The following is a 102,010-nucleotide window of genomic DNA, read 5'->3' as shown; positions in this document are numbered from 1 at the left end:
GTGCCCTACAGGTAGGCTATAGCAAATACTGCACATACTTAACAAAGCAGCAGCTTAGGAAAGTATCACTCTTGGAAGCTGAACAGGCCTGTATTTTATACAAGGATTCTGCTGTGGAGTTCTCACAGGCTTTATATTAGTCTGTGTTCCTAAGGCAAGGAATAGGTTCAAAGAGGCTTCACTGTATTTTAGAGATTGTGCCTGCAAACTTGCTGGAAGGCTGGAGATTTGACTTTAGAATGAGAATGTTAACTCTTTAGGGTTAGTTTCATAATCAGCTAAGTACAGGTGGCAGGTATGTCAGACTTCCAGCTTCTGCTTACTCAGTCTTTTCTGAATTGAGATAGCAAACTTTGAAAGGAAACTAAAGCACCAGCCTTGATAGTTTAAAATAAATAGCTGCTGGGCTATTTAGAAGATAAAATTTGTTTCCAACAGGGTAAGAATCCTCAGTTTACAGACTGCAGCCTTTACAAGCAAAAATAATGTACCCTTAACTATTAAATATAAAACTAAAAGCAAGTGCATGATTTTTGGCTAATTCTTTATTTCAGTCTATTACATGTCTCCTTTAGCGGCACTAGATGAGAAACTAGGCTTGCAGTTGTGTTCCTTCATATGTTTGCATGGCTGGTTCCTCTCATATTGCAGGGGAGAAGAGAGGAATGTATTAGCCAATTTTAGTGACAGCTGATAAAGTAAAGTCAGTGCAAGGATGAAAGTTTTTTACTTACTTAGAGGAAAGTTATAGCACAAACTCAACTGATCAGACATTAGAGATGCTGTACAAGTGAAGCTATTACAAGTGAATTCCTTAGAAAACTAGACTTCCTAAGTTTTGCTCCTCACAATTATTTAATAGGCGACTGATCACTAGTTTACTCAGGTAAGCTATAGCTTGCACATAAGCAAGATACAAGTGTATGTATGTTTAATTAGGCATAGATTTTTCTTTACTTTGCTCAAGACCAAAATAATAGCAAAAAAGGCAATATTTTCTTTATTTAGTACTGTAATACAAAAAACATAGCACTTAAGATGTACCACCTTCTACTTCTTTTCTGCTCATTTAAGCTATAGGCAACCACTATGCACTAGCTATCTGAACCCCTACCTGCTGTAGGGAGAGAGCTAGTATAAAGTTTTAGCACCCATAGCTTCAACCCAGAGAGCTCCCTAGACTACAGGATTACATTGCAGAAGATAAAACACCAGGCAAAACATACCAAGTCTCTAGCTTATAGACAGCCCTTGATTTTCTATGTGTTAACTTGTCTGCGAGGAAAAGTAGAGCTGGAAACACAAGGCAGTTGTCAGTTGTATGCTTTTTTTCCTAAACCCAACTGGGGAGTGAGCATACAATTTGCTACTGTTATGTGCTGGCCTTAACAAGAGATTTTGGAGCCTTACCAGTATGAAGTTAGAAACCTGGATTTTTCTGCCCGATAACATGCATCCCTCTCTCAAGCATGCTTGACTTTGCATTTAGATTTTGGCCCCAAGAGTATTACTAAGTTTAGCTAAGAATAAGGGCCCTATAGCAGGGGCTGTCCAGTTCAGTAAAAAACCTGATTGCCATTTGAAACAATAGCAGAAATATCATTAAGTTGCATCCAAGCATTTGCAATGTTTTATCTCCTAGTACTGTGGCCTCTCTATTAGAGCAAAATATCTTCTTTCCTGTGGATGATGATGTTGAATTACTGCTAGTTACAGGTTTGAGTGCAGGAGATCAAGTTTGACTCTAGACAGCAAGTGTGCAAGAAAGGAAAGTTCTGCAGGAATGAGTTTCCAATAGGTTTCTCAGCTTAAGTCTTCCAGCAGTAAGCCTTTTGGGGATGAAGATCAGCTGAAACAAGTCTCATTGTATCTGAGAGATCGCTAGTTCTGTCAGTAGCATCAGCACTCCAATTAGGTATTTGCTTTGTAGAAACTGTAAAAGAACCAAGAGCATATGTCAAAGAAAATTGCAGTGGTCAAATTTCCTTACCCTTAACTGGATGGAAACCAAATACAGATGTTCCATTTGATTGCAGTCAGCTTTCCCCTTGTTCTCTGCAAGGTACCTTTGTTAGCATTTTGACCCTAGTTGTGGAGAAAGCACACATGCCTACATGCTACTCCTCTTGGAGTGCTCCAGCCTTTGCTCCCATCCCATGGGAAGCATAGTACCTGAAGGGATGCCCTGCTCCTACTGCAGCTTTTTGGAAGGAGGGAATCCGAGCACTTCTGCTCCTTTGGCTACCTCTCTCCTTCTCTAGGAGCACCAGTTCAACTATGCCAGTTTCCTAGAATAACAGTGTCCATATTGAATATGTGTCCGACTTGAACTCGGGATCCATGTTATGGAAGAGCCATAACATGATTTAATGCAAGACACTTCCTAGAACAGGAGTAGTGATGCTTCTTCAGAAAGCCTATTCTGTCTGAGGATTTCTTGTATTTACTTACCTGCTAAATAAAAAGTTTTCAGTGACTTTTATACACTGCTGCAGTTAAAAACAGGCCCTTTCACAGTAAGAATAACATTTAATTGTTTGCAGGTGTGCTGGCAAAGGCTGTTATTCTTAAGAGAAGCTTCCCAACAAAGCTGATTTTCTTTCAGAATTTTATCTGGCACAGCAGTCACATTACTTAAGATGAAAACAGTGCAGTCATAACATCGTGATAAAAAGTTTTTCTTATACTGGGAGGAAGCAAAACCTCCAGCTTTAAGGAAAAAGGGAAGGAAGATGACATCGGAGGCTTGAAAATTCAAACTAAGCTGATGAAAAATAGAGTTTTAGCAAAAGAAGAATCCAGCTGGAAAATGCCAGTACACTTGCTGTTAATGCTCATTCCAGCTGAGCACTCACCCAACAGGAGCAGAAAATTGCAACTCAGTATTGCTTACTAAAAAGTAAGCTAGTCCATCTAGTTCTAGCCCAAGACCAGGGTTACTAGGTTCTGCTGCAGTACAGTAGTAAAATACTGTATTGATAATTGCCCCATGTTGTCTGAAACTCCAGAACTAATTAAGTCTAATAAAAGCTGAGGTTTTTAACTAACTTTTAGTGCGAAATTATGCATAAGAAACATGCAGCTTTCATTCTTAAAAGGAAGGTATCTCTGGTCACGTAGAATTATTTTATTTGGCCAGCGTTAGTTAGGAGAGCATGCTTACTTAAAACCTCACCTTTATAATCCCATCACAGTGTGCTGAGGCAATTGCTGTAGAAACTTTTACCAGTTTTGTAGCTGACAAGTGGATCTTAAAGTGTCTGTGGAAGTGAGAGTAAAGGCAGTCCATAAAGAGATCCACCTCTTCTTGAGTGATCTCTCCTGGAGTTTTCTGTACTGTGTCCCACAGAGCTTTTGCATCTTCTGGGTGAATGGCATATGATATATCCAGAGGCTGGGGAAGACAAGGAACAGAGAAAACTAGTTCTGTTGCAGATGCATTTTTTTCCACTTTGCATCCAGTCCACATGGCTGCCATCCAAGTGAGATTGAGAGGGCTGATGGCTAAGCGGCGGAAGCGGCAGTCAAAAGTCTTCTGAAACCAGCTTCCGACAATGGCCACGTAACTCTCTGCGCCGTTAGCAAGAAACAAAGGTAAACAAGTGAAGTCCTCTGGCACATTCTCCGAAAGATCATCTCCAGACACGCAACAGAACCAGCCTGACCACATCAGCTTCTCTTCCGAATTTTTGGGGGAAACCGATGATCTTGAAGAAAGCTGGGATAGGGAAAAGAAGTGTTTGAGTGATAGCTATAGAGCAAATTTGATGTTTTGTATAGTATATCTAGTAGAAGTTTCTTCTCAGGACCTCACATGCAACATTTGTTCTTGGAAAGCTCAGACAGTTATTCAGTCTATCCATTACGTCCCTAAAGGATCTGGGTACTTCTGTTGAAAACAGTGGATAAAGCACTTTTTACTCCATTAGGAACAGTCCTCAAATCTGCATTTATGCTGCTTAATTCAGAAAAGCCAATCCACAATAAGACTTAAAACCACATACAAAACTTTGCATTTCAGTAGTGTCTTTCACTCAAGACAAAGCATTTCAGAAATATTAAATTAGGCTTGAGCTATAGCAGGGAGGCAGGATTATACCAACTTTAAAAAGTTAAATAACTCATCCAAGAAGTTAAATAACCTGCCCAAAATCTTAAAAGTGAACTGACTTCAGAGCTAAAAAATGTAGCTAAAAAAGACAGCTCAGGAGTGCTGACTCTTACAGTCTGACTCTTACCAAGGATTTGAACTCCAAACTGCAGTTGAGCACAGCCATTATTTATGAGTTGTTCCCTGCGAGTTAAAAATAGACAGGACTCACCTTCATTAAGTCTCAAAAGATAGTATAGTAATTTTGGCATACAGCTAGGGTTTAAAAAAGTTTCTCGTAAGAGACAGGGTATTTTGTAACAGCAAAAGCAACTGGCAAGACCCAAATCTCACTGCAACCATCAGCACGGCCGGCAAGAATCGTCACCTGCACGAGCATGGCAGCGTGGTCCTGCTCGCTGCCCTTCAGGTCGGGGAGGCTGGAGAAGGTCACCTGGATGTCCAGGTCCACTCCGACCTGGACGGCCAGGCCCTTGTGCCGCTCGGCAGCGATGAAGGCGCCGAGCAGCCGGGCGTATTCCCTCAGCTTGCCGCTCGAGAACTTGTACAGCGGCGTCACGCTGTACAAGGCCCACTGCTTGCGCAGGAGGAAGGCTGTCTTCTGGGGGTCCGCGTTTTCCTGAAACCGATAAACAGGAATAAAACAGTGAGAGAAGCCTCCGCGCGGCGGAAGGCCGCGCTCCCGAGGCGCCGCTCTCCCGCCGCTGCGCCGGGGGGGGGGGGCAGGCCGCGAGCAGGGGGCCCGGGGGCGGCGGCGCACCTGGGAGCAAGGCGGCAGCGGCCCGCCGGAGCCGGGCCCGAAGCGCCCGTGCGCCCGCCCGAAGAGCGGCCCCCGCGACAGCCGCGCAGCGCCGGAGAGGCGCCCGGCACTAGGCAGCGTCCGCGCCTCCGACTCCATGGCGGGGCCGCCGCCCGCCAGGCGCCGTTTGAATCCCCTTCCCGTGAGCCCCCGCGGCGGCGCGGCACCGCCCCCGGCGCCATGTCTGTCGCGGGCGGAAGCGGCGGGGCGGGGCCTTTCCCTTCCTCTTCCTCTGCGGTCGGTGCGCGGCTGTGGAGGCCTCGCCGGGGCCCGCCATGCCGCTGCGGCCGCTCTGCGGGGCCCTGCGCTGGGCAGCGGCAGCGGGGCGGCGGCGCCTGGGGAGCGGCGCGGGCCCGCGCTCGGCCCGGGGCGCCCCAGGTGAGACGGGGCCCCGGCGCCCGGGTGGCGTGAGCTCGGCTCGGCTTCTCACCGCCTCTCCCGGCTTCAGCGGCGGAGCCGTCGCCGCCCCTTAGCGTCGAGCCGTGGTTTTCCCTGCTCTTCCTCGCCGAGAGGTGCCGAGCCGCAGGCCGAGGCGGCGGGGGGGCCGTGCCCAGGCCTGCGGAGCCGGCTTGCCTGGGGCGCGGACGTAGCTTCAGCTCCTTCTTAAAGCCCGTCTAGGGTAATTTCGTGCCACGCTTGGTGCCAGTGTCTCACAGAGACCGAGTTGGGAATACGTGAAGTAATTCTTGTTCTTTGAGTAGACCCAAATTATACTGGGATTTCTGGGGGGGGAAAAAAAACTCAGGACTTTAACTCCTTTGTATCTTACCTGTCTGTAAAATCAATAAAGTAATTTTTAATTTTTTGTTCAAGACTTCAGTAGCTTTGTTGCTCGGACCAACACGTGCGGAGAGCTGCGTTCTGCTCACGTGGGCCAAAAGGTCACGTTGTATGGATGGATTCAATACCAAAGGTAAATGCAAACGGAGGTGAAAATGGAGACACTTAATTGCCTGGTCCAATGCACCCTCTGAATCTGGTTCTCTGTTGTTCAGACACCTTTTATGGTTCAAGTTATCTTTTCATCTCCTGCAGTGGTCCCTTCTGAGGCATGTATGAGTGATGCAGTTGAGACTCATGACAGATTAATAATTAAAATTTTGCAGTTTGATACAAAAGTAATTGATCCTCATTCCATCCCTGTAAAACAGTTAAATATTACTACCCCCATTCTGTAGGGGAGAAAATAAATGATATCATGTTTATAGCAGTTCTTGAACAGCTGCGAGCAAGTAATTTCTTTCATACAAATTCCTTAAGTTTTAAGCAAAGATGTTCATTGTGTTTTCACCTAATGATGCATATTGAAAGTAAGCATGCAATGATCGAAAAGAAAAAGTAAAAAAAAAAAAGCTAGTAAACAGAAGGTGAAATATTAATTCCAACGCTTTGCTATAGGTGGCATGATGTAATCACTTCTAATAGATTTTATACTTTTGCAAATCCAGAGTAAAAAGTGTGTCTGCATATAGCATGGATGTTACTCTTAAATGTCTTGATTCTGGGTATATGCTTGTAAATTGGAAATAGGTCCTGTGGTTTTGATGAAATTAATTTGCATCAAAAGTAGCCTTTTGTGTTTTACAGTCCAGGGAAGCTGTTCTTTATCCAGCAGGCTTCTGCAGTGACGGCCTTCACAGATTTTGTTAGCAGATCTGAGCTGCTCATCTTGGAACAGCTGTGGATGGAGTTGCAGGAAACAGGATTATTGCAATGAGATTGTTGCACAGGGAATCTCTGGAAATTTCATGGGTTCAGAATCCCTGTTCTACATGGATTAATGTTCAGATTCAAATGCTGCCTCTCTGGGTTATTTGCACATTGTTGGTACATGGCTGAACAAGATCTGAAGCAAATTGTTCAGATAAGATTCAGATGTGGGAAAAGTAATATCTGTGCATATGTTGCTTTGGAAATGCTTTGAGATATCAAGGTATACAGAGTAGCTTGTTGCTGTGTACTTTGTCTTAAAAAGCAGAAAATGGCTGAATCCTTAAAAAAAACATTTTTTCTTTTGTTTTTCTTCATGGATCAGACAGGGCCTCTTTCTGGTTTTGAGGGATTTCCAGGGACTGACCCAGATCATCATTCCACAGGATGAGGTAAGTACTACCAAAAGATGAGTGGTAGGTTGTGTCCAGGAGACATCCAGTGCAGAATGAGGTACTTTGGCAGACTGAGGGCTCTGACTCACAAGCAGACTTCTCCTGCGTTATGATGAGAGCCCTGATGTGACATTGCATTAGAAATATTAATACCGTTTCCTTTGGTTTATGAAGAATGATTACTGATTCAGAGAGGCCATTAAGAAATGAGGCCCCTGAGCATGGTGCATCTGCTCTGTTCTTCGAATTTCTTTGAGATTTTAGCATCTTCTTGCAGGCACGTTCCCATGTGAAGAAGCTCTTGTCCAATGCTCCAGTGGAATCTGTTGTGCGAGTGACTGGGATTGTGTGCCTTCGGCCCCCAGGGCAGGAGAATCCGGTGAGGACTTCGGGGTCTCTCGGGTATTTTGATTGCGTGTGGCATTGCTTGTGGAAAAGAGCATGGCATGTGGGATTATGTGCCTTACGTGTGTGTGTCACAGCTTTGCCACTGGCAGTTTTGTTCTCTGAGGTATGTGACAGCCCATCCTCAAACGATGTGAGGCAGAAATGACTGCTATGACATGTCACTTAGGAGAATCTCAAAGCACATTACAGGCAACTGTGCATTAAAATGTGCTGCAACCCTTTGAAAGGGTAATGGGAACCATTAAAAAGCTAGCTTTTTCCATCTTTCAAAGTGTGGTTGATACAATTTCTTTTTCTTAAAAATACGTGTTGCCTTTATATGTTCCACAGTATGTGATGACCTGTTTCTCACTCAAACTAGATCTTACTGTTCTCGTGGTATAGAAAACAGGTTGAATACTTACCTTTTTTTAATGTTGTGCATTCCTCAGCTCTCACTGTAATCAGCCATAGACTCTCAAGATTGTACACATCTGATCATTAGCAGAACTGGAAAAAGAACCCTGGATTTATGGCCATAATTTTTCACTCAGACCGCTATGAATAGCCACAAAGGATGCTAACTTCAAGCCTCACTTATTTCTTTTAATCTGTTATCATTGTGTTGGAAGTTGATACATACTTTCTCCTGATGAATAGAAAGAGTTTTGTAGCATTGAATGAACTTCACTGTGGCACAGTTCGAAGTGAGAGAAGGTCTCTGCTGTCCCTCAGTATTTAAGAAAAGACGGCTAGTTCTCAGAATTGGTGTCATAAAGGCATTGCCCTTCCTCATGAGTTGTCTCTTTCACTTTTATTAAAGGCTGCTTGAGATATTGCTAATACATACTAATGTTTATACTGTGCAGTTTCATTAAAGCTAATGAAACTACTCTTTTGCCCAAATGCCTGTGCACTAATAGGATCTGGGACTGACTTCCTCTGTGCTCAGCGTGTCATGCAAGGCGAGGGCAAAGTAAAAGCAATTTCATTTCTTGTAGAGATTGGTATGCTATTAGAAAAGAACACTCCAGCTTCAGTGAGATGACTTGCCTTTTGTCTGAACAGAATAGAAATCTAGGGGAAATCTGTCCTTGGGAGAAGTTCTCTCAATTGTGCTGTGTTAGAGGGCAGGGAGGATAATCACATGGATTTCTCTTTTTCCTGCAAATATATAAAGGATTTGTGCCCAATTGCTTTCCCTAAGCTTTGAATCTAATTTATTTCACCTTTTTGCTGCAGAAAATGCCAACAGGGGACATTGAAGTGAAGGTGGAGACTGCAGAGATCCTAAACTCCTGCAGGAAGCTACCTTTTGAAATCAAGGATTTTATCAAGGTTACTGCATTTTTCTCATGTAGCCAAGCAGCGGCTTTTCAGTAAATTTAGAATTGGCCTAGGGGGACAGCAAAACGTCTGCGAGACCTTCACCTTGTTCTCCCCAGCTCTGCTTTGGGAAAAGAGTGGTATTTACCATAGGATGTGCTTATTGTTAGCTGTGAGGATATATTTCTAATTAGAGTTAAGCAGAAAACAAAGCTTGAATGATTCCAGTGCCCAGGGTTTTAAAATATCACTGTAAGAACAGATGGTAAAGGGAAGAGTGGAAGAAATGCAGGCTATGCTAGCTTTTTTGAGAGTGTGAAAAAGAACATGCCAGTGCACTGATGTGTTTTAAGACAAGGGCACTTAATCATATCTGGACAGGTAGCTAAACAAACAGAGGATTTTTTTCTTCTGTAAGTACACAATCTTGTAGAAGGTTGGTTCTAGTGAAGGGCCCATGTTATGGGTGCGTGTGGGGAAATCACTGTTAATTAAAGATCTTCTCTGTGCCATTAAAAATATGACTGATATATAGATGTTGCAATCAGGGGACCTGAGTCCTGTGCCTTCCAAGTTACAGGTCCTGGACAATTCCCACCATCTGCAGTACTATAGTTTCCCCTGCACGTAATAAGGGTGTATCACCGTTTGGTTGTTCCTTTAGATCTCTGTATGGTTACCACTCCTCTACTCATTATTCTTGAGGAGGATTGCTACAGTCTGTTTGGTGGACTGAGAATAAGGAGAACTGAAATCCAGAGCTTTGAGGCAGCTCTAACCACAGAATTATTTTCTTCAAAGGCTTCAAAGAAATCTTTTCTTTTTTTTTAAATAATTGCCATGCATTGATACATTCTCAGTGCCTGATGTTTCTTCATATAGGCTGTGGGTAATGGGTGGGTCATGGCAATAGAGAGTCTTTTTTTAGCTTCCCTCTTTTCTCCTGTGGCTTTAGGAGCAGCCTCATTAGACATGCAATTTTAATTTTGTCTCTTAATCCTAATTGTCTCTTATCTCTAGAAATCAGAGGCCTTACGCATGCAGTATCGCTACTTGGACTTGCGCAGCTCTCAGTTACAGTATAACCTGCGGCTGAGATCACAGATTGTGATGAGGATGCGAGAATACCTCTGTAATCTCCATGGTAAGAGAAGTGCTTGAAGAATTGTGTGCAGCAAACAACATTTTAGTCTTCCTTTCTTCTCTTTCCTGTTGCTGGGAGAGATTGCCAACCAACCTGCTCCGGCAAACTGATCCCACTTAGTAAGGACCTGTGTGTTTGCACTGGGGACTCTAGAGGGATGTTATCAGGTCTGAAGAACAAAGCATGTTGAAATCTCGGAGCATTCTGCAGACCAGTTGTTTCAAATGAGCTATATCTAGAAGCAAAGGCTTTTTGCAGGTGGCTTCTCTCTTTTGGTCACCCAACTCGAGGCATGTTAAGGGGACAGATTTCTCATAGGGCTTGTGCTTATCTTAAAATCAGGAAGTCCTTTTTTGAAAACTGCTGCCTAGTTTAAAACGGATAGTGAATTAACAATTTCTCAGCCTATATGGAATGTAGTTATCAACAATTCTGGCAGGTCTTAGGGGGAGCTCAGACCCTGTAAGTCTGTCATTGCACAAGTTACGCTTAGAAACAGAGAAGTCCATAGTTTTTTGGAGAGGTTATGGGGTGTGCTAAATTACCTGTTGACCTGACTAACCCCCCTGCAGCCTCCTTTTGTCATACTAGTTCTTTTCCCTGCTCTCACCATATCCTGTGTCTGAAGCATGTGTTTGTTCCTCAGGGTTTGTGGATGTAGAAACTCCAACGCTCTTTAAGAGAACCCCAGGGGTATGTATGCTGTCCGAAATAAATGCATTTTAGCCACCTGCAATTGCACAGGCACTTAATTATTGAATTATCTTCGTTTGCCACTCTGCTTTCATTGCTGTGTTCCCACTAATTAAGAGCTCACTTGCGATTTCTGATATGATATATTGATCCTTTTGAAAGTAGAGAGGGTGAATGGGAAGAGGTGGCATCTTGTGTCTCAAGTTTGAATCCTTTGATATCATAAGAGAATAAAGCTTCTGTCTTGTAAAGTGCATGCTGAACATGAGCCAGATAAAAGCAAAAATCTTACTCTAAACACTTTCCTTAGCATTTATCTCTTAACTGATAGGTGTCTGCAGTGCCTCTACTCAAGGTGTTTTAACTTCTGAATTTATGCTTCTTCCTTTCATTGTAAAATTAATCATAGAGAAGAGAGCTGTAGCCCAGGAATTGCTGTTGCAAGGATATGTGCTCTTCCTAGCTGACACACGGAGTTCTTACGCCATCCATGATAGGTATTTAAATGTATTGTTATGCATTGGTTTCACCGAGCAAGAGGGGGAGGATATTTCAGACCAAGCTGGTTAATAGATTGTTTAAATGTGCTGTACAAACAGCCATTTCCTCACCAGTGAGATTTTTTTTATGCGGAGGCTATAGGTTCTTTCCTCTTCCACTTCTAGGTTGTGATGTTATCCTTGAATTTGCAGATTCAATTCTGTGAAATAGCTCTCTCTGAGGCTTTGATTGCCCAGTATGGAGTCCACTCTACCAGTAATGACAAAGTCCACCCAACTTATACAGTAGATGCTTATGTCAGATTATTTAAGTGCTGTATGCATCTAACCTACTTGCTGCAGAAGGGTCCAAATTATAGATTGCAGAGCTCAGCAGTTGAAATATGCCCATGGTGAGAGCAAAAGATGGTGAAGGAAGGTCTTTTGCAGAGTTTATTGAAGGTTGTAACTATCTTGAAAGGACTTGGAATTAAGCACTGAAAAGGGCCTGTTTTTGAAAACAAAGTTTGTTGCAGTTCCTAGAGAGTTCTGAAAACATTGTGCCATTTTATGATCATTATATTTGCTATATCACTCTTTAATTGCTGTGCTGACTTCTCCTGCTGGAAAGTTCAGTGTTTCTTTGGTGCTGCAGCCTTCTCTAGCCTAGGTGAGCAGAAGAAAGCCAATGATTCTTGTAGAAGAGGTGTGAAAAATTGACTTGTAGATTAGGAAACATATGTACTGTTTGTTTGTTTTTTGTTTTAATTATTATTTGTAAGGTCATTTTTCTTCATTCTTTGAGAGCAGAGCTCAGAAATTCTTCTCAACTCTTTAGTTTCTCTCTGGAGGATACTTCTCTATCCTCCCTCTGCCAGAGAACAGCAGTCTTTTCAGTCTCGATGTCTTTTTTTTGCTGTAGAAAAGGCTCCCTTACATGTCAGGTATTTCCTGCCCTCAGCTGAGCAAGCTGCTGTTGCATTCATTGCTAGGCCTGGAATGTGATACTAGGATTAAAGCCTGCATCTTACATGAGGCAATGTAGAGTGTGAAGAGCTAGTGAAGCAGAAGTGGACCCAGATTTCAAGAATGATAATTACAGCAGTGTTTTAATTTTATCAGATGTTGCAAAAGGCTTCTCAACCTGCTCATTTCCAAAACGCTATTTATAGCCTGTTTCTACAACTCAGGTTGGGTCACCTGAGGAAATATTGGGCTGACCTTTCTTCCAGCATGCTCTACATCAAGGGGCGGGAAGGAAAGGAGCCATGAGCAGAAAAAGTTGATAGCTCCCTGAAGCTCAGAGAAGCCCCCATTGCTAAACACATCTGTAGGTGAAAGAGTGATACTGCACATAATGTTTCTCTCCCAGAGGGAATTTGTGCAGAGCAGGTATGAGGTTTGTGTTGTGAAGTCAGCGTTACAGATCTGCTGAGGGAACAGTCAGCCCAGGCTGCAGTAGATGAGCAGCCAGGATGATTACCTAGGCTATAGTATGGTAAAGTGGGGAGCTGTTCTCTTCTCTTAATGGTCGCTGTTCCTTCCACAGCCACCCTCCACCCACCACTGTAAGTGTGTAACCTGCACCAGTTTACAGTGAAACCTGTGACACCTTGCACATCTCTGAATTTGGTTTTTATTTCTTCAGAACACTGTCACGTGGTGGAACTGCCCAGAGGGGTAGGGTCTGTCCTGCTGAAAAAGATTTTTGGCCTGTAAACATGATGAATAATACGTGGTCTTGCTTCCTAAATTATTGCAGACAGATGTTAACAAGTCCTTGTCCTCTAGGACAAGTTTCCCCATGTCTGCCCTAGCAATCTATTCCAGTGTGTCACTGCCATTATACCTGGGGACTGCTCCCAAATGTCTAACCTTGATCTCCCATGCTGCAGTATAAGCCCATCACTTGTTGCTCTGTTGGGAGTTTAGGCTGATTATTTGCTGACTTTTGTAAGCTTTTCTCTTTTTTCTGATGCCAGGGGGCAAAAGAATTCCTTGTGCCCTCGAGGGAAGCGGGGAAGTTCTACTCTTTGCCACAGAGTCCTCAGCAGTTCAAGCAGCTCCTCATGGTTGGAGGCCTGGACAGGTAAGGGTTTCTTGGGCTTCTGTTCTCGACATGTCTGGTCCAGGGTTTGTTTGCTTTGATCCATGAGGTTTTAGAGACTTCCTCAAGAACTTGCCAAGTGTTTTGTGATTTAAAGAGGGATCCTTAAATACTTACAACTTTTCAGCTAGGTCAGGCCCTTTAGCAATAATGCCTCCTGATAAGAGGAATTGTATCCCTTTTTAATGGTTGAAATCTTCACTGTTGTTTTAAATGAAAACCTAATCTTAAGCACATATGTAGGAAGAAGCTTTGCAGGGGCAGACTGCCTGAAGGGCAGAAAATCAAGTGGGTGGTAAAAGCCTCACCAGCACTAACCTATAGAACTGAGATAAATTTGTGCAGTTGAACGTGATTAGGACAGGGAAAGCCTATACTGAGGATGCATAGTACAAAGCTTTTAATTGGTCTTGTTTCCCCAAATAAAATTGGAGCTGGCCACAGAGAGAGAGCTTTTCATGCAGTGAACTGCAGTCTAGGTCCAGACTATGAGTGAGTTTTGTTTGGCCCTCAGTAAAGTCCAGGTCTGGAGTAGAAGGTGGGAAAAGGGGTTATTTATGCCCTGTCAGGGCACAGCTCACCTAATAGCCTGTCACGTGCCTCTGGAGGGTATGGTTGGAGATGGATACAGCTGCTGGTACAGTTGCTTCCACTCTAACTTTCATGCTTTTGGGGCGATGGGAACAACCAGGGCTGTGACCACCCACTGTAAAGGGAACAGAGCATGCTCTTGCTCCCTCCCTGCCCCCCCCCCCAAATAATCAATTCTATAGCCACAATTTGATTTAGGCTACTTCAAATTCCTATCTGAGTAAAAGTACTATTGCAGGTACTTTCAGGTTGCTCGCTGCTATCGAGATGAAGGTTCAAGGCCTGACAGACAGCCTGAATTCACTCAGGTAACCAGTTTACACCTCCTTTCACCTTCCTCCTTACCCCAAGCAACCTGTAGTTGTTTTCCCTTCTGAGGGACTAGTTTTGGTTAGCCCTGGTGCTGCCTGGGGGGAAGAATGTTGTTTGCTGCGTGTTTCACAGGCACAGCCCTCTGCAGTTGGTATGGGATGCACGGAGTGATTTCTGTCCTTGGCTGACTGTACGGTCCCAGGTGCCCATCTGCAGCTGTGGGGATTGTGCTGCAGCAGTGACTGTGCTCGATGATGCGCATCTGCGCCTGTCCTGCTGAGCTGGGCATCCCGTTCCTCAGTCCTGAGATCCCAGATGGAGTTAGCTTGGCCTATTCAAGGCTTTTCCCTCTGTCCTTGTCATCATTACCTCATTGGGGATTCTGAGGAGATCATGGCCTGAGTCATACGTCTGTAGGGAGATCACAAGCACACCCTCAGTGTAATGCGGTCATGCTCTGATTAGTGTGTTATTTCCTTTTATGCTTGCTTTATAGTTGAGTTTCTGCAAGCAGCTCTCAGAGGCAAAAACTGTAGCTAATGTGGAATGCCCCTCTTGTTTTATATTTTAAGATCGATATAGAGATGTCATTTGTAGATCAAGGTGGGATCCAGAGACTAATAGAGGGCCTCCTGCAATATTCCTGGCCTGAGGAGAGAGGCCCCATTACCACTCCTTTCCCTTCCGTGACATATGAGGAGGCACTGGCTGACTATGGGACTGATAAACCAGACACTCGCTTTGACATGAAGGTGAGGGATCGCCCACTGGAAACTTGCAGCTTTTCTCCTTCTTTCTGTTAGTGTTTCTAAATATTCTGCGTTTAAATCGTATCTATGTGCTGTGGTCAGCTGGGGTTCTTAACGCTGTAACATACCCAACTTGTTTTTCCCATCATTGCTGCTTTGTACAGGTATTCATATCTTAGAGAATAGAAGGGTTTGATGTATGATTGTGGGAAAATGGATCTTCTTAGAACTTTTTCTTTTTAAAGATAATTTAGTGTCAGGAAGCAAATCATTTTGACTGTGTTAGGAGCAGAAGCCTGTAAGGCAACCACAGATGCCTTAAGCATTTTTATACGTTTTGCCCCAAAGCATGCTGCTCCTAGGAGCATACTTCATGAGACAGGCTCTCTGATCTGTCTGCGCCCACCAGCCTTTCAATGCTCTGAAGATATTGCTGAGAAGACTAGCTGTGTTAGTGTGCACACACATATGGAAGTATGAAATAGAAATATTGATAAAAGTATTAAGAGGAGCAGTACTGAAAAGCAAGAAAGCATCTTATATCTCCCTAGGAATTAATTTGGGGGGTTTCTTTTTAAGTATATGGCTCCCTCCATTGTGGCAGGATGTCACCATCTCTACCTTTCTCTTGTTTCTTCCTGCCTCTCTTGCATTTCTGTCTCTGTAGTGCTCAGGCTGCTAATGGTTATTCTAGCTTGGCCCCATTCATTTCTTTCTATGAATCCTTTGATTTCTTTGAGCAAGGAAATGTTGTCCCAAGAAGTGGTGCTGAAGGAGTTAAAAGACACAGGTGCAGGATTTGCATTGTGTTCCTACCACTACTGCTTATTTTCTGTGCTTTTTCCCCATGCAGATAGTGGATATCAGTGATTTTTCACGAAGTTTGGGCATTCACTTTGTGCAGAATGCGCTCAGTTACCCGCATGGCACTGTCAAAGCCATTTGTATCCCTCAGGGGATGGTAAGTGATATTTTTACTTATTGCTTATGATTTATGTAAAAAGAATAAAATAACATTTTGAATTCCTCTCTCTTGGTATGGAAGTGTCCCTTGCTCTCACTTGTGATTGACCTCAGGTTTGGCTGAGGTGTGTTAGAAGAGGGGAATGGGGAAGATTAGGTGATGGAACGAATATATTGTCCTCTGGAAGGCCAGCAAGAAAACAGAGCTGCGAGGACCTTGGAGCATAGGGAGGCCTCTTGGGCTTCAGTTTGCTTTCGTCAGGGATGGCTTCTGTTTTATATCTGAATAATAAATTGTGCCCTGTGGCCAGAGATTGAAAAAGTGCCAAGTATGGCACAGCTCTTTTCTGGACTAGTGAGAGAAAGATCAGCTGGTTACATGCCACTCTCACATTTGCTTTTGTCGTGTTTGTGGACATGACTCGTGTCTTGTGATGAGAATGTCAGAGACCAAATCCAAGGCTGAGAGCCTTAATAGATCTAGATCTAGAAGCTTATTTGACAGTATCCATGTACTTTGGCAGGGAAGCAGATTTAATTTTGTCTCTGGGCATCTTTGCAGCATGTGCAGTATAGAACAAAGATTCCACTGAGCACTGTGTTTTATTTGGGGAGTAGGACTATCTGGCCACGGTTTCTCAGATTGCTGTAATTCTGACAGAAAGTGCAAGTTACTGGCTTCCCATGAGAGGGCACTAAGCTGTGCATTTGAGCAAAACAAAAGTGAGATCTTTAGCTCTCAATATTAGAGTAGTCATATACTCAAGAGCTTGTTGCAGGACCTCAAACCTACTGCATTTCTATGCATCTGAGGGTCAGCTCATTTGGCTTCCCTTTCTTGTTCTTCTGTTTGAGCTATGCCCTGCGCATCAATATGGTGTTACACCGTTCGTCCTTCTCTGTAACCTGCATGCTAGAAGCAGTTAGTTGGCATGATCTGACTCTGCTGACCAGCTATGTCTGATCTGTGAGCAGGGAGAAAACCTGCATCTGGATGTACTGCCTAGAAGGGCCTCTTGCTGAAAGGAGCCTTTGGAGAAGACACTCAGCTGCAGTCTAGTGCTGCAGCCCTTTCCTATTCCGCAGCCCTCTTGTGTTAGATCTTGTGTTAGAAACAAAGCTTTAGAGGTTTGGAAACAGCTGAGTCAGTAGATTTGAATCGTGGCCTGGCTTTTCACAGATTTTACTGATGTTTAATGTCTCTTCTCTCACTCTTTCCCCAGAGATATCTTAAAAATAAAGATATCGAGTCATTAAAGGAGGCTGCAAGATCCCAGTTTAACCAGGTGAGACAGAAACACTGCTGAAGCATTGGAAAGAGTGAAAGACAGGCTGTATAAAGTGTTACGCAATTGCAGGCAGAGGAAGGTAGAAGAGCAGTTTTTAATAAAGCTCTTCTGCTGAGAGCCAGTGCCTGAGCATATGATGCTTCAAGACGAGAGAGGGCAGCACTGAACTGAACATGTTCCTTGTCTTTACTGGTTTCCTGCATTAGGAAATTGTGGACATTATCTGCAGGCCTGATGGAAGCTTGAAGTCTCTGCTTACAAAGTTTCTTGGCCAGGAGCAGCAGTCAGAGCTTGTCCAAGCGCTAAAGATGCAAGTGGACGATGTGGTCCTGCTGGCAGCTGGAGAACACAAGCAAGTGGTAGGATGTATCTCTGGGTGGCTGAGAGTCGAATATTGCTGATGATGGCTTTGATGTTTATCTGGCCTTACCCTAATTCCTCTAATCATTAAAAAAGAACATCATGTAATTCTACGTTACTCTGGATCTGAAGCTGTAGTAACAACAAGTAAGGCATGAAGTGTACCTATTGCTTCTACTTCCCCAGTCAAATTCTGGGAAGAGATCATAGCTGAAATGAAGGCTGGATTATAAAACATGATCACATCAGTGTCTCGTTTTCTCTCACCTCATCTTAATTTTTTTTTAACACCCAACAAAGATTAGAAAACAAAGCCAACTAGGCAACTTTGTCTCCTATAAGCAGATGGGGAGAGTGAGGCACAGCTCATTATTAGCAGAGGTAATGGGAGACTCTGTCCCTACCTTTCTCTGTGTTCTTACTAGTAGACATTGCCATCCAAGCTTTGGCTTATGACAAGGTGTCATGCTTTGCATGATAGCCAAAACTGTGTGTCATTTCCCCTTTCTGTGTATTTATTTCTCTGTACAGTGAAGCTCTTACCTATGCTTTCACAGTTAATCCACATTTGCATAGTGCCTTGAGATCAGTGTAAGAGTTCTGTGAGGATGGAACTTCTGGAGAAAAATGGATTTTCTAGCTCCTTACTTGGCCTTTCTTTGTAGGGTTCTAATCATCTGTCCAAACCCTGGAGCTGCTGCTGCCTCAGTGGGAAGGTGATGTCTTTTAGGAGACAAGGCAAAAGTGTTTTTAAGGCAACAGTGCAACTGATGCTGTTCGTGATGCTGCCTTTCTGGAAAAACTCTCTCTGGCCTGTGTGACTTCCCTGAGTTCCTGGCATTAAAACTGACCCTTCTTGTTCTCTCCCTTCTCTTTTGCAGTGCTCTGCATTAGGGAGCTTACGGTTGGAGAGCGCTGACCTCCTGGAGGCGGCTGGCCTGGTACTTCGTGATCCTACAGCTTTTCACTTTCTGTGGGTGGTAGATTTCCCACTTTTCCTCCCCAAGGAAGAGAATCCTACAGAACTGGAATCTGCTCATCATCCCTTCACTGCCCCTCATCCTTCAGATATGAGCCTCCTCTATTCTGATCCCACAAAGGTGACTGAACCTCATGTCCTCCATACTGGCCCTTTTACAGCTGTGTGTCTTGGAAAAGTGGGCAAGTAGCAGCTGTTGTTACTGTAAAAAGACATTGTCTCATGGAATTCACTGCATGTTGTTTATATCTGTTTGGAAGATGTGGCTCCCAGGTTACTTAGGTGTGCCCCTAACTATAGGGGCTTAGAGAAAACAATTGCTTAAAATGAGGAGTTTTATATTCTGACCCATCCCACGTTGCTTCGGGTTCTTACCAACTTTGCATAAGGATGTGTACTGTTCTCGGTTTTGTTAAGCTATGTGCCACCCTGAGGCATTCTCAGCAGCAGTCCATGCCTCTGGTAGCACTGGTACAGAACGGGGACCTTGTTACACTTGGACTTGGGTCAGGTCCTGAATTCAGACTGGGTGCAAGCTTCTCTTCAAATTGTAATGAGAAAGCAACAACAGAGGCTATAGAGGCTATGTGTGCCCACGTGATTTCTTACATATTTGTACCTTGTTGAATATTTCAGAGCTGCAGCCATGCTAGGACTGGATGTTTTCAGCACTGGATGTTGTCAGGGCTGGAATGCTATGGGGCACCAGGAGAGCAGTGTTTGGGGAGACTTAGTGAAATTTGTCACCCCCAGTGAAATTCAGTAGAAGGATTTCTCCTCTTTAGTGCTTTCAATCTCTTATCAAATTTCTGTGAATGCACAAGACTCCATTGAGAAAACTGTGTTGCTGTATGCCATGTTCTCATTCCCAGTACTGCTTTGTTTTCTGTGTGCAGATTGGCGTTAAATGCGGCCGTGCCTTGCTAAGGTGCTTGCTCATTTCCTTCCCCAGGTCCGTAGTCAGCACTATGACCTTGTGCTAAATGGCAATGAAGTCGGAGGTGGCTCCATCCGAATTCATAATGCAGAGCTACAGCGTTTTGTGCTTGAGAAGGTGCTGAAGGTAACAGCCTACAGATGTCGTCCACATTCACTTGGAGATGTAAAAGACCATTTCATTTAAATAGTCGTTTAAAATTCTGTAAGAATCATAGGTGTGCTACTCAGATAAAGAAACGTAGCCCTGAGAGATGGATGACTTCATTGTATCTTCATCTTACAGTGCTAGTGGGAAAAGCATTGTTTTTTCAGTGACATTTCTTATGTAACTTTGCAGGAGGACTCTGAAGTGCTTTCCCATCTGCTTGATGCTTTGGAGTTTGGAGCTCCTCCTCATGGAGGAATCGCTTTAGGTAGGTGCTCTCTAGCTCTGCAGAATGCAGGTGTCTTCTGACTTTCTTTTGATGTAGTAGACCTCAGCAAAAAGTGTCATGTTTATTAGCAAGAGCCTTGTCTCCTCCTGACAGAGATAGCTGTTCTGGTGTTGCTGTTTGGCACGACCAACCTGGTAAGACTTTGTGGGCATATACAGTGCTTCAGTCTCTGTAGCTGCTTTATGGAAGGAAACAGAGCTCTCATCACCAAGTGCAGAATGTTCTGGGGTCCCTTTCCAGGGTAATAATGTGGTTTATTTCTTATGCAAGGACCAAACGAGATGTTGGTGGCTCTAAGGACAACCTTTATCTGCTGTTCTGCAAACAGCATGTTCATGAACATTGAGTTGTCTTTATTCTCCTTCCTACACAGCCAGAAGAGGATCCCTATACTGCATGTACAGAGGCTTGGGATAGCACTGTACTTTGTTTCACATGCTGGGTCACTGCCACAATCTCACCCTCTGCTTCACAGTCTCACAGCTCTTTCCTGTTTTGTTTCATTCGCTGATTCAGAGAGCTAAACTGGCAGTAAACAAATCCTGCCAAAGAAGGACAGTGCTTTTCTGATGGGTTAGCTCTCTGATCTGGCTCCGCATGGGCCTGGTGAATACCTGTGCCAACACAGGGAGGAGGTAGACCCCATAGTCGGAGGGAGAGGGAGGAGACAGCAGTGTTGACCTGTGTTGGTTTAAGCTGTTGTGGCATCCTCTGAAGTCATTACAGTGCTGTGTACAGCATTACAGCAATGTTGTATTTTTCTCCTAGAATCCTGCAAATTTGTTTTTTTCTTTTTTTTTTAAAGGTAGCCTTTTAACCTATGATCTTTCTGTGTAATTTCCCTCCATGCAGTCACCCAGAGGCTCTTGCTCTTCCTGAATTCCTCTTCATTGTTGTAATTCTTCTTAGCCAAGAGCTTTGTTTGACCTGTTCAACAGAGCCCTCATAATGTTCCTGCCATTTACCTGCCCTGCATTGTTACACTCTCTCTGCAAAGGAACTGTCTCTATCTTGCAAGTGCTTGGTGTTTCTCAGAATTTCTTGTAACACTGAAAAACTTCATTTTGCTCTCTAGGCAAGTCTGTTTCTCTGCTTACTGGTTGAGATTAACTTTTTCCCTTATCTGCTTCTGTTTTAATGTTCAAGCCCAGTAATACTATTTATTTTCATCTTCCTGATTTTCTGAATGAAAGGAAGTAATATAAGGCCATAACTCAAGTGGTTCACTAGTTTGTTGTCTGCTTCCAGGACTTGACAGATTGATCTCACTCATCATTGGTGCTCCAAGTATCCGAGATGTCATCGCTTTTCCCAAATCCTTCAGGGGACGGGACCTGATGGGCAATGCTCCAGACTATGTCACTCCAGAAGAGCTAGAACCATATCACATCCAGGTTTCCTGGCCTGTTGCAGAAGCAGAGGCAAAGAAGAACTGACATAAAGCCAGTGATGTGAGGTGATTTGTTTAACCAGGGATGGTTTTAGCTTCTAAATTCTAGAATTCAGTTCAGAAAACATCAGCTGATACGGGAGAGTACAACCTCACTACACCATGGCAGTTTCAGAATTGAGTGGGGAATAGATATGAGGGTTCCCTGATAGAGATTCACCCTTGGGTTGGTAATGGGAAGGAGAAGTAGGAAAGCAAAGTAGAAGAACCTCGTTTTAGCATAGGATATTGAGACAATTGGCTTTGGGGTGTCATATTGGAGTGAAGGTGGGATTTTTTTTTTTTTTCTTTTCCTACCCCTCACTTTTTACATGTCCCTTGTAAAATATCCAGATAGGAGGAGACTGCGTGTCAGCTTCTCTGGTAAAAGATCTGTACTCCTGATAATCATCAAATCTCCATTAGATGAGGACTGTTTGAACAGAGCAGAGCTGTGCTGGGCCAAGAGCATAACGAATCTTTAGTGCAGCCTACAGCTTCTCTCTTGCTGGAGGATACAAGATCATCCAGAACTTGCTACAGGGAATTTGTATTGTCAGGTGAGATCCCTAATCAAAGCGGTGGGAAGGAGCATGCACAGTATTTGCAACAGTTGTTCTTGTAATGCTCATCAAACAGGAGATGATCTATCTTTGGGGCCTGTGGTCCTTCTGCTTTCAGAATACTAGTTCTGAAGTTTGTATGTTTGTAAATAAAGTTAATTTGGCAATTTGGTTTTGACTGAGCTTGGTTTGGGCTTTTCTGCTCTTCCTGTTCAAGAAGGAAGAGGTGCCAGTTCTTTACGACCCCTGACCAGTCAAGGAAGTGACAAGAAATCAGTGACAGCTTAGCAGAATTGGTGGTTTTGTGTGAATTCTACCTCCTCCTGCAAGCCTGCAGCTACAGCAGTGAGTGATGCAGCAGCAAGCTCCTTGCAAGCAACCGTCTATTCTTTCTCTGTCCCACACCAGTGCAGCCACAGTGCAGAAGCAACATTGTACTGAGTAGACTGTGGGCTCTAGCACACTGCCAGGCCAAGCCACTTGGCTCTGCCCTCTGCTTTACAGCACAGCAAGCCCTCTGCAAACGTGCTGCCAGTAGACATCTGTTCTTAACTTGTGTTGCATGTAGGTGGGAGTAAGCAGAGAACTGGAGGGAGGGAAGGAGGAAGGGAAAGCAGGTGAGGAAAAGAGAAGCATGAGATCATGTGAGTAAGCTCGGAAGATGGAGCAAAGAAAGAGAAGGGGGAGCCACTGTGTCCCAGCTAGGAAGGACAGCAGGAGGCCTTTGCCAGAGAAAATGCATGAGCATGTGGTTAGAAGGATGCCTACAATTCTTGTCTGAGCTGATACTGGACTCAGGCCTTCTGCAGCAGATCCCTTCTTGCAAGTTCTAACTCTGAGGGTTATTGACTAATACCAACTCCACACTGCTGGAAACCATTACTTGGTAGTGCAGACTGTTGGTGTTCTGGACTATCCTGTTGATAAGAACCAGTAAGGGAGGTGGCTCATCTCCTTAAGTGTTTTTTTTTTTTTGGGGGGGGGGTGGTTTTTTTTGAGTACCTTGAAATACAGGTTAAAAGTACCATCCATAGACAACAGTGGAACCACCTTGCTGTATCTTCTCTTTAGATTTGAAGACACTGGAGGTATGTGCACAGAATCCTTCCTCATCTCATGATTGTTATCATCAGTCTCAGAGCATGGTTAAATCCTATTTAACAAAAAATCAACAAAAAAGGCAGAACAAGGAAGAAGCCCCCTAGATTTGCGTTTATATTCTTTCTAGTCAAACACTATTACCTCTGTGAATTCTGTAGTTTTTTCCTTCTATGAGATACTCTTATTTTACAGTTAACTCACCTTTGTTTTATGTTTTTTTTTTTTTCCTGAGTAAAAAGTGTCAGCAATGGAGTGAACATCAGTTTTCAGAGACAAGCTGAGTTTGCCTCATCTGCCTCCAGCACTCAGAGGCGAACACAGGATTTTGTGTAGAATTAGCTGAAAAACCAACTTGAGTACTAATGGTGAAAGAAGTTTGGTGATCTGATTGCTTCTGGGGCTGAGCTGACAGCTAGATGCTTAAGCAGGTCCATGATAAAATAATCTTGCTTTTGAAAAATGACTAAATACTATAAGAAATATATAAATAAGGGAAAGAACACAGAGAACAACTGCAATTTATGGGCAGAAGAGGAAGGTCTAGGAAGGTTTTCATGAAGGCTGGAAGGAAAGATTAATTTAGCATTAATTCTCCAAACCATGTTCAGAGAAGCTAAGAAGATTTCAAGGTGTGACCTGCAACAGAGAAATGTTGGAAAAATCTAAGTTAAAGAGTGTTCCAGAATGGTGTTAAAATGGAAGTAGGAAACCTTTTATTAGGACAAAACTAGAAAATTCCATGCCATCTCTGACAGCATGGTTGAATGAGATGTTAGCAGAGTTACTGATTTGGAGAGATTTTAGATGGGGCACTGAAGCTACCTTGATACTGTTCTTGTACAAGAGTGACTTTAAAGTGTTAGTGGTTAATGGTAGTGAGGGCATGCAACAGCCTTATGTGACTTCTGCAAGAAATGATCTGGTAACAAGCAAAAAGCTCATGGATATTATCCACATATGTAGTTCCACAAAACAAGTGATTTTTGGCTGAAGAGCAAACTTTATAAATGGAAACAAATTGGAAATGTGCAAGTTGGAACAAAATGTTCCAACACCTTTTATTAGAGCTATACCAGAGATTTCATTCCCGTAACCTGCAAGTGGTAACATGTAATACAGTCAGAAAAATGGTATATTGTATTCAAACCGCTTCCTTAGAGGAGGGTAGACTTTTTTAGCTTCTGTGCTGGTAGTGAGAATAAGACATAAATGGAACTTGCTTGAGGGTCGGTTTTTTTTTCTTCTAAAGCAGAGATATCAGAGGCTTTTTTAAGGAGACGAAATCACAGAAAACCACAGTTCTGCAAACATACAAAGAAGTCTTCACTCCCCCAGACTATTATTTATAGTAACTGTAAACATCATGTGCTCAACTTTTTATTGTGAAATAAGGGATACTGCATCATTTGGTAAGTAATTGTTTACAAAGGCAAATGCTGTTTACATCTGAAGAGTGCCAGTTCCTTAAAATCAGAATTATTATCAAGTGTTAAAGGGGTAACTGATGCATTAAGAGGCTTAGGCAGAAATGTAACACTGCCTGGAACATTCTGGTCAAGACCACTTGTTATAATGTGTGAGCAGGCTGACTCAGACCCATGCATATCCCTCTCCTTGTGCAAGCTGTTTTCTGTGATGTTTGTTTACCTACTGCTATATTAAGGACTCATTGCCATTTTAAGTATGTGACACAGCTACCGTTAACTACAACGTAAAAATACAACAGAGCATGTCATCTGAACTTACACAGTTCTCCCGCAATTAGGACAGTGAAAAAGATGAATCTAAAATTCATGCAAGTGATCTGAGCTTCGATTTGCGGATGAAGGTAGCTTACAACACAGTTGCATGAATTTGCCACTGGCTGTACGAATCTTGCCACAAAGGCATTAGTTGGTTTTGGTTTTATAGGACATAGCTTAAGGTCTCATTTGGGCTTATGGAAGCCTGATCTATGGAAAGTCACTTTTAATCCACAGTCCCGGTGGCATACTTAGCTGCATATTTTGAGAGAAGCAAGAGTAGATATATATGGAAATAAGGGGCAATCATATTGCAGGCTGATATCTCATGTTTGTCAGAGAAAAGCTGCTGGCCTGTGATCCTGAAAGAACATGTTAAACCCATTACTTAAGTTCAGCACAACGTTCATCAGAAACACCTGCTGAAAATAGTAAAGCTACAGCACAGCCACAAGCTTTCACAGTGCCTGTGTGCTTGCACCCTCCTTTCTTTCTACTGTGTGACTTTCAGACAAAACTAGGGAGAGATGTTGCTGTCAGTTATGCTAGAAGATACAAAGTCCTGGACTCCTCTTTTGAGAGTTAATCTTTAACAGATCTTTCTGTTAGAGGTGTGGTGGGTTAGAAAAGGTTGGTGAATCTATATTGCTGCCTGGTTTGGGCTTTTATTTTTTCCACCATGCAGCAGAGGCCTCCAGGCTCAGGCAAACTAGCAGTGTACATCTGTTTAGCAACTTCTTCAGAGGCCAAAGATTTTAAGGGTTCCTTTGTATTTGTGTTTTTTTGTGCAAAGAGTAAGAAATGCACAATTAGCATGGACAGCTTGTTCCTTCTATAGGAGGTACTAAAAAGACTGTGTCAGCTTTGACCAGAAATCCTCCCTACACACACACGGTAGCCTCCCATGCACAGTATGTATACATATATGATTATTAACAAATAATATTATCTCCAGATTGCTACAGTGCTTTCCACATGTCATTGTGCCACTTCTGCTGTTTCTTCAGCCTCTTTTTGATGCGTTTGTGTTGGAAAATTTCACACAGAATTTCTCAGCAGTTTTGTATAATCCCACAGTGCAGATACCCAGGTTGAGGGTGCTGATTAATTTCCAGTTCTGTTGAAAACAGACCACTGCTATAGGAGAATATTATCCATCTTTCCTACCAGGTCAGCAGAAATTTTGGAAGAATATTTTTAGCTGTTTGCAGCTAGATTTTACACAAGAGGGAAAAGGAGGAACTACTGCTCTGTACCATTGCTCTCCTCTAGTTTGAGTCTGGTGCAGAGACATTATTTTTATCGTTTTCTCTTTGCCTTGGAGAGCACGGGGACCCTAGCTCTGACTGGACGTAAGGAGGTCAGTGCCATGGAAGCCAGTGGAAGGTACCTGAGGGTGCAAAACGGAGCCAGATTACATACTAGACCCCAGGTTGCTGCGTGCGAGCAGGAGGTGATACTTTATGTGGCTGTGTGGGAAATCTCCAGCAAGAATCACAGGAAGGCGTGACTCCCCTGTTCAGTATTTCCTAAACAGGTCCTGCTCCAGTGGGCCTGTGGCAGGTACGGCGTCGGGTGAGACCGAAATAAGCACTGACATCCAGTGTCTGGTGCATGCAAGCAGCCTCAGAAGAAGCATCAGTAGTGGTAAGAGTAGAAGGATATGGAGAGCTTGTTCCTCCAAATATAGGAGTAGCTATTTTTTTCCACTTTCTTTATACTACTAGCTGCTTGTAGGATGGCATGTTTTGACCACACTCCCTCAGTGCTGTCAGCGTATGTAACCAGCCGTCTTGTAAAGGTGCCGGGTGTACTAGCTGTCCCTTTGGCCCATGTGCTAACAGCAGCAGGAAAGGCACAGACAACTGACAGTCATCTGAATCCTACCAGATGGAAATCCCCCACGTAAGCTTTATATGAACTTAACTCTGAATGTTTGGGCTTTTATTTTAGGTTTGTGTTTTAGTTTGTCATTTTTCCAAAGCATTGTTTTATGTAATTAAAAAATGTTGCTTACATGCAGTCACCAGCTGTGCTGGCCACGTTTACAGCAAGCAGAGCTCTGTGACAGATTTACTCAGCCTGGATTGGTCACATTTGCTGCTAGTAATACCATCATGTTGCAGCTTTCTTGTTAGGTTTTGATGGCCTTTGTGTTTACTGTAATGCTTAGAATACTGCTGAAAAAAAGTGTGTTATAGAGTGTTCTCCTATGAATTTGACTAGTTACGTACATCATCTGATCATTTGATCAGGTACCTTCCCATTTAGGTTATTAGAAGGAATGAATACGCAAGTTCCTTCTATAATCTCTTATTCGTCACTTCACAAACTCATATACTATGTTTTCCAGTCATGTCCATTTTAAGTTGCAGAATTTAGGCTATTTCCTCTCTCTTCCTATGGAGATCACTGCATATCTCCTGCATTACCATCAGTGACTTTCTGTATACCTGTCTACAGCTGAAGTGGCCAAAAGTGCACACCATGTAGGTTGTTTCGTGTAATTTTTTTCTCATATTGTTACTTTGTATTTATTAACCTTTTTTTTTTTTGGTCACTACTGCATAAATGTGTTGGTTAATAACTTTGTTTTTGGTGCAAAAACTGTTATCCATGTACTTCAATTATTATTCAGAAAATAATATTCAGAAAGATGATAAAGTAGGCTTTCTGTTGATTATATTTTATAGTATTTTGAAAGAAACAGAAACTTTATCATAACTTTTATCACAGATTTTTTGTTTTTAGATTCAACAAAAGCTCTGGGTGTATTTAGTCTCACAAACTATACACAGAAGTAGCAACACGTTATGCCTTCCCAAGTTGCAGGTGTATACCAACAAAGTAAATGATATAAAAACATTTCTGGGAACATTTAGTACAAGGGGCATACAATTGCAGTTTTCTCTGGATCAACAAACATGGTGTACTATTGGATTTTTTTTATGTTATCCTCTATTTAGAGAATGATAGATTTAAAATAAAAATGCCCTCAGTCCTGAGAATGTTACTTGTTTGCTTAGCAGTTTGAAGAAAATTGCAGATGAAGACTCTAGCTCTTTGATGGTGTCCCTTGAAACACAGACTCCTCATTTGCCATCTATTCATCTATTCAGTTATTCTTGTCATTAGATGTTTGTTATTTGTGTAGAAAGAAAAAGACATCCAGTACTGTTCTGTAAAAGAAAAACCTTAAATGGTTTTGTAGCCTGAGCAGAACTAATTTGACAGCAATTGCAGTGGCAGGGCTCAGAGTAGGGTGTGCCACAGGACTCCAATCCGTTTCCTTTCAAGCAGCATCACTTTACTTTCAGTGGCAAAACAACGGTGTTGGGAGCGAAGGGGGATTGATGTTTCTCGTGGGTAGTGCAGCCCCCGGGAACTGTGGAACGCCGTTGTTCGAGGTGCTGTACAAACATACCAAAGAACAAATAAGCAAGGGGGATGGATGATGGATTGATTTACTAGCTCAAGGTCATACAGTATCTTGACCCAGAGGTAGCAGCCCGGTAATGTTCTGACAGATCATGCAGAAAGCTAACTCATCGCCAACCTCTGATATTTCCCTACCAGGAAAAAAGGCTACAGTTTAATTAAAAGGTACTGTGTCATATGCATAGTAAAACCTTGTAAAAAGAATTTTAAAAGATGAGAGCTTAATTCAGATGTTTAAGATGTCTTGTAAAAACCCCAACAATGTTTTAAATTGAAAGCATTTCAAGCTGTGAATTCTCATTTCATATTTTCCCTGTTAATATAGTATAATTAAAGACAGATCCAACAAATCTCTTATGCTGTGGTTAAGAGAGGGAAAAAAGAGATCCTTTAATGAAAGGAGTGTAATTTTAACACAGTTGCCACAGAAATGCCCAGAACCAAACTCTGCCCACCATTACATTTAGAAATAGCTTGCTGGTTTTAATATAGTTGCAGGGGCCATGTGAAGAAAATATCTGGCACACTGTATTATTAATTTCATTAGTGGAAGAGTAGATAAATAAAAATGAATATAAAAACCCATTAAACCCAGGCTCACCTGTTAAATAAGTACATTGACTAAATAATTAATATACAAAGAGGAACTCTGTAGTCAGGATGACCTTCAGCAGGAGTGACACCTTCTGAAACGCAGTTTCTTAGAGTTTATCATTTTACTAATACCAACCAAACAACGTTCTGTTCAAACCGAAGCAGTGATTTTTGCAGACCTTTTTCCTCATGTCAAGGCCATTCTCATCCCTCTGCCCCCCTTCCTGCTCCTTGCTGCTTCCTTGGCTGTGCTGGTCAAAGTGTTTGAGGGACGCATGGAGGACAGCACTTCATTATTTTAACCTGGATTGGTTTTTGCATCCAGCACACTGCATGGCCTCACAACAAAAAAGTTGTATTCTCAACTCATAATTGGCTACTATTTTTGAATAAGACCGTACTGTTCACAGCAAGGACAAAACTCAGTACATATTCTTTCTAATGTACAGATAAAACTGGTAAAGTGAGTACGATTGCTTTTGTGAGTGAAAGCAAGTGGGATCAGTGAGTGTATCTGCAGGTAGTTCATGCTGCCGTCTTGTGGCTCCTGCTTCGGGAGTTTTTAGAATACAGAAAAATGTCAAGATAATCAAAGCCTATCATGCAAAATTAGGAAATGAGATGTTCTCTAAATAGCCAATGACACAGATAGAACAGTTTTATGCATTTTCCTAGACAATTGCTGTTCCCTTTGAAATCATGAAATGAATTGCTGTTTTTCTCCTCAGCCTTTCAGGGTAATATGAACCAAATGCTGGAAGGATATAATGTGTATTTATATGCATCTTCTGTGATATTATAGATCTTATTATGGTGGGCAGACCTCACATAATGTGCAATTATAGAGATTTTTGTAGATTTTAACAAGTTCTTGCCTAGAAATGACATTTAACATGAAAAATCTGTCTATAATGTACATTCACAAATTAAGTTATTATACCTGTTGTTATCTTATGCCATTATGCCATGCAGTTATATTGTAATATTCATTTATTAAGTTGTTATTATACCTGAAGGATCAGTAAAAAGGAGGATGCGAACTCTCACCAAAGCCTGCTGAAGGCTGTGTCCAGCCCTGATGTCAGAAAAGAAACGATGAGGATGATGAGGGAGGTGAGTTGCTTAACACTCCTCGCTTTCAACATTCAGGAGTTGAACATGACGCCGTTGAACAATAGGTTGTTTATAGTAGAGCTTAACGCTTTCATGAAATCTTTGGCAGCTCCTGCGTTTCACTTGACCTTGCTTTTGAACTGCTGCAGTGTTTTTCCTATTTTTTTTCTTCCCCTCCCTGGAGCTAGGATTTCTCATGCTAGTGTCTCAGATTTCTCTGTGGACAACAAATCCCAATTCCCTTAGTCATTACAGTCCCAGTGACTGATTTCCCAATAATTCCTTGGCTGTATCTGAATCTTCTTTTAGGGCATAGTCTCTCCTTAACCACCAGCTATTGTAAGTCTGTCAGGCACATGCTTTCATGGCTTTATTGAAAATCTCTTGCCATTGTCCAATTTGGATACTTCTTTTGTAATAGAATTATTAAGGCTGATATCTTACTTAAGTGCACACCTAAGAACATTTTTGTTGTTTTTTTTTACTTTTCAAATACCATTGCTTTTAGAAAATTTTCAGATTTCCCTACCTAAGCCATATTTTTCTTTCTTTTCAAATGGCTTTTGGATGTTGCGGAAGCCTGCATCATAAACTAATTAATCTTGCTACTGTTGTGTAACTAACCTTCCCACCTTCTAAATTTCTCACCCTTTTTGTGTTAATGCTATTGTGGTTACATCTCCTTTCAGACACAGGCTCTAGCCTGCTAGTTTAACATTTTTAAAAATCTGAGACTGCACAAATTGTCATCACTTAGCTTTTGCTGTTTGTCATTTGTAATGTTTAATGTAAGCCATGCTTCTCCATAGGCTTGTCTTTACGTGTTTTCCACTTCGGTCCGTATGCATAGTGTGTGCTTAAGTTTGGAAGCTGTTTGCCTTGGCAGTACCAGTGTCGTACACTGCATGCTCATCCTTCTGGTGCACCTTGAGGACATTATAGATAACAGATAGATAATATCTATCTGTTAAATATAGATAATGTTGCCACTGGCTGAAGGCAGAATTTCTGTTGCAAAGCTTTGATTTTTACAGATGCTTTTGAATCCTGTTTGTCTCTATTGATTTATTTTAATAGTTCTTAGTTTTTTTTTTTTTCTTGTAATTTCTCTACTCCTTTGATGGATGGTGTGGTTGGACTATGCTGCATGGCTTCCATTGCCAAATGGGGCTTTTTTTTTTCCCCCCGGTTAACCAGATTTCTATTTCATTATTACAGTTTGGCTCCTTCCAGGTCACCTAGCTTAGAACTTGACTCTTGAGAAGAAGAAGTGGGCCTTTGACAGGGACCCAAAGTGCCTCTACTAAATGAATAACTGTAATTCTCCCTTTGTAACCAGAGGATTAGTTTCTCTCTCTCAGCCTGCAGGACAAGTACTTTTTGCTTTGTCACGATCCCTTAATGTAAGAAATGCTTGTGATGACTGGCAATCCCTCCTTTCAGTAGTCCCAGTAAGCACCACAGATGAGCAGACCAGTGCTTTCCTTGGTCCTCCTCTTACTGCTATAGTACATGTGGGATAATCATGGGAGAAGAAAGACTTATTGAAAAGATGTCAAGAAGGCCAAAATGTTTATTTTTTTTCCCCATACTAGTCTTTGCTAAAAAGCTCAAGAGGAAAGAAGTGACTAGGACTGCTGGTGATAATGACAAAATAGTGAGATCTCTCTTAGAATAGAGGAAGAAAATGTTCAGGAGTGTTCTGGGGAAATCAGGTGGTCTCAAGCTGTCTAGGGGTCAGGAATTTTATTAAAGAGCTAGCCAAAGTGAATTCAGAATCATTTGTGGTTATTTTTGACAATTTATGGTGGATAGGTGAGGTGCCTGAGTGCTATAAAGGTCAGGGAGTACCTACCTCTAGAAGGAATAAAAAGAGGGTCCGGATAATTACAGATCAGTTTAATTTTCATTTACAGATTAAAAAAAAAAAATCTGAAACAAAAACAGTCTGGAAGAACTTGGACAAGGAGCAGACTATGTGGATTTGTTGAGGAACTAATTAGCATCCTGTGACAAGATGAAAAGGTCTTATTGCTAGGGGAGAAGACAGTACCTGGCAGTATATTAAGTCTTTTTGGCATAGTCATCCCTAATGTGACTCTAGATGAAATTTTTAGACTACTGGATTTAAAATGGTTGGATAACACTCTTCAGAGAAGCATTTTTTAATGTGTCTGAGTGGGAGGAGGTATTTCCACATGCTTGTCCTGGGAACATTCCTTTCAACCTGGTTCATGAATAGAGAATATAAGTTTGTGTAGTCTTGAGTAACAAACTAGTATAGATATGGTAGCTGGGAGGATCTGTAGGCTGTTGGGAGAGGAATAGGGCAGGAATTCCAACCTTGACAGATGGAGAAATGGTCATGGAAAAACTAGGATGCTATGCGGTAAGCATAAATGCAGGTTACTTAGGAAAAAATTGCTTAGAAAAAAACACAGGCACCAGCTGAAGACTGGCTGTTCTGCAGCAGACGCTGCTGGTGTTTGTGCTGGGTCAGAAGCTAGACATAAGTCAAAAAAGTCCTGTTGTGAAAAAGCAAATATCATGCTGGGGTGTAAACAGTAATGCAGCCAGTAAAACGTGTGTTGCAATCTCTTCGTTCTGCTCAGCATGGGGTGGTCTCAGCTACGATACTTGATTCTGTGTTTGGAGCTGTGCCCTTGAAGAGATTGTGTATGCTGTCATCATTGCCCGATCTGTGCTTCTGGACCGGGAAAAAGTAACACTGCTTGCTACCTCATCACTTGAAATTGAATGTTTCTCACTGAAACAGAAAGGCTGTTTCCTCCTGTCTGAGATCAGTGAAGGGAGAGACTGATGTGAGAAAGTTGTCTGGGTAAGCAAAGGGGGTTCTCCCTTGGGTGTCACGTGTGGTCTTCTTCTAAAGCTTTATTTCTGGCCCATGTAGAGTTGATAGAATAGTGACCCGTTGTCTTGGTGCGCTTTGACAGTTAGTTTTACATTTGGGCCAGTCTGTTGTTGTGTTTAGTAGATGCTGATGTTTTCCAAGAGGGCTATTGAATGTGTTGCTTCAATGACAGATCCAGTCTTTCCAAGGGGTGTGAACTGTTAGTCTTGCTGCCTGAACTGCTGGTAAACTTGCTGTTGTCCATAAAGATTGCCTTTATAATGGCTGAAAGGAGGAGACCGACATTCAGGTAGTTGGACAGTCCCTTCTTTTGTTTTTTACACACACACACACACACACACACACACCTGTGTTTTATTTAATCTCCTTGCAGATTTCACTCAGATTTAACCTTACTTGTAGACCCAACTGATGATCATGTTCCCAATACTAGATTTTTTAAGAGCGGAGGGCTTGTTCACATTGTATCTGGTATCTGTGTGGCAGATTCTGCGTGCTCTTTGATATCCGCAAGGCTCTTAAAACTTGGAATTTGCACCCACTCTGCTTTTGGAGGCAGTCTGAACTCAGGATTGTCCAGTTCTAGATCAGTCTCACTCGCCCATGCAACAGTGGGGACTCTGGAACGCCTTGTCTGTCTGTTGTCAGTCGAACATTGTCTTTGCAAAGGCAGATGTGGTAGATAGAAACTCCTGAACTATAACCTTCCCTGTTTGTGTCACTTCGGGCATCTTTAGTCATTCATAAAGAGACTGCGAGCAGGATATGCACAACTTGGCTGGTAAATATTGCTTTATGGCTTTAACATACAGCGAGGGCAAGTAGGTTTTAACAAGCTGCTAGGCCAAGCATTAGTATGCTTGCACCCTCCTCTCAATAAGGCATCCAAGCAATCTTTGCTGGCCATGTTGGCATTGCCAGGAGGGGAAGGGTTGGACTTCAGTGCTCCCTGCAACGGATCTGCAACGGTACTCAGTTGCTGTCTTCCGCCTCCCTGTGTATTTCCTGTAGTATTTTCAATGTTGATGTTTTTCCTCTTGAATCTTTGAGCTACTAACTTTCCCTGTCACGACTATCCTGTAACTTTTTCTGTATTATCATGCATGGCTCTAGTCTATGGCTTTTTCCACAGCTTAGCAATTTCCTCTGCTAATTTTAGGGAGCTGGGATGCCTTGAAGTTAGGTATTGCATCCTTGGACACAGCTGAACCCCTTGGAGAGGAGGTGAATAGTTACAGAGAGAGGATTGCACCAGCCACAGGCTTGGAGGCAGCGTTGGTAAAAGCTAAGCAGCTAGCAGTGTCGATGTCAGGCAAGTGAGTTAAGCTGGCTGAGGGGGAGCAGGGTGCTTTAGAGCCAACCTCAAGAACCACGGCCATCCCCATCTAATTCTGGGGGCTGCAGTGCCTGCTTTCTGAGCCCCTTACGTGACAGACTTCCCTGGTAACTCATGTCTACTTAGAATGGACTTTCTGCTGCCTCACACTGTGGCTCTGGGTTTTGCCAGGCTGCACTGGTAGAAATCTGAAGCAGGGATTAATCAGCAGACACTTAGTCGAAGCTGGCATGTGATTTTTCCAAGAATGCAAGCGAGTTCTCAGGGTCAAATGGCTGGAGCATGTTTGTGTATCTTAGCCAGTGTCATCAGAGCATCTAAATGCAACAGTCTCAGCACTGGAGCGAGATGACTTGGTTTTCCTTAACAAATGGTGCTCAGGTCACACCGTCTTCCACAGAGGGCCAAGACATGCATGTCTCTTCTCCAAGTGCAGCACTCTTTAAAAAGAGGCTCAGCAGTTTTCCCAGATATTAGCTCAGTAACACAAGGGCTAAATAAACAGCAACAGATGGCAAGTCCCCTGTTCTTGTACACCACAAAGCTAGAAGATGACTCCAAAATGCATTTTGCAGAGTTGCTGCTCACAGCGGGTGAATGTGAGCAAGCAGTGAACTACAGCCAGAGGAAATGAGAGAGCAGCAGGAGCGTTGTTACATCCTTCTCACACATGATTAGGAAGGACTATTGGAAGATGATGGCTTACCTCTAGGCTCTCTCTGTTGCTGCTTAAGCAAGGGTAAAGGCAGAATTAAGAGATTTGTTTTGTTTTGTTTTCAAGACATTTTCCCCAGAAGCCCTTTACCAAGAGTGTTGTTCCCAGGGGCATTTACTTTAGAAGAGGGAGAGGTGATCTCGAGAGTCCTTTCCCAAAAGAGCTCTCTTAGGGATGCTTTAGCAAGAAAGACTTTCTCCAGAGACTTCACTTTCCCTCAGAAGATTGATCTGTTTTGCAGAGCTTTTTTTGTGTGTGTTTCAAAGACTAATTTCTGACTCTGCTTGTCTGAAAACAACACTTGACTTAAGACTGGCTGTAGCCTCTGGTCTGTAGTTTCCTTTGTGACATGGTGTTATCCCTTACTTCCCAGACTGGACTTTCAACCACACAGAAGTTATAACACAAGCATTTGTAACTGGTGCCTTGATTTAATACTGTCTGTGGCTTGGACTCTGCTTAAAGACAGTTAAAGCCCTGGATCACCATCCTTTCTGAAAATCATTCCTCCCTACTTTCAGATAGATGTCCAAGAACATCTATCAGTATCTATCATCCTCAGTATCAGGGACTAGTGGAACCAGAGACCATGGAAGCAGCTACAGTTCAGTGCTGTTTCTCTTGGTTATGCTATGGGAGCAAATTTGCCATTTCTGCTATTTGCTAGCACAGTTTAGCCAGGTAAAAGGCTTCACTGGAGTCCCAGGGTCACAAATTCAAAGCTAGACAAATACCAGTATCGTGTTTCCTACCAGCACCAGCATTGCCACGTGATGGTATCTAGAGCTGAAAAACCTCTTAGAGTGCAGGGCATCTGAAAAATGTCTAAATGACTAGCTCTGTGGTTTGTATTTCCGAGGCTGTGTATTGCTGGATTCGTGACCCATTTTAAGCAGAGAAGGATGTGTGTGTGAGGGGAAGGGGAGAGAGAACTGTTCCAGGTGGGCTATAGGTGGGTCATGGGCTATGAGTGAAGCTGTCTGTCCCTGCAGGGACCAAGGTTTCCGAGGTGAGATCCAAGCCATCAGACTTTACAGCCAGGGAATTGCTAATGGCAGTAATGGTGCTGCCCAGGTTGCCTGCTTTGAAAGATGACTTGGGTTTTGTTTACGCACAAGCGACTCATGCTTTGTGAGCACACCATCCACCACGGGGGATGTCTCTGAGCAAAGGCCCGGCACTAATGCCATCCTGCGTGGCTGTGAATGAATTCGTCCTTTATTCAGCACTCTCTGCCCCTGCTGAGCTGAGAGCTCTGCGCTGCTCACAGATGTACGTAGATGCTGCCATTTGCAGCAGTCGTTCAGACGAACTTCCACACCCCGGTGCCTCTAATTCTGGACAAAACACGGGCCACGGACAGCCAAACACAACGAAGCCTCCATTCTTAGCCCGGAGCGCCTCAGAGCCGGTTCTCTGGGGTGCAGGGCGATGAATATGTAGTTACTGGAGCTCTTAACAAAGCGGAGTGAATAGCAGTGTTTGTCGCTGGCCCTGAATGTATACTCCTCCCTCATTGGATCTGTAGCCTTCACTGCAGCTTTTCCCAGTTACATAAATATGGCCTATTTTTCCTGCGAATTAACATCTTGCTCGCTAAGTTTAGGTTTTCATGCACATACAAAACAAACCATCTGATTTTTCACACACAGCTGGAATCCTGGCTCACCCAGGAAGAGCCGTCCCTGCAAGTATAAAGCCTTCACAGTAATAACGGATGGTGGTGCTGATGGTGTCCCTCTGTGTGTGTCCCTGCGAAATCCTGGGCATTGCCTTGCAAGCACCATCTGAGGTGCCTCGTCCTCTCCCCCAGGGAATGTCAGACCCCAGCAGTGTGGTTGTGAGGATGCGGGAGAGCCTGTCTTCCCTGGCAAGCTGCATGGTTACACTTTCCAAGGAGCAGGAGAGCTTTCCTGTGTGTTCACGGGATTGGAGGGTTGGCTGCATGCTTTGAGGCACAGAGCAGATGGTCCCTCACTCCCCAGAAAACACAAATCTGGGTATTTTTTTTCCCCAAAAATGTTTTTTCCTCCCTCAAAATGCGCTGGGAGACTGAGCTGCAGTATCTGGAGAAAAAGCAGCCCCCAAAAGAGAGGATGTCATTTAGAAATCACCCACTCCTGGGGTGTAAGCAGCTCCTAAAATTGTCATCCCCTGGGCCGATGGTTCTGCTGCCTCAGCCAGAGAGGCCCTCCATGACTGTGGTTTCATGGTGAAACCTTTTCTACTGTATTCCAGGACAGTTTGCATGCAGTGACTGAAATACGGTCCAAAGGTGGAGAGACCTGAGGGGACGCAGGTCCTGAAGCCAACTGAACAGGCAGGTGATTTGGGTGCTGTGTTTTGGCTCAGCAGGACTGGGTCCTATCCTGCTCTGCTGTAGATGTGTGTGTGATCCCGGGTGAGTCATGCAGGTATATTATTGAATACGCACATGTATTCACTAAGAGAGACAGGCTTGGCAACATGGTGCACAGTTAACCGCTGTGGAGTGTATTGACTTGGAGGCTTTCTGTGCTCATAATCCAATACATCACACCAATTGATTTTTATTGACAGCAGCCATGTGGCCAGATCTCCACGGGTCTCTGAAACCACTGAAGGAAACCCTTAGAGCGGGTAACCATGGTGAACTGGTGACTAGGGTTTTGGGGGGGAAGATGTGATACCTGAAGCATCTGATCTTTTTTATTGTAATCCTTCTGACCAAACTGAATGCCCCAAGTGAGACCCAGCCCCTCTGAGTGTTAAGGCAGTAGGGCAGAAGAGGAAACGGTATAGAATCTTTCAAAAAGCTGTCAGGCATTAGATGCAAAGTTCTCAGTTTCCTTCAAAGGGGCCTGCACTTTTAAGTGTGTGATGCTTTAGAAAAATGCACTCCAAAAACTGGGGTGGGAAATTGGTGCCCCTTCTGGGGGAGGATTCGGGCTAGGTCTCTGGATCCCTAGCATTTGAGTCTGTTATTAGAGCAGATCAGCACAGAGAGTGTCAGTGACTGCAGGCAGCTCTGCACATAGCTTTCTGTGCAACATCCAAATGGGAGGTGTTGCAGCTGGAGTGCCTTTCCATGCCCTCCAACACCCCTGCCATGCCTTTAGACCCAACTTGGCATGACCCAGATAACGGGAGTGCAAGGGGATGCTGAAGTTTAACAGATGCTGGTGCTTTAGGTATGTGCAACCCACTTTCTGACTGTCTTGATGCAACGCTGTCTTCAGCTCTGGGTCAGGTTAGCCCTACTCCACCTCTCAGCATGGCTGAGGAGGACTGGGATTGGGAATTTTTTATGTTCAGAAGAAATGAGTCATCAAGGAAAAGCTGAACTTCTGTCTATCACCATAATCCTTTCCTGCTCTCTAGTATGGCCCTTTCTCTCCCAGGTAAAAGCAAACAAAGACAACAAAGCCCCTGGTGCCAAGCTGGTAGTTTTCCTTGCTCTGATGGTCCCTGTCCCTGTTCTCCACTGTGTCCCCCAGACAGCAACGGATGCTGGCGAGTCCTCCACAGGCAGCAGGCAGCCTGCGGCAATGATGAGAGCAAGTCAGGCAGTGCCGTCCTATACAAGCCTCTGTCTGCTCTGCATGTGTGCATCTGCGAGAGCGCGCGCTCCCTCGCTTTCATACCCCCCCCCCCTCCTCCAGCTCTTGTTCTTTTCATGAGATGCAGGGCTAGGGAGCCAGGAAAGTGGCACATTGCTGCCGTTCCTCTAGAGATTACGGTGGCTGGGCTGGGTCCTTCGCCCTCCCGGATGTACCAGGAATCTGCAGACACTGTTACTCAGGGTCCCAACCACCTATGTCCATCAAGCACCAAAAGCCACGTAGCCACCACCCTGCCACCAGCTGCAAGACGGGTAAGAGCTAGGAGTGCCTTGTTACACAGCTTCTTCGCAGGGCCTCGCTGGGTGATGAAAAGCCCTGTGGTCCTCTGCTAGATTATGAGCGCCTGGAGGGGCGGAATTTTACTTACTCCTGCCCCAGTTTTTTGTGGGGAAGAATGGCTCCGCAAGCAAAGCAGGAGGGGAAGGGTGCTGCTTAGATGTCACCCCCGTTATTGTCATGGCTGTGCTTCTCCCAGTGCGTTAATCTCCCTGTGGCGTCTTATGAATGGTCAAAGGGACACAGACACTGTTTCTAATTAGCAGGCGGGGACAGAGAGCAGCACATTTCTTGTGTTAACCCCCAGCCTGCCCCAGGCTGGGCTGATATGAGGAGCTGGCCTGGTTCTGGGGGTGATCTCTGTTTCAACTGGATTAGTGGTGGGCCTTTGATGCTGGGAGAAAACATTAGTTGATGCTGATGCCTGTAGCTCTGAGATCTTCGCTGTGTTTTGATTTTCCTTCACTATTATTATCATTTTTAAGTGGTGGATTATATTTCCTTTGAATATTTGCATCGAGGTTATCTGTGACATTGTGATTAGCACCAGGGCCGAATGCTGGGGCTGAGGTAGTTAAAAATAAGACTAATTGGAGCGAAAGGAGAATGTGTTGGAGGCGAGAGAACTGCATCGAGCAACGGCTGTGGTGAAAACTTGCAGACGGCAGGAGTGTTTGCAGGTGGGGGAAGAGCTGAAGGCTAATCCAAGTGGGCTCACTTTCCTGCAGCCCTGACTAGAGGGCTACTATTGCTTCTGGAGGTCACTGCATGGACCTTGTCATGGACAAGGGACATCCCTTCATTCTGTTTGTTGAGTGGGAGCATAAACTGGTAATTTGGCATAGCTAAAAACAATGCAATGGACCTGTTGCACTAATGTCTTCTCTCTGGCTTCTTGTCACTGCTCCTAATCCTGGACCTTAGTGGTTACGTTCCTCTGTCTTGGGAGTCCATGCATTGTCATGGCTGCACCTTGGCTCAGAGCATAGGGGGCTGTGCCCTGCTTGTCCTAGCTGTGCTGCCTCTGGGCCCTTCTCGGAGGCTCTCTTGTTCCTGCAGCCCAAGGTTCTTCCAGAGCAGATATACAGCACTGGCTCCAGGCAGGACAGGGCTGGCCTCTTGCCTGGCCGCCTGCCTACACAACTCTGGAGATTTTCTCCAGTTTTTAGGGCTTGACTAGTGCCAGCATTGGTAGAGCTGTGGTGTGCATCTCTGTCCAGACTGGCAGGACATGTGTGATTGCAGGCCAGTCTCCTAAGAGATTTGTGCTGGATGGAGCAGCCATTTTTATGAAAGAAGAACTATCTGCTGGAGAAGAGGATGAGCCTGTCTAACTCGTCTCATTTATGTTTTAATTAAAACTAGAGCAGCAGCCTCCAGAGATGAAAGAGAAGTCCCAGCTCACCCAGGCAGTTAACTGTGTTTGTGTTTCATCATACAAGTCTCCACTCAACTGCTAACATGTTTGAAGTTGAGCACGTGCTCAGGTGTTTTGCTGCAGTGGGAGTGACCTTCCAGTGCCACGTTGCATTTCTGTGTAGTTGTTAAAAGCCCCAACAAATCTGTGCTGTGGAACCTGGATGCCCTGTAAGTCCAAGGCTTTGAAATAGCAGTGATAAGAGCAAACAAGCGCAGACTTTATCCCTTGTAAATGGATTTGTGACTGCAACCCTGAGATCTCAGGGCTGATTTCTAACATTCAGTAAATGACTAGTTCACAGAGTGTTCAGTGAGCAAAATGCAGGCTGCTCACAAGCACCTTGAATGATCGCTCAGCAGAAAATTAACTCTGTCTTTCAGCAAGCCTCCCTCCCTGGCCTGTGCCAAGTATCAGATCTCAATCAAGAAGTACAAGGGATGGAGCATCTGTGGTAGGGAATCTTTGTGGAGCTCTGTCTGTCTGAGTGGATCAGTCTTGGGTTCCCAGCCATACACACCAACTGCATTACAGACACTGCCATATTGACAGCGGCAGCAGTGCTGAAAGCTGGGAGGACTCCAAGGCTGCACAGAGCAGCTCTGTGTCAAGTCCAATCCTTTCTGCTTCCCTGCTTCACACTTAACAGCATCCTCTCCGAATTACGTGCACACACATACAGAAGCACCAACATGCTTCTTTACTTGGAACTGCTCCTGGACATGGGAGTATGTTTCCTAAGAGAATAATTATGAAATTGTAATAAGGTGCATTAAAGGGGAAACTCTTCCCCTTGATTCCTTCTTGTACTCTGCCACTCTCCGCCTCCCACATTGCTTAGCTGTTGTTTTTCATCCTGCCTGCCTGGAGGATTTGAGGAGAGAGTTGGGAGCACCCAGGCTGGGGCCAGGAGTCATCTAACAGTTGGAGGCATCTGTTCTGCTGCAGCAATCACAACACCCGAAAGCTGCAAACATGTCCAGGAGACACTTTTATCATTGACATGGGGGAGAATTTAAATAGCTGCCATTCTCTTAAGCTAAACCAGAGACGGAATTGTGGATCACACTTTATGTAACTCATTTTTATTTTTGAACATGGTCTTTTATTTTCAAGGGGAATTCAACTCGGTGGGTGTCTCCTATCTCCTGCCCTGTCTCATTAGCACATGAGATGAGGCTTCTTTTTATCAGTACCTCCCATCCAGTGTATCAGTTGCATGGTTTCCTCACCTACCCCTGAAACTCAAATTCTCCTTGTTCCACCTCTCAGGATTTCCTGTGTACCTGGGCTGATACAGAAGAGAATTTGAGATACAAGGTGAACAGAAACTTTAACTCCTTAAAAAAAAGTTTTGTGCTACATATGTGGGTGTTTAGTGATGATACTAGAGCTCCTTTTTGACAGGGGGAGCTGTTCTCTTGGTTGTGTCTCATGGGAAGACAGTCTGTAATTTGTTTTGCAGTTTAGGAACCTGTCAACATTAGTTGTAACTTCCTCTTGCCCAGACTGTCACCTTGTACTGGGCCAAGTATGTTTTTCTGCAGCCTGACACAGTGACCAGGGCATTGCATATTAGCTATCTGGTAGTAACAGTACTTTTAACTCTAACAGTTTTTTTCAGCCTTAATTGCAAACAGTGATGGAGAAAAGCAAACTATGGAGACAAATTAATTACTAATTTGAATAACCTTGGTTTTGGGCCCCATATTTATACCAGTCTGGCTTCTGGATAAATTTTGAATGATAGTGTGTCAGAGGGAGACCAAATGACACTTTGTGTCGTAAGAGGTTCCGCATGGTTTTTACATTAAATCATGGGTGGTTGTTCATTCCAGTCCCCCAGCACCAAAACAGAAGCTCCCTTGGGTCACAGCAGAAGCTGGACTGAGGCAAAGGCTCAAAGCCAGCACTTCAGTGCAAACCCTTATGCACCAGTCTCTCTGAGCAGTTCAGCTGTCTGTCTGTCCAGTTGTCCACTGGGAAGCAGTGACCACTGCAGGAGGCAGCCCTGTGTACTTGGTATTTTGCAGTCACAGAGCCTACAGTGCTTAGCTCCTTCCAGAGAAATCACAGAGGCAACAGGGTCTCATGAAAACATACCAAAGAATGACTTCAGCTGTGGGGATGTAGCTGTCAAACATTGCAGTTGTCTGGAGAAGCACTTTCTTGACGCTAGGGAAAAACCACTCTGTCTAGCAAGTCATGAAGCACAACCTCAAGTTGTTTCTTGCAGCACTGCTGAAAAAGAGAGACACTGGCACGGAACTAGTGAAGGTCACAAAGCGACAGCAAATACAATCCCACATACAATACAATACCAAACCCTTGTGGCATGGATCACTGTAAATACGACAAGGCCTTGGAGTCAGAAATGAAAAGTGGAAGCGACAGTGGGGGACTCAGCATGATGGCTAGTTAAGCATAAAATAATGGAGTCCCGGAGAGGCAAGCAGACCCTCAAGGAAGTAAAGCAAGAGTGAGAAGATAGGGTGAAGTCTGCTTAAATGTCAAGGTGAAGGAGATTATCTAAGGCTAACCACTGGGATGTCAGCCAAGCAAATAAACTAGATAGTGAAGATGCTCTCTGATGTGCCAGCCGCAGGCTGGCTGAGGTAAGGCCCACCGTTGTCTTCAAGAAGGGTGGTCAGCTACCTGCTGCAGGAGGAGCATCTCTGTGACTGGAGATGCAAAAGCCACACAGCTAGGGGCCAGAGCTGCCTTCCTGGGCCTCCTGGAAATCTCGGAAGTAAGGGCAGCCAGAATGGAAGGAACAGATTTCCTTGATTTTTATCCAGCAATTGGGTGGCAGTAGCTGGGACCAAGTGAAACCAGTGGTGGCGTTTGGTCTGGAAGAAGTTTTGGGGTAAAAACCACTCGAATGGCAATCAGTAGGGGCATGGATAAAATGCATGGAATAGGCAGGGAGGCAGTAAAAATAATAGGGTGAAAATAGGGTGAGGATTGTAGAGATAAGATTAATGTCCAGGCTGGTAAATTCCCTTCCACCCTGTCCAGTCACAGCCAACAATCCCAATGCTACGCATATTTACTGCTTGTGTGTTTGCCATTCGTAGGTCACGAGGAAATTTGCTTTTAAATATTTCTTAAAGAGATTTAAAATTTTGGATGAGATTCAAACCTAATATCAAAATGGGTTATTTTAATAAATGCTTTTAAACAGAAGCTACAGAGTAGTCAGAAACATGAGGGCCTTTTTGGAAGGAATTTGCTATAAACCTCTTCTCCTATCTCACAGAAGCTTTCTAAAATATTACCCTCTAAAACATAATTCTCTTTATCTGCAGTTTAATTACATTTCCCCTAGTGCCTGTGTCAACACAGTGCACTTATTTTGTTCCCAGTTAGCTCAAACCTGGCTGGGAAAATTAGAGAAGAAAATACTAATCTTCAGAGTCATTTGTGGGCTGCTCCAGAACCTTTTTCACCCCAAGAAATGAGTCTACTAACATATCAGAGTAATAGGGACTGGAGTTTCTGCCCAAACTGGTGATGGCGATGAGCTAGCAGTATGTAAAACTGGGATAAAAGCAGGAGACACAGTGCTTACGGTTTTGTTTTTTTTTTAATCCCATCCAGAGTTAGTCAATCAGAGGTTTTGAGTTGTTTCAGACGGAAGCAAAGTCCAGAGATCTGAATAACAGACCAGAATTATTCAAACTGGAGTTTTATTGACTGAACATTTTGTTGAGACCCCTTTTGTCCCCAGTATCTGGCTCCATGTGTGCTGGTGCGCATATGTGCGTGTGTGTGAGAGAGAACATGAATGAGATCTGTGGTATGTCCTGGAAGTATTACAAAAGTACAGTATCACTCGTGACACCCTGCAGTTGCCCAGAGAGAATGTGAAAGCGCGGAAACGCAGTAAGGCAAAAATGACATGTTAGAAGTTAAACCTTCAGTAATGTTATATTGAATTTGGCTTGGGTTTGGGGCAAGGGCTGAAGTTGATTGTTATTTAACTTGAACAAACCAGCCTGTTGTGTACCAGAGGCGTAAGATGAACCTCAACCTTTGACCTTGGCTGAGAGGAGATTGTATCAGCCCTTGCATTTCTTCAGCAGTTGTCTTCTGATAACTAGAGACACAATTAACCCGAATCAGGATGACCTGGGGTGTTGTGATGGGAGAACGAGAACAAGGCAAGTAATTTCCTTGCTAAGCTGTGCAGTGCAGGAGAGGATCCAAGCTGAAGAGCTGGGGTCATTCTCACAGTGCTACTAATCTTTGTATTTTCTTAATTTTTGTAGGACTGTCTTTCCCCAGGGATGTTGCCAAATGATAATGTGCTTTCTCAAGACATGCTTCCCATTAGTAGCACAAAGATATCAGGCCTGGCACTGTTTTAGTGGAAGAGAGGCAGGTGACTACAAGTTTTCAGAAAATAGGCAGGGGAAAGCAGTGAGAGAGAAGAGTAATGACTTGTTTAACTGCAGAGGACGTTTTAACCTTTTCTGAAGATCAGAGTCAAGATACAATAGGAGCTCAGAGGAAATGGGATAAAACTGGTTGGCACAGCTTTGCAGAAGAGTCAGTGTGGCAAAAGGGTCACCAACCATCACCGGTAGCTGGGAAGCAGAGGTCCCGCGTCACACGGCTTGTCCCCAGCCAGACTGGGGGCTGTGGCTGCAGCATGGCCTGAGGTTAGTGATGGAGACCCCATGGCTTGGACCCTTAGCGGGTCAGCCACCCACCTAAGTATCTGGTGCTTCTCTAGCCTCCGGTGAAATCCATGCGTCATGTTACTGATGGCTGAGCCAAGCCCAAAGCTGAAGGTCATGCTGCAGCCCCACCACGGCGGTGCATATGGAAGCCCCTCTACATCCTCTGCCAGTTCAGGACAGAGGTCTGGGTCCAGAGAGAAAAGGGAATCGGAGCCTGTATCGCAGGGCGAGCAAACTAGGGAAGGTTGCAGGGAACCTGCTGGGGGGCAGGGAGCAAGCAGGGCTGCAAACATCAAGTGAGAGACGGGGAGGCAGGTAAAAGGGGTTAGTCACATCGCTAACTCACCAGGTGGATTTTTTTTTCTTTTATCCCATGTCCTGCAATAAGGTGCCTCTCTTGCCTGTTAACGATTTTATTTGGCCCTGCCCTCACCGGGGCTCTTTAATTAAACTCCCCAGTCCCTTCTGTCTGTAGCAACTCTCCATGATCTGTGATCTGAGGACAGGAACCTTCCCTAAACCTTAGAGGAGTTGATCAAGATGATGCAGGCTGATGCTTTATTCCAGCGTACTGAGAGTGACAACAGCAAGTGCTTTTACAGGCATTTCCCTCTGCCTGCTCCCTGCCAGTGTCTGGCAGCCGCCGTCCGTGCTGAGCCGTAGCCCATCTCGAGCGGCTAGAGGCTGGGGGATTTGTGAGCAGGTTCGCACGGAGGTGGGTGCTGAGGGATGCAGTGAAACGTGCTGATCAGGTGGGCTCTTCGGCAGTGCCACCAATGAGCTGTGTGAGCCGGCTCCGCAGCGGAGCCAAGCCCCAGCCTGCCGGGTTAGGCTGCTTTAGTGCTTGCTGGATGTGACACAGAGCTGCTCTGAGCTGTGCTGCTGCCCGGGGAGAGGTGGGGAGGGGAGGTGTGTTGAAGTGACTTTCACCCTGTGCGGGGGGTTGTCTCTTAAGAGACTGCTCTGTTCTCTCCCCAGAGCCTCTCTGACTACACTGTTGGCAAAGACCCACCAGGAGAGAGGACAGGTCAAAGGCAGTGAGTATCTTTTCTCTGTGTCTGTCTGCAGTGCCTCTGTGTTCAGTTTATCTGGCTTTATTGCATGCAAATGGATGGTCTTAATTTCTTGAAGCTCCTTAGGTCTCTTGTGTTTTATACCTTTGGACTTGCTAATTTTTTTCTTGGGATGGCTTCTTTATCTTTGCTCAGGTGATCTCCTGGGGTGGTTTGATAATCTGAATGTCATAAGTGAAACATCCCCTCCCTTTCCTTCTCCCAGGGAGAAACCCCAAAACATATCCATGATGAGATTGGCAATTCTCCCTGACCAGGGGTTCTTTCGTAGGAGGGGGAGGTAGGATGAATGATGAAGTGTGAAGAAAAACCCTCACCGCAGACCCCTGCTGGAATGCCTTTACTGACCCACGGATTATATTTCTAAAGTCATAGCTGACTGGCTCTTTTTTGCAACCAAAGGGAGTACAGTGGGTATGTGAGCCCAGCAGTGGGACTGCCTTCACGGGAAGTGTGGGTCTCTGCATCCACGAAGTCGGACAGACTTTGGGACCACGGGGAAGTTCACTGCTGCTCAGTTGTGCAGGTTATTGTTGTGTGGGCTGGTGAGCGGGTGGGAGTGCAGACAAGCAGTGAGCGGTTTCGTAACGGTACCCCAAAGAGCAGGCTGCTAGAGGGGACTGTGAGGGACAGGGAACTCAGCAGGCGCCCAGCTCCGCTTCCTGTGGCCAGTGCAGTGCGGGCAGTGCGGCAATGGGAAAGAGGAGTAGGGGCTGCTGGACTCCAGGAGATCGTGTGCTGTGGCCTCACATGTGGGTGAGACTGTTAATGAGGAAATTTAAAGGGGCTTAAGGAATTACAAGGATTGATTTCAGTTAAAGCACAGCAAAGCAGCCGGTCAGGGTGGGGATTAAGGAAATGCACTCACTGGCATTTAGTGCAATCCCAGTTCCATTAATTTAGTTGGGAAGAGGCTTTGTGCATTTTTAATGCAGTCACGTTTTAAGACGGATATCGTGTTGGGCAGCCCAAGCTTTGGGACCTTCCCAGGACCAAGGAGAACAGGGACCTGGCTTCTCTGCACACAGCCTCTTCTCTCATTGGTTTCTTTGCCTCCTCTTCAATGTCCCCTCTGGACAAGAGGACATGGAGGTTATCTGGAACTTGGCTCTGTTTTGACAAGTAGGAAACATTTGTGCTGTGTTCACTATACAAACATCTTGATCCTGCTCTCTGTCCCATCAGCCTCCTGGCTAGTGGCCTTTGCCTTCGTTCTCTGATGTGAGATTAGTTCAACCAGTTGGCCGTGTGCCAAGGCCGATGGGGACCCTGACACCCCTATGTCCCTTCTTCCTTCCTTCCACCTTTCCAGACTGTAAGTCTCCGTTGTGACTTCCCACAGGTTCCCACCACCCAGAAGAAGAGGAAATGCTTTAAGTTATTTTTGTGTGAGTGTTTGAGCCTGTGATGGTGAAAGGACCAGCATCTGCAGACGCATGAAGTCCTCCTGTTATTTTATTTGCAGTGCCAGCTTTTCCATGATGCCTGGCCAGTAACATCAGCCATGACGTGGAGGGACAGGGACAAGAGGTAGTTTGATCTTCTTAGCGAGGGCAGTCCGGAACTTTGCCTATTGAGGAGAGACCTCCAGAGGTGTTGAATGATGAGTACGATAATGTCAACTCCTGCTGCTCTGTGGTGAGCTGTGACGCCAAAGTTAAATCACTTTAGACCTGCAGCTGGACTTAACCCACGGTCCTGGTCTTAGAAGGAAATGCTGTCTCTCCTGTATGATCATCCCTCAACTCTGAACGTCTTCTGTTGAAAAATTGACCTTCCACTCTAGGAGGAGAGGATCAAATGGGTTGAGAACAACTGGCCCTTCTTTTTTGCAGAGGATTCTTTGATATATTTTTAAGTGCCAGGACATGAAACAGTAAATCCCTCCTTCCCACACTCCTGTCTTCTGCAAACTGCCCTGACTGCTGTCCAAGCCAGCCAGTTAAACGGTTAACTATACCTGGATGCCTGAATGGCTGCCTTACTGATCCCGCGGAGGTAACTGAAAAGACATGATGCATTCCTCACCCCTGCCCATCCTGTTGCCATCTACCTTGTCCAGTGAGCCTTTAAGCTCACTGCAGTGTCCCCTCCTTCCTCCTGCCCTTGCCTTGCCTCTCCACCTCCCACAGACCCAGTTTCTTTTCCTTTCCTTCTCCTGTGTCCTGTCTTGGAAGTCATGACCTAGAGAGCAGTGTTTCATGAGAGACAAGCTCCTTTCTTATGCCGCAGCATCTCTGTCTCCCATATACTGTGATTCCCTGCTGCAGTCCCTTGATCTCAGACATCAGAGAGAAATCTGAGCAGCATTGCGGTAATGCATGTCACACCTCTTGCTGAGAAATTTGTGAGCTTGCTAGAACAAACAGTGCAGGGAGGATAAAGGTTGGGGGCTGGGGGCATTGGGAAAGGTACCAGAAAGATCATATAGTGTGAGGGTTTGAGTGGAGCAGGTCCAGCACGCTCAGCTAGGAAGATGACACTTTGCACGCAGTATTCTGCACTGATGTTTGAAGTTTATGTAGCATTTCATCCTGAGACCACTGGTTATGGGTCTATATTTTGAGCCTGTCCGACAATTTGTGCAACTAAAGATTTCAAGGTTTTGTGCCTTTTAAATGCTGTGAGCTGTCAGTGCTGCACCAGGGAGACACTCATTGCATTTAATTAACATTTAATTTGCTTTAAGATTACATGAAAATGTGCAATAATAGAAACTAGCTGAAGGGCGGGAGGAGAAGGGGGGAAACAGGCATGCCACAGATTGGCTCAGTGACTAGCACTGAAGTGTTCTGCAAGAATTACATATGGAAGGAAAAAATACTGTGCTTCCCTCTGCAGTTGTAGAAAGTATTTGCCGTCTGTTTGGCACCAGGGCTCAGAGAAGGGCTTCCTCTGGCTCAGAAGTGGGTCCAGCAGTTGAAAAGTGCAGACTTGGTTATTGAGTTCTCCCATGACCAGAAGAGCATGGCCCCCTTCAGTGTTGGGGGGAATCTAGTAGAAGCGATGCCCTCAGGCTGGAGAGGCAAATAACAGACTATGCCCTTCTTCTAGACACCATTTAAAGCCATTAACCAGCATCTATATGTTTTTGAGAGGAGACAATGCCAGTCCAGTCTAATACATGTGTGTGTTACATTTCCCTCTTCCTTTGTGTTTCCTCTCTTTCCAAGTCCTCCCAGTCCGACTGTTATGTAATGAATGATGCTGTGTATGCGTCGTCCGTCCCAGGAAGGGGCTGGCAAGGGCATGAGGGGCCTGCAGAGGACTGAAGGCTCTGGGGCTGTTTTAAAATTTAGAGGAAAAAGCAATAAAGCCATTTTCTGCATGGATAAACCTGTCATGAAAGAGACAATTCTAGTCTGCTTATGTAACCCTGAGTCTACAGAACCCGTCCAGGATCCCAGCTGGGCTCTCATGGCTCTGCAGCTCAGGCTCACATGTGCCGGTGCCTTGCTCCCTCTCCTCTTCCTCCAGCCCTTTCCTGTTCTCATGCACTGGTGTTTGTGCTGTTCTGGTGCTACTGGATCACGGTGACTGATTTCTGGTATTGTGGCCCTTTGCTATCCTCACACCCCTCCCCAGAGCAGAGCTTTCCAAGAAACCACCCCAAAGAGCAGCCTTTCAAACCTTGCCGCCAGTCAGACCAGTTGAATGACTGGTCTGGGTGAGCTTTTAGCTGCTCTGGGCTGTGTCCGTCCTTAGCGTCTGCTTAGCACTGCAGATGTTTCAGGGTCCCTGCCTCAGAAGAGGGAACCAGAGATGCAGGTTTGGTTAGGTGCAGAGCCACTGAGGTCTTTTTTTGTGACTCTGGCTAGATTTGTAATCATCATCTTCTTTGGTTTTCCCCTGCTCACACCCCTGCTCCCCCACATCGACCACAGGAACAGAGGGATGAGGACTCGCCTGGGCTGCCTGTCTCACAAATCAGACTCATATAATGATTTCACAGCTATTCTTCCGGACAAGCCCAACCGGGCTTTGAAGTGAGTATAGCTGCAGCATCCCACCCCATCCCTGTTTCTGTCCTTCCCTTTCCTGCCCACCTACCCCCTCTACTTCTATTATCTTCCTTTTATTGTACTTTGTAAAGGCTTTGAACCCCAGTTCTTGTAGCCACGAGGAAGGAGGAAAACACAACAAAACGGATACAGCAGCAACTTTCTTAGAAAATACTCGGATCATTGATATTAGTTCATCCCTGAGACAAGACATGCATACTGTCTCCACTGCTGCACATGGGACATGTCTGCACATATTTGAGGACAGTTACTCCTCTATAATAGCAAATCAAAGTCTGAGCAGTTGACTCTGTGTAGGAGGTGACCAGCAATTTCAGGTCATTGCCCTCCTTAGCTAAGTCTTATTATTAAACACTACCAATATGTCCTATATTCGTTCACACAACACTTAGGGAAGATACTTTAGACATTCCAGAGTCCTGATTTAAGATGAGGGGAATGGATTCATTTGATCACAAGTTGCTGCTTACATCTGAACTAAGCATCTAAACTTCCCCTTAAAGTCAGGAGAGAGAAATAAACACTTCTGCAGGGGTGGATTTCATTTCACTTAACTTTTGATATTTACAGTGTAAATGTCTGTGTCTGAACTTGTTCCCTGGGACGCTGTTTAGAATCAATGAAGAAAAATTGGCCCCTTTTAGGGTGATTCATCTGACCTATTTTACCCGCCTACTTGAGGATGAGGTGAACAGAACCCTTTGTATCTCCTCACTGACTCTAAAGGGAGCCCAGGGTGACTTGCTCACCTGGAGACCTCTACACTGTAGACATCCAGAGTTAGGTGAGAAGAATTCCAGTCTTGGTATCCCTGTCAAACAGCCCCAGAGGGGCCTGGCAGCTGTGGGTAGCCTGCAATTTGTTTGTCTCTTCCTTTCTTTCAGAAGACTATCAACAGAAGAGGCTACAAGATGGGCAGATTCTTTTGATGTCCTTTTGTCCCACAAATGTGAGTAGAGATCAGATTTTACCTTCTGTTTCCCACGGTCCAAATACTGATTGTAGCTAGGGCAAGCGAAGCATGCACTCCAGAGCGCAAGAATGGTCCCTTGGGACCCTCCATCATTGCTCTCACTCCCCACTAGGCAGCGGTCACAGTAATTTGCAGGAAGGTGTTGTCCTCTGGTTAGAAGGTGAGGAGAGAGCTGTGGGTTCCCTTACTAGCCTTGCTCTTGACTGACTGGGTGATTGCAACTGGTAAGTCGTATGAAATCACACCCTGGCCTTCTCCAAATCCTGTGGATGCACTGGACGCCTTGCTGCTGCGCAGAGGTTCTTCTAACTATTTTGTGACGCCAAGGCTGTATCCGCGTGTACCTTACTTTGGCAGATGCCCCTGGGTTTAGTCTTTTCCCAGAGCAAATGGCAGGCTCTCTGCTTGCTAAAGCTGCCTGGGTTTCGTGACACCAGCTTGTTCCTCAAGCCCTCTCCCTCCAGCTGCTCTTCTGAGCTGCCATGCAACTGCACGCTGCTACAGGGCAACAGTATACTGTAGGAAGCAGAGGAGGGTTTCCCCTGGGATACCGTTCATGCCACTCATCGCTCCACTGAAGTTATGCTGATGGGCATTAGTATTTTACCTTCACATTTGGAAAAGTTAGGTAAGTTAAAAAAAAAAAAAAATCCCATTCCTATTAATACAACCCCCTTGCAAAATATTCTAATTCAAGCCAACACAGCAGCTGAAATTTTCAAAGCCATCTAGTGAATCTGGCAGACTGTTCCTGTTAATTTTAGTGGAAAAGCTGGTAGGTAGTTCAGTAACCTTGAGCAACTTGCTCTGTAGCAGTCCTCACCAGAGAAACCACGCATGGTAGCACTTAGCAGGGTATAATTTGCAGTTACCAATGCAAACCTGAAAGTTTCACATCCAGAAACCCAATGCAAACATATAATCAGCACACTTTATTCTACTCAGTGGATCAGTTCTGTTAGAAAATACTATTTTGCTTTGCTAACATATTCATGTTGAGAAATTATAAACAAGATAGCAAAGTTCACAGTATAGATTCATTAATGTATTTCTATTACAGAATAAAACAGGAACAAGTCAAGGTTGGGGAGATGTCAGTGTGGGCGGTGAACTATTTTATTGCAATAAGGAACTGACTGACTTTCTTACCAGTTCAGGGTTTTCTGCACTTATTTTAAAATATAAGTGTTGAATTATATTATTATTTTAAATAAAATGTGATTTTCTTCCGTTTCTACTGAAAAGACAACAGTTTTGGCAGGGAATTAACTGACAACTTTAAACAGACTGGCTGTCCTAGGCAGAAAAAGCAAGGTATAATTTTAGCAGCAGTATTTTGTTGAGATCATTGCTCTTGCAGCTAGTGTAAAAAAAAAAAAAAAAAAAAAAGTTTTTTCAGGGTACAGTTAAGAGGGAACATTTCTTTTGTCAAAATTCAAAATGAGAAGGGAAAAATGCACCAAAGTCACTAGGGTGCCTGGGGGATGGGAAGCGGAAGTAGACAGGGCATTCACATCAGCGTTACAGTTCTCCTTCTAAACTTGAGCCCCTATTCCTCCACCAGTGTAAAAGTCAAAATTTTCCTTATTGGGTACAGATTGCAGCAAAAGTGCTTCAGTTATAAAAGCCAGTGAAGTTGCACATCTAGGTACTGAAACGATACAGATTGTTCCTCTTCAGCTGACTGCTGTGAATGATATATCAAACCTTAGTACAATTATTTCATCCAACAGCCACCACAAGAATATTTGTTTTATTAATAAATTAGCCCTATAGAGTGATAGGTGAAATATCAATATTTTTCTTGCCTCTAGAAAGGGAAGTAATTCTGATAACTCTCTGGCACCTGATGAAAAATACTCAGTTCCTAATAGCAACAGAGATGATTTTTAAAATTTAAATTAATCTTTTTTTAACGGCAGTCATGGTGACATTATCTGGTGATTAGTGACAAAAACTTGTTGTTTAATAAACCACTTTCTAAAGGAATAAATCACATCTGCTCTGCACCTGAAGTTTCTGGAATTGCTAGTTTGACAGTCAAAGCCTGCATTTGGTAATAGTGATGCGCATACAAACAGCTCTGTTCAAACAGACGGTGTTATTTTAATTAATTGGTTTAAAGGACATAAGAGCATATATATACATAAAAGGAATTATCTTGTGAAATTGTTATGTATACTTGCATCCAAAATACAGAGGAGTTGCCAAAGACCTGTTATGAAAGCAGAACGAAACATATCTTTTTTTCTTGCTATTAGGAACATGTGCTAATGAATGTGTACTTAAGTTAGGCAGGTAAAGGAGCCTTGTGCCTTACCTAACCAAAATTTCAGAGTAAGAAGAGCAGTGCCTGGCTTGCCTTCACCTGCCAGTACTGAAAGCTGCCAGCTAATGTCCTATATCTAGGACAGGATAGAACCATATCAGTGTAATTTCTCTGTGACTTCATAGGTGACCAATATTAGCCAGGGAAATTTTCAATTCATGCTTGGGGGCACAGACTAAGCACCAGCTGGGCTTAGGGAGAATTTCCCCTGTGGCTGATAACATTAGCAGGTAGAGCGTTTCTACTTGACACATCTGTCATAAACTCCTCCTTCACTAGATGGACAGTTTTCACCTGTTTTGGAAGGGAGATTGCTATGCTGATTTCAGGGAGTTAAGAGTCTGGCACAGTCTGTCGCAGTCAATGTTACAGTGTTTTTTTTTTCCCCCCCTTCCGTCAATCCATTATTTGGAAAAAACAAAGTGCAAAAGTAGGACTCAGGAGCTGGCTCTGGCAGCCAGAAATGGGCACAAATTCCCCAGTTCCCTGTGGGGAATACTGCAAGGGATTGGACAGATGCAAAAAAGAGCTCCAAGGAGCAAGAAGGTGGATCAGAGCTTCCTAAAAGGCTCTCTGAAGTGCCAAGGTGTGCAGGCTGCTCTGGTACATGAAGGTTCACACCGCTGCAGTAGTCTTTGAGAAAGACAAACGGGTTTTACTCTTCCAGTTCTTATTTTCATGAGTCTCCAAAAGGACTCCAAATGGAGGTGATCTGATCAGGTACTATGCATCGTACATACTCTATGGACAGTGTTAACTTGCTCATTTTTGTCAAATATCCTGTGAAGTGTGCTGGCCCTGTGATCCTATTGCTTTAATGAATGAACTTGATAGTAAAGTTTGATCCTGACATGCTACTTTCTGGTAGCATCTTGTGTGGAGTATTGAAAAACCCTGGGTTTTGAAGCAGCCTTATGTCTCCAGAGATTCTCAGGCTGGGCAGTGCTTTTCTGTGTAAAGAGAGTGATCTAATTCAAATTTCTTAGTATCCAGATAAGACTCCTGTACAGCAGGCACCTTTCTTTCGTACTAGCACTGGGATTTCAGCATCCCTGAGTCTAACCCTGTTAGAGTAACTAATGTAGAATTGTAGGATGCAGTTCATCTCAGCTTCATTGATGGTCTCAGATGAGCAGGTCAATACAATGAAATCCTCTTTGTTTTTGCTAATGGGTGAAGCAAATCAACTTGAAACCATAGGGTCAGCCAGTCAGTCCCCATTCTGCAGCAGGAGCTTTGCTGGAGCTGATTGTGAGAGACACGTCTCAGCACAGCGCAGCAGTGTTCCCTTGGGTCAGGGATTCTGAGCATGGCAAGCAGCAGGAGAAAGGAGTTCGATCCCACCTCACAGCAGGGAATTGAGAAAGCAAGAGACAGGATCGTGTGTGGCATGCTTTCTTGGGTGCTCAGGGAGCAAAAGAAGTGGTTTTAACATGCTAGTTTTTGGCATCTTTTCCCATTTTGTGCCACTGCAGATTAGCAGTGGCTCCCAGGGGACTGGAGCTCAGTGTGGTCTGTAGAGCGTGTGCACATGCGTGTGAGTAATAGAGGAGTAATGCCCCTTCTGTACCCGTGCCCAGGAGGTGCAGTCTGGCCAGCCAGATGGAGATTCCTTTTGACAGGCTGCTAGAGGGAAATACAGGCAATGGCATGTCTCATTCTGCATCCCTCGCGGGGCTGGACATATGGCTTGTCATTTGTCCAGAATCCAGCAGGACAGTCTGTCCTCAGTCCTTAGTCAGTTTTCAGTGAAGCATCAGATGCGGAAAACCTTTGCGCTGAATTTCCGTTTTTGTCTTGGGTTATTTTTCCCCTCCACTGTCTTTTGCGATCTCTGTACTCTTCTGCCCAAATTTTATTGTCCTCCTCCTCTCTCTGTTGTCTACACACTGCTCATCTTCCCACACAGCACAGGAATATCCCATCCTACTCCTGATTCTTTCTAAGCCAGAACAGCATTAGCATTAGCATTGTGCTAGTGACAGGCAGCTAACATTCACCAAAGCAATGTTAAGCAGCAGTGAAAGCATATACATATGCTCTACAGAGCATTGTGGCCTTGTCTCTTCAGCTCTGGACCCAGTATGCTCCATACAGCTCATCCATTCATCTGCTAGCCACAAGGAGTCTATCTTTATTTCCTGCATAAAGTGCTGATTGCCCTGATGGCGTGAAATGTATGCATTAAATAAATGTTTGTTGATAGCTTTCTCACTCTGACATTGTCTAGGTGCTTGGTTATTAAACTATCTGCCTGAATGATTTAAACTAATCTGTCCTTCCTTGTTTTGCTGAGGTCTGTCTTAGTTAAAACCTGTGTTGCACTTGCCAGTTAAGTCCCTTCTTCCACAGCCTTTCTTGCTGTAAAGGATCAACTCTCCCTGGCCTAAATGACAGCATTTGAACTGGATGTCAGGAGCATCTGAATCCTGATCCTTATGTAGTCACTGATCTGCTTGACAGTTTATAAAACACAAATTCTAGTATTTGTCTTATTCACAGGTGAGATGTAGGATTATACCTGTACAGTGCACTGCAAGATCTTGTGATGGGGTTATTGAGAAATACTTGTACAATCCTTCCCAGCAATCCTCTTGTGCATTCCCTTGGTTTGTTTGAATGGGCAGCAGGGCATGGTCCTTTTGAGGCTTATATTAACGCTGCAAAAGTAAAAGGCAAATATTTCCTGCTCCTCTAACAGGTTGTGATGTTCCCACTCAGTAGAAGAGCTCTATTTTTTTGCCTTCCTCCTATCTGCTCCATCAGTAGTGATTTACTCCTTTGGCTTAAAGCAAGGCTCACAACTCTGGCATCAAATTCCTGATTAAGTGACCAATAGCTTTTTTAAAGGCCATGCATCTAAAGCAGTACATCTCTGTTTTCTTGAATGGTCATGCCTTTAGGCTATGTATTTTGGGGATATTCTGTGCTGCAACATCTGAAGACTTCTAGTCCTGCTTTTCATTTCTGTGCTTTCTCTGTAACACATCCCTTTGGAACCACACTTCTCGGATGCTCCGTGTATCTTCCAAGATATTTCAGGAGGCTGACACAGTAGAAGATGTCTTCTGTTCATATCTCGTTGCAACCCAGTGCTAGTTGCCCCATGTTGCAAAAAAGCTGTCCTTTTGGGTGAGGTGAACTTTGAAACGTTTATCCTGATCATTCATGATTGATTCTCCCTTGATAGTCCTCGTGTGTACGAGGAGATTAAAGTCAACATCCAGGTCAAATTCCAGCTCAGATGCTGGCAGTCCTCATATCTACCTGCCCTCCCGACCTTTCAATTGGATTTGTCATTGTTCCATGATAAACTGATGGGCAGCACAGTGTGGCCCTGATTTACTGCCACGCGGTCATCTGGTCTCCCTTCTCTGAGGCTGAACTCCGGCTGCCCAGGCACAGCTGTAAATGCTGGCAGGCAGTCAAAGGCTAAAGGCGCATCTGTGGAGAGCAAGGCAGCCTCGAGTCAAGAATGACCTCTCCTGTGTCCCAGGCCTTCTCTGCAAGGTCCTCTCAGATCTGGCCTGATCACTTCCAGCCCCCAAAGGCTATGAGGAGGGCAGGACAGGAATGTATAAAGAAGTGGAGCACAGCCAAATACTATTATTTATCTATCATCTATCTAAACTTACTTCAAAATAAGCAGCTGATTGATGTGAGAGCTGGAGGCAGATCATGTGGAGACCTCCTGGCCTCAGCTGCTGTGACTGCTCTGGGCTGCTCTCTGGGGCAGGGATGAAGCAAAGGCCTTTCTCACCTCATCAATCATGAAGTCCATTTCTTCTAGCAGATACTACTTTTTGTAGATACTATATTTGCCATGCAAAGCTGCTATTTCTGGCAAGTGTTCCTCTGTCAGTGCTGGAGCTCTGGGGCTGTCATAGAGGAAAGGGGAGAAAAAGGTCAGGACAGAGAAAGGGAGGCAAGACCTCTGCAGGGACATGCAGCAGAGATTTTATGGTCATAATAGTGTATTTGGGTGCTAGAGTATGTAACATCAAACATCCCAGGAGCTGATGATATATAAAATGGCACACATCTTGGGGAATCACTGTTTTTTTCATTTTCATACTTTTTTCCTTCTGAAATCTGTCAGTTCACCATGATGTCCCTCCCTTTCCTTCCTGTAAAGACTCCTGGGTCTATTCTCAAGTCCTCCTCTTGCTTCCATGCATGCCCTGTGAATTTGATAGGCATTACATAGTGGAGGGGACACAGGTTTTGCAATATCTTTGTATCTCCTGGATTTTGGGAAGAGTAGCAGACCTAAAATGTTCCTCTCTTCCACCATATTTATGTACCCATGGAGATGCTCAAAACAGCCAGGGACAGCATGCTGCACTGCTGGAGGTGCCTTTGGTACTCTCTGCTCTGTAGGCTTGTGCAGGGCTTATAGCCCCAGTCTTGAATTTACAATTTGCACTGTTAACTGCTCTTCGGTGCTCATGGGCAAGAGCCCTGGCTTTGCCCTGCCCACAGTAGCAGTCAGAAACCCTGATCATCCCTTCTACAGATGCATTAATAAGTGTTAGGATGAGCTGGTGTGGTACAGCTCTTTCTTGTCCTCCTGGGGCTGGCAGGAAGAAGCAAGTGTAGCTGAGGCAGGGGCATGCCCATTTTGGTTACTGGCTGCTGTACCACAGCAGCTCTTTGCAATGCAATGTGTTGATGAGCAGTTAGCATTGCAGAGCCCATCAGTGAACTGAATCTGTGAAGGAACATTGAGAAACCTAAATGGGAGCGTTTTAGCCCATCAGTTGGTCCCACCCGGCCTAATATCTTTCCTACCTCTCCCTTTGAAAATTTGGACTGCCGGACATCTCCACTGACTTATGCTCAGAAACAGCATTGTCAGTTGTTGTTCCTGTACCTGGGGAAATTTCTCTGGCCTGAGGCTCAAGACTTAGAACTGAAAAATATCCTCATGTCCTAAAATATCATCAGAATCAAAAGAGGAGCAGGAATAAGATCAGGACACAGAGGGAAGAAGATACATATCTTGTATGTGTGGGGGTGGCTATACATGCACACACTGCTAGCGGGCACAGTCCCCAGTGGTTACTCCTGTGCTTTTCAGTGGGATAGTTAGTGTTTCTTCCTTTCACGGACTGCTGGAGTTTGAGCAGCTGTATCAATGGCTGAACTTTGGCTGCAGAGGGGCAGAGCAAAGAGTCCCCCAGATTGCTCTCCTGTCTCTGCCGGTGGCAGTAACAGAGGCCTGGGGAGGAGGAAGAGATCCCGGGCAGGCTAGAACAAGCTTTTCTCTGTATATCCTCCTGGCATCCAAACCATGGTGCAGAGATTTCCTGAGCCAGGTGTTGCATCCAGACCACCACGTTCAAAAGCTGCGTGCAGACCTTTCTGCTGTGAATGTGGAATAGCCCCCAGCCCCTTGCAGCACTGCAGGAGGAATTTAAGTCCTATCAACCCTCCTCAGCCTTTGTCCATCTCTGCTGCGCACACACACACACACACGTGCGCTTGCTCCTCTCATCTTTTCAGTGTGAGTGACCTTGCTGAGTGCCTTCCCAGTTGCATAAGTATTTTTAGAGACTAACTTGGAAATGGCTAATGCTGAATCAGGAGGTTTCCATGTCATGAACTACAAATACTCAGACCCTATAGAAAAAACTAGGAAAAGTTAGAAACATGTTACTGGAAATAAATTAAGAGCTAAATTCATCCCTATGGTAAGGGAGGGAGAAAGGGCGTGTGTAAAACCTTCAGCTCTGTCAACTCTGCTTGTGCTATTCAGGGAAAGGAAATAAAAAACAATAGCTGTGTCCATAAATATGCCTAGACAGAGGTTTAGGAACACATAGATTTCCTAGCAATTTTTCCATATTTCTAATCTGCCCTGGCTGACTCAGATTATGTTACTGAAATGTCACAATTACTAAGCATTAACAAGCGATAAGAAGACTTTTACCACTAACTAGACAAGCAGTAATTATGCCGTGTCCTTTCCCTCTCCCCTTTATTGTAGCTGTAACAGTTAGACTAAGATCCTTCCTGTGTATAAATAACAACTAAAATTACGTCACAAGGCAGTAAAGCAAGGTGACAGAAAGCTTAAGAGACAAGTCTACAGATGCTATGTTTTATTAAAGTTTTCTCTTAATGACAACTGGGACATTACAAAGCGGGGCATTAACAAGCACAAGATGGTGTAGCAAAGAGAACATATTATTGAAGCTTGGTGTTTTCAAGAGGAACTTTTCAAAGGTTAGATAACGCAATCCCAAAGAAGCTTTTTCCTATGTTAGCTGGCAAAACACTCACTGTCGTTAAAAACAACAGCAAATAATGTTTGGTGCCTCTCCATTGGCTTCATGGCAGCTCACAAGACTCCAGCTAATGTAACTGTGCAAGTTACGGACAAGTCCCGAGATTGCAGACTGTGCTATCTATCACGGAGCTTGTGAGAAGACTCAAGTGGCCTTTGGTAGGCGGGCTGGATGGAGGGGTACCTGTTAAACAGACTGCTTCCTGCCCTTTCTGTCCTCCCCCTGTAACTATCCAGTGTCTCCCTGGCAGATGGGCTGGCTGCTTTCCGTGCTTTCCTGAAAACGGAGTTCAGCGAGGAGAACCTGGAGTTCTGGCTTGCCTGTGAGGACTTCAAGAAGACCCGGTCAGCGACCAAACTGGCGTCCAAGGCCCAGCGAATCTTTGAGGAGTTCATTGATGTGCAGGCTCCTCGAGAGGTTGGTAGGCAAACGCCCCAGGGAAGCAGAGCATCCTTCTGGTGCAGGAAACAGGCCCATCTACCCCTAACTGGAACCTGGGAGTGGGGGGGTTGTGTGGCAGCTCTCCCTTGCCTCCTAGAGGTGATGGTGAGAAGCCGGTAAGGAGGAGAACGCTTCCTGTTACAGGAATGCCGGTCCTGTCTGCTGCAGCTGTCTCTGCTTGCAGTGACTCATCCCCTAGTTAGGGCAACTACTTTGATGATACTTAGTTAGTCATAGCCAGCGAGTTCACTGGCGACTGCAGCCTACATCTCCTAACCTCCACCAGCTTCATAGTAGTATTTCACCTTGATCCTCTCATCTACTATCAATCCCCAAGCAGGTTACTGGGCTCATTTCTCACAGGACATTTTGTATAAGAACATCCCACGAATGACTAACTTGTTGACTCTCCAGGGAAGAGTGTTTATCTGCTGACTAACACTGAACTCAATTAAACCTCCTAAAAGATGCAAGCAATAACTCAGAGCTGAACAAAAAGTGCACTCACAACTTGAAGCCTGGAATTGTTAAGTCCTCTTTACAGCACTGACAGGCTGATGCTATTGTCAGATCCTGTGTCGTGATGTTGAGTTGTGTTACCACATTAATAATGCAACCAGGAGGGCGCTCGGTGGCTTTCCTCTTTACACCTACTCTCCCGCAGTGATAGTCCAGCTAGATAGCATGGGTGCTTATCACGATACAGGTGCCTGTAAGGGGATCCCTGTAAGAGGACTGTCTTTACTGTTTGAACTAGCGAGGCTTCTGCAGGGCCAGCGCAAGTACCCAGATTTACACCCACTGTTGTGGGCATCTCAGGTCATAGCTTGATCCCCAGAGCCCTTAGTGCCCATCTTGTCGTTATTTGTGAATGCTGGATGAGATTTTCAGAACTGCAGGACAGAATCTGGCCTGGATTAGAAATGTGAGCGCAGGTTGGATGGGGTCTTTCCTAAAATTGGGTCCTATTGTCAAAATTTTTGCATGCTAGAATATGAAATGACCTGTAAGTGACACAGAAAGCTAATCTATATTGCCATCATCTGAGTTAAGGCAAACAGCTTTACTTTCTAGACTGCTTTAAATTTGGATGCTGGGGTAATAATGACAAATAACATCCTTTCAGCCAGGTTTTAAACAATAGCCCTAACAAATGCTGGCTGTTTGCTAGGGAAGGAAAAGGGAAAATTTGTGGTGTTGGCTTTGCAAACAAACTGCAGTCATAACATGAGGGCTGTTTATTTTTTAATGTCCCTGCATAAGTTATTGTAACATGAATCTGTTATGGGAAAAATCAAACAATTTATTTTATACCAACATAGTTTAAAAACATTTAATAAGAAGTTACTTATAGTTTAAACACTGCTAAAAGTTCATCCACCCTTAACTGGGCATGTATTGAAGAAAAAAAGTATAGCTGCATCTTGGTCAACAGGAGAAAGGTATGTTATGGCAGAGTTAGCATTTTTAGAAGATTTGCTACATAAATCCATGCTAAGAGCCTGAATAAAAGTAACTTGATTTCAGGAGTGGTCAGACCAGTATAAATCTAGTTCAGCTTTTGCAAATTTGGGCCAGGATTTATAACTCTGGATCACTAAGACCCACAGAGTTTGGGGCACTGTTTTACATGTGGATGAGGATAGGCACTTGGTTGTTCTGTTGCTTTTACAGCTATAGCTGAGATGAAATATGCTGTTTTAAGCAGACAAGCCAGTCGCTCAGTACCACATTCTCTTCTGCTACTTTCCCCAGGTGAACATAGACTTCCAGACACGGGAGTTGACAAGAAGAAATATGCAGGAGCCCTCTCTCTCTTGCTTTGACCAAGCCCAGGGGAAGGTGCACAGCCTGATGGAGAAAGACTCTTACCCCAGGTTCCTGAGATCTAAAATTTACACAGACCTGCTATCTCAAACCCAGAGGAGGCTCAGTTAGAGCAGTGACGGGGCCCTCAGAAACCATGTGCTTCCCACAACAGCAAAAGCCCATGTCTAAATGTGAAACTTCATTGGTGTTAAAAGCAGTGGGAATAAGAAGAGAGGGAGGAGTGGAGAAGTGGGTTTTCCAGAGTGTGATCCAAGTGCAGTATTAGGACTCTCTGTCTGAGTTTCTGTGCTTTTTTTGGTTAGTGGTAGCACCTTGCAGTTGTTGCCTCTCTCTGGCCCAAAAGCATATTCTTTGTAGTCACTGGGTCATCTTTTGGAAAGGCAGGTTTCCATGAAAATTACTACACTGGTTTTTGTGTAAATAATGTCACTCTACCCCTACATCCTTCCAGACATCTCACTGGCTCTCACCTATCCCCTATGTTTGGAGGGGCCTTAAGGGCAATTCTGAAACTTGTGTAGCCAAGTACGATCTGAAGCACTGACACTCACCCTTGATGCTGGGGTCTGGATCCTGGACTGTGAGGAGTTGGAAAAGGGAGGCAGAGAGAAGGCAAAGGCAGATGATTCATGCTGATTCCCAGGGTGGAGACCATCAGTGGACTCAGCTCACCTTTCCATTTTGGTTGCACACCTTATGACACCAGCTGCTACCCTCTCAACAGACCCTCCACACCTTTGACATGCTTTTCTTCCAGGGATGGAGACTAAATGTTACTTTGGTATGACTGTCAGGGAGCTGAGTTTTTCTCTTGAGAAGGTAATCGAAAAGCTCTTGCTAGACCTAGTCAGGCAAGTCTTCTGGTACAAATGATTGTTTTTCATTAATGTTATTTATTTGTACTGTAGTTCAGCCGCAGGACCCCACATGGGTTCAAGCTTCGTTGTGCTAGGCACTGTACCAAAACCTAACACAAAGAGGCTCCTGACCACCAAAGACATTACCAGGCTCAGTGATTTCTTGGGAAGAAACTGCCAGCTTTCGGGAAAGAGTCAAGAGAAGGAATGTCCTATCTGTCCTGTGCTGAGGTGCAAGAAGAGCACAAGACCTGTCTGCTACGTCAGATACCATTTTTCATATAGTACCTGACCAGCACATGGCAGGGAGAGGTAACATGAAAATCACAATTATATTTTTGTTATTTACTGTTTATTGACTGTTGTTGTTACCTACCGATTGCCCACTGTGTATTCAATACCGTGTAAAGAAATACTAAAGACAAAGACCCTGCTACATGGTGCTTGCTTAAAAACAGGACACAGGGAAGCATGCAGCGGGCAGGATGGGAGTCCGGGCGTGAAGTGGTATGCGAAGCGTATGTTGGCCCTATTCCCATAGCCTGAATAACTTGGCTGCAGGAGAAGACTGTGTGCAGATGTCAGTTGTGTAACAGCACCTCTGTGCTGTGCAATAATACTTACTATTTGAAGGTCCAATTTCCACGGCATTGCTTTTCCAGTTTATCAGCTGCCAGATTCTTGCCATATTTTCTAGAGGAGAAACAGATAGCCTATATGTGAATTTAAGCCTACAGACCAGAGGTCTATTTTCCTAGTTTTATGAAGGCCTGGGAAATGATTCCATGGATTTTTTCCTTCTTTCCTCTCAATCGTCTATGGATCACAGGCTGTAAACCACTGCTCTAGTTTATAATGGTGGGTTTGGTACACCAGAAAGCTGGTGATAAAGTTCCAATGTAATGTGGTGTAAACTGGGTAGACTGAATTCTAAAACTAAGCATAATGACAAAATGCAAAAAGCCTGCTTGGATATTAAAAGCTGCTGTTCACGCATTAAGTAGGAAAAGGTTTTGAGGCCTGTTGTAAGGATGCTGTGCAGGAAATTAGGACATATTTACTTAGGATCATGATAGGATGGTGAGCATGTTTGTTTTTACTCTGGACATGTATTCCTGTGGTCTCTTAAGACATTAAAGCCTAAATATGGTGCAGAAGCAAAATTTATGTTCAGAAGGGAAACCTTCTTTTCAGTACCTGTCTGGGCAGCTCTAGAATTCTGCAGTTATTCTGTAGATGAAGATCATCTCAAGTTAACTTTCACTGAGGACTAGTCAAAAAGAGCAGTGTGCTCTGTGGCCTGTGAGACAGTGTTCCTGGTGTCTTCTATCCCTGAAAGGTAATCTGAGAAACAAGGCCACAGCACAGGGGGGCGAGACACGTGCTATACTGCAGCCATGCTCAGGCTCAGCGGTGCAAGCCCTCTGACTTCTGAGACTGCTGAGGTACATGGGGTCTACAGAGCCATGAGGATGTATCCGGAGAGGCAAAACTCAAGGCCTGGACTTCATGGTGCACATTTCACTGGGGCAGCTGCTTGCAAACTTCTTTGCTGCCTGTTTGAAAGTGGAGGAATGAGCAAGGTTTACAGTGAAAGATGGTCACTTGAAAATGCCAGATATTTTGCTGTGATTCATCCAAAGAGGCTGCATCATCCATTCACTGAATGGCTCAACTGGCCATGAGGTTAGTTGTACATGGGCCCGTAGCTTTATGGCAAACAAGGCACCTGGCAAACACAGTCTAGGGGGGCAGTTGTCTGGGAAAACTTGTACAATGCCCTGGAAGGAGTCAAAGACAGCAGCAAATGATAGAATCATGTATCCAGCGACTGTCCCTGGTGGCATCTGTGCTACACCACATGGAAGAGTGTCACATCACATGTAGAGCCCCCTCCTGCTATAGGTGAAAGGGAAAGAGGAGGGCAAATCACCCCACACTGCAGTGAAACACTCATTACTTGCCCTGTAAGGGAGGATGCAAAGCCACTGACTGTGAGGAAGGGCTAGAAGAGTTCCCCTTTCCAGGAAATGCTGCATCCTCTGGACCTGCATTAGGCAGGCCAGACTGGGAGAGAGAAAGGGGACTCGGAGGGGTACAGGTTGCTTTGGCTGAAATAGTTTGCCTCGAAATGACCTGTGGTGTCAGACTTATGTGCAATGCTGCTGTGACTGCAAAATGGCACTTCATCCAGTGATCCAGCTGCTGCAGTGTGGCAGCTCTGCTTCCCAGAGCTATGGTGTGAAACAGGCTGGGTTGCAAGGGATGAAGCGAGGCCACCTTGTCTGGCCCTCTTCTCTGTTCTGGGCTCCTCTGGACTGCACATGCAAAAAATATCCCCCGGTACTGCCCTGGATGTGAAAGAAGGCACTAGCAGGCTTATGCTGTGATTGTTTTTTAAAGAGAAGGAAGAGGGTCATGTTAACTGCCTGGTGTATTGCCTTGTATTTCTCTTAAACCCAATTAAAACACCATCTGAGTTGGTTTGGATGATGTCTACCTCTGGTGCCAAGTGACACATCCCAGATGAGGCTTTTCCGCAAAGTGCTCTACAGTCACCCGTTGGACAGCGTTGCTGTGAGGGTCACAGGGACAACCAGGCAGTGAAGAAACAGCAGAAAAAGATGTTTTCGTGTAGGAATGAGGACAAGAAATTCAGAAGCAAGGACAATTCCCAGGTTTCCCTGATGGCTACAAAGGTTGATCCTGTTCAAAGTGTGACTCCAGAAAGCCTAGTAGATAACGTCTCTCAGCAACCTGCAGAATCGGTGCTGGTGTCCTTTCAGTTCTGGTCAGAATTCATCAAAAAACTTCAAAGTAGCCAATACCCTGTAAAAACCAAATCCCTTCTTTCCTACATTGGTCTGGGCTACCGCCTTGAGCAGGTGCATTTGGAGACAATATTGCTGCAACTGCAACAAGAGCTGTATTCATGCAGGCTGATGTAGGATAAGTGTTTTGCCCCGTATATTGGTGCCAGATAATATCCTTCATAAGAAACATCCTAGAACATACAATAGAGTGAAACTTACTGTCTGAGGGATATGACTCTATCACTGTTATTTTTGTTGCTGCTCTTAAATTTTGTCTCTCTAGCAGGAAAGTAGCCTAGTTATTTAAAGTATTTTATTTTAAAACAAGAAATTGGCACCAGCTGCTTCTTTTGTGCCAAATGTCAGTCTGAAGGGTATTAAAATAGGCAACTTCTATCTCTTCCCCTTAAACCAGGGGCTGATTAAGGAAATAATGACTGAGCCAAACTTCAGAAAGCACTGTGTGATGACTAATCCTCATCGAGAACAAATATCCTTTCCTTGATTCATCTCTTACTGATGTGAAAGGGATATTCATAACTTACAAATCCCATTTCCTCCCTCCACAAGCGCTTACCTCCAAAAATTTGCTCCTGTTTCAAGTAATGTCAGAGAGCGCTATCATAAGAAAAGAGAAAAATCATTTCAGTTAGCTCTTTTTATTCTGTGTGTTCGCTGACATGTACCCAGTCGTCTCTAAAGTCCCTTGACAGCAAAAGGGAAGAAGAGCTTACAATTGCATTTTCCTATTCTGTGAACTTCAGAACCTGTGAAGTCCAGAAGCAGATGCAGAACCTGAAGCTGCTTTGAACTTCTTGCTCCTGCTTTGCCCTTTCAGTCACATTTGGGATTATTCTCATCACTTTTATTGTACTTGTTAATGTACTGATGGGTCCCTGCTCTCCATGCTGAGAAAGTGTGAAGGGCAAAGTCCTGCTAGTCTAAGCGTGGGAGGGAAATGGGTATGTGTGTGTGTGTGAGAGAGAGAGAGTGCATGTGAGTTCATATATGTGTTATTTAGTCTTTCCCACTACAGAAACTTTTCTGGGATATAGATGTGCATGTTAGACTAGGAGAATTATGCATAAATGGCATAAAATGAGATATTAGCTAGTATTGTCTTTGCATTGTGTGTAAGTTTGACTAGTAGTAAGAGATGTAAAACTCTGCTAGACTTCCAATTACCCATAAGAGCACATGTATCAAACAACCGAATATTCACTGGTAGACACTAAACCAAAATGTTTACAGCATTCAGAGCAATAGGAAAGCATACCTCGTGCCAGTCCTGGAGTGCCTCACTTGTCAGTGCAAACTCTCCCCTCCCTTTGGCCTCTCACTTCTCCCTCTAAGCCTCTCTCTTGCTCTCTGTCCTGTCCCTGTGCACTCCCCTCCTCTTCCTTATCCTCACCTCGTTGAAGCACTCCTGTCCATGCCAAACCTTCCTGTCTGCCAGCGCTGCTTGTCCCCGTGTATCAGCCCTGGCCTCACATCCCGACCTTCCATTCCCCCTTGTTTGCACACCCGCTAGCCTCATGTATCCCTCCTCTCCATTTCTTTTTACCTCCCCAGACACTTGTCTCTGGTCTTTCCATCGCTCTCCTACGTTCCTCCTACTGTTGCTGTAAAGCTCTTAGTAGCTATCCCTTGCCCATTACGTAAGAAGAAAATGCTTCACATAATTTCTGCATTATCTTTCATTCCTGGGGCTGCTGCAGCTGTCTTGTTTCTAGGTACTGTGTTTTCTCTGGCATCGAAACATTATATCCTAGAACTGGAGTTAAAGTATATTTTGCTGCTAGTCCAGAATGCTTTTCTCCTGCTGTGCACCCCTTGGGCTTTGCCGAGGCTTGGCTTTCCCCAGTATTGTGTCTTTCTCCCCCGTTGGTGCTCCATGTGCTTTGCTTGCTGGCAGGGTCTGGCTGAGTGAGACGGGAGCTGTGCTCCGTTTCACAGGTTCTATTCTTAGGTGCGGAGTCAGTAGCTGCTTCGGCAGGTCGCAGCTGTGCTTCCTTTTAGCGTTCTGATTAAAAAAATAGAGTGTAAATAAAGGTGTGTGTGTGTGAGTTGTATTTGCTTAGTAAAGTAAGTCATTTTGCTCTGTGCCTCCTCTTGGTTTTGCTGGAGGGCTGTGTCTCTAATTTGAGACTCAACTGGGTCTCGGGGCAGCGTATGCACGAGAGGGAGGTGGCAAAAGGAGATGTGTTTAGTAACCGAAAAAAACAGAACCTTCTTTGCAAAAAGGTACAAAAGAAGAGGCAGAGCCTGCTGCTGGAGGGACTCGGCATACCAGGGTTGGCCAGGGATCCCAGCCGTGGTGGGAATCATTTGTCTGGTGGCCCCGTACCTCCCAGTGTGCAGCTCTACCTAGCCAGCAGATACGCAGGTTGGCACTGGACCCCAGTACCTCCCTGCTGCTCCTGGGGTAATTTACTTGTTATCCTGAGCTAACATGAGGGAATTACCCTCAGAGTGGAGGAGCAGCTCCTACGTCTGTAGATACACCGCCGCCTTTCATCCTTTCATGTGCTGCATCCCCCAGGCAGCATGTAAAACGGGACAGGTCAGGAGCTGCTCGGCTTTGCATTTGTGGTGTAGTGCAGAGATAGCAGTCTTACCCTAAAAGAAATGTCTTTACGTTGCTCTGCCAACACACGCAATCACCAGCTAAAAAGGGATGGGGGAAGGATGCATTTCATGTTGTGTTTGCTTATGCAAGAGAATTGGCCTCTGTGAGATTATCAATAATGAAAAGAGCAGGTAATGAGTACTCAGTAGGGGGTGGACCCCCCTTCCTTAAAAACCATGATTAAAGTATCTCATCCTCCTATAACCTCTCTTCCCCTTCCTCTACAAGCAAAACAAATCAGGGACATGGATTTCAGAATTTTCTTTAAGGTATCTGGCACCTCCGTCCTCTGTGGGATGAAGGTATCCCACTGAGAGGAGGAAGCTTTGAGGACCTGAATCAATAGCCAAGCACCAGTCCTGATTAAGGTACGGTTTAAGCTGTCTTTGTTCCTTGGGACGCAGGTTTGTGGGTAGCTCAGAATGGATTTAGGAGGGCATTAGTGTGTGGAGCTAATTCAGAACTGAACCACCAGGTATCTGGACAGAAAGACCAACACTTTTAACACCTTCTCCATGCCATGTTTCTGGTTTAATTAGGTCCTTTTGTTGTAAGCGTCTGCAGCATCCAGGTGCTACTGATTTTGTTAGAGCAGTTTGCTGGAGCAGTTTGGACAGGACACACAGGTTCAGTCTGATTCCTGCCTATTCAGGTGAAAGCGTAGCCTCGGGTTCCGTTTGACGTTCCCTCTGCATTAGCTGCTCGTTTGCTTGAGTCACCTTCATCTAAGGAGGCTGGAGATGCTCCTCTGCCATATCAGATGTCTGACCAGTGATGATATCCGCACTGAGTTGTGTCACTGCGTTGTGAAGTATTATTTACCTTTACTGTATAGAGACCGTGAGGACATAATAAACAGCCTGAGAACTCCTTGCTTTGTGCCTGAGTGTCTGAAAAAGGTGTGAATCAAGCAAGTTTTCCTTTATGGAGAGGAAAGTGGAAACTGAGGGCCGGGCGCCCAGGGGATGGAGAGAAGTCTCTTGAAAGGATTGAGGAGGAGGAAAAGGATTGAAGAAACTTGTGCCTTCTTGGACTCTGCCTTCATCCTTCTGTGTACTGGTTTGACTGGTGCAGACTTGCTTGATTAGGCAGCTGGGAAGGAACATGTTAACTCTAAGCAGCCGTTCAGTCTCCTCTCTTACAGCAACTTGGATGCAGTTGCCCTGGAGGTAAAATGTTTAGGCGGGGGGAGATGAGTCAAAAATATTATCAGTAGGATCTGGGAGACCATAGGGAAGGCAAATCTGAAGGGTTTTCCACCAGCGGGAGGAAGCAGCCAGAGGTGGGTCCCATTGCTCGGGCTTGCCGAACACGTTGCTGGTGCAGCAGGAGCCGTTTCCCCTGGGGAACCCTGCTGGCGGTGGGCACAGTGCCGATGCCCTTAATCACAGGCAAAATACCCATTCCCCTGAACCGGATACCTTGCTGAAGTCACCCAGAGATCTGCAGGACCTTCTCAGAGAGTATCGACATGCAACTCAGCAGCGAGGGCCACAACATCCAGGTAACCGTTTGTTCGGCCACATTAAAAAGGAAAAAAGAAAACCAAACGCTTCCCCCCTGCCAGGACCGTGGCTGGGGGACGCCTGCCACCGAGCCAGGCGTGCGGCCGGACAGCCTCCGCATGCAGCCCGCTGCTCAGCAGAGAGCAGGAGGCGCAGTGAACGCTTGGGGAGCAAACGCTCCTTTATCAGCCCAGCACACAGAAAAATGCCTGATCCTGTACCCAATCTAGCAGGTAGGTGATGCACAAGCAAGCACCAAGGAAAGGAGAGCAGCGTGGGGTGGACCAAGTATGACCTGGCCACGATGAGCAACTAAAAGCTTTCAGTTTTCAGTCCATAAAGAGCCGCCTCACGCTCCAGCTAGTCATGAGCAGGCAGTTTTCCTCAAAGTCTCAGCTTGATCAGACCTGGGGGATAAACTGGGCTGGGAGAGACCAGCAGGAACAGGCTGGCAAGGCAGCCTCACCAGCAAGGTTCGGGGCGAGAGCTGGCAGCCAGCACAGAGGAGAGCAGGTTGCAAGCGGGAAAGGCGACGGTCGGACCGATGGGCAACGAAAACGCTTTGGGGGCTGCGGCGCGTGCGAAGCAGAGCCAGAGAACAGGGCGCAGCGCCTCGGAGAGGCACCGGGGCCAGGCTAGGGAGTAACCGTGAGGCTGACGTGGAGCTGGGGGAGCCTGGACCTGCTTCAGAAAGAGCAGTGACCGGGGTCCCTCCTCCATGCAGCACGCTCCCCCAGCCCAAAGGTGAGTGTGCATCATGGCTGCACTGAATTGTGTCTTCCTTTAACAAGAACAATTAAATAAATCTAGTTTTCTTCTGGAATCACTGCAGAAAAATTTTGGAGCCCCTCCTTTTTCTCTCTCGCTCTCTCTCTCATTTTTTGCCGTAATTTCCTTCCCTGCTTTTATTGGTTTTCCTTTTCATTTGCTGTTTCTTCCCCCTAAGCCTGACTCCGAGCCAAAATGATTTGCATGCATCCAAGGGAAGAATCTGCCATTAGCACTGCTCTGTCTCCCCTCTTAGTTAGGATATATTTAGCCATCGCCTTTGTTTTTTTGCTGTTCAGTGACTTTAAAGAGCAGGTGCTGGGAACGGAAAGAGAAGATTAAAAATACCTGCTGTCAGATACCTCTCCCTACGCAGATGTGCTCTGGTACTGTACAAAGAAAGCACGTGAGCGGAGTGGATAGCAGCTGCCCCTCGAAAAGCTCATTTGTAATTCTAATTTTTATTTTCAATAATCTCTTTCTGCACTGCTACAAATTTCCAGAGCAGCTCTTTCCTCCCGTGCTCCATGTGAACGCAGCACGCTTTTCTGTCGGCTATCAGTTAAACAGTCCGGGGATTCGGCAGAGGGCGGGCGGGCGGCGGGAGAGCCGGCGAAGCCCCCGGGGCGCCGTGCGGGTCCCGTGGGAGCAGCCCACGTCAGCGGCTCGCCGCCTCGCCGTGCCCTTTTCTAGGGAAAAACAAAGATTATCCAGGAACCACTAATCCCCCGCTTTTCTCACCTGCTCCGCACGCTTGGCGGGGGCCTGGCTCCCTTTTTCTCTGGCTGAAAGGCCGTGCCAAGGTAGCAGCGCCGCGCTGCCGGCTCAGTGCTGCCGGCGAAGCCGGGCAGTTTGCAGCTCCCAGGCTCGGCGCTGCTCCTCTCGCATGAGACTGCAACCGTGACCAAGCCCCAGCTGCGATGCGAGTCCTCACGAACCGCTTGCTCGCACAAAACAGTGCAACCGTGAGATCTTCATGCACTGGGAAGAGCTATAGCACAGCCAGAACAAGCTGGCTCTTTGCTGTCTGGTAGCTTTGGGGAAGCGTAAAAAAGAAATGAGAGACTGCTCATAAAAAGCCATACTGGGGAGACGAAAAGTGGGAATGACACTGAGGCTTTTGTCCTCTAAAATACAGCGTTTGGCTGGTGCCTCCGTCCCGGCCTGGCAGGCACAGAGCAATGCCCTCGCCGTGCTCTGGGCAGCACAAGTCGCTAGTCTCCATCGCAAGCGAAACGCCCCGCGGGGAGGGTGGATACAGCAGCCACCTGCAAGCCCCCGCGCTGCCCGGGGGCCACGTGCATGGCCGGGGCAGCAAAGGCGTCCTGCCACCTGTGCCAATCCAGCGAGTCGAGGGCGGGTTGCCGTGACTCTCGCTGTCCCCGGCAGGTGCTGGCGCTGGCTGTTGCGGTCAGGGTACCTTCACGTTTGCTCTCGCTGACTGTCACTTCTGCTGCTCCCAGCCGCTTTAAAAGAACCTAGGTAAGGCGGTGAGACCCCAGCAGTGCAGCTCGCCCTGGCCTCCTCTCGTCCCCTGGGACGGGACAGCTGCCCTCTCCTCCTTGCACAGCCTAGCCAGCCCCTGCCTCCATTTCCCATCTATTCCCACATCCTCCCCTTTTTACTCCATTCAAACCATATGGTTTAACAGTGCCTCTTCTGTCCTTCTCCCTGAGCTCCCTCCACTCAGCTCCCAGTGCCCAGCACCACCCCTGGTTCACCATGGCTTTTCTTCCTTCTTTCATGGCTTTTCAGGAGAAAACTCTCCAGAGCAAAAGTGTATCTCAGTGCACCCTGCACCAGAAGGCAGCTGGGCTGATGCTGCTCCAGCACCGGTATGTTGTCAGTTCCTCCCTAAATCCCAACCTCCACCACCCTGCAATGAGGTGGGTGGTCACGAGTGCACCCAGAAGTACCTTAAGCTAAAATGATGGTACCAGAAATCCTCTTCACTGGCTCACGGTGCTTGATAGCGCTTTTGGGGCTCGTGCATAAAGGTGCTGTGCCCCCTGTCCCCAGTCCCTCCTTCCTTCCCTGTTATCTATTTCATTTACATGGTTTGGGCAATGGAAACTTTATTTTCTTACTTTGCAAGGTTGCTGGCACTTCCTAACCCAGAAATAACAGAAGCGGTGTCTGGGGCTAAGAGGCTCTGTGCTTGGGTTTGTCTGGGTAACGCGGAGGATAACCGATAGCTGGTTCCCCTGCGAATGACGCTACCACACCGGCAAATGCCGGCTGCAGATGCGGCTCTTTCACTGCAGGTGCTTATGTGACCCATCCCTGCACGATCCCTGTGTCTCCTAGCCCGAGTGTCACCGGTGCGCGCTCACTGGATTGCCAGGACCTCCCTGGTGGGAACGAAACGCGGGAGGATCGCCTCGGTGATGCAAAGCGCAGCCTTTGCGGGCAGGAGGCAGGAGGCAGGCTCGGTGCCGGAGGAGTCGGGGCACACCGCAGGGCGGGTGTTCGGCCGCGGCCTTGCGACACGGGACGCCTTTTGTGTTCCAAAACAACGGCTGATAGTGCAGGCGATCAGGCTGGAGCTGCAGGAGGCTGGTAAGCTCGATGACACAGGAAGCACGTAATTAAATTAGATATAGAACGGAATAAAGACATCTGAGTACACAGACGTAGCTGGACTCAGGCTGTTGCATAACCCTCGTGAAGAACTGTGTATTACAGAACATTGCGTCTGCTGTATTCCCCACCGGAGAGCTGCCTGCTTCTAAGCAAAATATCTCCTTACTTGTTTGAAAGGGAGAGTAAAAAAGCTGCCCCTGAGGTGCCAGAGCTGCCTGCGGGGCGCTTTGTCGGGGCAGACGACGGCTGCAAGCTGCAGCACGAGCTAAGGGTGCGTTCCGGCCTCGGCAGCGAGGCCTTTGCCGGAGCATCCCCATCCTGCTTTTGCGCGTGAGCTCCAGCCCCCGTGCGCTGCACTGGCGCTGGGGCATTTCCCAAAGCCGCCGGCTGCTTTCAAAGCCCGAGCGCGGCACGGCTCCATCCTTCGCTGAGACCCGCTCCAGGAACGCACGTCTCCTTCCCGGCGGTGCTGGCGGGTGGCTTTGCGCCGGTGAGGGGGACCCGCCGGAGCTGCTGCAGGGCTGCGCACGCGCTTCTCGGACGCACCCTATTTCCAGGGGAAAAAGCCGTGGGCAGAGAGGGGCTGAAGTGGAGCGTGGCGTTTCTCCGCCGTGGCTCGCGCCGCTCGCTCCCGTCCCGCGTGCCCCTCCGCGGCCCGCGCCTGGCCGCCCTCCCGGCCGCGTTTCAGCGGCACGGCTGCGTTTCACCAGCCGCTTCCCTGGCAGCATGTGGCTGCCGGCGCAGCCTCCATCTCGGGGGCTTCGGACCGGCCGCCAGAAGCCCGTGATCGCCCCGTGCAGGTCTGCGGCAAGGGCTCCGGCTGCCCGTCGCGGGTTTTCCTCTTGGCTCAGCCCGCGCCGCGGGGCTCGGATGCTGGGGAAAGTCACCAGAGCAGCCTACGCCTTTGCAGACCTGTAGGTGGGAAAGCCGGCTGCTCGTCTGCCAGTCGGTGCTCAGCCACGCTGTCGATCGCAGCGTGTAAGCACCGTTTTGCAGGGGGGGAAGAGGATGCGGGGAAGGGCGCCGAGCGCAGGCACCGGCCGTGGCCCTTCCTCCGGAGGTGGCCGGGAGGCTGCTGACCCTGTCGGGGCAGAAGCGGAGAGGGAGGCACAGGCGCCGAGGAGAAGGGCTGCTACCGCCCCAGGGCAGGCGGCTGTTCTTGTTGACTCACCGATATAGCACAGAGGTGAGTGCAAAGGGCGTGTGTGCACGGCCGGCGCCGAAATAGCAAAGTCTGCACCCGTTCCTCGGCGCCGGGAGCCGGGTCCGTGCGAGCCTAGCGCTCCCGCTGCCGCAGCTCGTGTCCCCCTCGGAGGTCGGTCCAGCTGGGCTGAGGGTCAGCTAACGTGGCGGAGCGCTTCTGCGACCTGCCTTAGCTCGAGCCCCTCGTACCCGCGCGCGCGCCGCGCCGTGGGCACACGCGGGCCTTTCCGGCGCCGCACAGGCGAATGCAGCGCTGCCGCCTTCCCACCCTCGCTCGTCTCATTCCCCCTTCTCCCTTAAAGCCAAAGAAAGGGTCGCAGCTCCGATCACAGCCTTAAGGCCCAGGGAGGACATGAACGAGGGCTTTCTGTAGCTCCGCTCATCAGTATACCTGCAAACCAAAGAAACTTAAATTTGTTTATTCAAGTGAAAAAACCCAGAGCTGTGGAGGAAGAAAGGCTGCCGTTGTTGTTAGACGCCAGACAGGAGCTGACAACGCGCGCTTGGCCGTTACTGCTGTTACGGCTTTTCTGGCTAACCGTGAGCAAGACACTCGAGTCGTTTTTCTCTAAGCACCGCGGCGGGGAGAGGGATGGGTGTTCCCGTGGCACTTCGGCAGAGCCAAGGTGCCCGCCGCTCCTCCGGAAGCGCCAGCTGGAAAACCCTCGTGCTTCAGCTGCCCGCAGGTACCGCGAGGGCTGGCGCGGGGCAGAGGCTGCTCTGCACGCTGCAACCTCCCCGGCATGGCACGGCGCGGCGCGGCGCGGTGCGGCGCGGTGCGGCGCGCAGGCGATTTCCCATGCGTCAGTAATGCAGGCAGCAGGCAGCAAGGGCAGGAGGCGATTTCAGCTCATGAAAAATGTCGGTGCTGGCTGCGGGGCTCATAACAGCCAGGGCAGAGCGGGCAGGAAGGAAGGAAGGAGATGAGGAGTGCAAACCACAGGCCTGCGTCTGGAAGACGTGGGGCAGTGGGAGAGTCCCGGCAGCGGGACCCTCTCCTCCGCCGCCTGGAGCCGCCACGGCCGCAGCGCGGTGGGGGGACCTGGGGGCCGGCTGCTCTCCCGGAGGCGCGAGCGTCCTCGCGGCTGCCCTGCCTGCCGTCTCCCGCGCGCGCCCGGCCTCGGTGCCGGGGCAAGGCTGCCTGCGGGGCCCTCCACACGCCGCGGGACCGCTGCCGCGGGAAGTCTGGCAGCGCAATGACACTGGTTGAATTCCCTCCCCTTATCCTTCCGTCTTGCCGGTTCTGTCCTTCCCCTCCACCTTCTGTCCTCTCCATGCTTTTAGTCCCTATTTCTAGTCTTTCTTTCTTAGGTTCTCGTTAGGATCCGTCATTATCGGATGTTTTCCCTCGCTTTGCTTGGTGTTTCTTTGGTGCACTTCTCTCCTTCTCCCCTTTCACCGCAGACGCGGCAGAAAGTTAGCGACGACGAAGCGCATCTCAGGTACAGCAGGGGCTGCCCTGCCCGCGGGCTGGTCCTGCCACCGCGAGAGGTCAAAGGCCCTTCCCGAGTCATTCCAGATGTGGCCTGGCAACGTGACCGGGGAAGCGTGGAGATAACGCACCCTTTTGCTCCACCCGCGGTGCAAGGCAGAGCCTAGGGAGAGGTGTCACCCATGCACCCTGGGAGAGGTGTCACCCATGCACCCCGGGGAGAGGTGTCACCCATGCACCCCGGGGAGAGGTGTCACCCATGCACCCTGGGGAGGGGTGTCACCCATGCGCCCTGGGGAGAGGTGTCAGCCATGTGCCCCGGGGAGAGGTGTCACCCATGCGCCCTAGGGAGAGGTGTCACCCATGCGCCCCGGGGAGAGGTGTCACCCATGCGCCCTAGGGAGAGGTGTCACCCATGCACCCCGGGGAGAGGTGTCACCCATGCACCCTGGAGAGGGGTGTCACCCATGCGCCCTGGGGAGAGGTGTCAGCCATGTGCCCCGGGGAGAGGTGTCACCCATGCGCCCTAGGGAGAGGTGTCACCCATGCGCCCCGGGGAGAGGTGTCACCCATGCGCCCTAGGGAGAGGTGTCAGCCATGCACCCCGGGGAGGGGTCACCCATGCACCCCGGGGAGAGGTGTCACCCATGCGCCCTAGGGAGAGGTGTCAGCCATGCACCCCGGGGAGGGGTCACCCATGCACCCCGGGGAGAGGTGTCACCCATGCGCCCTAGGGAGAGGTGTCAGCCATACACCCTGGGGAGAGGTGTCAGCCATGCACCCCGGGGAGGGGTGTCAGCCATGCACCCCGGGAGAGGTGTCACCCATGCACCCCGGGGAGGGGTGTCAGCCATGCACCCCGGGAGAGGTGTCACCCATGCACCCCGGGGAGGGGTGTCAGCCATGCACCCCGGGGAGAGGTGTCAGCCATGCGCCCCGGGGAGGGGTGTCAGCCATGCACCCCGGGAGAGGTGTCACCCATGCACGCTGCGCTGCAGAGCACCAACCGTTCCCCCAAAGCCTCCCGAACACGCTGGTGCCTGCGACCCCTCACGGCAGCCACCTGGGGAAAAGCGCGCCGTACCGCCGCTGCCCCGCCACCCTTTGCAACACGGGGGGACCGGGAGTCGTCAGCCGGCGGGATGCAGCTGACTAATTGCTGCGCATCAGCGCTGCTTGTCCTTCCAGCTCTCCCGTCGGCACAGCCATCTCCTGGCGCCTCTCAGCAGGCGGAGCGCGTCGCCGGGAGCCAGCTGGTTTTTCCCGTTATCCGCGAAGCCGTTATAACTGTGATGCTCAAGGACGAGCCGGGGCCCCTCTCGACCCCCCCCTTCGCGGCGCAAAAGAAACCTACCTAAGCCGTTATCGCGCCCGGGCGCTGCCGGCGCAGCTCGTGGTTGGCTGGAGGCTGGAGCGGCGCTCGGCTGCCCCCTCGCAGCCCTCCCACTTCCCCGCCGGTATAAAGCACCGCTGCTCGCCGGGCTCGCGGACGCCCCGCCGGCCCGCGCCCACGCCGCGACCGCGCGAGCCGCCGGGACCGCGCGAGCCGCCGGGTGCCTCGGTGCCCGGCCCGCAGCATGTGCCGCGGCTGGGCTGCGCTGCCCGTCGCTTGCCTGGAAAGGTAAGGCGCTTCGGCGCGCGGCGGCTTTCGGAAGCGGCGGGTTCTCTGGAAGAGGCGCGGCAAACTTCGGACGGGACCGGCCAGCCGCCGCCCTTGCGGCCGCGGTGCCGTTCCGACAGAAACGGGGCGCAGGCTGCGCGGAAACACGCGGCGAAGAGCGGCCCCGGCGGTTTGTTCTGGCTGAGTCGGTGACGCTCATCGGGGGGAAACGCGGAGGCAAAGCGAGCGCGGGGGCACGAGGTTGCACAGGGCTGCCCTGGGCGCGCTTTGCTGTCTCCATCATTGCAGAACGTGCTCCAGGTTGCCAGCAGAAGGACGGTGTTTGTCAGCACGCTTGAAACATTAAGGGACATGTCACCCCTCCTTCCAAACACGGCTGCAAAGCCCCGTGCTGCTGCCGTGACATTTAAGCGCTTACTTATTTTTGCACGAGCGCCTTGGGATGCCTGACGGAGCAGCAGCACCACAAATAGCAGCGGGTCCGCGCTGCCTCCGGGGCTGCCCCGGGGAGAGGAGCGGATTTAGCAGGCAGCTCGTGCCGTGCTGCCGCAGAGGCTCCCCGGCGGGGAGGTGCCTCGGCGCCACTGCAGAGACGCGGCGGCGGCGGCGGCGCGCGCTCCCGCAGAGGGGCTCCGGCGTGCAGGCGGCCCCGGAGCGGCGCGGGGGCAGGCTGCCGCCCGGCTCCCCGGCGCTCGAAGGCGCGGGGTACGTGCGCGGTGCTGCCGGGGCGAGAGGCCGTGCCGGGCCGCGGGGCAGAGGCGGTGGCGGACGCCTCTCGGCTGCTCGGGAGGGAGACGCTACCTGCAGCACCTCAAAAAAGGGAAAAAAAAAAGCAGGAGAGCATCAGCCTTGCTGCAGCGACGCCAAGGAGGAGACGCTCTCCCTGCTGCAGCTGAGCAGAAAGCGATCGCTTTGGGAGCAGGCAGCACCGCCATGGGATCCGAGGAGCAGGGGGACGGGAAAAGGAGCCGGCTTCGGCCGGCCGACGCTCCTGAAGGCGCTGCAGGGTGCCGAGCAGGCTGGGGGGGGAGGAGAGGGCTCCAGCTGGGCACGCAGCAGCTGCTGCGCTCCCTGCGCTGGCGGAAAAAGCTCTCCATGGTTCCTAAATGCATGCGGTGACACCTGGGAAGGGATCGAAGCTGCTGAGGGTGGTTGCCAGGGAGCAGAAAAAGCGATTTGGCGATCATTTGCTCTGTATCTCAGAACGCAGGAAAGCCACCGAAGCGAAGGGCTGCGATGAGGGCTGCCCCGCCGGGTTGGGTCGGGGTCCAGCCCCCGCGAGCCTGTGTGGCGGCTCACCCCAGCGCGGGGTGGGCACCAACGCCTCCACGTGTACGTCCTTCCAGCGGCCCCGCCATCCCACCTCTGCCCTTCTCCCCTTCCAGAGCCAAGGATTTCAAGACCCGCTTGGGGATCCTGCTTCATAAACCAGAGCTGGGACACAAGATGGGGACCTCCAGCAAGCTGCAGCTGGGCACCAGGTGGAGGTGAGCCGCGCTCTGCCGCGTCCCGGTCTCAGCCCCGGCGTGCCCACGGCGGGGAGCCCCGAGGCGCGGGGACGGGGCAGAGTGGTGGGATGGTCCCCGCGGCCCGTGTCGTCCTGTCCCGGGGGATGATCCTGCCCGTCTGTGTGCAGCGCGCAGGTCCCACCCAGCCGGCGGGGAGGCGGGCTGCTTCCCAGCTCCGCCGGTTATAAAGCCAGGCTGGGGAGCCGAGGCTCTTGCACTAGGCACGCGAGAGCAGCGCCTCAGCGACAGGCAGAAACCCGGAGCCTTTACGCGGCTGCGGGCGTCTTGGAGCGGTGACTGGCGCACGCCGGGGAATGCAGCCAACGTTAAAAGCCCAGCACTAAGTATTACTGCTGCAGGCAGGACTCCTTCTTGCAGAGGGAGCTCTGCGGAGCTCGTGCCAGGGCACAGGGGCTCCTCTGCCGGTCCTGCGCAGAAGAATAGCTGGCCACAGCCACGCTATGGAACTGAGGTCTGGTGAGCCAGCGGGGAAGGCGAAAGAAAGGGAAAAAGAGAAAGGAAAGAGGCCCCACAGGTAATGGATCCTGGGGGCCTCCGTTTGGTTTCCTGCCCGCCGCTGCCGCCTCTCTTCTGGCCCTGTCCCTTCGTACGCGGAACTGCTTGTAACGAAGCCTTCCCGTCCTTCGCTGCAGGGCCGGGGAAACGGTGCCTGCGGGAAAGCAAAGCTCACGGCCTTTTGTCTCTTCCAGGGACTCCTCAAAAGAGGTGCTCGAATGGAGAGAGTCCTTCGACCAGCTCCTGAAGAGTAAAAGTGAGTAGGATTTCGTTCGCTCTTGATCGGAGCACACAGGGCAAATACGGTCTCAGTGAACGAGGGGGTGATTGCATGTCTGGCGTCAGCGTACAAGGAAATCTTGTCTCCTCCTCAAATCAGACATTTTAGAAATTAGGAGGAGGCCCCTTCCTGCTCGGGAGAGCGGTGCCCTGACAGAGCTGATGATAAACTGGGTTATTGCCTAGCTTGGTCAGACAGACCTGGGCACCTTTAACCCTTTCTTCTGCCTGGGTCCTTCCTCCGGGGCATGGGCACTGTCTCACCGTGCAATGCCACTTCCTTGGGCCCAGAACGTTATGGGGGTGATCTCGAGCCGACTGCATGTAGCAGTAGCAGGGTAGGGTTTCCTTCTCCCTTTGGCACAATGCAGAAAGCAGCAGCAGCCTCACAAAACTCTCCCCTGGGCCGTAAGCATTAATTTTTGGACGACTCCATCATTTCTCGATCCCTCTGTTGCCTCTTTCTTGCAACCACCTGCTCCTTTTCCTACCTCTCTGTAAGCAGCCTGAGCCGTCCCTACCCCAAGCTTCCCTTTGCCCGCACTCACAAAAAGGCAGCTCTGTCTGCCTGTCAGTATCTTCCACTGCACAGTAACACCACCACTTTTGCATGAATTTTTATTCCTTGGAAGACTATGTTGCTGCCCTCTCTCTGTCTGACCCATGCCTCTGGGGATGACTCTTATACAGGGGGAAAGAATTCAGCTGCTTTATTGAGTTATATATATATCCATCTTCCATTCAAAATTTGCTATGTATATTGTGACGCACAGGATTTCCATAAGGCGTTGCCTCCCTCTCCCCCCTTCAGAGCGTCCCTCCTGACCTAGAGAGGGAACCTCCTTCTGAGTCCCGCACATAATCCCTTCCTCACATTGGGCTTTACAGCAAGAACACAATGGCAGGACTGCCAAATTTTAATGTCAAAGTTGTGCTCTACCTTAAAAGTCATTCCACAGCAACAGATAGCCCTTCCATACTGCTAGTCTGGGCTAGGCCTAATTTTTTCCTGCCTTTGTCGTGTGCTGTGAAGGCTAGCAAGCATCTCCCGCTTTGTAATTGAATAGATTCTCTGAGCCTGGAAGCAAAACCATCGCTGCAAGTACTCTCCCACACTCCTCAGCATCTTCCCTCTAGATCTCAGCCAAGAGGTAAAAATAAGTCATTGTTGCTCAGTTCCTCCCCATGTACTAGTACCTAAATGGATTTCTCCTTAGGTAGAATTAGATCTTTTCCAAAGCTGTAAAGAATATACTCTGAAGACTCATTATAGAAAGGTCAGATAAATAAAACCAGAGGAATACTTGTCTGTGGGAAAGGATTTCACTGGAGTCTAGAGGCCAGTTAGCAGAATCTCAGAGGGTGGAATTTGTCCAGAGGGAAAGGAAATCTGTAGATGTCATGGTCTGAACTCCCAGGGAGACGCTTGCTCAGCAGCGTTGCATCTGGCAGGCTTCCTCGCCTCCCAAGAAGGAGATGAGCACCCCTCGCCTTTCGTTCCCTTCTGTCCCATTACCTGCGTTTCCCTTTTCTTCCCAGATGGGGTGACTGCCTTCCACACCTTCCTGAAGACAGAGTTCAGTGAGGAGAACCTGGACTTTTGGCTGGCTTGTGAGGACTTCAAAAAGACCCGGTCGAAAACGAAGCTAGCCTCCAAGGCCAACAGGATCTTTGAGGAGTTTGTTCAAAGCGAGGCACCCAGAGAGGTGAGAACGATTTCTGGCTCCCTGTTCTGTGGCTCTGACACTGAGCAGAGGGGTGAAAGGAATAAAACGTCCCAGTGGGCTTTATTAAAGTCCTTCCTCAACTCAATTTGTTCATTCCCGTTCACAAAAGCATTTATTTTTAATCTCATGTCATGTTCCAGAATGAAGGAATATAAAGACTGGAAGCGTCTTTACTCTCATTTGGAGAAAGCAGTTTCCCTTGCCACATGGGAGGGAAGCTAATGCCAAGTTAATGTTTATGGACCCTCCTTCCTTGCAGGTGAATATCGACCATGAAACCAGGGAGATTACCCGGAAGAACCTCTCGGGTGCCACCTCTGCTTGCTTCAACGAAGCCCAGGCAAAAACCCGCACCTTGATGGAGAAGGACTCCTACCCCAGGTTCCTGAAATCCGCCTCCTACCAGGACATGACAAAGCAGGCCACCAGCCGCTGCATCAGCAAGCGGTCGCATACCTGACCCGAGCCAGCGCCCGCGCCCGCGCCGGGGGGAAGAGCTATAGGACAAGGCAGAGGCACCGCAGCAGAGGCTGGGGGCTGAGAGACGGTTTGTGAGGCCTGAGGACCACGCGGTGGGGTTTCGGCTGAAGTCCTGGGATTTTGTCAGGACCCCCAGGACCTCAAATGCTTCCGCTTCCCATCAGGCTGTTGCGAAGAGTGGTCCTCCCTCCCCACCACAAGCTTTCCCACTGCTGGGGTGGGGAACCGCGAAATGGGACTGTCGGAGGAGGGACCCGGGCAGCAAGTGCTCCCCTGCGAGCGTGTGCCCAGTGCCTCCCCCTGCAGCACCAGCGTGCGACGGGAGACCTGCACACCGCAGAGGAAGGAAGACAGACATCCGATTTGGGTTGCAAGTCCAGGCAGAGGAGACTGGATTCCCCAAAGCATTGAACTGCGCGTAGCAGGAGAGCTTCAGCCTGCTCTCAGGACCCTGCCTCTGACCCGCACGAACGACCGTAAGCTGCGGATAGCGCACAGGAGTCTGCAGTTCCCGCAGTGCCCAGGGCGACAGCCCAGACTTGCCCGCAGGGTTTTTCCTATGAGGGAACATGCAGAATAAAAGTCCAAAGGCTACCTGGCAATTTCGGCCAGCGGGACCCTCCACCTGTCTTGTCCTGATCATAAGATTCTTATTCTGCTGTTTTCTGTGCATGCGCTGCATCAAAGCTTTGTACCTTCTTCCAGTACAGCATAGGCATAGCATCGGTATTTTTATCCCTTTCTTAAGCTATATGACCTTTAAATTGCACCTAATCTTAGGTCACATGCATAACTTTTTATGACTATTACTATTATTATTATTATTTATTGTTATTATTGTTATAAAATATATATTTATAGAAGTGCACTGCTCAAAGCACACACAAGTCCCTTGCTCTGAGGATCTTGTAAGTTAAATTACTTTACATGTTGCAGCATTTAGCATGCCTTCCACATTTTCTATATACAAACCTAAGAGAGGTAAATAGACAGACCTGTAATGGGACCACAGAGCAAAATACATGAACTGCAGTCGTGAGAGCTGTAGTCTGGCAGGGCTGCTAGCGGGGTCTGAGACGGAAGGTTTACCGTGAGCTTGGAGGACTGCTGACGGCAGTAGAAGGACACTTTGCAGTCTGTGCTGTTTCCTTTCTCCCCTTAAATAGAGCTTTGTGGCTGGCATCTTGGCACGTAGACTAGCAGCTTGTCCTAGACAAAGATATCAATGCAAAACATCATACACTTTGGTGAATGATCCTACTGAAAACTTTTTATTTTGAACATGTTCTCCTTAAATATAGCCATTTCCTCAAACAGGCCTCCCATACCAGGAAAGGAGTGCTGTAGGAGCGCTGCGGCGTTCAAGGAATGACGCAGACGGCTGTCCCTCCACCTCAGGCTTGTGGAATTTATATTCTTCATAAACGGTCTTATGGAGAAAATAGTTCCTTTAATGAGATGTGGGAGAGAAAACCTGGAGCTTTCCCCCGGTTTAAAACCGGGTCTGGTGTTCCCTTAGCTGGTGAAGCCGGTCTGCAGCCGCAGCGCTTTAAAAGAAACGTGGTGAGCCATCCAAAAGCGGGAGCTGCGCGCTGGGAATTCAGCGGGAGACAGGAGGAGCTTCTCGGTGGGGATGGCAGAACGTTTCACAAACGGGGACCTGTGGTGCAAGCGCTTCAGAAACCCTGCTGAGCAGGTGTTTATGGCTCCCAGAGCTCCCCGAGATAGTCCGGGCTCTGGGGCTGCAGCTACACCAGAAAGCCGTAGATCCATTTTGCAGCCACGGTGCTAGCAGCTGCGTCGGGAACTAGTGCAGAGCTGTCTCGGGTTTTCGGTGCTGGGTCAGGGAGCACGTGCCGCGAGCACGGTTTCCGAGCGAGACGAGAGCCTTGTGTGGCCGCGCTTGCCTCCGTTCATCCCGAGACCAGCCCAAGACCGAACCTTGAGGTCCTTGTTCTGTTGTTCCTCACTGCTCGCCGGGGGAGCCTTCTCTTGGCCCCCTCGGAGCACGTGCCTGAGTCAGAGCGCAGGATTACTCCGGCATTTTATGGCTGTTCGAGCGGAGCAAGGGAGAGTCTCGAGAACCGGCGCCGGGACACTGGTGGGAGTCCTCTTCCGCTTTCCCCATCCCGATTCTACCTCTGAGTCTCGGTGGGTTCCGGCTGCATTTGCAGGGAGATGTTAGCTGCTTTATTATTTATTATTTATTTTTACAACTGGAACCACCTTCGTAGTGTTACTGAAGTGAACAACGCACAATGGTCCGTTTTCATTACTAACATGTCATTATTATAAAATGTAAAGAGAAAAATACTGTGACACCATGGGTTTTTGGATGAAGGCTTCTGATTTATTTTTACATACTGATTTTGGATTACTGTATTACAAAGCATACAGTGTAAAGAAAGGTGCTTGTGTTGCATGGTTTGCAGGGCATTTACAGTTGCTTTAAAAGTTACAATATCAGAAACGGATAGAAAAAGAAGGGGAAGATTTTTCTAAGAGGAAAAGTTCTTCATGATATTTGGCTTATTAAAGAGACATGAACAGTTCACTGAAACAATGAAGGCAGAAGTTAAGTTTTGAATCTATTGACTGATGTTTAGTATTGTTTATATTGCTTGCCATTTTCTGAGCGCTTTACAGGATTACAGTTCACAACACGTGTTTAATATCAGTAAGACACCATTGTCTGTTAAGCACAGGAGGAATCAAGTTAGGGCTGCTGTTTGCAAAACTGAGTTTTCAATCACTGTCACAAATAATATTTGATTTAGCATCAACTCTGCTGACTATCGGATTCTCTTCTGATGGGGAAAGTACCCGGCACGAGGGGGTATGAGGAAACGTTGTACCTCTACGGCAGCACTGGTCTCCGCGAGGTGCGAGCGGTGCCCCGCAGCGCGCTTGCGGGAGGCTTTGGGGCCGCCGAGCGGTGGGGCCGGGGCGCTGTGCCCGGAGCGGCTGCAGCACGTGCTGGAGCGGAGCGCGGCTGACGGGCCCGAGCGCAGCTCGGAGAGGCTGTGTGGAGGGGATGCGAATGCACCAAATAAAGGTGGGTTTAAGCTGTCATCTTGTTATTTATTGCTTGGTTTTGAAGCCAAAATTAACTGCCCTGCTTCAGAAGGGGGGAATGTAAGTGGACTGCCAAGGAGGAGCTAGCATCAAAGGTAACAGCAATTCAGGGGTCCTTAGATCCCGAGGCAACACTATTAGCCCAAGCCAGTCTCTGCCATTAAAAAGTCCTTCATAAGCAACTGCTGCTATAACATCTCTTGAGGTGTTTGCAAAGCCGTATGTACGTCTCTGTTAACGCAGCCGTACAGAGTCCAGGAATCATCATTCACTGTAAAAATACAGACTCTTCTCATTTTCTGTTCCCTGCAGTTGCCATCCACCTAATTCGAGAAAGACAGTTTAAATTTCCTGTCTTCTCTCTTGTTCACTGTTTCACTGCGTGGCCTTGTTTGACAATGGGATGGTCTAGAATCACTGCAATTTGCATGCGTACCTGTTTTTAGTGCATGTGAGAAAGAAGAAGTGAAATGAAAGTTTTCCAGGAAGTACTGCAATTATCCAGCAAGAAACACTCGCTGAGATTAGCAAAGCAGTATTGAAGCAGATGAACACAAAGTCATGTACTGTTTTGTTTTTTTTTTTACCGAAGCTTCTAACTAAAAAAAAGCAACAGTCTGTCTGGCAGACCTTGAAGTTAATTTAAATCTGATTGTCCCTAAAAGATATTTAAGCGGTGCAAACAAAAAAAAAAAGCAAGAATATTTAATTAGGATTTAAAATCTTTTTGAGAGATTGAGCACTTGAGATGTCCTTAGAGGGAAGCACGGGGCTGCGTTCGTCCTTGAGGCAACCCGCCTCGAAACGGACGGCCCCGGCTGGGTTTTAGCGCTCGGCACGTTGCAGCTGGTACCGTAGCATCACGCTTGCAGCACAGCTCCCTCTCACAAGCCGACGGGCTTCCCAAGGGGAAAACTTGACGAATAAGCCCAGAAAAATCGCGCCCAGCCGGCAGGAGGGAGGGAGCGCGGGGGTGACGCATACTTGCTCCGGGGCCAGGTTTCCATGAGCCGGGTGCGCGGCGGTGGTGGGTTGCGTTAATTCGGTGGAAAAACCCTCCCGTTCCCCTGCGCCCTGGGAGCTGCCCGGCGCCGCAGCGTGGCTCCTCCTGCGCCAGCCGACGGCGAGGGAGCAGCTGTGTTTTTACTGTTTCCCACCCTGTGACTTTCCACTTCAAGGCCTCGGCCGGGACGAAGTGCCGGGAACCACGCGTGACGCGCACGGCTCGCTGTCGCTCCCGCTGCGCCTGCGACCCAGCGCCGAGGCTGCCGCCCCCGGGTCCCGCTCTCTGCCCGCAGCCTCTCGCGGGGACTCCAGCCGCCACCGCGTTTCCATAACTGGTAAAAAACTGATGGCAATATTCATGTTTTTGGACGCTGCCAGGGCCCTGGGCGCACCCCTGGGCTCCCCAGTCCCCCCCGCAGCGGGTTTGGCTGCCGATGCCCAAAGTCAGCACTGATACGGTGCAGCTGTAGCCAGGGATCAGCCTGTTGGGAAAAGAGCAGGATGAGAAACAGCTGGGGGAAACTTTGTCCGGGGCCTCAACCTTTGCCTGGGAGCTGCATTTAAGCTCAGGTCCTTGGCCTTGGTCCTTGTTTGACCTATCTTGGCTAGTCTTGGGTGCCTTCAACAGACTTGCTCTGGTGGGGCTGTGCCCCTGCTTGGTGAGGTCCTGTTGCCTTCAGCTCCTCTTCTTGGGCCTGCTTTTGCTGGCAGTTCTTTTTTTGTCCTGATGAGATCTGAACAGCAGCCCAAAAGGCTAGTAAATACAGACAAAAGTGTAAAGATGCTCCATTGCAAAGTGGAACTTGATCGGTGGCTCCTGCATTTGTAGCTGCACCTGTGAGTGCTCAGTGTGTGTCCTTGTGTTGGTCCTTTTCCAGGGATTTGTTCCAGCACTGAAAGTCACATCAGTGTGACCAAGTGTGTAAGTTTTGGGGGTTCCCGCTTGGTAATGTAATAAGGAAGCAAGTGCTAGGAGCACGAAGGAAAAAATGATCTTACTATTCATGGGCTGTTTAAAAATTATTTGGACTTTGGCAGGCAGTTTTTATTGTTATATTTTTAGCTCAGAAGCCTCATGTATATTTGTGGCTAGTGGCCAGTACTCGGATATTAGGCTATGTTATCCCAAGGGAAAGGCTGCAAAATGGGCACAGGTCCATCAGTGCAGAGGAAAAGGAGGATTTGCAACACTGTGCACTTGGTTTTTGTGCTCATTATGTCTCTGCAGCTTAGCTCTGAGCCTTCGGGTGCATGGAGGTAAATAAGGACTCCCTACAGAAGTGCAAATACAGCAGGAACTGCAACAGCCTGGAGGCTACGGTAATGGTTGTAGTGGGGAACCCTGTGACTTACGCTTTAGAAAACACTTTAAGCTTTTTTATTCTTCAAAAACTACCCAGCACAGAGATTGAGAGTTTGAGCTTAGACTATTGTGTGTGACTGGAAAACAATTTGGTGCTATGTGCAGACCAGGGATGAGAGAGTGTTACAGGGAGTCCTCCTTTGCTGGTGCGAAGAGCAGAGCACTTCTGTCACAGCCCTGCTGGTTGCAAACACATGGTTTCTAACATCTGGGTTTGACGCTGGCCCAGCTTTAGCAAAAAGTGAAGAAACCCTATCTGTTGTGGTGGGTTATGCCTCCCCAGTGTAGTCACAGGTGTGACCCTCAATTCCTCTAAATTTGGTAACCACCACTTTTCCCATCCCTTGGCTAATCGCTGTCATCCCTCGTAAGTGAAGGACCAAATGGCAAGAGGCTTCCTTGCCTTGGGTTTGTTTTCTCCTTTGTCCTACTACTACTATGACTATTGTCACTCTGTAGAATGCACAATGGCTTTTGCATTGCAGTCACCAGAAGCTGTTTGTTTGAATAGCTGAAATATATCTCAGATTTGTTCATTTTTTCTCTCCTGCAGTGCTCATATTTATAGATCTTTTATTCTGTGTGTAACAAATTCTGATGGTGTGTCTCTGTCAGAACTGGCTCCCTTTCATCTTTTCACTATAAGATAATTAACTACCTTCATTAAATCAGCAAGTTGAAGAGGTGTTTTATACTTAGATGGCTGAGTGGCATGGTATTATTCTGTACTGTAGCTTTGACTTTTTTAATGACAGGTTGCAAGGGTCTTTCTAAGGAGTCTAGATGAAGGGCTTTAACACTGTCCTCTATGAGCCAAATGCGACACTTCTGATTCTTCAGAAAAGGCTTCAGGGCTTAGCACTACTGCAATATGAAGGACATCCAAACAGATAACCTTCAGCAACAAAACCCAGTGTCATTTTGGAAACACAATGCCATCAAAGTCAGCAGGCAAGAGGAGCTGCCCAGGTTTCTGCTCTGGCTAGAGTGGATGGCATCCTGGTTCTACAGCTAGATTCAAAATCCCTGACCAGCATTTCTGCCAAAAGAAAGGCCACATTGTACGCTTCTGCTGGCCAAGAGCCATCAGCATGGAAACAACAGGACCATGATGGAGTCTGGTCTGTAGTCATCTAACGAACTCAATGTTTCCTTAGATGATGAAGTAAAGAAGGGTTGCTGCACTCAATCTTTGGCAGGCTATCCTGCTGTTTGTAGGAGAGGAGTAAAACACAAAAGTCCACCCTGGGACAACAACTATCAAGAAAGACACAGTGCATCCTTTCTTCTACACGCCCCTCCTAACTTATCAAGCCTTCATCGTTGGCTTGGAGTCTGTGATGTACCACTACTCTGTTTTTGTCTGCTTTCCGGGCTGAAGAATGGCCATGACTCTTCCAGCCTGCAAACAGGAAATTAAATACCCAGGCAGAGCCCCAGCTCTGGTGAAACCAGGAGATGCTGTTGAGGTCAGCAGAATTCTGTGAGTAAAAATGGAGTTTTGACAGTCTGGCATGATTTGAGATTGTCACGAGTTTTCAAGGTCCTTGTCCCTGCGGGGCTGTGTGAAGGTCTCTGGTGGCAACATGAATTCTGCAGGGCAGGCTGCTTCTGTGCAACTCTATCCAGAGACTGCGGGGCTTTGCAAGCCTCCAAGATGCGCTGCATGCTGTGAAAGGAAGGATGCTCGATATGATGGTTAGCATACAAAGATGCGACTCCTGCATGGGTGGAGCTTTTCAGAGCATTTGTGAGTGTGTTGGCATACAGATGTGTGCAAGCAATGCAGGGGTGCATGAGGATTTGGGTGTGCACGTATAACCTGTGTGCAGGGCTGTGTCTATGCATTCATACCCCACTCTAGAGTGTGTTTTCCTGCATTCACATCCTCATGTTTCTTTGAGCTTGTACCTGGCTGCGTCTTTGTGTACGTAGGCTGATGTGCTGCTTGTGTGTTTGTGTGTGCATCAGTGGTGGAAAGCCAGGCATGAGTTTGCTGACGCGGTTTCAGCCCCATTTTAAGTGTGGTCTGAATCTTGCAGCTGACACAGTTCAGCATGTTCACGTAGCTGCGGAGCCCCTGCCTGCCAGGCGCGTTGGCTCTGCAAGCGGATCGGCTGGTCGTACGTTACTAGGCGGTGGGAGACACAGGATGGCAGTCTCCTTGTGCCTCTGCTGCTGGTGTCGCAGCCTGGATTTGTTGACGCATCTCAGTCGGTGATTTGGATGCAGAAGGGAAGGGTTGGAGGACTGGGCTCCCTCAGGTGGTGTTGCGTTTACGCAGACCTGCCTGTGCAGCAGAGGAAGTGTGCTTGTGCCCGGTTACAGTGCAGCAGCCTGCTTGCACTGCTGGCTGCGGTTAGGAAGGTCCGACCTGGGATATAAACGGACATGGAATTCCTTGATCCCCTGGGTGGGGTTTAGCAGCATGAAGACTTTCTTCATGTGGATACCTGGTGGGCTCACCAAAAGTGGTGGGGGGGAGAAACCCAGCTAAAAAACAGCATTTGTGCATTGAATGTCTCTATGCCTTCAGCTGCTAAAACACTGCTGAACGCAGGTTTACAAACAGCATGTGAGTGTAGGGAAGCATGTGGGGAGAGCACTTGGCTCATGACTTCCTCCTGTGTGCTGGGCAAAAAAACCCCAAATGTGCCCCCCCCCCCCAAACTCCACCAGGTGGATAAAATGCCCCAGGTCCTGCCCTTTCACAAGGAAGGGCAGCTGGGAGCCAGTCTCTTCTCCAGCAATACTTCCTGAGCCGCAGAAGGGAGGCAGAACTGCGTAGAAAAGCTGCTCCCTGACTTTTAAGGCGTTTCAAGCAGTAGATCCGTTTCTGGATGGGTAGAGGATGACTTCCCTGCCTCCCCGGGGCAGGTCCCCCGCACCTCGGTGCCTGCGGCCGTGGGCGCTAGTTAGTGGGCTGGGTTCGGTGACGAAGCAATACATCTGCGAGCCTGCTGCGGAAGTGCCAAATCGCTTCTGGGTAAAAGCCAGCAGGACTAGGCGCGAAACACTTCCTAGGGCAGGGGACTTGCAGCCTTCAACCCTGCTGCCAGGAGGAGGAGGAAAGGGGGGGATAGACACACGCCTCCCCCTTGGATGACTCGGACCCCCCCCGCGCGCCGGCGCTTGCAAATTCCTCGCTGTGACCGAGCTGGCGGCACTCGCATGGTGACGGGCGGCAGAGCCTCCAACCCCGGGGGCTTCCGCAGCTTCGTACCAGTGCTGCAGCTCTCGCAGTCTTGCTGCTGGGCCGCTGCAGGCTTCTGCGCAGGTGAGTGAGGGTGTCGCGGGCAGGGGGCTCTGGGTGGCTTGCACGGTGGTTCAGCCCACTGCGAGCCCTGCTCAGCTCTTCCTTCGTACCCTGGCTTCAGTGAGACTGGAGTGTTTTGGATTCCCTGAAAGTAACATTTTTTTCTACATGTGGCAAAAGGAATAGAAAATTACTTACTAAGACATGCAAATGTATCTAAATCAATGAAATATGATATTTATGGCCCACTTTAAGGAGGGGGGAAAATGCCCCAAAACCTAAAATGGGACTTCCTTGATTTTCCAGAGGGTAAATTCATATGCATTTGGCTTTATAACTTAAGACCTCTCTGCCCATAATCTGGTTTGTTTAGATAATTTATTTCCTGTCCAGCTTGTCAGACAGTGACTCCAGAAAGTGCTGGTCACTGGCAAAGTACTTTAGCCACCCTTCACAGTCAGGAAAAAGGGTGTCAGAGCTCTAACTTTTCCGGATACTTTAGGTCCTACCTGATTAACTTCTTAATGTCATGAAGATATCCAGAAAGGCTTCTGGTCAGATAGGGTCTCCTAATTGCATTTGAAAGTGTGGGAGGTTTAAGGTGGGCTCACTGGCTATTCCAGATATTGGATCAGGGCCTTTAAAGGCCCATTTTTGTGGCTGCCATCCAAAACTGAAGGGGAACGCCTGAATGTCTACTGAATTTTCCACCAAGGAACTAAAAATCCTACTGGCCTTCTTAGGTGATCCATAGTAGACTTGCTATAATTTTCATAGTAAGAATTTCCTGGGTTCTCTCCTGTCCTTTTGTAAGCACGGCCAGCAGTGTTGTGCACTTTCCTTAGGGAATCACCCAGATGCCCAGGCCCACACAGTTCACAGGGAAGGTCTGTTTGTAGTGTTGGGAGCAGATCAGAGAAGTTGATAAATGTGTGTGTTTGGGTAAGTGATAAAGCCATGCTTCTCCCTAGGCCATAGCTCTCTTGACCGACACTGGCATTACTATTCTTGGTTTCGCCTCACACAGATCTTCCTAACATCAACTGAAACTGGAGAGATTTCATGGTTTGATAAACAGGATCTTCTCTTTATTAATTAGGTGAAGACCATGAAGCCTTTACCTAGTGCATTTCATAAGCCAAACACAGAGCATCCCCGCACGACGAAGGCGTTGAGCACTCTGCCTCTCCCATCCTTCAGTGAGATCCCTGGGCTCCAGTGAGGAAATCAAAGCTACAAAGCCCTCCCTCTAACGATCATGGAGCACACAACTCAGAGCCAGCTGGAGGCACCACCCTCTTCAAGCACCGCAACAGCAGAAGACCTTGCTGCCAAGCTAAATGCTGCTGTGAGAAATGAAGAGATAGAAAATGTGAAGGAGCTGTTGGAGAGAGGGGCGGATGTGAATTCCAAAGCGGAGTCGGGCTGGACGCCACTGCAGAGCGCTGTGCATGTGAACGAGGACCTGGTTCGGTTTCTGCTGGAGAAGGGTGCTGATCTGCATGCCAGGAAGGACAATGGTGGCACTGCCTTTACTGAGGCAGGGATAGAGGGAAATGTGAGACTGTTGGAGCTCTTTCTTGATCATGGCTCGGACATTAATGAACATGATGACAATGGCTTCACAGCTTTCATGGAGGCTGCTTGGTATGGGAAAGAGGAGGCCTTGAGATTCCTGCATAGCAGGGGAGCAGATGTGAATTTGAGGAGGGTCGTCAGTGAGGAAAAAAGGAAACTAAATAAAGGAGGTGCAACAGCATTGCTGGATGCTTGTAGGGAGGGTCACACCTCAGTTGTAAAAGCTCTGGTCCAAGATATGAACGCTGATCTGAACATCTGTGACAACCAAGATAGAAATGCCTTGATCCATGCCCTCAAGAGCAGTCGCAATAAAACAGTGGAGTCTGCTGTCTCTATAGGACATTTCCTGCTTGACCATGGTGTTGATGTGAACAGCAGAGATGAAAATGGGAAAACTGCCCTCATCCTGGCTGCTGAAATGAAGAGCTTAGATTTGGTGAAGGCTTTATTGGACAAGGGTGAAATAGATATTGATGATGCAGATGATGAGGGCAACACAGCACTGATGGTAGCTGTAATGAAAAATGATTACAACATAGCAAAGCTGCTGTGTGAAAAAGGAGCAAGGACTAATGTTGGGAACCTTATTGAGGTTGCAAATAGGAATCGTGCTTCTGACCTGGCAAAGCTTCTTCTGAAGCACAAGGCCAGGTTTGTTCCAAAATCCCCTACAGGCTGGGAGCCAACCAGTAAACGCTGGAGGAACCACCTGAAACAGCTTTATGAAATTTATCGCCCCATGATTGGCAAACTAAAGATATTTCAATACATATACTATAGGATTCAGAACACTTCCCAAGGTAGCATCTACCTAGGGCTCTATGGTGACACAGAGGTGGCAGTAAAAATAGGCTGCCACCGTGATACAGAGGAGGACAAAGAGAAAAGATTCCTTGAACAGTGTGGTAACTGCAAGCGTCTAGTGAAGCTCTTTCAGTATGAGAAGGCAAAAGGCTGCCTGTATTTGTGCTTTCCTCTCTGGGAGAAAAACCTTGAAGAGTACTTGCAAGAATCAGAAGATGAAATGGATTACAAAGGCATTCTGAAGATGATCTTCCAGGCAGTGAGAGAACTGCACTTGCTAGGATTTGCTCACCAGGATCTGTGTCCCAGCAAATTTTTGATAGGTTATCTTTTTTTTTTTCCCTCAATGTTCTCATCTTGTTTTCCTGTTGCTTACAGTTTAGAGAAGAGGACATTTCCTAGCTGTCTGTAAAATAGATATGAAAACACCAGTGAAGATGTCTTTATGTGGGATGAGATGTCTGTGAGATTCTCTCTTGTTTGAATAAGTGTAGAAATGTTCCCAGAGACCCATGGAGAAGTGAATAGAACAGCTTTACCTGTCTCATTAGGTCTGCCTTCCTTTCCAGGGCTTTCCAGGTAGACCAACCCACAGTAGATCCCTCCAGAGATTTGTTTTCTAAAGAAGGAGCCATCCAGAAATCAGTGATAGACTGTATCAGGGTTCTACATTATTTGTTAACAATTTCTTTTTTCCTCAGATTTAAATGGCACAATTTACTTGGCGGATTTTGATAATCGAAGAAAGTTGATTGAAGACAAAAAGGAACTTGTAAACTCAGACCTAGAGGTAACTTCCCTCCAAATCAATGTGTTTCAAGTTTCAGGCTGTTTCTGACTTTTTCTTCCCTTGAAAATCACAAGGGAAAACTTTCTGCATCCTCAACTAAAAAATACCTTGTTTTTTGGGGGAAGCCCCTAAAGCAAAAGACTCTGCAGAAGAATGACAGTGATGAGGATTTAAGACTGGCTGCTGTTGGGATATCCGACAGCAAGCCTTGTGAGTACAATTATGTGGCCTGCCATGCCTGTCTTTGTACACACAGCTTCACAGATGTCTGCGTTTATGTATAGTTTTATACTTGTGCATGCCAATAGGCACGTGTATATGTTCACATAGGCAGACTTTTTATTTTGGAATATTAATTTCTTCCACTTGGCAAGAAGTTTTCATATATCACACTTAACTAGTGACCTGTTTCTTTGTAGGCCCTTAGCAGGCTCGTGCTATATGTTATAACAGGCGGTAAGAAACCCTTTGAGAAAATCAGTACCAAGGATGTGGCTACAGATTCCCCTGATTATGAGGAGGCTCTGGACCTTGTGAAAAGCTTGGGGTCTCATGATGAGCGAGGCTTGGAAGGTTTGAGTAAACATCCCTTTTTCTGGAGCAAACAGATGTAAGTCCTGGGAGTGCACAGGAAAAGTTTGAAACTGAAAATTTGCCTGTAACTGCTGGAAATGATGTTCTGTTGCAGCTAATGAAGCTTCTGTTTCTACAGTAGGTTCAATTTCCTGAAGAATATATGGAACAAAATCAAAGATTGCCACAACCAGGAAACTGTTTTTAAAAACTTTAACACTCCTAAAGGTGTTGCTTACCTGCAGTGGACTTTGGAGGTAATCCTCTTCTCTTTGGATTCGTATGAGGGTTGAGTTCGGCATACAGGTACAAACTTTTTCTAAGTGTTTCACAGGCCCTTTCTAAAACTGTAACTAGACAGAGGAGCCCTGTGTATATACAGATAATTGGGGGAAACAATTAAGTCAAAGCCATGTGATCAAAATAGCATCAATGTCTTCAGTGTGGTGTCAAGGGGGCTTCCATTGACTGGGGTGAAGCAATTTCATAAAATGCCTGATAGACATAATCCTAAAGTGCAGCAGCCCTCCCACGTGGCCGAGGCAGCAAGAGTCCCTGTCGTTCGTGCTTGGTGGAGCTGAAGGCTGAGGGAGGGGATGGGAACTGAAGTGGTTTGAGTATAATATGCCTGCGTATTAAGGTCTCAATCTCAGTTCAGTAGCACAGCCTGCGTGGCCCTTTCTAAACAGTGATGCAGTTGGACCAAGACTCCTGTATCCTTCCTGCCCTCCAGACATGCATTAAAATCTACTGTGCTGTGAGGACAGTCCTAATATGAATGTCAAACCTTGGCAAACCAAGAGAGAAAGCACTTCTTGGAATCGGGGGTCTGTATGGCAAATGTCCTGCAAAGCACTCTTCTGTTCATGTTGGTAAACGTTTGAGAGTCGCAAGCTCTATCCATGCAAGATGATCTCTCTGTAGAGAGAGCAGCTGTAGTGAGGGGAGGAAGATGAGCTATTTTCATGATGCGTGAAAGGCAGAGAATAATTTGCAGTTTTTGTTTCAGATTGACAAGGAGGTTCTACAAATCATGGAAAACCCTGAAGGTAGAAAATACAAATATAGGAATGGAGTCCAAAACCTGCTGAGGTTCATCAGAAACCTGGATGAACACCCACAAAAAAGGTAAATGTGTTCACATTCCTGTCCCTGCCATAGCTGCATTCTGGGGGTATATGTATCTGCAAGTGTCAGCAAGTTTGAGAGCAAAACCTTCTTCAGAAGGTTCTTCTCCTTTTCTAGAAGGGTGAACAAAACAAACAAACAAAAAACCTTTACGTGACTAGACCTCTTGAAGCAAAATCTGGTTCCCAGGTCCTCACCCTTAGATACACAGCCTTTAAGCAGAGCATTCAGCTCCAGAGAGTTGGTGATGGCTTCATTTCTGCGCTCTTGCCTTTCCAGAGCAACCTCCCTGTGGTGTGGAGAGCTGTCCGTGATAACTAATGCCAGGTCTTGGCTCCTCAGCAGGGTCATGAATGTGTCCTTCCTGGGCTGCTGTTCTTGTTGCAGGCTGGTGTTTTCTGCCATAATCCCAGGAAGGCTTCTAGATCACTTTTAAATATTTGTGCTATTTCTTATCTTAAAAAAGCCTCCTTGTATACCTTGCTGTTATTTCCAAAGTGCTTCTGTTTACTGTACTGAGGTGCTTTGAGATACGGGTCAGGAAGCACCAGTCCTGTTAAGAGATCAAAATTCTTATTCTCACCCTTTTGGGTAGGACTGGACTCCCAAAGAGCTGCCAGACTCTCCTCTGCTCACAGCCTTTTATAGTCATGGGTGCTTACATCCAAGGTTAGCTGTCTCCATCTGGTACAGTAGTGTCAATTTGAGGTGACTGTTTCACTGAGGTTGGTGACCACCACCACTGCTCAGTGAAGATGAAGGTGGAATTAGGCAGATGAAGGTGTTGGAATAGTGAAAAATGGAGTGCAGAGCTTGGGCAAAGCATAGAAAAGTAGCAGCTCAAGGCTACTGGATTTCTAGGAAACCTTCCCACATTTCAGAAAGCCTCTGGAATGGCTTTTTCTCTGTAAGGAAGGAGCTAGGGCATCCTGGACACCTTGACTTCTTGGGCAAGCTTTAAAACTCCATTTTGTTTCTGTTTCATTTCAGGATCAGCGAAATAATAGGGGATCATGCTGACTATTTCTTGACGCTTTTTCCAGCACTGACCATTGATGTCTACAACTACTTACACAAGCACCCCACTTTCAGTCACCTTGCAGATATTCAGGACCCTTCTCTGTCATAGTATGTGTTGTTGCTTCATGTCACATGGCTGATCCCATCATCTGCCTCCTTTTATTCCCTGTTTGCTCAGCTGTGAAAGAGCTGAAGAAAGTGAGTAAGGAGATGGAGCGTATGTAGGGACAGAATCCGGGGGGCTTATACTGCTGAAGCATCTCTTTCTTTTTTAAATATCTGGTGCGACAAACATAGGCTTTGGAGAGAAACCAAGCTGAGGCCCAGCCCAGGTCCCCCTTGACTCATTCTGTCACTTGAGGCTTATCTGCCTCTGAGGGGGAGTTAAAGGCCCTGGCTCTTATGGAGAGTAGGGAGTTGTGGGACAGAGCCCTCATCCCTATAAACATGGGAGGCAGGAGAAGAGCTCGGACAATCAGGGATTCTCTGGGAAAAAAAAAAGGGGGGGGTTAGAGCTCCTGCTAGGGCCAATATTCCCTACGGCTTGCACTTACACGAGCAACTTGTGTACCCCTAGGAAGCACAGATTCCCTCCTTTTGCTCCCTTTGAAGCATAACAGCCAGGAGCGGAGATGCTTAGGCAATCGCCTGGCTACAGACCTGCTCTTGGCTTGTTAGCGGTCTGATCCGGCAGAGGTGTATGCAGTGCAGCCTGTTGGGGAGTGAGGCACTTCTGCTGAGAGACACAGGGAGCATTTCTGTGAGGAATGGATGTAAGGAGGGTGATCCTGCAAAGCTGCTACTGCGAGTGACCCTGACTGACCTCAACAGGGTCTCTGAAGTCAAGGGTCTGCAAGGACTCCTTCCTCCTGTAAAGGACAAGCTCAGCACAGTGCCCTTTAGAGACAGTATCTGCAAGGCAGGGCTATGCACAAACACTCCCTGTCCCCAAAACGTGGGTACTGGGGTATCACTGTCCCCCTGTCAGGGATAGCTCCCTCAGGCAGAGCTGCTGCCCGTACAGCGTTAGTATGTAGCCAGCTTAGAGCTTTGGTGATGGAGACTGGATGGTGTAAATCTGTTTTTGATATGTATCTGAAATCTTATGACATTCGATGTGTGGACCCGTTTATCCTAGGGCTTGCTTGTTTCTCTGTTCACAGCTGCCTTTCCTTTCACTCAGAGTTGCACAGTGATTGCATGTCACTTATGGAAATATTTTTCAAGTGTTGACTGGATTTTTTAATTTTTTCAAACTGAGATTGTTAACCTTTCTATTACCCTATACAGAATTAAACTTGGAATAAACTTGCCTGGAAAACTGACTGTTATTACACTTACGAATGAGGTCCCCCATCCCCTTTGCATTGAAAGAGTTAGTGGTCTGCAGCACTATAAAATGCCTGAGAGGCTGGGATTTCTGGCCTCCCTGTGGAGGTGCCTTTTGGCTGTTTAAGTAAGGTGGTAGATAGTCTTGTCACTGCTCAGATGAATTGCTTCTGACTGATAGGAGGTTTGAGGGGAAAAGGTGTTGAGAAGGATTTGGGGAAGGGGAAGCCAGTCTGGAACTCTGGTATGTATTTAAAACTCCAGGAATTCATTGATCCAAATAAAGCAAATTCTGCAAGGTATTTCCTTACTTTGAAATTACATGCATCAGAAAGAACTAGAGGCTTCCTGTCACTGGAAGCATGCTGTCTCTTGTGAAATAATTGGCTAAATGGTAATTTCTTCTGTTTTGTTTTTCTTTTGCAGGGTGGGGGTCAGGGTTGTGGAGGAGTTGATGTATGTATATGAGCAACAATGCTTGCACGTGCATGTTTGTGTACATGCCAGACTTGAGGAGTAGATGTGTTTGTGACCCCATCTCCTCCACAAATGAGTGGCCATCAGAGCGCATCAGTTAGCCCCATGCATCTGTTTAAATATGTGTGTTGGGTGCCAGCAAGAGGAATGAGCAATGCTTCGCAGGGAGCCTGAGGCCTTCTGTGGCAGATTTTCTTTCTTTTGTCCTTCTGAGTTTTGGTTTGTAGGCAGTTACTGCTTCTTGGGTACTGACCATGCCACAAGTGACTGCAGATGCTACAAGTTTACACAGGCTGAAAAAAATGTGCAAATTCAGAGGACAAAAATCTGTTAAGGACAATTAAACATCCAGAAAATACTTCTGCCTCAGGGAGTCCATGAACCTCAGGTGGCTGGAGGCTGGGAAAATTTGTCATGTCCAGCTACAGGCTTCTCCTGTTCTGCTCTTCTGTGTGTGTCTGTTGTTGGTCGGTGTTGGAGACTGGCTGCCAGCCTGGATCGGTGATACTGGTCCAGAGCAAAGGTTCTTCCAGTGGTCTTAGGAACCTCTTAAAATGCATATATGGAACAACAAAAAAGCATTCCTTATTTAGACTGTTGGTGAGGTGCCATCAGAGAAAACGCATCCAGGAGAATGTTGACACTGTAGGAGAAAACAGGCTGTAAAACATCCCAGTTCCACCATCTGGCTCTTCTTTCCTCCTCTTGTTCAATACTGTTTGTTTTCTCCTTTCCTCCCTGCTCCGTCTCTTTCATTCTCTGCCTTTCTCATGCCCAGGACACCCGGAGATGGGCGGCCCAACCTCTGCAGAGCTGCAGCACGGGGAAGGTGAGTGCTGAGCACCCAGCGCCGTGCAGTAGCAGAGGTGAGCGGTGCTGCTTCTGCCCTTGCTCGAGGAGAGCTGAGGCTGAGGGCTGGGCTCATTCAGCCTGTGGTCAAACGTCACGGTTCCTGTTTGCTTCAGCCTTTGCGTCATCTTGTGTCTCTGCTGTTTTACTAAAGGCTTGGTGTATGACAGCCCGAAAAGGCTGCAGAAAGTCCTTCCTGAAGGCAGAGAAAGCCCAAAGATGCCTAAACTGAGGAATGATTAAATCTATGGAGGCTATTACTTATCTTTCTGGGACAGTCAGGCTGCTAGAAGGAATTTCTGGGAAGGTTTTTGTGGTCTGTGGCGCAATGTCTTGCTTCCTGTGATGCCAGAGGTGCCAGCAGGCTGGTATTGGAGGAGAAACTTGGTTCGTGCAAGACAACTGCACAGCTTATTGCTCGCTGAGCGTGGGGCTGCCAGACTGGGGCTGACGCTGGGGAAAATGCCACCCTGCTGAGTGCAGGATGTGGCCGGGGAGCAGCCGCCCTCCCCTCCTAGCAGCACGTGGGGGAGATGAGTGAGCCCTCAGCGAGGGCCGGGCAGCGCTGAAAACGAGTGGTGAGGACGGCTGGGCAGTATTGCAACCAGGCCGTATTGCAGTGCCTGACACGTCGCAGCTGGACAGGCACAGCCTAAGGGTAACAGTGTCTCTCGGAGGCTTGGAGCCGTCTGCCTGGGCTAGTGCTGGGCGATGCGCTGGTGGCTGCCAGCATCAGTGCCCGCCTGGGAGGTATTAGGCTCTCACAGGCAGACTCACAAACTGTGCGCGCAGTGCCCAGGGCATGTGGATTTGGCCCTACACCTTGCATTCCCCTGCTCTTGTGCCTGTATGTGGTGCGCTTGCAGGGCCTCTGCTTTTTTTTTTTCCCTGCTGGGTGACCCCAGGGCAGCTGGCTGGCCTGACCCAGGTGTCATGGGATTAGGTGCTGCCTAGTGTCACCTGTGTGCTAAGCTCATGCTTGTGTGCACAGGGGTGGCCCCTGGTCGGTGTGGCGCCTCGTGGGTTGCACTGGAGAAAAGTTTGCAGAAGCAGTGGCTGGGTAGGATGAAGAGCGCTTCTAGCTGCAGAATTGCTGTGAGGAGCTTCAAGCACGTCTGCGAATCCTGTCCTGCTGGTGGGGACTGGGTTCAGCTGGGCTCAGACTGTGGAGGCCATTCCTGTGCCCTGATAGGTCTGAAGCTTTAGTGCAAAGCACACAGAAACACAGCTAGTCTTGTGGGCTGAAAGCTCTTGGGGCAAAATCACAGCACGGTACATGAGCAATTCTGTGAGGAGCTGGTCAGTCTTACAGCTGGTTGCGAGAAGCTGATGCAGCTCCTAGGGCAGCCTCTTATATACAGAGGGGGGGAGAAAAAACAAGACTTTAGGGTTTTTGATCCTCCAGAAGCAAAATACTAATAATAACAGACAAATATGAAACCTTAATCTTTTTCCTGACTCAAATGCACCTGGATTGTTGTTGGAATGTAGTCTTCTAGGATTTGGGAGTTAAAGTAGGTAAAATAGCTTAAATTACAGAGCTGAGAGCTTCCAAGTGAAGGAGCTATAAGAGGCAGTTATGCTAAAGGTCACAGCCTTTTCTTTGAGATCAGGTTCAAAGTGCACTTCGGATTTCTGCAGCTTCCTGGTGACTTGGCAAAGCCACTCTGCCTCCATTTCACACAGGAAAATGAAGGTGTTTAGTATGATGTGGTTAGTGCTCTGAAAAAAAAAAAATCTCCTGAATAATGATTTAAAAAACATTCTAAGGCCCCGAGTCAGGCGTTAGCTGATTTTGCCTGGCCGCTCAAAGGCTGTGGCAGGACTGCCATGGTCGGACTTTCCCCCAGGACAGCTGAATAGTAAAGAAGTGCAAGGGGACTCTTTTAACCTTCCCACCTGCAGGAGGTATTTTGTTTTTGTAGCAAGTCCGGAGGGGTGATGAGCTGAGACAAGGCTGCAAGCCTGAGATCGAAGAAACAGGAATGAAACCACACAACAGGAAAGCAGCCCAAATCCTCAGCAAGAAACACTGATCCCTCCACAGCGGGGCTTGGCACACTGCTGGGAGGTGGCAGTCTTGGAGGACACCCTTCCTCAGGCAAAGTATTTGCTGTTACTTCTGTTGGGCTTTAAGCACTGAATGGTGTTATAGAAGTCAGCTCCCTGCTCATTCAGGGCCTTATCTAATCCCACAGAAGTCTAAAGCAACCTTTCCAGAGGTGTGAATTGAGTGTCCGATCTGCCTGTTAGTCTTGCAAAATGCACCTTGCAAATTTGTTGGGAAAAGACCCCAAACGTGTCGTTATGGTGTACACCCAGTGTGACTTATTTACTCTGAGTCCTGGCTATGGGCAACGGAGTCCTTTACAGCTGAAAGTGAGGAAGGAGACAGATGTGTGGGCAAGGGTGCATCTTCTTGGGTAGAAATGTGTAGAGCCGTGTCGTGCTGTGGCTGTGGAGATCCGAGCAGCCTGCACTCTGCATTACTGGGCAGACAAGATGCTGTAATAAACAGTTGCTCTTTTTTTTTTAGGTGCTATTGATGATTAAGTGCAAATTGCACAGCGTGTTTGGGCTCCCCAGCTTCCTTGGAGCCCATACCTGCTCTGCTCAGTGGGGAATGTAAAGTGAGGGCACCTGTCCTTCCCTCTGCCCCTGTAGGAGGGGAGAAGCTGCAGCTGCCACCGCTGCTGATGAAGGCCTGGCCAGGGCATGGGTGACTGGGGAACCAGGGCTGGTGTGAGCTCCCTTAGCCGCATCTGCACTGGGGTCTCTGGCAGCAGTGGAGCTGCTCAAGCACACTTAAACATCACCTTTGCCAAGCTGTGCTGTACGGAGATTTTATCTACGGGAGCAGTGAGGGTACAAAGGTCTGGCCCAGGGACAAACAACACAGCGACATGCTCTCGGCGTGTGTTTTTGGGGCACGGAGAGGTGCAGCAACTGGGGATTTCTTGTGCACGTTACTGGGAGAGGTTGCTGAGAGGTGGGAGCAGGACCTGCCCACCTGGAGGTGGGGGACTCAGCAGCCCCTATGCCAGACCTGACCTGCTGGGCAACACAAGTACACCTGACTTCCAACTGCTGCTTATTTTCTTTACAAACTGGTTCAATCAAAGGCCCTAAGGATGGTGCTGTGGAAACAGAGGCTTGCTAAGGCGCGTCGCTCCTGAGGGACGCCTGTCCTCAGCCCGGCTGTGGTGGCCCGCAACACACCTGTGTGCTCGG

General features: G+C 47.3%; 5 protein-coding genes across 8 annotated transcripts; 4 read left to right on the top strand and 1 right to left on the bottom strand.

Moving 5' to 3' along the window:
- Positions 1–974: 974 nt before the first annotated feature.
- Positions 975–5,016, bottom strand: CENPL (centromere protein L). The gene is made up of 4 exons (XM_067300626.1): positions 4,872–5,016; positions 4,479–4,730; positions 3,176–3,718; positions 975–1,933 (listed from the first exon to the last, which is right to left on the bottom strand). Exons 1-4 carry the CDS (start codon positions 5,007–5,009, stop codon positions 1,862–1,864), a joined length of 1,005 nt encoding a protein of 334 aa, XP_067156727.1. The 5' UTR covers positions 5,010–5,016; the 3' UTR covers positions 975–1,861.
- Positions 5,017–5,185: 169 nt separating this feature from the next.
- DARS2 (aspartyl-tRNA synthetase 2, mitochondrial) lies at positions 5,186–21,926 on the top strand. Its single transcript, XM_067300638.1, has 17 exons — positions 5,186–5,288; positions 5,724–5,823; positions 6,946–7,012; positions 7,293–7,394; positions 8,645–8,740; positions 9,749–9,872; positions 10,519–10,565; positions 13,027–13,133; positions 13,981–14,050; positions 14,627–14,806; positions 15,657–15,764; positions 16,990–17,052; positions 17,262–17,414; positions 18,297–18,515; positions 19,347–19,457; positions 19,671–19,746; positions 21,016–21,926. The coding sequence occupies exons 1-17, from the start codon at positions 5,186–5,188 to the stop codon at positions 21,201–21,203; spliced, it is 1,914 nt and encodes a 637-aa protein (XP_067156739.1). The 3' UTR covers positions 21,204–21,926.
- A 54-nt stretch (positions 21,927–21,980) lies between these two features.
- LOC106494067 (regulator of G-protein signaling 8) lies at positions 21,981–65,718 on the top strand. Of its 3 annotated transcripts, XM_067300622.1 has the most exons (9): positions 21,981–22,104; positions 22,831–22,847; positions 24,113–27,091; positions 29,651–29,747; positions 45,629–45,687; positions 49,608–49,709; positions 50,630–50,694; positions 59,588–59,754; positions 61,534–62,901. In XM_067300622.1, coding segments are annotated over exons 3-9 (675 nt in total). In that variant the 5' UTR covers positions 21,981–22,104; positions 22,831–22,847; positions 24,113–27,089; the 3' UTR covers positions 61,717–62,901. The 3 variants fall into 3 exon arrangements, 2 of the variants coding, with proteins under 2 accessions (XP_067156723.1, XP_067156722.1); XR_010884829.1 differs by lacking the exons at positions 21,981–22,104; positions 22,831–22,847; positions 24,113–27,091; positions 29,651–29,747; positions 45,629–45,687 and adding exons at positions 47,273–47,721; positions 65,694–65,718 and having other exon boundaries at positions 61,534–62,777; XM_067300621.1 differs by lacking the exons at positions 21,981–22,104; positions 22,831–22,847; positions 24,113–27,091; positions 29,651–29,747; positions 45,629–45,687 and adding an exon at positions 47,273–47,721.
- A 12,715-nt stretch (positions 65,719–78,433) lies between these two features.
- RGS16 (regulator of G protein signaling 16) lies at positions 78,434–82,293 on the top strand. The gene is made up of 4 exons (XM_067300427.1): positions 78,434–78,506; positions 79,238–79,299; positions 80,862–81,028; positions 81,309–82,293. The coding sequence occupies exons 1-4, from the start codon at positions 78,466–78,468 to the stop codon at positions 81,507–81,509; spliced, it is 471 nt and encodes a 156-aa protein (XP_067156528.1). The 5' UTR covers positions 78,434–78,465; the 3' UTR covers positions 81,510–82,293.
- A 9,048-nt stretch (positions 82,294–91,341) lies between these two features.
- Positions 91,342–97,449, top strand: RNASEL (ribonuclease L). 2 transcript variants are annotated; one of them, XM_013954262.2, is made up of 6 exons: positions 91,342–92,936; positions 93,315–93,403; positions 93,823–94,013; positions 94,116–94,233; positions 94,986–95,104; positions 96,095–97,449. In XM_013954262.2, exons 1-6 carry the CDS (start codon positions 91,487–91,489, stop codon positions 96,231–96,233), a joined length of 2,106 nt encoding a protein of 701 aa, XP_013809716.2. In that variant the 5' UTR covers positions 91,342–91,486; the 3' UTR covers positions 96,234–97,449. The 2 variants fall into 2 exon arrangements, with proteins under 2 accessions (XP_013809716.2, XP_013809723.2); XM_013954269.2 differs by lacking the exon at positions 96,095–97,449 and having other exon boundaries at positions 94,116–94,282; positions 94,986–95,064.
- Positions 97,450–102,010: the final 4,561 nt, after the last annotated feature.

This window comes from Apteryx mantelli, chromosome 8 (genome assembly GCF_036417845.1).
Source record: "Apteryx mantelli isolate bAptMan1 chromosome 8, bAptMan1.hap1, whole genome shotgun sequence".
NCBI lineage: Eukaryota > Metazoa > Chordata > Aves > Apterygiformes > Apterygidae > Apteryx > Apteryx mantelli.
The sequence above is the reverse complement of the archived record's forward strand: the minus strand, read 5'-3'. Positions and strand labels throughout refer to the sequence as shown.

Excerpts from the sequence above, each read along its gene's own strand:
- CENPL (XM_067300626.1), bottom strand. The coding sequence starts at position 5,009 with ATGGAGTCGGAGGCGCGGACGCTGCCTAGTGCCGGGCGCCTCTCCGGC. Across the intron at positions 4,731-4,871 it reads CGCTGCCGCCTTGCTCCCAG|GAAAACGCGGACCCCCAGAA; the intron begins GTGCGCCGCCGC and ends TATCGGTTTCAG. Across the intron at positions 3,719-4,478 it reads ACGCTGCCATGCTCGTGCAG|CTTTCTTCAAGATCATCGGT; the intron begins GTGACGATTCTT and ends TCCCTATCCCAG.
- DARS2 (XM_067300638.1), top strand. The coding sequence starts at position 5,186 with ATGCCGCTGCGGCCGCTCTGCGGGGCCCTGCGCTGGGCAGCGGCAGCG. Across the intron at positions 13,134-13,980 it reads ATGGTTGGAGGCCTGGACAG|GTACTTTCAGGTTGCTCGCT; the intron begins GTAAGGGTTTCT and ends GTACTATTGCAG. Across the intron at positions 19,747-21,015 it reads TCATGGAGGAATCGCTTTAG|GACTTGACAGATTGATCTCA; the intron begins GTAGGTGCTCTC and ends GTCTGCTTCCAG.
- LOC106494067 (XM_067300622.1), top strand. Across the intron at positions 49,710-50,629 it reads AAGCCCAACCGGGCTTTGAA|AAGACTATCAACAGAAGAGG; the intron begins GTGAGTATAGCT and ends CCTTTCTTTCAG. Across the intron at positions 59,755-61,533 it reads ATGTGCAGGCTCCTCGAGAG|GTGAACATAGACTTCCAGAC; the intron begins GTTGGTAGGCAA and ends TACTTTCCCCAG.
- RGS16 (XM_067300427.1), top strand. The coding sequence starts at position 78,466 with ATGGGGACCTCCAGCAAGCTGCAGCTGGGCACCAGGTGGAG. Across the intron at positions 78,507-79,237 it reads CAGCTGGGCACCAGGTGGAG|GGACTCCTCAAAAGAGGTGC; the intron begins GTGAGCCGCGCT and ends TGTCTCTTCCAG. Across the intron at positions 81,029-81,308 it reads AAAGCGAGGCACCCAGAGAG|GTGAATATCGACCATGAAAC; the intron begins GTGAGAACGATT and ends CCTTCCTTGCAG.
- RNASEL (XM_013954262.2), top strand. The coding sequence starts at position 91,487 with ATGGAGCACACAACTCAGAGCCAGCTGGAGGCACCACCCTCTTCAAGC. Across the intron at positions 94,014-94,115 it reads TTTTTCTGGAGCAAACAGAT|TAGGTTCAATTTCCTGAAGA; the intron begins GTAAGTCCTGGG and ends CTGTTTCTACAG. Across the intron at positions 94,234-94,985 it reads ACCTGCAGTGGACTTTGGAG|ATTGACAAGGAGGTTCTACA; the intron begins GTAATCCTCTTC and ends TTTTTGTTTCAG.